The following is a 138572-nucleotide window of genomic DNA, read 5'->3' as shown; positions in this document are numbered from 1 at the left end:
TTTTCCCTCTCTCCCCTCCTCTCTCTCTCTCTCTCTCTCTCTCTCTCTCTCCTCTCTCTTTCTATCTCCCCTCTCTCTCTCTTACCCTCTATCTCTCTCTCCCCTCTCTTTCTCCCCCCTCTCTCTCTCCCTTCTCTCAACCTCTCTCTCTTTCTCTCCTCTCTCTCTCTCTCTCTCTCTCTCTCTCCTCTCTCTCTCATGTCTCTCTCCCTCTCTCCCCTCTTTCTATCTCCCCTCTCTCTCTTACCTTCTATCTCTCTCTCCTCTCTCTCCCCCTCTGTATCTCTCTCTCCCCCCTCTCAACCTCTCTCCCCCTCTCTCTATCTCCCCTCTCTCTCTCTCCCCTCTCTCTCTCTCTCCTCTCTCTCTCATGTCTCTCTCCCTCTCTCCCCTCTTTCTATCTCCCCTCTCTCTCTTACCCTCTATCTCTCTCTCCTCTCTCTCCCCTCTGTATCTCTCTCTCCCCCCTCTCAACCTCTCTCCCCTCTCTCTATCTCCCCTCTCTCTCTCTCCCCTCTCTCTCTCTCCCCCCCCCTCTCTCTCTCTTTCTCTCTCTCTCTCCCTCCCCTCTTTCTATCTTCCCTCTCTCTCTCCTCTTTCTCTCATGCCTCTCTCCCTCTCTCTCTCCCCTCTCTCTCTCCTCTCTCAACCTCTTTCTCTCCCTTCTCTCTCCCCTCTTTCTATCTCCTCTCTCTCTCTCTCTCTCTCTCTCTCTCTCTATATCTCCCCTCTCTCTCTCCCCTCTCTCTTGCTCCCCTCTCTATCTCCCCTCTCTCTTTCTCTCTCCCCTCTCTCTTTCTCTCTCCCCTCTCTCTTTCTCTCTCCCCTCTCTCTTTCTCTCCCCTCTCTCTTTCTCTCTATCTCCTCTCTCTCTCTCTCAATCTCTCTCTCTCTCTCTCTCTCTCTCCCCTCTCTCTCTCTCCCCTCTCTCTCTCTCCCCTCTCTCTCTCTTCCCTCTCCCCTCTCTCCCTCTCCTCTCTCCCCTCTATCTCTCTCTCTGTCTCCCCTCTCTCCCCTCTCTCTCTCCCCCCTCTCTCTATCTCCCCTCTCTCAACCTCTCTCTCTCTCCCCTCTCTCTCTCTCTCCCCTCTTTCTATCTCCTCTCTCTCTTCTCTCTTTCATGTATCTCTCCCTCTCTCCCCCCTCTCTCTCTCTCTCTCCCCTCTTTCTATCTCCCCTCTCTCTCTCTTACCCTCTATCTCTCTCTCCTCTCTCTCTCCTCTCTCTCCCCCTCTGTATCTCTCTCTCCCCCTCTCTCTCTCCCATCTCTCTCTCTCCCATCTCTCTCTCTCCCATCTCTCTCTCTCCCCTCTCTCTCTCTTCCCTCTCTCAACCTCTCTCTCTCCCCTCTCTCCCCTCTCTCCCTCTCCTCTCTCCCCTCTATCTCTCTCTCTGTTTCCCCTCTCTCTCTCCCCTCTCTCTCTCCCCCCTCTCTCTCTCTCCCCTCTCTCAACCTCTCTCTCTCCCCTCTTTCTCTCTCCCCTCTCTCTTTCTCTCTCTCTCTCTCATGTCTCTCTCCCTCTCTCCCCCCTCTTTCTCTCTCTCTCTCTCTCTCTCTCCCCTCTTTCTATCTCCCCTCTCTCTCTCTTACCCTCTATCTCTCTCTCCTCTCTCTCTCCTCTCTCTCTCCTCTCTCTCCCCCCTCTGTATCTCTCTCTCCCCCTCTCTCTCTCCCATCTCTCTCTCTCCCCTCTCTCTTTCTCTCTCCCTTCTCTCTCTCCCCCTCTTTCTCTTCCCTCTCTCTCCATCCACATCTCCCCTCTTTCTCTCTCCCCTCTCTCTCTTTCTCTCTCTCTATCTCCCCCCTCTGTCTCTCTCTCCCCCTCTCTCTCCCTTCTCTCTCTCTCTCCCCCCTCTTTCTCTCTCTCCACATCTCCTCGCTCTCTCTCCCCTCTTTCCTCTCTCTCTCTCTCCCACCTCTCTCTTTCTATCTCCCCTCTCTCTCTCCCCTCTTTCTTTCCCCTCTCTCTCTCCACATCTCCCCTTTTTCTCTCTCTCCCCCTCTCTCTTTCTCCCATCTTGATCTCTCTCTCCCCTCTTGATCTCTCTCTCCTCTCTCTCCCCTCTTTTGAGCTGTTTGAGCTCTCTCCACGGGCTTTCACGGCCCCGCCCCATTAACGCACATTCACGCTAGGCTCCGCCCCTTCACACTAGGCTCCTCCCCCTTCATGGGCTTCAACGCTAGGTCACGCCCCCTTCATGGTCGGCCACGCCCCCGCTCGGCCATGCCCACTTCTGCTCGCAGGAGTCGGCAGATCAGGTAGGGATTTAAGGCCAGGTGTGTTTGTCCTCGTGCTGTCTCTACTGCGCATGACAGCTTCGGACAAACACACTTGGCCTTTTATAGTATAGGGTATATATTTATATATATAAATATATATATATATATATATATATGTGTGTGTGTATTTATGTGTTTTTATGTGTCAATACAGTTGTAATCAAAATGATTAATTGCAAATCAGGTTTATTGCCAACATTTACAGACGTTCAGCTGCTTGCAATGAACAAATCAAACAAAAGCAACTGAAATAGCTAAAGACAATGAATGCTTCAAGTGGTTTTCCCAAATTCAACTGAAAATGCAACTTTTAATGAATTCTGCAGTCTCAAAATTATTCAACCCCTGAATAGAATCCCTCAGAACAGAACAAATATGCAAAACAGGTGTTGTTTCAAGCACACCTGATGAAAATAATTAAAGGTTTCAGTAGTTGCACCAGGTGTGCTTGAGCTAGAACACATGAAATACCTGAACTGGCTAAGGGTTTGTGGAGTGTCATGTTTGACTGCATATTAGAAATATGGCTAAGTCAAAAGAATGGTCCAAAAATTATGAGGGTTGAATAATTTTGATTGCAAATGGTTGAATACATGCTCTCTAACTCTATTCTGCATCATCTCCTACTAACATCATGTGAAGTTGCTATCAACATTGCAATCTTTAATACATTACACTACACACTCACATAGAATGGGCATATGTTAGTATATAATTTATTAATCCAGTGCTGTGATCTAATAAAGAGTTATTTAATAGGAATATCAAGGAGCCTTTGAGGGGTAGACGGTGTACAGGGGCTCAAGTTCAGTTTTTACCTGAGATGAGTGAAGACCTAAACATGTGGAAAGTGTTCTTACAACAGTTTAATGGAATTCTCCTATGGTGAGATGATCCTGTTTCCAGTCAGTCGCTTCGATGCAGTGGGCAGTCATGGGTATGGGGCCTACTTAGGTGGGGCTTAGAGTGCTGAGGCATGGCCTTCCAACTCGGCTGAGACAGGCCTTACCAGAAATCTTATGATTTTGGAGCTATTCCCTATTGTAGTTGCGATTGAGCTGTGGAGGAGCATGCTAAGGAACAGGTTTATTGTTTTCGGAACAGATAACTTTAGTGTGCTTTTAATAGGCTGTATCATCCTCAGTGGTTGCACAGAATATTAGGCACCATTATTCCGGAGTGAATAATGTGGGGGCTGACACGCTTTAGTGATTTCAGTGAGGGTTCTTTTGAATGTTGTTACCTTACACTTCAGCTGATGGGCTGCCTTGTCCATCTTTTTATGGCAGATTGAAGGGACTGGGCCTTGATTCTACCTTTAGTCCAGGCATCAGTGGCTCCTTCTATACACAGTACTGGTATGATTGGGGTTCATTTTGCATAGTGCATGCTGTTTCCTCAAGGGAGGGGTCACAAGCTCTACTCTTTTATTGGCTGATGGTCCTACATATTCAGGGAGTGCAAAAGGGCACTTTGGGTAGTCATGTGGCAGCATTGTCTTATTTATTTAATTTTTGCGTTTCCTAAAGCCACATCTGCTTTTGTGGTGAGGTAGGTTGTCAAAGGCTGAGGGCATACGTAGATTAAGAGGGCAGATGCTTGGGAGCCATTAACTTAGTAGTGTTTAATAGCTTTGGCAAGGGTTTTAGGAGAGGTGTGCACCTCTGAATATTAGGCATCTCTTTTCAAGTGTGATTTCACACTGGCAGTCTTTGGGGAGTTGGAAGCGAGCTCTAGATCTAGTTAAGGTGTGGGGATTCAGTCCCAGTTACTATTTATAGCAAAAATTAAAGACTGATCAGGATGCTAGGGGTGCATGGATTACATTGCTGCATCAGGCGATGGGGTGCCTTGTCATGTTGTCAGCACTACGGAAATTTTTGGCCAATAGACCATTTCCGCAGCTACTAATTCATGGCGATGGCTCCAATCTGATGAAATTTTAATTTGCTGCTGTGTTGCGTAAGGCTGTGGTTTGAGCAGGATTGGAGTATGTAAGAATCACCCCACATTCATTTAGATTAGGGGCTGCAACCAGCGAGGCAGAGCTAGGATGGCCAGTTGAGTCAAACACTTAGGTAGATGGAAGTCGCAAAAATATAGACTCTACATTAGGCCACTGTTTCACGATTAGCTTAGATAAAGTTTTTGGCTCAATGGGTTGTTCCATTTGTTATAGTTCAGTCCTTGGTTAGTGACTTATGATTATCCATTTGTTTTTACATATTCCCAGAAGGTTTACTAGTATTTGGATAGTGGGCCACTCATATATTCACTGGGCAGCCACAGGGACTCTTTCTCTCCCAGATGGGCAGCAGCTGGGATTTCCTGCATCACCAATGTCATTGAGGTGGCTCGGTCATAGAGGATTACATTGGAGTGAATTGACTCCCCTACTCAAGGATACACAGCGTAGATGAGAAAATCCTCACATTATCCTGCTACATTTAGGAGGCAATGACATGGGTTCGGTACTGGAGTTTGACCTCATAAAAATATGAGGTCCAATGTCTGGTGGATTTGAAACAATTTCCCAGAAGTACGGCTGGGTTGGTCCAAAATTGTAGCAAGGCTGCTTAGCGGGTTAGAGAGAAAGTTAACAGAGAGCTGGGTAGAGCTGTGTTATTTGCGGTTGGTTTTGTGGTCTGACAAAGTTTTTTGTTATTTCCAAACAAAGTCCATCTCTTGGATGAGGGCTTGAACATTTTCTTGGCAGACCTTAAAGGGACAGTCTAGTCCAAAATAAACTTTCCTGATTCAGATAGGGCATTTAATTTTAAACAATTTTCCAATTTACTTTTATCACCAATTTTGCTTTGTTATTCTTAGTTTAAAGCTAAATCTAGGAGGTTCATATGCTAATTTATAAGCCCTTGAAGGCCTGCTATTAGCTCAGGGCATTTTGACAGTTTTTCACCACTAGAGGGTGTTAGTTCATGTGTTTCATATAGATAACACTGTGCTCATGCGTGAAGTTTCAGGGAGCGATCACTGATTGGCTAAAATTAATGTCTGTTAAAAGAACTGAGATAAGGGGGCAGTTTGCAGAGGCTTAGATACAAGATAATGACAGAGATAAAACGTGTATTTATATAACTGTACTGGTTATGCAAAACTAGAGAATGGGTAATAAAGGGATTATCTATTTTTTATCTATAAAAATTCTGTTGTAGACTGTCCCTTTAAGATGGCCCTGTCTTCACAAATTTAAAAAATTCAAATATTTAGGAAATATGTGGTGGCAGCAAGAGTCTCAACCTGACATTAGGTGAGTGGGGGTCTCTTGTGGCAGGAGATCATTACCCAATTCTCCAGTTCAGGGTCCGCAGGGGTGATAGTCAAGCTAATGGGTGGGGTTATGTCTCAAGGTCTTGCCGCACCCTGCAGGTCTTCTGACTGAAGATTCATTAGGGCATCTGATAATAATTGTTGGTGGCATGATCTCAGCAGGATCCGTCCATGCCTAAAAATTGGGCCCTGACCTATAGTTGTATGGGGGTTGTATGGCCTCATATGCCACCACCTATAGTTAGAAGACTTCAAGAAATTCATAGTTAATTTGATTATTTAATATATAAATGTGACCTAGACATGGTCTTTCATCCAGTGCTGTGTGTCTGTCGTTATTTATTTACAAGGTTTTTGGGTTATTTTTTTTTTATATATATTTAATGGTGTGGGAGCTTAGCCCTTAGAGGGAGTGCAGAATTATTAGGCAAATTAGTATTTTGACCACATCATCCTCTTTATGCATGTTGTCTTACTCCAAGCTGTATAGGCTCAAAAGCCTACTACCAATTAAGCATATTAGGTGATGTGCATCTCTGTAATGAGAAGGGGTGTGGTCTAATGACATCAACACCCTATATCAGGTGTGCATAATTATTAGGCAACTTCCTTTCTTTTGGCAAAATGGGTCAAAAGAAGGACTTGACAGGCTCAGAAAAGTCAAAAATAGTGAGATATCTTGCAGAGGGATGCTGCACTCTTAAAATTGCAAAGCTTCTGAAGCGTGATCATCGAACAATCAAGCGTTTCATTCAAAATAGTCAACAGGGTCGCAAGAAGCGTGTGGAAAAACCAAGGCGCAAAATAATTGCCCATGAACTGAGAAAAGTCAAGCGTGCAGCTGCCAAGATGCCACTTGCCACCAGTTTGGCCATATTACAGAGCTGCAACATCACTGGAGTGCCCAAAAGCACAAGGTGTGCAATACTCAGAGACATGGCCAAGGTAAGAAAGGCTGAAAGACGACCACCACTGAACAAGGCACACAAGCTGAAATGTCAAGACTGGGCCAAGAAATATCTCAAGACTGATTTTTCTAAGGTTTTATGGACTGATGAAATGAGAGTGAGTCTTGATGGGCCAGATGGATGGGCCCGTGGCTGGATTGGTAAAGGGCAGAGAGCTCCAGTCTGACTCAGACGCCAGCAAGGTGGAGGTGGAGTACTGGTTTGGGCTGGTATCATCAAAGATGAGCTTGTGGGGCCTTTTCGGGTTGAGGATGGAGTCAAGCTCAACTCCCAGTCCTACTGCCAGTTTCTGGAAGACACCTTCTTCAAGCAGTGGTACAGGAAGAAGTCTGCATCCTTCAAGAAAAACATGATTTTCATGCAGGACAATGTTCCATCACACGCGTCCAAGTACTCCACAGCGTGGCTGGCAAGAAAGGGTATAAAAGAAGAAAATCTAATGACATGGCCTCCTTGTTCACCTGATCTGAACCCCATTGAGAACCTGTGGTCCATCATCAAATGTGAGATTTACAAGGAGGGAAAACAGTACACCTCTCTGAACAGTGTCTGGAAGGCTGTGGTTGCTGCTGCACGCAATGTTGATGGTGAACAGATCAAAACACTGACAGAATCCATGGATGGCAGGCTTTTGAGTGTCCTTGCAAAGAAAGGTGGCTATATTGGTCACTGGTTTGTTTTTGTTTTGTTTTTGAATGTCAGAAATGTATATTTGTGAATGTTGAGATGTTATATTGGTTTCACTGGTAAAAATAAATAATTGAAATGGGTATATATTTGTTTTTTGTTAAGTTGCCTAATAATTATGCACAGTAATAGTCACCTGCACACACAGATATCCCCCTAAAATAGCTATAACTAAAAACAAACTAAAAACTACTTCCAAAACTATTCAGCTTTGATATTAATGAGTTTTTTTGGGTTCATTGAGAACATGGTTGTTGTTCAATAATAAAATTAATCCTCAAAAATACAACTTGCCTAATAATTCTGCACTCCCTGTATGATAGTGCAGGGAGCTTGTATCCTGGAACGGAATTACAGGCCTTGTCTGCTGACATGTAAGCTCTTAGTGTTCCCTGGTTACAACAATGTTGCTGGTTTAGTGGAGTGGACGTAATTACCCTATTTAAGTGAAGGGAGTGAGTATCTCTGCCTCTTCTTTTTTCCAGGACTGCAGTTGAGAAGTTTGACCCTCCCTCCCTCTTTTAAAAAACATAACAATAAAAACAAACGAGAAAGGGGAAGAAAGTCTAACAGTTCAATAGACACATAAGATGTGTTTGGTCGGTGGATGGCTTCTATAGGGTTGCTGATCTGTCAGCAGACCCTCATACCCATTATTTATAGTGTACTCCCCAGGGAGTAGTGTCCTGGGTGGCTCTTTACCTCAGTGCCTTAAAGGGACAGTATACACTCATTTTCATATAACTGCATGTAATAGACACTACTATAAAGAATAAGATGCACAGATACTGATTTAAAAATTCAGTATAAAACTGTTTAAAAACTTACTTAAAAGTTGTTTGTTTAGCTCTGTTGAAAAGGTTGCTGGAAAGCCCACTGCAAGTGGCAAATAAGACACTCCCCCCCTCCCCCTTCTTTTGCATATGAAAAGACCATTTACACAAACAGCAGCAAGCTGGAGAAGGTAGCTGACAGTATTCACATAAAACTTTGGGGCTTGGTTAGGAGTCTGAAAATCAGAGCAATGTTATTTAAAAATAAGCAAAACTATACATTTATTTAAAAAAAAACTTTATGGCCTATATAAATAGATCATCTACAAGACATTTATGCAAAGAAAAAATGAGTGTATAATGTCCCTTTAAAGGTTGGAGTTGCTGTGCTTGTTCATCTCCTAGGCAGGAAGTCATTGCCCAATTCTCCAGTACAGGCTTCACAGAGGTGAAAATTGAGTTAATGGGCAGGGTGATGTCCCCAGGTCATGGCCTGGGGGTGCCCTACCTCATGGGCATGCTGACTAAAGATCCCTTAGGGCACCTGGTAATAATTGTTGGGGGCGTGATCTCTGCAGGATCCACCCATGCCTAAAAAACTTGGCCCTGACCTCTAGTGGTATGGGATTGCTTGGTCCCATATGCAGCCACCTTTGGGTAATTTTGTTTTGGTTACTGGGGTGGAATGTCACAGGTTGGAGCTTCGCCCTTATGTTTTTGTAGCCTTATTTATAATAAAGTTTGCATTGTATGGAACAAAAAATGTGGGTATTGTCCTCACAATTAGTATAATTAAGATAGTAATAGTGTAGTAATATTTTATAGTTGGTAAAATAAGTCATAGGTAATTATTTTTGGGAATATTATGATATTATTACAAATAGGGAATAAATAACTATCCTGATGTAGCTAATTTTTGGCATAATGAGGGTTAAGATATTTTCCTGATTGAAAGTAAATTTCCCTACTTAAGTGGATAAATCTTCCTACAACAAAAATGAGGTGAACATTTAAAATTGGGCTCAAGTAACTTTTATAGGGACAATCCATTTTCTTAGCTAGACTAAGTTTATGGCTGGTCTGCAAAAAATGTTTTTTTCCTGTCTTAAAGGGACAGTTTACACCAGAATTGTTATTGTTTTAAAAGATAGATAATCCCTTTATTACCCATTTCCCAGTTTTGCATAACCAACACAGTTATAATAATATACTTTTAATTTCTGTGATTATCTTGTATCTAAGCCTCTGCAAACTGCCCCTTTTTTCAGTTCTTTTGACAGACTTGCAGTCTAGCCAATCAGTGCCTGCTCCAAGATAACTTCTTGTGCACGAGCACAGTGTTATCTATATGAAATACGTGAACTAACACCCTCTAGTGGTGAACAACTGTTAAAATGCAATCTGAAAGAGGTGGGCTTCAAGGTCTAAGAAATTAGCATATGAACCTCCTAGGTTAAGCTTTCAACTAAGAATACCAAGAGAACAAAGCAAAATTGGTGATAAAAGTAAATTGGAAAATTGTTTAAAATTACATGATCTATCTGAATCATGAAAGTTTATTTTGGCCTAGACTGTCCCTTTAAACCTGTTAGGTGGATGATTAATAAGAAGCATCACTAACTACATATTAGCTATTTTTCAAGACTTGTAATATCTGCGCAATTAAATTTGGTTGTGAAAAGACCATATTGCATGTGGAAACGACATACTGCGCAACTTGTAATCTTGTCCTATATAGGCAATTTCAGAGGGTGAGGTGAAATTGCACCAGTAAGGAAGATTATGAAAGGAAAGCAGAGATTTTAAAGAATAGGTTTGTCAGAAAAGAATACCCTATAGAACTCATTGAAGAAACAAAAAACGTGGTAGAACATCTTAATATGGAATAGTTTTAAAACCAGAATAGCTGAACATATCAGAAACATTGAGAATGGTCTATTGACCCATAGTGTATTTGCATATTTTCTTTTTTATTTTCTTTTTTAAATAATTTTTATTGAAGTCATAAACAAATACAAAATATAGGGTATGCCCCAAAACATTTACAGATCAATGTATACACAGTACAAATAGCAATATAATGTATTCCAATATCTCAAGCGTTACTATAAAATGTGGGCTATCACATAGAGAGACTTCAGTTTTATTATAGAGTATCAAAAATGTAAAATAAACAGTAATGGTCCTCTCCCAGCTATATGAGAAGAAGATTAGGTTATCTATTCAAATAAGGTTAGGGCTAGGGAGGAGGTAGCTCTATAGTTTTATGGGGAAGGGGGATGCAGCGGGCGAGAGCCACTCAAAATAGAGTAGGAGGGGTGAGGGGCGGAGCCAATTAGTATGTCAAATTTGTAAATGCACTGAGAACTCAGAACTTTAAAATACATTACGAAATAGAATTATCCTCTATTTACAACGTGAGTAAATTTAAGCTAGAGCATGTAAAAATAAGGGTAGCTTCCTAAGAAGGATACAAACGGAGGGGATAACTAAGTATATGAAAAAAAGAGACAAATAGAGCACCCACATAGTCAGATATCTCCAATACCATGTATACTGTTAGTTACTACATATATACCTCAAACTAAAATCATTAATTTATCTAATATGCTGAGCCGTGCTTTCCCAGCTAACACAGCCCAGCAGCATCCATTATAACATATATTGAGAGACCACAATATGTCGGAAGTAGACCTTCGAACTGAAAAGTATTGTTTGGAAACACCTAAGTAGCGTATTTTTCATCTAAGAAAAAACAAACCCCATATCAAAAATAGGTTTAAACATTTAGGGTAACCACAGGGTATATACTAGAATAAAACTGATTTGTACCTGTCAACAGGTTATACTAGAGCTAAGTTAAGGAATGCGTCATGGATCCATCTAGGGCATTAAACCGAACACTAAGTATATAACAAAGATAAAAAAAACAAATTTAAACATGGCTATATTTCAAACATTGAGGGATGGAAGTAGAAACTGATTGCTGTTCTCTTATATAGGTATGAGGGGACAATGTTAATGCTCAGTTCTCTACTAGAGACTATATGAGAATTCAAGATGCAAGCTATGTAAGGCTAGGGGGTCTAGTATGATGGTTAAATTATTACAGCTGCTCGTGTGATGGCATACAAAATATATTTAACTATAATCATAATCTAGTGCAAGTGTAATGGGAGAGAAACCCCCCCCCCAAAAAAAAACATCTCAGTATGTAAACATAGGACAGCAAAACATAGTAGCCTAAAACATCTAGAACTGTTAACCAATGTATAAAACAGACGTAACACAATGAATCCTGTCAACTACAAAAGAAGTATATTAGAATCCAGATATACCCAATGGTGGTTCCTCAGCAAGTATAAAATGTTAAAAAAAAGTTACCAAACCTGTTATGAGCTAATAAACCATATGGGATATAAGTGCTAATACTATCTAGATCCCCATTCTCCACGCAGGGAATGATAATTTGTGGATAACATGGGATTAACATATGGGCCATATAGGACATCAATATATAAAAATAATAATAAGGTAGTACAAACAGCATGTAACATACAATGTTGTGTCTTGTAAAATAACCTGCCTATAGCAACAAAATCTAAAAAATCTTGAGTTATGCATAGTCTGTACAAGCATATATAAATAAATTCTACAGGGAGTGCAGAATTATTAGGCAAATGAGTATTTTGACCACATCATCCTCTTTATGCATGTTGTCTTACTCCAAGCTGTATAGGCTCGAAAGCCTACTACCAATTAAGCATATTAGGTGATGTGCATCTCTGTAATGAGAAGGGGTGTGGTCTAATGACATCAACACCCTATATGAGGTGTGCATAATTATTAGGCAACTTCCTTTCCTTTGGCAAAATGGGTCAAAAGAAGGACTTGACAGGCTCAGAAAAGTCAAAAATAGTGAGATATCTTGCAGAGGGATGCAGCACTCTTAAAATTGCAAAGCTTCTGAAGCGTGATCATCGAACAATCAAGCGTTTTATTTAAAATAGTCAACAGGGTCACAAGAAGCGTGTGGAAAAACCAAGGCGCAAAATAATTGCCCATGAACTGAGAAAAGTCAAGCGTGCAGCTGCCAAGATGCCACTTGCCACCAGTTTGGCCATATTTCAGAGCTGCAACATAACTGGAGTGCCCAAAAGCACAAGGTGTGCAATACTCAGAGACATGGCCAAGGTAAGAAAGGCTGAAAGATGACCACCACTGAACAAGACACACAAGCTGAAACGTCAAGACTGGGCCAAGAAATATCTCAAGACTGATTTTTCTAAGGTTTTATGGACTGATGAAATGAGAGTGAGTCTTGATGGGCCAGATGGATGGGCCCATGGCTGGATTGGTAAAGGGCAGAGAGCTCCAGTCCGACTCAGACGCCAGCAAGGTGGAGGTGGAGTACTGGTTTGGGCTCGTATCATCAAAGATGAGCTTGTGGGGCCTTTTCGGGTTGAGGATGGAGTCAAGCTCAACTCCCAGTCCTACTGCCAGTTTCTGGAAGACACCTTCTTCAAGCAGTGGTACAGGAAGAAGTCTGCATCCTTCAAGAAAAACATGATTTTCATGCAGGACAATGCTCCATCACACGCGTCCAAGTACTCCACAGCGTGGCTGGCAAGAAAGGGTATAAAAGAAGAAAATCTAATGACATGGCCTCCTTTTTCACCTGATCTGAACCCCATTGAGAACCTGTGGTCCATCATCAAATGTGAGATTTACAAGGAGGTAAAACAGTACACCTCTCTGAACAGTGTCTGGGAGGCTGTGGTTGCTGCTGCACGCAATGTTGATGGTGAACAGATCAAAACACTGACAGAATCCATGGATGGCAGGCTTTTGAGTGTCCTTGCAAAGAAAGGTGGCTATATTGGTCACTGATTTGTTTTTGTTTTGTTTTTGAATGTCAGAAATGTATATTTGTGAATGTTGAGATGTTATATTGGTTTCACTGGTAAAAATAAATAATTGAAATGGGTATATATTTGTTTTTTGTTAAGTTGCCTAATAATTATGCACAGTAATAGTCACCTGCACACACAGATATCCCCCTAAAATAGCTATAACTAAAAACAAACTAAAAACTACTTCCAAAACTATTCAGCTTTGATATTAATGAGTTTTTTGGGTTCATTGAGAACATGGTTGTTGTTCAATAATAAAATTAATCCTCAAAAATACAACTTGCCTAATAATTCTGCACTCCCTGTATAAGGGAGATTCTTATACTGGAGCTAAAACATATTGCTAGAGTGTAAACATGGCTACATTTCAGTTATTCAGTAATGTGTGTAAAAGCTAGTTACCGGTGTACCAAGTGAGGTTGGGTATGATCTCTCTCAGTTAGTATATATGAAAAACCCTAAGATGGGTCCTAGTGTAAGAGGGCTTTTTACTAAATACCCAGAGCTCCATACCACATGACTTATTGAGTAATCAACATAAGTGGAGATATATATGTGATAAGCTAGAAGATAGTCTATTAGCCCCCATCTGTCCAAACAAAGTAAGAGGCTAGTAATAATTGGAAGTTCTACTATACCTGTCCTGGCATCTCTGCATGCAGAACGGCAACAATTGTAGACTTTATGTACATGCAAAACTGAAAAGCCTTGTGTAATATAAGTAACAAAGCTGGGACCTCAAGATGGCTCTATGACAGAGGGTGTATTAGTGTAACACCACGTCAAAGGTCCTTTCCAAAACCTGGGACCCTAAAACAGCCACACAATGCAAGCTCTCACTCCAACAAACTGGGAACAGTGAAGGGTGCACAGGCTTATGTAATCACCCTAGACATACACAAAACACGGAAGGGGGCTGCACTCTCAGACTGGACTGGGTACACATCCCATGAACTTGCAACATGCTCATTCCTGGGTGCTCTCTGGCACTCACAGGAAGCAGTGCTGTCCCCAGAGTCACAGGCAGTTAACCCCAGACAGGTCTGGGTGCAAGAACCATAGGGAAAATTACAAAACAAATTAATAAAACACACAGAGAAAGTCCAGCACTCACAAGCTCTCAGCTAAGATTAAAAGCAAAAATGGAAGGGTTACTTACTGCATTTGGCCAAATGGGACAAGCCCAGGTACCACGTCAAGGTCCCTTCCCAAACCTGGGACCCTAAAACAGTCACACAATGCAAGCTTTCAATCCAACAAACTGGGAACAGACTTTTTTCCCTTATTGTTCTTGTACCCAGACCTGTCTGGGGTTAACTGCTTGTGACTCTGGGGACAGCACAGCTTCCTGTGAGTGCCAGTGAGCACCCAGGGCTGAGCATGTTGCAGGATCATGGGATGTGTACCCAGTCCAGTCTGAGAGTGCAGTCCCCTTCCTTGTTTTCCTTGTTTTGTGTATATATATATATATATATATATATATATATATATATATATATATATATATACAGTCATGGCCAAATATATTGGCACCCCTGGACTGGACAAAATTATTGGCACCTTCTCAAAATTGTAAGAAATAATTGCATTACAAGTTTGTGATGCTCCTGTAATTTGTAACTAAACTCACCTGTATCAATTAACAGGTACATTACAATATAGAAATCACACTGGCAACCAGTTAAAATTGTTACAAATTTACTCAACCTTTCTGTTGTTTGTCACTGTGTGCCACACTGAGCACGGAGAAGAGAAAGAACAGCAAATAATTGTCTGAAGATTTGAGAACAAAAATTGTGGAAAAGCATGGACAATCTCAATGGTTACAAGTCCATCTCCAGAGATCTTAATGTTCCTGTGTCCACTGTGCGCAACATTGTCAAAAAGTTTACAGCCCATGGCACTCCAGCAAATCTCCCTGGATGCAGACGAAAGAGAAAAATTGATCAAAGATTGCAACAAAGAATTGTTTGAATGGTGGATAAAGAACCTTGATCAACTTCCAGACAAATTTAAGCTGACCTTCAGACACAGGGTACAAATATATCAGCTCACTCTATATGTCGCCATCTGAATGAAAAGAGATGCTATGGTAGGAGACCCAGGAGGACCCCACTGCTGACACAGAAACATAAAAAAGCCAGACTCTAGTTTGCCAAAACTTACCTGAGGAAGCCAAAATCCTTTTGGGAGAATGTGCTATGGACAGATGAAACAAAATTACAGCTTTTTGGTAAAGCCCATCATTCTACTGTTTTCAAAAAAAGAATACAGTCCCTAGAGTCAAACATGGTGAAGGTTCACTGATGTTTTGGGGTTCCTTTGCTGCTTCAGGCACTGGATGTCTTGACTGTGTGCATGGTATTATGAAATCTGAAGACTACCAAAGAATTCTGTGGTCCAATGTAGGGCCCAGTTTTAGAAAGTTGGGTCTCCGTCAGAGGTCATGGGTCTTACAGCAGGACAATGACCCAAAGCACACATCAAAAAGCACCCAGAAATGGTTTAAGACAAAGCACTGGAGAGTACTGTACTGGCCAGCAATGAGTTCAGATCTCAATCCCATAGAGCACCTGTGGAGAGATCTCAAAACAGCAGTTGGGAAAAGGAACCCTTCCAATCTAAGAGACCTGGAGCAGTTGGCGATAAAAGAGTGGTCCAAAATTCCAGTAGAGAGGTGTAAGAAACTCATTGATGGTTACAGGTAGTAATTGATTTCAGTTCAGATTTTTTCAAAGGGTGTGCTACCAAATATTAAATTGAGAGTGCCAATAATTTTGTCCAGTTCTTTTTTGGAGTTTTGCATGGAATGTGTCAGATTTAGCTTTTTTTTTCTCCACTTTTTTGTGTCATACCAATACAGACAAAATAAATAAACATTATAATGCCTAAAAATTTGTAATTGCAACAATTTTCTGGCGAAGTGGTGCATTATCTGACAGAAATGCAAGGGTGCCAATATTTTTGGCCATGACTGTATGTATATATAATCAGTTTTGTGGCATGTGAATCAATAGTATTTGTAAATGTATTGTAAATACAGCTTATGTGTCTCCACTATTTTTATGATGTATTTTAAATGAACAATAAGAAAGGGTTTAATTTAATAAAATCAGATTAAGGGCATAAGTCAGTAAATGACAGATTGAGAGAACTGTGTCTAATAATTGAGACCTTGTAACTGAAGTTCTACCAGATGTATTAAGAGGGGCATGCATGTTCAATGTAAAAGCCACTTACCCTATAAAAGCAAGGGGTTAGAGGCCAGTGGGCATGCCTCTGATGAAGCAGGAAGTACCTGTGAAATGCATAAGTCCACTGGTAGTTGTTTTAGAGTCTACTTGGCGCAAACACTAACTGTTTGCATTTTAACTTATTTTTCGAACTTGTGTAGTTTTGAGAGATAATATAAGTGGACAACGTAGCACTCCTGCTTGAAACCTAGAGGTACATTGAAAAATGGTGGATCTGAGTGGATTACTGATGACACGCTTTAGGCTGTAAGAGGAACAGCAGGCACAGCAGGAGTAACGGTACATTAACAGTGGACCTCGGCTAAAAACGAGGCTTCTTTTGTGAGTGTGATATTTTTACAAGTTTAGATGTGATTTTAATACACAATAAATGTACTGCACTTATAGTATACCCCTTGTGCTCTGGTGCTTTTTCTTTAAACTATTTTCAGCCTTTCTACCTACTCCAGAGATGTGAACCAAGGAGCAAGCGTTTATTGGGATAATACGAATCACTGATCACTGATTTTTTACATATCTAACTTCTTTACACAACCCACTGTACAGAAGGCAGAGCTCTCCAGAATACAGGTAAAGCGTAAGCATTAACTGTATAAATAGATAATATATCACTCATATATTCAAACTGCATGCTTTATTTTTTACCCTGACATCACAAATTAATATGACTGCAGTAAATAGGATATTAAAGTTGGACTGCTTATTGAATAATACCTGTGTTTCATTTATATGTACTCTTATTGAGCAGTACAGGCAAATAGATGCCATACTGCTGGAATCATACAAAGAAAGCATTTACACATTTAAATGCTGATGCTGCTATTCAGCATTTAAAGTGCTATAATTTTTCCCCAAAATGTATGGGTTTTTTTTTTTATTCCCCCTTTTCTTATCCTTTTTTTTTTTTTCTTTGCTTTATTTCCAATTGGCATTTATGTTATATTGAGTTGGAGGTTCCCAATTAAAGTAATTTTTTATATTAAAAATAAACAATTGTTGTAATGGGTTGTATAACTAAAGCATTTAATTTTGCTTGAAATAAATGTCATAATAAATCATAGGAAATAGTAATAAGCATTTTTTTATCCAAGAACAACCTATGCTATCATAATCTGTCCATTATTTAAAATTTGTCTGAATAAACCAAACTCATTAGAGTTTCCTGGAAAAGTTTATTTTCCATCTTGTTGTTCTCAATTGTGTTTTAACCACAGAGTTTAAAAAAATGATGGAATATTCCTGCTTTTTGTCATTACCTAAATATCATTTGGATACCAGCAAAACCTCCCAAGAATATGTGTGGGCTTTTTCTTTGTGTTTCTGAAAAGTAAATGATTTGCCATACTGCATTAGGTCAGAAAGCAAAACTGTCCAATTTTACAAGCAATTGACCTTAATTTTACCATAAAATAAATGTATTTTCCTATTAAATTAAACTATGGAGGTGCCATGTTTAAAGCAATTGTGTGATTTACCCAGTTATACATTTTTCTAAGAGATGTTTAGCACAGTACTGGAGTCCATGTTTTCACTTTGCTGAATACTTGTTGGTAAATTAGTTCTTGTATTAAATTTTTATTTGCTCTTGAAAAGGGTGATTGAGCATATTATTTGAGTTTAATATACTTTAAGCTTTTTACTGTATATATTTTTTGATCTTGGAATAAATCATCTGCATTTGTTGGCACTTGGGTACCCTGTGAGTACATTCTATTTAGCACCTCTACCTTTTAAAACCATCTACACTCTTGTGCACACTGCCCACTGTGGCTCTGATTAGTGGTTCTATGGGTCATTTTACTGATTACTGCTGCAACTGTTTTCCAACTGATTTTAGTTGGTCACCAATCGTCCTGTATACTTTTCCATCTTTGTGAAGTCTTGCAAATAAGATTTTTCAATTCCTCTAGCAATTATTTTCCATCTGGAGCTATGATACAGACAAGCAGCCCATAGGTCCAAAATTGAGAAGGTCCTGGTGTTCACAGGTCATTTTATAACCATGTTTATCCAATTATGCTAAATGGAAATTTTGTTTTAATGATCACAGGTTTTATAACATGTGTCAGTGATCACAGGTCTATTCACTTATTTTTAATATAATAAATCTAAACTGTTAGTTTATAATTTTAAATACACAACTTATAATTTATACAATTATTGAATCATTTATCATTTTACTAATATTGCACAAGGGTGTACTTTTGTTGTATTATATATATATACACACACACTAGGAGAGCACTCTCACTTCATAATCGAATCGCCAGGGTGCATGCAGGTAACCATAGTAAACAAACAAAGCAGGCTTGCACTCGCTGGACTTTAAATAACAGGTGGCTTTAATGTGATGTTTCAGGGAACGTATCCCCTTATTCCTGCTGCAAACCTCGCTTAAATAACTACGTCTACATTTATTGCTAGAATTACAAAGATACCTTAGCGCTTAGCGTGAGTGGTCAACTAGTTCTTGAAAAACATACTGCCTTACAAGTATAAAAAGAGAAAGAAACTATAGATATTTAAATAGTTCTAAAAAAGCAGGACCTCTTTCAGAGTGTAGTACAAAATATTTTCTAAAATGTCTACACAGACGGTTTCAAGAGAATGTATATTGGTATTTGGATACACATTCTTTTGAAATGTGTAGAAAATAATAAAAAAATGTAGCACTTTAAATGTAGCACTTTAAATTTTTGTTTTTCTTACATTGCTAGTGGGTTACATCCTGGGTCTGATCCAGTGTGTTGGAGCAGTGTTTCTTACTATCACTTCCACTGGATCCATACTTGGACAGAGAAATACTAGATACATGACAAGATCTTCATACAAAATAAATATTTTAAAAGGAATTAATGTTCCCTTAATTCATAAAAAGGAACAACTTTGCAGTATAGATAGTATATTTCACTTGCTTTTACTGTACAATACCTAGCTTTTGTGTAACATACGGTAGTGTTGTTCCACAATATATAGAGAGGGAAGATTGTTCACTGCTTTACGTAATAGCTGTAGTATGTAGTTGGTTCACTGTAACAAATTTATAGCTTGTGCCTGCATAATAACAAAATAAATGTAAACAAGTTTGTCAAGTAGTGTCAGACTCCAAAACATTTCCTTTTACATGGCATGAGGCAGGCTAACAAGAAGCAGCTTAGCACGACAGGAGATCTGGAGTGCGCTATCTCCTGCCAGATGTTAATTCTGCAAAAGGGCTTTAGCAATAAGTATAGCATGGTACATGAAGAGGAGTGAGCTGAGGTTAGCGTGAAGATAATTTTAGCATAAGCACAGTGACCTGCGCTACATATAGCACTAGTTGTGACCCTGATATTGGAACTGACCATGCAGTTGTTTTGATGCCAAGACCTATGGGGGAGGGGGGGAGCCCGGGAGACCCTGTCTTTCTTGTTTCTGGCCTGATCCTGACCCTGGCATGTTACCTGGTTTAAGCTCTTTGCCTCACCCTTGCCTGTGCTGTAAACTGATTACCTGGCTGCTGACCCCTGGAACAGAATTTTGGATTATTCTTCTGCATCATCCTTCTGCTTTGATGTTGGGTTTTTGATTACTAATTTAGTATTAAACCTTGGTCAGACTACTCTTCTGATTATCACCTGATTACCAATAACTGCTGCTGCTTGCCCTGTGTTATCTCAGACTTGTACCTATCCTGGCCCTCCAAAGCAGCTACTGCAGAGTTAGTTCCAGGTAAGTACCTCTTTACCATAAAAGTAGTTTGTCTCTTTAGTAATACTTTCCAAATCTCTGCACTGTAGACTGTTTTAAATGCTTTTAAAATATGTATTTTGCATGTATGCATTTTGCCTTTTCAGTAATTGCTGATATATACTATGATTGCCATAGGAATCAATGGGAACTTATGTTCGCTGCTGCCCGATATCCTATGGGAGAATAAAAGTTATGTTTACACCTAACACCCTAACATGAACCCCGAGTCTAAACACCCCTAATCTGCCGCCCCCTACATCGCCGCCACCTACATAATGTTATTAACCCCTATTCGGCCGCTCCCGGACCCCGCCGCCACCTTAATAAATATATTAACCCCTATCCCGCCGCTTCCAGAGCCCACCGCAACTAAATAAATGTATTAACCCCTAAACCCCTTGCCTCCCACATCACTACCACTTACTAAAACTATTAACCCCTAAACCGCCAGCCCCCCACATAAACTAAATTAACCTATTAACCCTTAAACCTAACAACCCCCTAACTGTACATTAAAATTACATCATCACTATCTTATAATACATTTAAACTTACCTTTAGATTTAAATTAAACTATATTAAACTATTAATTAACCTACCCTAACTATTATACTAAAATTAAATTAAACTATATTAAACTAATAATTAATCTACCCTAACTGTTATACTAAAATTACATTAAACTACAAATTATATTATAGATTTAAAAACCTAACCCTACTCACGTTATTTAAATCTACTATTAAAAATTACAAAGTTACAAAGAACTAACTAACTAACTAAGTTACACAAAATAACAAACACTAAGTAACAAAAAAAAAATAAACACTAAGTTACACAAAATAAAAAATAAATTATTAAATATTTAAGCTATTTACACCTAATCTAAGAGCCCTATGAAAATAAAAAAGCCCCCCAAAAATAATAAAAAAAAATAGCCAATAGAATGCAAGCTCAATCCTATTGGCTGATTGAATCAGCCAATAGGATGAAAGCTCAATCCTATTGGCTGATTGCAACAGCCAATAGGATTTTTTCAACCTTAATTCCGATTGGCTGATAGAAGTAACTTAATTGTTAGTTTTTGTAATTTTTAATAGTAGATTTAAATTTTTTGAGTAGGGTTAGGTTTTTAACTATATAATATATTACATTTAATTTGTAGCTTAATGTAATTTTAGTACAACAGTTAGGGTAGATTAAATAATAGTTTAATATAGTTTAATTCTAAAGGTAAGTTTACATTTATTATAAGATAGTGATGATGTAATTTTAATGTACAGTTAGCAGGTTAATACGTTTGTTAGAGTTGCGGTGGGCTCCGGGAGCAGCGGGATAGGGGTTAATAACTTTATTTAGTTGCGGCGGGGTCCGGGAGCGGCGGGATAGGGGTTAAACATTTTAGTACAGGGAGTGCAGAATTATTAGGCAAATGAGTATTTTGACCACATCATCCTCTTTATGCATGTTGTCTTACTCTAAGCTGTATAGGCTCGAAAGCCTACTACCAATTAAGCATATTAGGTGATGTGCATCTCTGTAATGAGAAGGAGTGTGGTCTAATGACATCAACACCCTATATCAGGTGTGCATAATTATTAGGCAACTTCCTTTCCTTTGGCAAAATGGGTCAAAAGAAGGACTTGACAGGCTCAGAAAAGTCAAAAATAGTGAGATATCTTACAGAGGGATGCAGCACTCTTAAAATTGCAAAGCTTCTGAAGCGTGATCATCGAACAATCAAGCGTTTCATTCAAAATAGTCAACAGGGTCGCAAGAAGCGTGTGGAAAAACCAAGGCGCAAAATAACTGCCCATGAACTGAGAAAAGTCAAGCGTGCAGCTGCCAAGATGCCACTTGCCACCAGTTTGGCCATATTTCAGAGCTGCAACATCACTGGAGTGCCCAAAAGCACAAGGTGTGCAATACTCAGAGACATGGCCAAGGTAAGAAAGACTGAAAGACGACCACCACTGAACAAGACACACAAGCTGAAACGTCAAGACTGGGCCAAGAAATATCTCAAGACTGATTTTTCTAAGGTTTTATGGACTGATTAAATGAGAGTGAGTCTTGATGGGCCAGATGGATGGGCCCGTGGCTGGATTGGTAAAGGGCAGAGAGCTCCAGTCTGACTCAGACGCCAGCAAGGTGGAGGTGGAGTACTGGTTTGGGCTGGTATCATCAAAGATGAGCTTGTGGGGCCTTTTCGGGTTGAGGATGGAGTCAAGCTCAACTCCCAGTCCTACTGCCAGTTTCTGGAAGACACCTTCTTCAAGCAGTGGTACAGGAAGAAGTCTGTATCCTTCAAGAAAAACATGATTTTCATGCAGGACAATGCTCCATCACACGCGTCCAAGTACTCCACAGCGTGGCTGGCAAGAAAGGGTATAAAAGAAGAAAATCTAATGACATGGCCTCCTTGTTCACCTGATCTGAACCCCATTGAGAACCTGTGGTCCATCATCAAATGTGAGATTTACAAGGAGGGAAAACAGTACACCTCTTTGAACAGTGTCTGGGAGGCTGTGGTTGCTGCTGCACGCAATGTTGATGGTGAACAGATCAAAACACTGACAGAATCCATGGATGGCAGGCTTTTGAGTGTCCTTGCAAAGAAAGGTGGCTATATTGGTCACTGATTTGTTTTTGTTTTGTTTTTGAATGTCAGAAATGTATATTTGTGAATGTTGAGATGTTATATTGGTTTCACTGGTAAAAATAAATAATTGAAATTGGTATATATTTGTTTTTTGTTAAGTTGCCTAATAATTATGCACAGTAATAGTCACCTGCACACACAGATATCCCCCTAAAATAGCTATAACTAAAAACAAACTAAAAACTACTTCCAAAACTATTCAGCTTTGATATTAATGAGTTTTTTGGGTTCATTGAGAACATGGTTGTTGTTCAATAATAAAATTAATCCTCAAAAATACAACTTGCCTAATAATTATGCACTCCCTGTATAGTGGCGGTGTTTAGTGACAGTATATAAATAAAGCTGGGAAAAAGCCGAATAGCAGCGAGATCGATGACTGCTAGTAAACAACAGTCCGCTGCTCATTGCCCTGTACTTTGTGCGTGGCTTTTTGACAGCTTTTTAAATAAATTTGGAGAGCGTATTCAGGTCCATGGCTGCGATATTAGGCGATGTCAGGCGAGCGTATTGGTGCCGGCGAATGCAAGAAAGTTGACGGCTTGATAAGTAGGCCTCAATGACTCAACCAACTTAATAGCATTGACGGTACATTGAAAAAAACAAAAAACAAACCACAGTACATGTTACATTATTTTGCAAAAATGTCTGGAGTAGACGGTCACTTTAATGAAAATAACTGAACCCATAATTATAAGTCTCCTCACCTCTACTGTCCCTGTTTAGCATTACCAGTGTTTACACTATTCTGTAGCAGTAGCTCACCACTATCCCTTCAATCTCCTGACCCTACTTGTGTTGAATATAAACACATCTATTCTCCCCATAGTGAGACCAATAGCATTATTATTTGTTTTTGCAATGCTGGTGATAGTGTTTACAGGACGTATTGCCATTTGTTTAAAAAAGGGCGCAATCTTTGTTTAATGTAAATTTTCAAATCAAACTGTTCAAAAAACAGACGTTTGAAGAGCTTGTTTTTAAACTGAACCAATGAAGGGAATTTCTTAGTCCAATAACATAGGATATAGTTTCTCGCTATTATAGTTATAGTGAGTATATAATGTAATGTCTTTTTCTTATATCTTGCATCCCAATTGAGCATATACAATATTTCAGCATTCATGACTAAATTTAAACTAAATGCCTTTTGTATCCAAAATGTAAATTTGAGCCAAAATTGATTAATCACGGGGCAATTGAAAAAAAAAAAACAGCGAAGGAATTCTGGAGCTGCTCTCTTGGTGCATTTTTTATCCTGCGTGGGCTTCCACCTAGAGAGATTGGCAAAGTGTTTCTTTTTTATTTCTCTAGGCTATTTTGAATCACATGTAATGTGATATCTGCAGATAATGCTTGCCTCCAGGTCTCCAAAAGGCATGTGTGTGTTTTTGTACTAAGATTTGATAGAAACAAGTCAGCGAAAAATTACCAATTTTAAATGCTAAATGTGGAATAGCAAATGGGGAGGTGTTCCACAAATCCAGGTCATCTTTTTGTTCACTTTTATGCTTATCTTCATATGAGGAACTATATTGATTATTTGGTATGTCATACTGTCTGCGAAGCTCCTGAAAGGTTTTAACAGTGTGCGACCCGTGGTTTAGGACATCCCCCACCATATGGAGCCCAACCTCCCTCCACTTTCAAAATGGAATAGTTTCCATGCCAGCTAGGAAATCTTTGTTGTCCGTCAAAGGAATACATTTTGGAGTCGGGAGTTTGCGTCCTAAAAATTGAAGGTATAGGTGCCATACTCTCAGAGGATCTCTATATAAGATAGATGATTATATAAAATGTGGTGGAATCTTGCTTTGCAAAATATGAGAGATATGCGATATCATAAGTTTTCACTGTCCCTGATTCCAGAATGTGCTCACATAAATGAGTTGTAGTAAATTCCCAATAAGTTACAATTTGAAGCAAGGCTGGCCAGTTATAAAATTTTAAGTTAAGTAGTCCAAGACCACAACTTAAATATAGTAGAGGGAGTTTACCTGCTGCAATTTGTGGTTAAATACACCAAATTAATGCTTTAAAAGCTCTATTCATTGCTGTGAGATCCCCTTTTGTAAGCAAAAAGGGTAGTAAGAGAATGGGATAGAGGATACATTGAAGTATAACCCTTTTGATTAAATGCATTCTATCTGTTAGAGTAAGAGGCAAAGTTCTCCAACTATTCAGTTGTTTACAATGTTTAGCACATTGTTTTGTGACATTCAGCTCATATAATTTATGTGGGTTATGGAGCCTAGGTAGGTGAAGGTGTTTGAGACCACTGTAAATGGATAAGTACTAGCATTATTTTTATATTGAAACACAAAATTTCCTGATTTTGTAATGTTGCCTTTATAACCTGAAAATAACTTAAATTCCTGAATGTTTTGTAGTATCTTAGGTATGTGTGTGGATGGATCTTCCACAAACAGCAACATGTCTACATAAAGATCTAAAAGTAGAGGAATCCCATGTACCTTGATTCCCAAAAAAAGGTGCAGTTTAAATGCCAGGGGTTCCAGAGCTAAGTAAAATAATATAGGGGAGAGTGTGCACCCCTGTCTAATGCCCCTTTGTAGATCTATATCTGATGAAAACAAGCCATTAGTTTGAATGCAGGCCACAGGAGAATAATATATATTTTGGATTACCTCAAGAAAAGGACCTTTGAAATTAAATTGCTGTAGGGAGGGACATAAATTATCCCATCAACATGATTGAAGGCCTTCTCTGCATCCAAGGACAACAGGAAGGCCTCAGAGAGGTCATTACTAGAACACTTTTTTGTTTTGCCAATAATAGTCAATTACATGAAGTACCCGTCTCAGATTGACTATATAGGTTTTTTTGTTAATAAAAAAAGCCAGTTTGATATGTATGTAAAAGCATTGGGAGGAATATATTTAAACAATTTTTTAATATTTTCATAAAAATTTTGCAGTCAGAATTTAAGATCGATATGGGGCAATAAGATTCAGGTAATGAGTGATTTTTAGCAGGCTTAACGATGAGTGTAATATTCTGACGCAAAATGTCTAGAGGGTCATCTGCTTTACCAATTAATAGTGAAGTAATAGTTTGATTTATTTCCTTATCAGAGATAGGTGCATTTAATTGTTCTAATTATTCCTGTGAAAGTTGGGGGGAGATGAAGAGTATCCCAGAATGCAGTTTGTTTTTCTTTTGGACTCTATGGTTGTTTTGTATATAAGTTATAATAATATTGAGCAAAGCACTTTACAATTTCACTGGAAAATCTATATTTTTTTTGCTGTTCGTTGTCTAACCATGGACACTAGTAATTTTCCTGAATGTTATCCTCAACATTTTATCAATTTGGCAGTTTTAATAAGAAGATGCCTAATTTAGAAAGGAATCTATCTCTTCTTTAGCAGCTATGTAATTTTCATTGGGTGTAAGAATAAAGTCACTACCATTATAATTCTGCAAGAAAGGAATTAAGGTTTGTATAAGTTTGTCCTAAAAGGCAGTATTTTTTGTTTTGGAACATAAATATTGCAGAGGGTATATGGAATGGAGTATATTTTTATTTCTACCTTCCTTTGCTGTCTTTTTGCATTTTAATGATGTCTATACTGTGCTTTTTACCAACTAAAATCACTTACCTTGAGTTAGTGTGTGATAAGTAAGATATTTTCTAAACCCAGCCTCTTTTCAACTTATCGTGCTCGCTATCTATTAGATGCTTGTGCAATGTTACTGTTAATGCCGACAGCGTATGCTGTCGGCATTTAGTGATGTTGGGCAGACATGATTCGCTACAGCAAACCATGTCAGCCATTTGATAAATGGGCCCCTAAGACTTTTGTTTGGAAGTGTAGTGGTTTTTCATTACTTGTCTAGGGGGGATTTCTTCTTTAGCATTCACTCTCTCTGGGCCAACTCTGTGTGCCCTCTTCACACTACCTCTAATTGCACTCACAGATATGCCTGACAAGTTTGGGAGTTTGTTATAGGAAGACCTACCAAATGCAAATTATTATGTATGGAACAGTATTCCTGATCGCCCAGACACTGATGTAAGAGCTGGTTTTGTTTTATTAGTTCTTCCATTTTTTTAGTGTGTGATACGTTTGCATCTTCTAACTCTGACACTCTCTCTTCTACCTCATTAAAACGAGTATTGATTTGTTTAACTTCACCAGTTAGTCTATCTAACCCTTTTTAATATTGTCCATTGTATTGTTGTATTATGGAATGAGAATCCTTAGAGACAAAGGTTGCTTCCAAGGCTCTCATTTGAGAATTAACTGAGATGTCACTGTTAGTTTTTTGTTTTTGATGTCATTTTTGAAGAGTCTAAAAACTTTTCCATATAAGTGAAATAGAGAAACCTATTTAATGTGAAGAGGAGTTCAGACCCAATACTTTACTTTTGTTTTGAGGGAGCATATATAGTACTTTCAGCACTAACCTGAAAATAAACACACACACACATATATGTATATATACACACATGTGTGTATAGATATATATATTACCAAATATAATATCTAAAATATATAGAAATATGTATTTGTGAATAAATAGAACACATTCTGCTATTTGAAGAACATTGGAATGTGAAATATTCATATTTTCATGTTGGGTTAGAGCACTTGAGAATATGCGATCAAGTCTAAGCGCGAGTAGCACTTTTCTTGCTCCTTTGACTTCTATGGGGGAATACGTTAACGCAGTTGTGATATTCTAACTTTGGCTTTTTGAATGCGTCGGGTTATTACTCGTGCAACAATTTGTGACATGCATGCTACCTGACATGCGCAAAAAGCTTATAGCGCAGTTAGCACATGTGCAGGAGTGATAAATTAAGCTCCACTCGTAATCTAGCCCATAGTCACTAATTAAGAAGACTATAGGAATATAGCAGATTGGACTCACCCATATATGTGTGTGACACCTTTGAGCCATGCATGTGTATTAGTGAGCAAAAAAGATATAAATAGGGACGTGAATCCACTCTTGTACAGCAGTGAGCAAGGATAATGTTAATATGGCTAACTGAATTCACCTTTGGACATTAAGAAATATGGATGTCATAAATGTGTAAGGTTGAAATAACATTATGGATAATAATGTGAATTTGACAGGTTGCAGGCCCGGCTCCAGTGTAAGGCGATCTAGGCAGCCACCATATTGTGCCCCTGCAGGGGGGCGCCAGATCTGCCTACCGACATTGGCTAATCAGCTTGAGTTTTGAAAAATGTATGTGCACGCACGGAGCACACTATTCACTGACATGACAGGACACTGTTGCAGCGATCTGAGCCAGGCAGCTTTATGCATGATTTTTGGGCACTGGGCAGGGGGCAGGTGCTGAGCGTGTGTGGGCAGTATTGGGCACTGGACAGTTAAGGGAGCTTGAGTCACACTTGCGCTGCTGCCTGCTGCGCATTGGAACGCCACTGATTCAGCGTGCGTAACGGCCACCTATGCTGACTGGTCTGTCAGTCAAGTGACATGAAAAGTTGGAGGCGGCTCAGGCAATGTGGAGCTGTGAGAGTGAGGGAAACACACGTGAGGATGCTGGCGTGCAGCTACAGACTGGTGAAGAGGAGAGGTGTGATTGTGAAGGACCAAGACTGATACTGGTAAGTCTATTCAGAGTGAATTAGTGCTCAGTCAGTTGTCACTAATCTCTCAGGTCTAGCACCTCATCTTCCTAGTCATTCGTGATTAAATGATTTTATTTACAAAGCTGCCTCCCACTACAGTACTTATTCTGTGTCCTACACGAGTTTCCTTATTTTTTTACTAGGAGTAAATTGCTTCTTTAGGATCAAATTCCATGTTCTCATTTAACTCTTTGCTATTTGTGCAGTTTATTTTCAGTTTTCAGTTGCCCCGGCTTATTCCAGCTTCCTGCTTCTGCCAAGATGCTGTGTTTAGACTACGTGCTTAGATGGCACAGCCTCCCTCCTCTCATTCTGATTAAATAATAACAGATTCCTCCTGTTTAGGTAAATCTTCTTCAATCTTTATTTTTATATTTTATAGGAATATGTGTATTTTAAAATTTTCTACAGATATACTGTAGATTCAAACCATGACTGCATGCTATCCTCAGCAGCTACTGTACTGTCACAATCAATTAGAGCAGCTGTTTTTCACCAGCATATGATTATACCATCTGATTTAAAAGGGAATGGCCAATATTGTTACACATTCACAAAAAAACATAATTTATGTAAGAACTTACCTGATAAATTCATTTCTTTCATATTAGCAAGAGTCCATGAGCTAGTGACGTATGGGATATACATTCCTACCAGGAGGGGCAAAGTTTCCCAAACCTTAAAATGCCTATAAATACACCCCTCACCACACCCACAATTCAGTTTAACGAATAGCCAAGAAGTGGGGTGATAAGAAAAAAGTGCGAAAGCATATAAAATAAGGAATTGGAATAATTGTGCTTTATACAAAAAAATCATAACCACCACAAAAAAAGGGCGGGCCTCATGGACTCTTGCTAATATGAAAGAAATGAATTTATCAGGTAAGTTCTTACATAAATTATGTTTTCTTTCATGTAATTAGCAAGAGTCCATGAGCTAGTGACGTATGGGATAATGACTACCCAAGATGTGGATCTTTCCACACAAGAGTCACTAGAGAGGGAGGGATAAAATAAAGACAGCCAATTCCTGCTGAAAATAATCCACACCCAAAATAAAGTTTAATGAAAAAACATAAGCAGAAGATTCAAACTGAAAACGCTGCCTGAAGTACTTTTCTACCAAAAACTGCTTCAGAAGAAGAAAATACAACAAAATGGTAGAATTTGGTAAAAGTATGCAAAGAGGACCAAGTTGCCGCTTTGCAAATCTGATCAACCGAAGCTTCATTCCTAAACGCCCAGGAAGTAGAAACTGACCTAGTAGAATGAGCTGTAATCCTATGAGGCGGAGTCTTACCCGACTCAACATAGGCAAGATGAATTAAAGATTTCAACCAAGATGCCAAAGAAATGGCAGAAGTTTTCTGGCCTTTCTAAAACCGGAAAAGATAACAAATAAACTTGAAGTCTTTCGGAAAGACTTAGTAGCTTCAACATAATATTTCAAAGCTCTAATAACATCCAAAGAATGCAACGATTTCTCCTTAGAATTCTTAGGATTAAGACATAATGAAGGAACCACAATGTCTCTACTAATGTTGTTGGAATTCACAACTTAGGTAAAAATTCAAAAGAAGTTCGCAACACCGCCTTATCCTGATGAAAAATCAGAAAAGGAGACTCACAAGAAAGAGCAGATAATTCAGAAACTCTTCTGGCAGAAGAGATGGCCAAAAGGAACAAAACTTTCCAAGAAAGTAATTTAATATCCAATGAATGCATAGGTTCAAATGGAGGAGCTTGAAGAGCCCCCAGAACCAAATTCAAACTCCAAGGAGGAGAAATTGACTTAATGACAGGCTTTATACGAACCAAAGCTTGTACAAAACAATGAATATCAGGAAGAATAGCAATCTGTCTGTGAAAAAGAACAGAAAGAGCAGAGATTTGACCTTTCAAGGAACTTGCGGACAAACCCTTATCTAAACCATCCTGAAGAAACTGTAATATTCTCGGTATTCTAAAAGAATGCCAAGAAAAATGATGAGAAAGACACCAAGAAATATAAGTCTTCCAGACTCTATAATATATCTCTCTGGATACAGATTTACGAGCCTGTAACATAGTATTAATCACAGAGTCAGAGAAACCTCTTTGACCAAGAATCAAGCGTTCAATCTCCATACCTTTAAATTTAAGGATTTCAGATCCTGATGGAAAAAAGGACCTTGAGACAAAAGGTCTGGTCTTAACGGAAGAGTCCACGGTTGGCAAGAGGCCATCCGGACAAGATCCGCATACCAAAACCTGTGAGGCCATGCCGGAGCTACCAGCAGAACAAACGAGTATTCCTTCAGAATCTTGGAGATTACTCTTGGAAGAAGAACTAGAGGCGGAAGGATATAGGCAGGATGATACTTCCAAGGAAGTGATAATGCATCCACTGCCTCCGCCTGAGGATCCCGGGATCTGGACAGATACCTGGGAAGTTTCTTGTTTAGATGAGAAGCCATCAGATCTATTTCTGGAAGTTCCCACATTTGAACAATCTGAAGAAATACCTCTGGGTGAAGAGACCATTCGCCCGGATGCAACATTTGGCGACTGAGATAATCCGCTTTCCAATTGTCCATACCTGGGATATGAACCGCAGAGATTAGACAGGAGCTGGATTCCGCCCAAACCAAAATTCGAGATACTTCTTTCATAGCCAGAGGACTGTGAGTCCCTCCTTGATGATTGATGTATGCCACAGTTGTGACATTGTCTATCTGAAAACAAATGAACAACTCTCTCTTGAGAAGAGGCCAAGACTGAAGAGCTCTGAAAATTGCACGGAGTTCCAAAATATTGATTTGATCGGAAATCTCACCTCCTGAGATTCCCAAACCCCTTGTGCCGTCAGATACCCCCACACAGCTCCCCAACCTGTAAGACTTGCATCTGTTGAGATTATAGTCCAGGTCGGAAGAACAAAGAAGCCCCCTGAACTAAACGATGGTGATCTGTCCACCATGTCAGAGAGTGTTGTAAAATCGGTTTAAAGATATTAATTGAGATATCTTTGAGTAATCCCTGCACCATTGGGTCAGCATACAGAGCTGAAGAGGTCGCATGTGAAAACGAGCAAAGGAGATCGCATCTGATGCGGCAGTCCTAAGACCCAACATTTCCATGCATAAGGCTACCAAAGGGAATGATTGTGACTGAAGGTTTTGACAAGCTGATATCAATGTTAAACTTCTCTTGTCTGACAAGGACAGAGTCATAGACACTGAATTTATCTAGAAACCTAAAAAGGTTACCCTTGTCTGAGGAATCAATGAACTGAATGGTAAATTGATCCTCCAACCATGAAATTGAAGAAACAACACAAGTCGATTCGTATGAGATTCTTCGAAAATGAGAAGACTGAGCAAGTACCAAGATATCGTCCAAATAAGGAAATACCAAAACCCTATTCTCTGATTACAGAAAAAAGGGGCACTGAGAACCTTTGAAAAAAATTCTTGGAACTGAGGCTAGGCCAAACGGTAGAGCCACAAAACTGGTAATGCTTGTCTAAAAAGAGAATCTCAGACACTAAAAGTGATCTGGATGAATCGGAATATGCAGATACACATCCTGTAAATCTATTGTAGACATATAATGCCCTTGCTAAACAAAAGGCAGGATAGTCCTACAGTAACCATCTTGAATGTTGGTATCCTAACATAACGATTCAATAATGACAGATCCGGAACTGGTCTGAAGGAATTGACCTTCTTTGGTACAAATGAAGAGATAAAATAAAACCCCAGCCCCTGTTCCAGAACTGGAACCGGCATAAATACTCCAGCCAACTCTAGATCTGAAACACATTACAGAAATGCTGAGCCTTAGCTGTGTTAACTGGGACACGGGAAAGAAAAGAATCTCTTAGCAGGAGGCCTTAACTTGAAGCCAATTCTGTACCTTTCTGAAACAATGTTTCTGAAACCAGAGATTAAGAACGGAATTGATCCAAATTTCTTTGAAGAAAACGTAATCTGCCCCATACCAGCTGAGCTGGAATAAGGGCCGCACCTTCATAGGTACTTAGGAGCTGGCTATAGGTTTCTATAAGGCTTGGATATATTCCAAACTGGAAATAGTTTCCAAACTGATACCGCTCCTGAGGATGAAGGATGAGGCTTTTGTTCCTTGAAAGGAAAGGAACTAAAATAATTATTTACCCTGGAAAGAAAGGGAAAGCAAAGATGACTTAGAAGACATGTCAGCATTCCAAGTTTAATCCATAAAGCTTCTCTAGCTAAAATAGCTAGAGACATATACCTGACATCAACTCTAATGATATCAAAAGATGGTATCACCAATAAAATTATTAGCATGTTATAGAATAATTATAATGCTATAAAATTATGATCTGTTACTTGTTGCTCTAAAGCTTCTAATCAAAAAGTTGAAGCTGCAGCAACATCCGCTAAAAATATAGCAGGTCTAAGAAGATTACCTGAACATAAGTAAGCTTTTCTTAGAAAGGATTCAATTTTCCTATCTAAAGGATCCTTAAATGAAGTACTATCTGCCGTAGGAATAGTAGTACATTAGCAGGAGTAGAGATAGCCCCATAACCTTAGGGATTTTTGTCTCAAAAAACTCTAATCTGTCAGATGGCACAGGATATAATTTGCTTAAACGTCTAGAAGGAGTAAATAAATTACCCAAATTATTCCATTCCCTGGAAATTACTTCAGAAATAGCATCAGGGAGATAAAACACTTCTGGAATAACTACAGGAGATTTAAAAAACCTTATTTAAACGTTTACATTTAGAATCAAGAGGACCAGAATCCTCTATTTCTAATGCAAATAACACTTCTTTAAGTAAAGAACGAATAAATTCCATCTTGAACAAATACAAAGATTTATCAGCATCAACCTCTGAGATAGAAACCTCTGAACCAGAAGAACCATTATCAGTATCAGAATGATGATGTTCATTTAAAAATTCATCTGAAAAAAGAGAAGTTTTAAAAGACTTTTATGTATACTAGAAGGAGAAATAACAGACATAGCCTTCTTAATGGATTTAAAAAATAAAATCTCTTATGTTATCAGGAACACTCTGAAAATTAGATGTTGACGGAACAGCAACAGGTAATGTAACAGTACTAAAGGAAATTTTATCTGCATTAATAAGTTTGACATGACATGCAATACAAATAACAGCTGGAGAAACAGATACCAAAAGTTTATAGCAGATACACTTAGCTTGGTAGCTCCAGCACTGTGCAGTGACTTTCCTGAAGTAACTTCTGACTCAGTTGCAACGTGGAACATCTTGCAATATGTAAAAGAAAAAAACAACATATAAAGCAAAATTGATCAAATTCCTTAAATGACAGTTTCAGGAATGGGAAAAAATGCCAAAGAACAAGCTTCTAGCAACCAGAAGCAATAAAAAATGAGACTTAAATAATGTGGAGACAAAAATGACGCCCATATTTTTTCGCGCCAAATAAGACGCCCACATTATTTGGCGCCTAAATGCTTTTTGGCGCCAAAAATGACGCCACATCCGGAACGCCGACATCTTTGGCGCAAAATAACGTCAAAGAATGACGCAACTTCCGGCGACACGTATGACGCCGGAAACGGAAATAGAATTTTTGCGCCAAAAAAGTCCGCGCCAAGAATGACGCAATAAAATGAAGCATTTTCAGCCCCCGCGAGCCTAACAGCCCACAGGGAAAGAGTCAAATTTTAAGGTAAAAAATGTTAAATTAAAATGCATTATCCCAAATATGAAACTGACTGTCTGAAAAATAAGGAAAGTTGAACATTCTGAGTCAAGGCAAATAAATGTTTGAATACATATATTTAGAACTTTATAAACAAAGTGCCCAACCATAGCTAGGAGTGTCACAGAAAATAAGACTTACTTACCCCAGGACACTCATCTACATATAGCAGATAGCCAAACCAGTACTGAAACGAGCATCAGCAGAGGTAATGGTATATATAAGAGTATATCGTCGATCTGAAAAGGGAGGTAAGAGATGAATCTCTACGACCGATAACAGAGAACCTATGAAATAGACCCCTTAGAAGGAGATCACTGCATTCAAATAGGCAATACTCTCCTCACATCCCTCTGACATTCACTGCACGCTGAGAGGAAAACCGGGCTCCAACTTGCTGCGGAGCGCATATCAACGTAGAATCTAGCACAAACTTACTTCACCACCTCCATCGGAGGCAAAGTTTGTAAAACTGAATTGTGGGTGTGGTGAGGGGTGTATTTATAGGCATTTTAAGGTTTGGGAAACTTTGCCCCTCCTGGTAGGAATGTATATCCCATACGTCACTAGCTCATGGACTCTTGCTAATTACATGAAAGAAACATATGTATATAGATATATTGATAAGATGATTGTTAAATAGATAAATAGATAGATATCAGTAGAAATAAATACAGGTATAAATATGCTTTATAATAGTGATTGTAACAGTTATACTGACGACAGTTAATAATTAATTCATATTTACACATTTAAATGAATATGAAGGGGGAAACTTATAGACAACAACACACACAAAAACACGCATGTATCTTGGAAATTTAACTTGCTTACCCAATATACTGATTTAATAATATTTGTTTTACTGTCTGCTTATTTTTATTGGAGTATTTGGTTTGCTAATTTAATTAAAGTATACGTTTAATATTAATTACACCTATAAAGTCGGTCTTTGGAAGGTATGTAGTACTTGGACATCCTCAAAACATTTATACCAAGTATATAAAAAGCTGCATGTAAACAAGGTGAATATATTTTTCCTGGCCTGAAAATATGTTAAAGGAACATGCAACCCAATATTTATATATATTTGTTATGCAGCACTACCACAACTTAATTTATGTGGCATAATCATTGTTTGATTTGCTATGCGGTGCTACCACTTTTTGATATGTTATGGGGTGTTACCATTGTTTGATTTGTTATGCAGCGCTAACACTGTTTAATTTGTTATGTGGCATAACCATTGTTTGATTTGCTATGCAGTGCTGCTACCACTGTTTGATGTGTTATGCAGCGCTACCACTGTCTGATTTGTTATTTGGCACATCCACTGGCATCTATTTATCAAAGCGTCGACTTTTTTGCATTCAACGGCACCAATACGCTCGCCTAAGATCGTCTAACATCGCTGCCGCGGACCTGAATACGCTCTCCAAAGTTACCAAAAAAGCTGTCAAAAAGCCGCGCACCAAGTACGGGGCGATAAGCAGCGGACTGTTGTTAACTAACAGTCATCGATCTCGCTGCTATTTGGCTTTTTTACAGCTTTCTTGGTACCCTGTCACTAAACACCCACACTATACTATACTGTTTACCCCCTATACCGCCGCTCCCAGACCACGCCGCAACTTAATAAAGTGTTTAACCCCTAAACCGCCGCTTCCGGACCCCGCCGCAACTAAATACAATTATTAACCCCTAAACCTACACTCCCGGAGCCCACTGCCACCTACATTATATTTATTTACCCCTAATCTGCCCCCCCTAGACCACCACCACCTACCTACATTTATTAACCCCTAATCTGCCGCCCCCAACATCACCACCACTATATTAAAGTTATTAACCCCTAAAGCTAAGTCTAACCCTAACACCCCCTAACTTAAAAATAATTTAAATAAATCTAAATAAATATTACTCTCATTAACCAAATTATTCCTATTTAAAACTAAATACTTATAAAATAAATCCTAAGCTAGCTACAATATAACTTTATATAACATTGTACCTATCTTAGGGTTTATTTTTATTTTACAGGCAAGTTTGTATTTATTTTAACTAAGTACAACAGTTATTAAATAGTTATTAACTATTTAATAACTTCCAAGTTAAAATAAAGACAAATATACCTGTAAAATAAAACCTAAACTAAGTTCAAATTACACCTAACACTACACGATAATTAAATAAATTCCCTAAACTAAATACAATTAAATACAATTAAAAAAAAAATATTTAAAGTATAAAAAAACCCAAACACTAAATTACAGAAAATAATAAGATAATTACAAGATTTTTAAACTAATTACACCTAATCTAATCCCCCTAACAAAATAAAAAAGCCCCCCCCCCCCCAAAAGAAAAAAGAAGCCCTACCCTACACTAAATTACAAATAGCCCTTAAAAGGGCCTTTTTCGGGGCATTGCCCCAAAGTAATCAGCTTTTTTACCTGTAAAAAAAATTACAACCCCCCCAACATTAAAACCCACCACTCACACAACCAACCCTACTCTAAAACCCACCCAATCCCCCTTAAAAAAAAACCTAACACTAACCCCTTGAAGATCGACCTGCCTTGAGAAGTCTTCACCCAACCGGGCCGAAGTCCTCCACAAAGCCGGTAGAAGTGGTCCTCCAGATTAGATTAGGTGTAATTAGTTTAAAAATCTTGTAATTATTTTATTATTTTCTGTAATTTAGTGTTTTTTTTTTTTTTTTGTACTTTAGATATTTTTTTTAATTGTATTTAATTGTATTTAGTTTAGGGAATTTATTTAATTATAGTGTAGTGTTAGGTGCAATTTGAACTTAGGTAAGGTTTTATTTTACAGGTATATTTGTCTTTATTTTAAGTAGGAAGTTATTAAATATGTAATAACTATTTAATAACTATCGTACCTAGTTAAAATAAATACAAAGTTGCCTGTAAAATAAATATAAACCCTAAGCTAGCTACAATGTATTAGTTATATTGTAGCTAGCTTAGGGTTTATTTTATAGGTAAGTATTTAGTTTTAAATAGGAATTATTTAGTTAATGATAGTAATCTTTATTTAGATTTATTTAAATTATATTTAAGTTAGGGGGTGTTAGGGTTAGGGTTAGACTTAGGTTTAGGGGTTAATAAATTTAATATAGTGGCGGCGGTGTAGGGGGGCAGATTAGGGGTTAATAAATATAATGTAGGTGGCGGTGGTGTAGGGGGCAGCAGATTAGAGGTTAATAAGTATAATGTAGGTGGTGGCGGTGTAGGGCAGATTAGGGGTTATTAAGTATAATGTAGGATGCGGTGGGCTCCGGGAGCGGAGGTTTAGGGGTTAAGTTTATTTAGTTGCAGCGGGATCTGGGAGCAGCGGGATAGGAGTTAATAACTTTTATTTAGGTGGCGGCGGTGTAGGGGTTAATAAATATAATGTAGGTGGCGGCGGTGTCGGGGGGACAGATTAGGGGTTAATAAGTATAATGTAGGTGGCGGCGGTGTAGGGGGGGCAGATTAGGGGTTAATAAGTATAATGTAGGTGGCGGTGGTGTAGGGGGGGCAGATTAGGGGTGTTTAGACTCGGGGTACATGTTAGGGTGTTAGGTGTACACGTTCCCATAGGAATCAATGGGATATCGGGCAGCAGCGAACATGAGCTCTTGCTGCTTCCCGACTCCCATTGATTCCCATGGCATCCGCCGCCTCCAGGGCTGTGGATTGAAAACCAGGTACGCTGGGCCGGAATAGTGCCAAGCGTATCTGGTAGTTATTTGATAACTAGCAAAAGTAGTCAGATTGTGCCGAACTTGCGTTCGGAACATCTGTAGTGACGTAAGCATCGATCTGAGTCAGGGCGGATCGTATGTTACATCACCAAATTCTACTTTTGCCGGTTTGTAGGGTTTGATAACTAAGACGAATCAGGCTCGCCACAAATACGCTGCTTGATAAATAGATGCCACTGTTTGAATTGTTATGCAGAGCTGCCACTGTTTGCATTTAGCCACCAATTAACAAGAGTTATTCAGGTGCTGAAACAAAAATAGGTTGGCTCTTAAGCTTACATTCCTACTTTTTAAATACAGATAGCAAGAGAAGAAAATAAAATTGATAATAGGAGTAAATGAGAAATTTGCTTAAAATTGCATGCTTTGTTTGAATCACGAAACTAGCAATGGGGATAGTATTATTATTATTATCGGTTATTTGTAGAGCGCCAACAGATTCCGCAGCGCTAATAGTATGCAATCATGGGGGGGTGGCAAAATGCAAGTGTTGCTGTAAGTGTAAACAGGTTGTATTAATTGTTATGTATTAGTCAATGAAGATGCTGTGAGCATGACCACTGTGTAATATTGAGTGATGATGATAATATAGAAGTTACGAGTGTAGCAGGTTGCTCTAATAATATGCATTAGAGATCAAGGATGTTAGTTGGACAGGTTGCACTCACCCTTGTGCATGCCGGTGTATCTGCCAGCACAGTGAGTTCATAGATCTTGCCAAACTTTTCAAACAGAGGCTTGAGGCTTTACTCCACCAGGTTATGGTGTATCTGCCCCATGAACATTTTAAGGTGTCCAGATCCTTTATGCTGTCTGACTACTGGGCAAGAGACTCAGTGCCGCTCACAGGGCAAGCTCGGGTCCGCTGAGAGGGATGCTGCTGCCTTCTCACTACCTCCTTCAGTATGGCCATCTCAGCCCCTTGGTAGGTAGCATCATTCACACAGGCAGAGCTCTAAACTGGAAACTGAGCCAGCATCAGCACCACTTACCACTGCTTAAGGATGTGCGTGCGCAGTGGCAATCTTTGTTAAGTCCGCCGCAAGCATTAAGTATGCTTGGGAAAAGTCAGATGTCACGCATGCGTAATACTCAAGGCAACCTTAAAAAAGATGTCACAGGCAGTTAACCAGCACTGTATATGCGCAGGCAGACATATTTTTTAAGGTTGTTGTAAATATTATGCATGTGAGGCATCCAGCTGACCGGTATTTATATTAGGCAGATACAGGCACCCTTTATAGATGTCTACTCTGCCTTATTATAAATCTGGCCCTGGTTAGCATATTTTTGCATTAATGGGTTGTCTCCCTTTGTTGGGTTTAACCTTATTTGAGAAGCCCATTTCTCCTGTTAAGTGTAGTCAGTACACGGGTCATCATTACTTATGGGATATTAACTCCTCCCCAACAGGAAGTGCAAGAGGGTCACCCAAGCAGAGCTGCTATATAGCTCCTCCCCTCTACGTCACACCCAGTCATTCTCTTGCACCCAACTAATAGATAGGATGTGTGAGAGGACTGTGGTGATTAAACTTAGTTTTTTATGTCTTCAATCAAAAGTTTGTTATTTTAAACGACACCGGAGTGTGTTGTTTCCTTCTCAGGCAGAATTTGAAGAAGAATCTACCTGAGTTTTTGTATATGATCTTAGCGGACGTAACTAAGATCCGTTTGCTGTTCTCGGCCATTCTGAGGAGTAAGGTAACTTCAGATCAGGGGACAGCGGGCAGGTTCACCTGCAAAGAGGTATGTTGCAGTATATTATTTTCTAAGGAATGGAATTGACTTTGAAAATACTGCTAATACCGATATAATGTAAGTACAGCCTTAAATGCAGTAGTAGCAACTGGTATCAGGCTAACATGTATATATGTTTACACTTAAGTATTTCTGGGGAATGGCACTTCACTGGGAAAATACTCTATGCATATAACTTTTAGCCTAACTTGCAGTGTGAGCGACTAGCAGCAGGCTTTTTAATGACATTTCATATATTAGATTTTAAACGTTTTCTGGCATGTTAAATCGTTTAATTATCTGAGGTACTTGGTGAAAATTGTTTTGGGCTTTATTTTCCACATGGCTATCGTTTTGTTTTAAATTAAAACAGTTTACTGAGCTTCCCTCACTGTTGTAGTGTGAGTGGGAGGGGCCTATTTTGGCGCTTTTACTACGCATCAGAAATTCAGTCACAGTCTGTCTTTTTCTCCCTGCATGATCCAGGACGTCTCCACAGAGCTCAGGGGTCTTCAAAACTAGTTTTGAGGGAGGTAATCACTCACAGCAGACCTGTGAGACTGTGCTTGACTGTGATAAAAACGCTTATATTGTCATTGTTATACGTTTTTTTCTGATATTAAGGGTAATCATCCATTGCTAATGTGTGCAATCCTTTGCTAAAATTGGTTTATATAACTAATCCGGTTCATTTTTATTCAACTGTGTCAGTTTTTTGTGTGCTTCTTAAAGGCACAGTAACGTTTTTACATATTGCTTGTAAATTTAGTTGAAAAGTATTTCCAAGCTTGCTAGTCTAATTGCCAGTTTGTTTAAACATGTCTGACACAGAGGAAACTCTTTGTGCAATATGTTCAAAAGCCAAGGTGGAGCCCAATAGAAATTTATGTACTAATTGCATTGATGCTACTTTAAATAATAGTCAATCTGTACATGTTAAGCAACATTCACCAGACAACGAGGGGGAAGTTATGCCGACTAACTTGCCTCACGTGTCAGTACCTGCATCTCCCGCTCAGGAGGTGCGTGATATTGTAACGCCAAGTACATCAGGGCGGCCATTACAAATCACTTTACAAGACATGGCTAATGTTATGACTGAAGTTTTGTCTAAATTGCCAGAACTTAGAGGTAAACGAGATCACTCTGGGATGAGAACAGAGTATACTGATAATGCTAGGGCCATGTCTGATACTGCCTCACAATTTGCAGAGCATGAGGACGGAGAGCTTCATTCTGCGGGTGACGGATCTGATCCAAATAAATTGGATTCAGACATTTCAAATTTTAAGTTTAAGCTGGAAAACCTCCGTGTATTGCTAGGGGAGGTGTTAGCGGCTCTGAATGATTGTAACACAGTTGCAATCCCAGAGAAAATGTGTAGGTTGGATAAATATTTTGCGGTACCGACGAGTACTGACGTTTTTCCTATACCTAAGAGACTTACTGAAATTATTACTAAGGAGTGGGACAGACCCGGTGTGCCTTTCTCACCCCCTCCTATATTCAGAAAAATGTTTCCAATAGACGCCACCACACGGGACTTATGGCAAACGATCCCTAAGGTGGAGGGAGCAGTTTCTACTTTAGCTAAGCGTACCACTATCCCGGTGGAGGATAGCTGTGCCTTTTCAGATCCAATGGATAAAAAGTTAGAGGGTTACCTTAAGAAAATGTTTGTTCAACAAGGTTTTATATTACAACCCCTTGCATGCATTGCGCCTGTCACGGCTGCGGCAGCATTTTGGTTTGAGTCTCTGGAAGACACCCTTGACTCAGCGACATTAGATGAGATTTCACTTAAGCTTAAAACCCTTAAGCTAGCTAATTCATTTATTTCTGATGCCGTAGTACATTTAACTAAACTTACGGCTAAGAATTCCGGATTCGCCATTCAGGCACGCAGAGCGCTGTGGCTAAAATCCTGGTCAGCTGATGTAACTTCTAAATCGAAACTACTTAACATACCTTTCAAGGGGCAGACTTTATTCGGGCCCGGTTTGAAAGAAATTATCGCTGATATTACGGGAGGTAAAGGCCATGCCCTGCCTCAAGACAGAGCCAAACCCAGGGCTAGACAGTCTAATTTTCGTGCCTTTCGTAATTTCAAGGCAGGAGCAGCTTCAACTTCCTCTGCTCCAAAACAGGAAGGAGCTGTTGCTCGCTACAGACAAGGCTGGAAACCTAACCAGGCCTGGAACAAGGGCAAGCAGGCCAGAAAGCCTGCTGCTGCCCCTAAGACAGCATGAAGTGAGGGCCCCCGATCCGGTAACGGATCTGGTGGGGGGCAGACTCTCTCTCTTCGCCCAGGCTTGGGCAAGAGATGTCCAGGATCCCTGGGCGTTGGAGATCATATCTCAGGGATATCTTTTGGACTTCAAAGCTTCTCCCCCACAAGGGAGATTTCACCTTTCAAGGTTGTCAACAAACCAGATAAAGAAAGAGGCATTTCTACGCTGTGTACAAGACCTTTTACTAATGGGAGTGATCCATCCAGTTGCGCGGTCGGAACACGGACAAGGGTTTTACTCAAATCTGTTTGTGGTTCCCAAAAAAGAGGGAACCTTCAGACCAATATTGGATTTAAAGATCCTAAACAAATTCCTCAGAGTTCCATCATTCAAGATGGAAACTATTCGGACAATCTTACCCATGATCCAAAGAGGTCAGTACATGACCACAGTGGATTTAAAGGATGCTTATCTTCACATACCGATTCACAGAGAACATTACCGGTATCTAAGGCTTGCCTTCCTAGACAAGCATTACCAGTTTGTAGCTCTTCCCTTCGGGTTGGCTACGGCTCCAAGAATTTTTACAAAGGTTCTGGGCTCTCTTCTGGTGGTACTAAGACCGCGAGGAATTTCGGTAGCTCCGTACCTAGACGACATTCTGATTCAAGCGTCAAGCTTTCAAACTGCCAAGTCTCATACAGAGTTAGTACTGGCATTATAAAGATCACATGGGTGGAAAGTAAACGAGGAGAAGAGTTCTCTCTTACCACTCACAAGAGTTCCCTTCTTGGGGACTCTTATAGATTCTGTAGAAATGAAAATTTACCTGACAGAGGACAGGTTAACAAAGCTTCTAAATGCTTGCCGTGCCCTTCATTCCATTCAACACCCGTCAGTGGCTCAATGCATGGAGGTAATCGGCTTAATGGTAGCGGCAATGGACATAGTTCCTTTTGCACGCCTGCACCTCAGACCGCTGCAATTGTGCATGCTAAGTCAGTGGAATGGGGATTACTCAGATTTGTCCCCTACGCTGAATCTGGATCAGGAGACCAGAGATTCTCTTCTATGGTGGCTTTCTCGGCCACATCTGTCCAGGGGGATGCCCTTCAGCAGGCCAGACTGGACAATTGTAACTACAGACGCCAGCCTACTAGGTTGGGGCGCTGTCTGGAATTCCCTGAAGGCTCAGGGATCATGGACTCAAGAGGAGAGTCTCCTTCCAATAAACATTCTGGAATTGAGAGCAGTTCTCAATGCCCTTCTGGCTTGGCCTCAGTTAGCAACTCTGAGGTTTATCAGGTTTCAGTCGGACAACATCACGACTGTAGCTTACATCAACCATCAGGGAGGGACAAGAAGTTCCTTAGCGATGATGGAAGTATCAAAGATAATTCGCTGGGCAGAGTCTCACTCTTGCCACCTGTCAGCGATCCACATCCCAGGAGTGGACAACTGGGAGGCAGATTTCCTAAGTCGCCAGACTTTTCATCCGGGGGAGTGGGAACTTCATCCGGAGGTCTTTGCCCAAATACTTCGACGTTGGGGCAAACCAGATATGGATCTCATGGCGTCTCGCCGGAACGCCAAGCTTCCTCGTTACGGGTCCAGGTCCAGGGACCCGGGAGCGGTCCTGATAGATGCCTTGACAGCACCTTGGACCTTCAGGATGGCTTATGTGTTTCCACCCTTCCCGATGCTTCCTCGTTTGATTGCCAGGATCAAACAGGAGAAAGCATCAGTGATTCTAATAGGACCTGGTATGCAGATCTAGTGGACATGTCATCCTGTCCACCTTGGTCTCTGCCTCTGAGACAGGACCTTCTAATTCAGGGTCCTTTCAAACATCAAAATCTAATTTCTCTGAAGCTGACTGCATGGAAATTGAACGCTTAATTTTATCAAAGCGTGGATTTTCGGAGCCAGTAATTGATACCTTAATACAGGCTAGGAAACCTGTTACCAGGAAAATTTACCATAAGATATGGCGTAAATACTTACACTGGTGCGAATCCAAGGGTTACTCATGGAGTAAGGTTAGGATTCCTAGGATATTGTCTTTTCTACAAGAAGGTTTAGAAAAGGGTTTATCTGCTAGTTCGTTAAAGGGACAGATCTCAGCTCTGTCCATCCTTTTACACAAGCGTCTGTCAGAAGTTCCAGACGTTCAGGCTTTTTGTCAGGCTTTGGCCAGGATTAAGCCTGTGTTTAAATCTGTTGCTCCGCCGTGGAGCTTAAACTTAGTTCTTAACATTTTACAGGGTGTTCCGTTTGAACCCCTTCACTCCATTGATATCAAGCTGTTATCTTGGAAAGTTCTGTTTTTAATGGCTATTTCCTCGGCTCGTAGAGTCTCTGAATTATCAGCCTTACATTATGATTCTCCGTATCTGATTTTTCATTCAGATAAGGTAGTTCTGCGTACTAAACCTGGGTTCTTACCTAAGGTAGTCACTAACAAGAATATCAATCAATAGATTGTTGTTCCATCATTGTGTCCTAACCCTTCTTCAAAGAAGGAACGACTTCTGCACAATCTAGATGTAGTCCGTGCCCTGAAATTTTATTTACAGGCAACTAAAGATTTTCGACAAACTTCTTCCCTGTTTGTCGTTTATTCTGGACAGAGGAGAGGTCAAAAAGCATCTGCTACCTCTCTATCCCTTTGGCTTCGTAGCATAATACGCTTAGCCTATGAGACTGCTGGACAGCAACCTCCTGAAAGGATTACAGCTCATTCTACTAGAGCTGTGGCTTCCACTTGGGCCTTTAAGAACGAGGCTTCTGTTGAACAGATTTGCAAGGCTGCAACTTGGTCTTCTCTTCATACTTTTTCCAAATTTTACAAATTTGACACTTTTGCTTCTTCGGAGGCTGTTTTTGGGAGAAAGGTTCTTCAGGCAGTGGTTCCTTCCGTATAGAGATCCTGCCTGTCCCTCCCGTCATCCGTGTACTTAGCTTTGGTATTGGTATCCCATAAGTAATGATGACCCGTGGACTGACTACACTTAACAGGAGAAAACATAATTTATGCTTACCTGATAAATTCCTTTCTCCTGTAGTGTAGTCAGTCCACGGCCCACCCTGTTTTTTAAGGCAGGTCTAAATTTTTTAATTATACTCCAGTCACCACTGCACCCTATAGTTTCTCCTTTCTCGTTTGGTTCTTGGTCGAATCACTGGGTGTGACGTAGAGGGGAGGAGCTATATAGCAGCTCTGCTTGGGTGATCCTCTTGCACTTCCTGTTGGGGAGGAGTTAATATCCCATAAGTAATGATGACCCGTGGACTGACTACACTACAGGAGAAAGGAATTTATCAGGTAAGCATAAATTATGTTTTTTTTAGTTTTACAATTAGGATAAAATCTGGGTTTATATTTGTGTGTGATATATTTGTTTTTGCACAATAAACATTGCTTTCTGCACAAATATGTTTTTTATATGTATAGCTTTAAATAGTGTGTTGGAATTTAATACATTTTTTGTTTCATTAAGGCAAAATTATATTTTTGGTAAAGCATTAAGAAAGTTTAGTTTAAATTTAAGTAAATCATTGTACCTAGATCATTTTTTTCCATTTTTAAAATGTTGCCTGTGGCTGGTTTTTTTGTGTTTTCTTGAGAGGGAGTTGCTCACAAAAAGTTATTTTTAATGTAAGTATTTTAAACTCAACCTAGCCTAAACTAACCTTTTATTAACTTTATAATATTTGCAGAAATAGTGGAGTTACTAAAAAATTGCATAGAACTGTAGAAAAATATAAAGCAGTCTAATAAAATAAGAATGCAAAATAATACATTAGAGCCAAATAAGAAGAAGAATATGAATTTTGCGGAACAATGTAATACTGGTATACAACTACTATTAGCAGCAACTGTATAATTATGTGGCTAAAAAGTATAATAATGTTGTAGATTAAATTGTATTCAATCTTTAATCATCTTAATTTGCACAGCAGAACTGGATTTTTTACTTTAAACAATGTTCTTAGCAAATTTCATTTTAAAATGTGAAAAAATAAATGTCCTTTTTCTAATCCAAAAGGATCTGACTACTAAAATATTAATGTCAATTTTAAGTTTGAAATCAGTATGGAAAGTTTTTTCTGTGGTTCTGAAACATTCATAATATTTTTGTTTGTGACAATAGACTTTGTGCCTTTGTCACAAAGTTGTGCTTTTCATTGTTTTCAAAGGACAGTGCAAAAGGCATTTATGCAGCCTTAGCACAAAATGACCTGTTGTATTGCATGAGCGTTATATGTACTGGGTGATCCTTTAATTCCCCCAGGACTAATGCCTCTTATTAACTCTGTGATCCCCATCGTCACAACAAAACATTATCTACCACAATTGTTATTAACCTTACAACCCCATCAAACCATTCCTGCACTGAAAATCTATACAAGACCCTCTCTCTATTAACACTATCTGCACCAACCACTAAGCTACATAGACCCCTGTTGCAATCAAAATTGTTACCTTCTCACTCCTATTAACCCTACCCATGACATCCCCATGCTATTCCCTTAAAGGGAGATAAAACCCAACATTTTTCTTTCATGATTCGGACAGTGCATGTAATTTTAAATAACTTTCCATTTTATTTCTATTATATAATTTGTTTCATTCTTTTTGTATCCTTTACTGAACAGTATACCTAGGTAGACTCAGAAACTTTGATTGGTGGCTGCACACACTGTATATATCTCTTGTTGCCGGCTTTTAGCTAGCTCCCAGTAATGCATTACTGCTCCTTCGACAAACGCAACTAAGAGAATTAAACAAATTAAATAACGTTTAAACAATCTTCCAATTTACTTTTATCTGCATCATTAAAGAAAAAAAATGGGGTTCATGTCCCTTTAATGTGAAGTACCTCTCTCCTATCCCTCAATGCCTTCATCAACAGGCTACCATTTTCTTCACTCCTTTCCCACTCATTCTCCTTTAACATATGCTCCATCTTCACATCACACGGTGCACACCTAAATCATATATATAGTCAACCCCAAACCCATTCCCTGCATTCACTAACTCACATTTTCAATAAGTTATCTTATTATTAAAATGTGTTCCAGTTTGTGTGTGTACAAGTCATCATGTCTGTGAACATTTATTTGTAATAAATACAAATATTCACCAGTTTCTTCCCTGTGTTCCATTCACTAACTCCATTAAGACAGCTGAAAATGAAGCAGTTGCTAGAGATGTGCGAAGGGCAAACTTTGTGCGAAGGGCAAACTTTTTGTTTCTTCCAAAATGTTTGATATGAATGTGACCATGAATGAAAATGAACTAAAACCAAACAAACTAATTTTGTTTTTTATTTTTTTTATTTTTGACATTGCAGATTTTTGCCATTTTGAAGCTTTAGTTTGTGCACTGCATTTTTGGTAAAACTAAAATATTTACTTTAAGGCAAGTAATAAACTTAGTAAAAAAATAAAACAGACTAATTTTTTTATTTTTTTTAACTATTAACTTAAGTTAGTACTAAAAACAAAAGTTTTACTTTAAGAGACACTAAGTTCAAATTAAACCAGTCCACCACCAGCAGCTGCTAGCAGCAATGCAGTAAAAGGTAAGAATAACTTTTTCAACTTACAAGTAATATAACAGTAAAAAACAGAGAACTTAATTTTTTACTATTAACTTAGTAGTAATGTACTGAAACAAAAAAGTCCCTTTAAGAGAAGACACTAGAAGCCACTAGAACTTTTTAGCACTTAGTTCTACAGGCCCATTTATCAAAGGGCTTGCGGACCTGATCCGACACTGCGGATCAGGTCCGCAAGACCTCGCTAAATGCGGAGAGCAATACGCTCTCCGCATTTAACATTGCACCAGCAGCTCACAAGAGCTGCTGGTGCAACGCCGCCCCCTGCAGACTCGCGGCCAATCGGCCGCCAGCAGGGAGCTGTCAATTAACCCGATCGTATTCGATCGGGTTGATTTCCGGCGATTCCTGTCCGCCTGCTCGGAGCAGGCAGACAGGGTGATGGAGCAGCGGTCTTTAGACCGCTGCTTCATAAGTTGTGTTTCTGGCGAGTCTGAAGACTCGCCAGAAACACGGCCCTTCAAGCTCCATACGGAGCTTGATAAATGGGCCTGATAGTCTTTCCTACTGCAGTTTAACATCAATAATAAGGACATTAATGGAATTAAGTGAGATTAGAGACGGCATTTTTTCTTCAGGAAGATAATGTCAAATGTACAGTATATAGTTGATTTGACTATATAACTAAAGACATAGCTGTAACTACTGCTCCATCTAGTCTATCTCGATTTTAGCAAATAATTTAACACTTTTCCTCACAGCAATCTAATTCATAAGTTGCATTACTTAGTACCAGACTCAAGAATTGTTATATACTGTAAGTAGCATGTTAGATTAAGGAAAGAGGCAGTATTTTAATTAATGAACTGTATTCAAAGAAGGGTGCAGATAGTGGTGGTTTTCCTCACCTATGAGCTCTTGGGCCTGTCTATCTGAAGCACCACCCCGGCACTAACCTTCAAACCTCTAACTCCACCCCAGTCAACCCCTCTGCCACTCTCTGCATCTTCCCTCCAGCTACTGAGAATGAAGTTTAATCCTTACTATCTTCTGTATAACTATTTATATAGCAGTATACCTATGTATGGTTTGCAGCTAATGCTTAGCAGATATAAATATAAGGCTAATTTATTAGGTTTACAGTTAAATAGTACACATTTTTAAGAAAGTTATTTACCCAGTAGCCATCCATGTGGCATCTCAGCATGCTTAAATGCTGGAAGCAAAGTGGATTGCTTGAGTATGTGGTAGTCAATTGAAACCAGACCTCACTGCCCCAGATACGAAGATTGGCATCACACATCAACTGCACGTTCATCAAGTGGAACTGCTTTCTGTTGTGGTACTACTCCTCAGGAGCTGACAGTGTTAACAGTCCATACGTGGCTTCAGTCTATGGCACCTAGAACATTTGGCATTCCGGCCATTTTATAGAATCCAGTTTTAATGGAAATGTTTCAAAATGGCCTTTAAGACCACACCCAGGTGTCTAGAAACAAATGGCTGACTCATTCCAATAACCACTTTGAACTCTCCCTGAAATGATCCTGTAGCCAGGAAATGGAGCACAGACTGTAGTTTCACCATCACAGGTATTGCTTGTGTCTACCTAGTGCACAATTCCAAATCGTTGGCTATGAGTCCATAAAATCAATAATGGTGTCCCTGTTAATCCTGAATCTCTGTTATATTTCATGGTCTGCCAATGCATGCAGACCACTTTTGGGTAGGAATATTCGTGGAACACGGCGCATTTGCAACGGCAAATCTTCCTCATCCTCTGGCGTTTCCAGGCACCTTACCACAGATATACCAGCTAAAATACTCCATCATGCAGCTAGATGTGCACACAACACAAGATGAAAGAGGAATTATTTCAATACTGTTCTCCACATAAAAAAAGATAAATAAGTAGCTAGACCAATCGATAAGGAGGACTATAGAAAATGCGACTGCAACTATCTAATTTAACCCTTTTCTTGGTGCACCTTTGGGTTTAGGTGAACACAAACTAGGTAGTCGGACTAGTCCTATTTTAGGTGATTTTTAATCATAAATAAGGATTAATTTGTGTGCAGATTTTTAGGCGTAAATTTAGGTTTGATGGGTATTTGACCCTTATCTGTCATCAAAATCTACAGCATACATCTGTTAATATAATTATCTTGCTGCCTATTGAATATCAGCGCAAAAACTAAACTGCTAGATTACGAGTTTTGCGTTATGAGCGGCTCGGTGCTAACTTGCAAGTTATTTCCACCGCTCACCTCCCTATAGCGCTGCTATTACAGGTTTTCATAAACCCGGCGTTAGCAGGCAATATTGCAGCGTTGAAGAGCAAAATTGAGCTCCATACCGCACACAAATACCAGCGCTGCTTTGAGCTGGTTTTACGTGCTCGTGCACGATTTCCCCATAAACATCAATGGGGAGAGTCGGCTAAAAAAAAGCCTATAATAGCCATCAGCTAATAGGATTTTTTCACTTTAATTTCAGATTGGCTGATAGAATTCTATCAGTCAATCAAATTTCAAGGGACGCCATCTTGGATGACGTCCCTTAAAGAAACCTTCATTCTTGAAGAGGATGCTCCGCGTCGGATGTCTTGAAGATGGAGTCGCTCAGCGTCGGAAGAATGAAGATAGAAGATGCCGTCTGGATGAAGACTTTTGTCCGTCTGTAGGACCACTTCTTGCCGCTTGGATGAAGACTTCTCCCGGCTTTGTTGAGGACTTCTTTCCGCTTGGATGAAGACTTCTCCCGGCTTCGTTGAGGACTTCTTGCCGCTTGGATGAAGACTTTTCCCGGCTTCTTTGAGGATGGATGTCCGGTCTTCAAAAACTGTAAGTGGATCTTCTGGGGGTTAGTGTTAGGTTTTTTTAAGGGTTTATTGGATGGGTTTTATTTTTAGCTTAGGGTTTGGGCTGAAAAAGTGCTAAATGCCCTTTTAAGGGCAATGCCCATCAAAATGCCCATTTCAGGGCAATAGGGAGCTTAGGTTTTTTAGATAGGATTTTATTTGGGTTTTTTTTTTTACAGGTAAAAGAGCTCATTTCTTTGGGGCAATGCCCCGCAAAAGGCCCTTTTAAGGGACATTGGCAGTTTAGTTTAGGCTAGGGTTTTTTTTATTTTGGAGGGGCTTTTTTTATTTTGATAGGGCTAATAGATTAGGTGTAATTAGTTTAAATATTTGATAATTTCTTTTTTATTTTATGTAATTTAGTGTTTGTTTTTTGTGTGTAATTTAGTTAATTGTATTTAAGTAATGTAATTTATTTAATTGTAGTGTAAGGTTAGGTGTTAGTGTAAGACAGGTTAGGTTTTATTTTACAGGTAAATTTGTATTTATTTTAGCTAGGTAGTTAGTAAATAGTTAATAACTATTTACTAACTAGTCTAACTAGTTAATTGTAATTTTTATTTAGATTTATTTTAATTATGTTAAAGTTAGTGGGTATTAGGGTTAGGGTTAGACTTAGGGTTAGGTTTAGGGGTTAATAACTTTAGTATAGTGGCAGCGATTTTGGGGCAGCAGATTAAGGGTTAATACCAGTAATGTAGGTTGCGGCGATGTTAGGGACAGCAGATTAGGGGTTAATAATATTTAACTAGTGTTTACGATGCGGGAGTGCGGCGGTTTAGGGGTTAATATGTTTATTATAGTGGCAGCAATGTCAGGAGCAGCAGATTAGGGGTTAATAATTTTATTTTAGTGTTTGCAATGCCGGAGGGCCTCGGTTTAGAGGTTAATAGGTAGTTTATGGGTGTTAGTGTACTTTTTAGCACTTTAGTTATGAGTTTTATGTTACAGCTTTGTAACATAATAGTCATAGCTACTGACTTTCTGTTTACAGTACAGATCTTGACAGTATTAGCTGTACCGCTCACTTTTTGGCCTCCCAGGCAAACTCGTAATACCGGTGCTATGGATGTCCCATTGAAAAAGGACTTTTTGAAAGCTGCGGTAGTTATGTTGCATTACGGCCAAAAAAGTGTGCGGTACAGATATACCTGCAAGAGTCGTAATACCAGCGGTAGTGAAAAAGAGCCATAACGCTGCTTTTTTACTCATAATGCAAAACTCGTAATCTAGCCGAAAGTTTGTTAAACAATTAATTATTCTCAGCATTATTTAAATATATTTTTATGTTTTAATATATTTAATTTTGCTGCAGAGATTTTTTTATATATATGGTTTTTGTCACATAAACATATATAACTCATGTAGTTTTCCTTTAATTGTGTCCTCAAGTATTGTTAATAGCAATTATACAAGTACAATTGTGCAAAGAATGATGTCAGTGTCATGTGGCATCATGATAATTCCAAGTGATAGTGGTAACACAAGGATTTCTGCTGCTCACAACATGCTGCATTGGGTAGGGTAAATATATATATAATTTATAGATTTGTTTTGTTCTGTTTAAAACATTAGACAGTTATTTAAAGGGACATGAAACCCAAAATTTGTTTTCATTGTTTAGACAGATGATGTGATTTAAAACAATTTCCAAGTTACTTCTATTATCTAATTTGCCTCATTCTCTTGCTAAGTTGAAATGCATACCTAGGTAGGCTCATTAACAGCAATGCATTACTGGGAGCTAGCTGCTGATCAGTGGCTGCACATAAATGCCTCTTTTCATTGGTTCAACTGATGTACTCAGCTAGCTCCCAATTGCGCATGGCTGCTCCTTTAACAAATGATACCAGGAAAATGAAGTAAATTGTATAATAGAAGTAAATTATGTTCTATGTGAATCATGAAATAAAAAATGTTTATGTCCCTTTAAGATCCATTTGTTCATTCAGAATTTTGCGTGTCTCTATGTTGTCTGGTTAAATCAACCAGTAACATTATAAAGTTTAGCATGACTTTGAATTTACTGTCAAAATAACAGAGTAGGTCACCATTTGGTGTAACAGCTCAATGTAGGTTTAAGTCAGGAGTTTTCCTATTAAACTAATAAGTTGAAGCTCATAAGTTGATCAAACCCAGATGTGGTTGCTTTATAAATGGCATGCATAATTTAAAGGCAATTCACTGTGTGGCTGGGATTTGGAAGCTTTGCAGATTATTAGTTATAAACTTGGATGAATTCTTCTGAGTCTAAATCATAGCTAAGGATTTAGGGTTAAAACTTTGATTCGGAACTATAAGTGAATACAAACTCTTACTTGTCACATCACCGGGGGAAAAAAAGTAAAAATGCTTCTATTTTGCCATTACTTCAAGAGTACAATTTGATCATATTCTATAGTCTAGATGCCAATCCAGCAGTAATTGGTTGCAAAAGTGCCACTATGTACTGGCCACACTTGCCCTATAACATACAGGTAATTGTGATCAAAATCCCAAAAGAAATAAAATAAATACTGAGAGGTTATGAAAAATTGTACTACCCTTTATTCTACAATGAAAAGAGAAAAATGCATTTTATTCCAGCATCATATTTAGTCATAAAATTCTACGTTTATGTCTGCACAATCCAAAGTCTTATTATGGCTTCCTCCACAGGGTTTTATGCTCTATCACCATAAGCCAAATCCATCCTTACTTTTAGTAGACGTGAATTTGAACTCGGATGAATACAGATTGAATGCCAATTCAGGCATATTGACAGAATCTCAAATATCCCAATGAAATGGTGAATGAATTGGATAAGGAACAAACTGATATATGAATGACTAGGGACAGGAAATGAAGTAAAGGGAGAAGGAGCTGATATAGTTTGAAGCTCATTATTTGCAGTGATGTACAGGGAGTGTGACTATTTATGTGTCCAACTTTCCCTGTCCAATCCTGACTTTGGGGCGGATTTAAAAAGCAACGGATGCTGCTTAGTTAAGACTGAGGTTAAGAAGCAGCGATCGTAAGACTGCTGCTCCTTAACTTATCTGCCACCTCTTAGGTGGCAGACTGCAATCATCCCGATCAGATACGATTGGGATGACTGACACCCTCTGCTAGCGGCCAATTGACTGCGAATGTTCAGGGGGCAGCATTACACAAGCATTTCTTGTGAAATGCTTGTGTAATGTTAAATGCTGACAGCGTATGCTGTCGGCATTTAGCGATGCAGGGCGGACATGATTCGCTATAGCAAATAATGTCCGCCCAGGGTTTAATAAATTGACCCCAAAGTATTAGTAATGATTGATGTTAGGGAGAGAAAGTTAGGTTAAAACTGGATTGCACAAGCCTGTATGACATTTAATGCCTAGCATAGGATGGTGGGAGAATAGGGGAAACTCAGCCATTTCAATAACTTTGACTTTGTGCAGTTAAGTGCCTTTCGCCTAGATTACGAGTTTAGAACTATAGATGGTGCAAAACGAATGCAACAAAAGTTGCATTATTTCACCCTCCAAAGCGCTGCCATTACAAGTTTCTGAAAAGCCTCCTTGTGCGTGAAATATGGTGGCGTTAAGCTCCATACCGCGCAAAAGCCAAGGGCTGCTTTGACGTGCTCGTGCACTCTTTCCCCCATAGACATCAATGGGGAGAGAGTGTGAAAAAAACCTAACACCTGAAGAGCGTAATGGCGATCGTCGTAATGCAACCCCATTGATGTCTATGGGGAAAGGAAAGTTGTGTTTAAACCACCCTAACATAAACCCCAAGTCTAAACACCCCTAATCTGCTGTCCCCGAACTCGCCGACACCGAAATAAAGTTATTAACCCCTAATCTGCCACTCCCTACATCGCCACCACTAATAAAAGTTATTAACCCCTATTCTGCCGCTCCCTGACATCGCTACCTCTATAATAAAGTTATTAACCCCTATTCCGCTGCTCCCCGACATCGCCAACACCTAAATAAAGTTATTAACCCCTAATCTGCCACTCCTGAAATCGCTGGCCACTAATAAAAACTAAATTTTTTTATTAACCCCTAAACCTCTGGCCTCCCACATCACCGCCACTAAATAAACCTATTACCCCTAAACCGCCAGCCCCCCACATCGCAAAAAACTAAATTAAACTATTAACCCCTAAACCTAACAACCCCCTGAATTGAATAGCTAATAAAATTTAATTAGCTCTCATCCTAGTGGCTGTTTTGAAAATGCAATTAAGTGCCTGGATGAAGAAAAGTGCAGTTAAGTGCCTGGATGAAGAAAAGTGCAGTTAAGTGCCTGGATGAAGATAGAAGATGCCACCTGGATGAAGATTTCTCCCCCCCGGATGAAGGCTTTTCGCCGCCTGGATGAGGATGGATGTTCAAACTTTTTGTGAGTGGATCTTAGGGGGTTAGTGTTAGGGTTTTTTTTTAACTTTTTTTGGGTGTTTTTTTTTTTTAGATTAGGGTTTGTGCTTTAGGTAAAAGAGCTGAATTCCCTTTTCAGGGCAATGTAAAAGAGCTGAATGCCCTTTTAAGGGCAATGCCCATACAAATGCCCTTTTCAGGGCAATGGGTAGCTTAGGTTTTTGTTAGAGTTTTTACTGTTGGGGGGGTCTTTGTATTTTTTTCAAGGTAAAAGAGCTGATTTCTTTAGGACAATGCCCTACAAAAGGCCCTTTTAAGGGCTAATTGTAGTTTATTGTAGGCTAGGTGGTGTTTTTATTTTGGGGGAGCTTTTTAATTGTTATAGGGCTATTAGATTAAGTGTAATTGTTTTTATTTTTGATAATCTCATTTGTTATTTTACGTAATTTAGTATTTTTAATTTTTTGTAATTTTAGACTTAAATTGTTTTAGTAGTGTTAGTTTTTTTTTTTTTACTGTGTAATTTAGTTTTTTTAATTGGTAGTTATTTTAATTTTAGTATAATAGTTTAGTATAATAGTTATGTTAGGTTAATTGTTAGTTTTAACTTTTTTTTTTAATTTTACAGGTAAGAGGGATATGGGTTTAGGGGTTAATAGTTTAATTTATTAGTGGTGATGTGGGGGGGGCTGGCAGTTTAGGGGTTAATATGTTTATTTAGTAGTGGCAATGTGGGGGGCTGGCAGTTTAGTGGTTAATAGGTTTAGTTAGTGGTGGCTGTGTCAGGGAGTGGCGGAATAGGGGTTAATAACTTTATTATAGTGGCAGGGATGTGGGTGGGTGGTCTGGCGGCAGATTAGGGGTTAATACATTTTAAAAAGGCCTCGGTTTAGGGTTAATAGCTAGTTTATGGGTGTTAGTGTACTTTGTAAAACTTTAGTTATGAGTTTTGTGAAACATTTTTGCTGCGCAAAACTCATAACTACTGCTCTCAGATGGCGGAATGGATTGTGTCGGTATAGGCTGGAATGCAAGCATTTTAGCCTCACCGCACAACTTGTAATACCGGCGCTATGGAAATCCCACGCAAAAATGTCATTTTTTTTAGTGCGGGATTGACGTTGCTTACAGGCTAAAATGCTTGTGGTTAGCTATACCCACAAGACTCGTAATGGCTGCGTTACTGTTTTTATGCTGAAATGGCCATTTTTTCAGCGTTAAAACCATAACGCAAACCTCATAATCTAGCCATCTATGAGCTATTTGTCATTGCCTAAAATACAGTCAGTGACACCTATTGTATTTGTTGTAGTTGTTCTAGTGCTAATGCTAGTACTTAAGACAGTGTAAGGTCTGTTGTGTTTTTATTTTGTTTTATTTTTATCTTGAAAATATTTTTTGTTTTTCTTCTTCATTCTGTGTGCACAGAATCAGGAGTATTTTTTTTTCTTGCTGTGCACTGCTCACAGTGCAACTCCACAGTACTTTGTCAATGCATTTATTTATTTTTCTCTGTCAAGCAGGGATTTTTGTGTATTGTTTTTAGCATTAATTTTGTTCATCAGTTTTAACATTTTATTTATAATTTATTGCAATGGGGACATTACTGGACTGGTAGGGTTTCTGCCTGAACCCTACCTTCGCTCTAAAGGCTAGGCTTTGTCACCTAGCAGCATGCATTTTCATTTTTGTATAAGATAGATATTTTTTAGTGGTTTGCTATTGCACACAGTCCATAGTTAGTTATCAAAGGGACAGTATACTATAAAATAGTTTTTCCCTTAATGTGTTTCCAATAACTTTTTTTTACAAACTGCAGAGTGTAAAATGTATGAAATTTGCTTTTTTACGTCTTAATTGTATATATGAATGAGCTGATTTTGTGTTTTGAAGCCACAACCTAATAAAATGGGTTGAGCTTGTAGGTATAATCAGATCTCATTACTTTATCACATTGTGTAAATATATTTGCTTCTTTATCTTATATCTGTCCATAAACCAATCACCAATACTTGGAGAGAACAATGGAAAATTCTGATTATCCTAGCTTTGTGAGGGTATAATCTAGATTTTATTAAAGAGACAGAGACGATTATTTTGCAATAGCCTTTTCCTTTACTGCTCAATAGCTATTCAAAGTTACAAAAAACAGTTTAAACATTTAACATAGAGATAACAGAAATGAAACAATGACCAATGAAAAACAACCCTGCATGGAATGATTTAAACCAGACCAATTGGAAAAGTTCATCTTGCTATAAACTGACCACGCATAATCCCAACTGCCTCTTTGATCTTTAATGCTGGATAAGAAAAATTTAGAATCTTCTGAAATAAATCCATAAACTGAAATGAAGAAAATAATCAGAAAACAGGAAAAATAAAGAAAAAAACTGGAAACATAATCAATCCGACGAAACTTAACACGAAGGAGGAAATCCTGAAGAACTAGAAGGTAAAACATCAGATAAAACTTGACCTTGAGGAAAATCCTTAGAAGAAATCCGAATTTCAGAATCCAGACAAAGAGGGACCTGGAGCTGAAAATATACAAATAACAATGAGTATTAAAATACAAACTGGGCATGGGAATAGGGAGGGAAAATAATCATCTCTGTCTCTTTAATAAAATCTAGATTATACCTTCACAAAGCTAGGATAATCGGAATTTTATTACGACAGAGACTTATATTTTGCAAGTTTAAAGCTAACAAATACAATTATTAATATAATAAACATTGGGGTAAAGAATTTATAGGTTTAAAATAGAGTCTGAAGACCAATCTGCGGCATTAAGAATTTCTTGAAGAGATGCTGATTTACAAAAAGCTTTAGAAGCAGCAGCTCTGCTTATAGAATGAGAAGTGAAAGATTTATCTATTCCTGCTTCATTCATAACCCATTTGATCCATCTGCTAATAGAAGTAGAAGAAACAGGAAGATGAGGGGGAGAAAAGGAAATCAAAAGTTGATTAGAAGAGGAGTTTCTCATATTCTTTGAGACAAAGTACTGCACATAAAAGAGGATGATCAGAAATATAAGGATAAAATATAGAAGATAGATTTAGTTTAGACATAGATTTAGTTCTTCTAGAAATATTAAAAATTACACCTTGAGGTAAGTTGCTTAAGGGAAAGTAATTTATTAGAAGGCCAAGATTGAAAGAGAGAAAATATTAAATTAACATCCCAAAAAGAGGAATACTTAGCCGAAGGATGTCTCTTAATCTTTATAGATTTCATAAGCCTGGAAACAGAAATATGTTGACCAATAGGAGAATTATTAATTAATTCATGACCTGCCAAAATAGCAGATCTATAAACATTAATAGACCTATAGACCAAACCTTCCTCAAAAGAGAAGAAAGAAAATTTAAAATCTCATTTAAAGGAGCTGAAAAGGCATCCAAATGTCTTTGACTGCACCAGCCAGACCACTTAGACCAGGAGGATAAGTAACATTTCTTAGTTCCCGGTGCCCAAGAGTCTTGTAATAATGATCTAGCTGATGAAGAAAGACCTTCGGAAGCCCAGGATCCCCTGAAATTGTCCATGCAATAAGACGAAGAGAACCTTGAATAACTAATTTGTGAAAATCTCTGTTTGGGTCTGACAGAAGATAAGGAACCATGGGAAATAGAGTTGGAAACTGAAATGACATTTCTAACAGGGACGGGTAACAGGACTGAGTTGGCTAAAACGGGGATATCAGGAGCAGGGAAATCTTTGTCCTCCTGATGACATTCAATACTCGAGGAATCATCGAGAAAGGTGGGAATGCATAAGCTCCTTGAAGTGACCAGGATTGGAGAAATGCATCTATTGCTAAAGCTTCCGGATCTGGACGCCAACTGAAAAAGGGGAGAATCTGATAATTGAGACGGGACACAAATAAATCTATCGAGAAAGAACCTCTGATAAGGAGTAATTTTTGAAAATGGTCTGGGAGTAATTCCAATTGCTTGAGTCTATAATATAACAAGAACCCCAATTCGCTGCAGTGTTGGAGAGACCCGGAATATATTCTGCTTGAATAGAAATATTGTTCTGAAGACATTTATGAATGAAATTCTTTGTGATATCTGATAATTGTTTGGAATGAATGCCACCCAAATGATTTAGATCACGAACAGCTGAAATATTGTCCATTCATAAAAGAATTGAAATCGGAGAGTTTTGTTTGAAAAAACTCTTGATTGCAAAAGAACCTGCTATCAGTTCTAGGCAATTGATGTGTAACTTGCGTTCCGAAATAGACCATTTGCCTCCGGTTATTTGAGAACCACATCTGGCTCCCCAACCCGAATTGCTTGCGTCCAATTCTATTATAATATCTGGAGCTTTCCCAAATATAGCTTTGCCGTTCCAGGCTTCTATATTGGAAAGCCAACAGATCAATTCTAGTCTGGCTTCTTCTGATAAAGAGATTCTGTGAGAATAAGAAAAACCCTTTCTTAAGTAATACATTTTTAACCTCTGTAAAGCTCTGTAATGTAAAGGAGCTGGAAAGATTGCTTGAATTGATGAGGACAAAAGTCCCACAATTCTTGCAAGAGTCCTGATTGGGAAGAATTTTTTCTTTAAAAGATGGGAAATCTCTAGTTTTATTTTCTTTATTTTCTCTAAAGGTAAACTCAGAGTAGAAACCGTGGTGTCTATTAAAAAAAAACAAGAAAGACTAATTTCTGGGAGGTGACAAGAACTGATTTCTTGAAGTTGATTAGGAAACCTAAGTTCTTCAAAATATCTATAGTCATTTCTAGATGAAGAAGAAGGAGAGAAGGATCTTGATTCATAAGGAGAATGTCATCTAAATAAATGATTAAACAAACTCCCCTGAGTCTCAACCAGGCTACAACCAGTTTTAAAATGTTTGTAAAAACCCAGGGGGTGGAAGATAAACCGAAGGGGATGCAAGTAAACTGCCAAATAGAATCTTTCCAAAGAAATTGGAGAAACTTGCAATGAGAAAAATGAATAGGAACTGTTAAATATGTATCTGTCAAGTCCAATCTTACTAACCAATCCATGTCCATCAGACAATCCCTCAAAAGATGAATGCCCTTCATCTTGAAATGGTTGTAAGAAAGGAAGGCATTCAGATTTATCACCAGATGAAGAGAACCCTCTTTCTTTTTCACAAAGAACATGTTGCTGAGGAAAGAATCTAACATGTTTGGGGCTAGTTATATAACTTCTTTCTCTTTGAGATAGGAAATCTCTTGGTCTAATAAATCTGAATCTAATTTGGCGAAAACAATAGGATTTGGTATCCGAATCTGAAAAGGAGGGGACTGAAAATTTAGTAGAAGACCTGAGACAGCTTCTATTACCCAAGCATCTGAAGTAATGACTTTCCAATTTTCTATGAAAAGGGATAATCTGCCTCCAACTCTATGTGGAGAAAAAATTGTGTTGTGTGAAAAATATAATCTTACCTGAGAAAGGTCTGGAACGAGATCTTGATCTTGAGAATCTAGGTGCCCAGGAGCGTTGTCTTGAGGGGAAAAAACTGGAAAGGGAGGGATGTGAAGGAGGGAATTGTTGGAACTGTTGGAATTGAGGTCTGTTGCTAAATTATGAGCGACTGGGAAAACGACCTCTTCCTTTCCCAGCCCATTCAAAAACATGATTGGGTTGGCTGTAAAAAAATCTTTTTAGTAGATGTTTTAACTTTGTTAAGAGAATTGAATGTATTGACGTATGTGCTAAGTTCCTTCAGGCCTAAATCCCCAAAAAGAAGACCCTCCACTTGAGGAACAATTTCTGTGGGAGCGAAGTCAGATATTTTAGGATCTATTCTCCTTAAAACCATTTTTCTACGTTGAGAAGAAAGGGCAGTGTTAGCATCCCCAAATAAATAAACAGATCTTTGGATCCATTGTCTTACAATGTAAGGATCCAACATAGCTTAATTTACAATAGCTTCTTCCGTAAGTTCAAAAACTTTAGTAATTGGGCCTAAAGTATCTAAATATCTATCTTGACACACTTTTAGAAACCTGTCAGGACCTTTTTTAAGATTAAAATTTTTATTATTCACAAATTTAACAAAATTTGGATCCATCTCCGGAGTAATAGAGGTTTTATGGGGCAAATCGGGGCGGGGGCATTCTGCTTTTAAAGTAGACCTAGCTTAATTGGAGAGGGATTTCCTTAGGTAATGATCAAGACATTTAGCAACCCTCTTGGAGGGTCTCCAATTGGAAGATCTAGGGTGTTGGAGATCTTCCGGATCTAAATATTTAAGCCCCTCATTATCTACCAATTTAACTTTAGATTTTTTAATTCATTTTTTAACTTTTTTAAGTTTTTTTTACTTTTTTGGCTTTAGGAGAGTAATCAGAGGTAGAACTCTCAGAAAATTTTGGGGAATAAATAGACTACTAAGAATTAATATCTGTATCCATATTGGAGTCCGAAGACTCAGTTGTAGAGACCAAGTCTACCTTCCTCTTGGCAGCGCGTTTTTTAGGAGCAAATATCTCAGAATTTAAATTTTTTATTTTACGAGATTTAACTCTTTTGTCTGATTTAGACAGACTGGAAGCTCCTTCTATCATAAACATCATCTCTAAATTTTTTAGACAAATGTTTTCTTTTTTGAGTAGCCTTTCTGGATGGTCCAGAAACATTTTTGACAGAATTAATAGCTGTTTGAAACTGATGTCTCAAATCCTTAATGGATGAATCAATTACATTTTTTACAGACTCAGTAGTTAAAGAATAAGAATCTTCCTAAGACATTTTGAGTAAAATGATAAAGTAATAAAATAATTTAAATAAATTTCAAATAATTAACTTATATAATATTAATAATAACTCTAGGGGGATTGAGCAAATAAACGGCTAGATTACGAGTCTTGCATTAGGCTTAAAAAGCAGACTTGGCCGGTCCCAACGCTGCTTTTTAACGCCCGCTGGTATTACGAGTCTTGAAGGTACAGGTGTACCGCTCACTTTTTTTGGCCAGACTTGGAAATACCGCAAATCCACTTACGTCAATTGCGTATCCTCTTTTTTCGATGGGACTTGCATAGCGCTGGTATTATGAGTCTGCCAAAAAGTAGAGGCAGACCCTCTCCTGTCAACACTTGTACCGCATTTTAAAGTCAGTAGTTAAGAGTTTTACACTACAACGCCGTAGCATAAAACTCTTAACTAAAGTGCTAAAAAGTACACTAACAGCCATAAACTACCTATTAACCCCTAAACCAAGGCCCTCCCGCATCGACAACACTGAAATTAAATTCTTAACCCCCAATCTGCCGAACCGGACATCGCCGCCACTATAATAAATATATTAACCCCTAAACCGCCACACTCCCGCCTCGCAAACATTAGCTAAATATTATTAACCCCTAATCTGCCATCCCTAACATCGCTGACACCTACCTACATTTATTAACAGAGAGGAAGAATGAGGCAGGCACAACTTGAAAAACCGCTTTAAATTCAAAACAGAAGGTGCTTTATTCGTATTCCATAGAAAAGCTATACATGCAGACAGGCAAGGTGGACAAAAAGGTCTAACATGTTTCGCACCACCAGGGGTGCTTACTCATAGACTGATGTCTGTGTTTAAACTCCAACCCTTTATAGGGCAGGAAGCAGTCAGAATTAACCACTTCACGCCCCCAAAGGGAAAAAAAGAATAAAAACAACTACAACCTGGTGTGACACTGAAGTTAGTTTGCCATAATACAAAAAAGTAGTACACTTAGATTAACTCTTCATTATAATAAAGCATAAGAGAAATGTATAGAAACCTGTTGACAACATAGATAATGAAAATATATATTATTAATTATTCAACTACATACTGATACTAAAAGAGTAAAAAAAGTAAAGACATGATATACATTTAGATTTGATCAGATATCCAGAATAATACAAATAAGTAATATATGTATATGATAATCCAATATACATTAACCATATGTATCAATTATCAATAAAATAATTTATATCGCATTCACGATTCATTCCATATGGTGAGCGAGTACACAATTTAAGGATCCAGTAGAGTTCCTTTTTTTCCAAAATCTTATCCCTATTGCCACCCCGCAAGGGTATTTTCGCTATATCTATAACCTGAAATGAGAGATTTGCTAGATTTGTGAAATGAAAATTATTGAAATGGTCTGCTACTGCAGAATCCTGACTGTAATTTTTAATGTCTCTAACATGCTCATTATATCGTGTTCTTACTGCTCTTGTTGTTTTACCTACATACTGCAAAAAACAAATTTTGCAGGTCAGCAGGTACACAACAAATGTAAAGCCACAATTGGCATAAAAGTCAATTGGATAAACTTTTTTGTTAAATTTACAGACAAAATGATCATCCTGTAATATATTAGGACAGGCTAAACAATTTCTTGTTCCACATTTAAAGTTTCCTTTTTTGTTTAGCCAAGTACCTGTATGGTGGGAATACACTGTATCCGATTTCACCAAACTTGGAGACAACATTTGTGCTAAAGTTTTAGATTTTCTCGATACAAATTTGCATTTTTTAATGAATGGTTGTAAGATTTCATCTGCTTTCAAAAGATCTAAGTGTTTTTTTATGATATTAATTATCTGATCATACTGCTGACTATATGGTGTAGAAAACACTATAGCATCATCAAATTTTGTTTTTTTGTCTTGTTTTTTAACTACTATAGTATCATCATGATGTCTTACATTGTTTCTCACATCCTCCAAATTTTTAAATTTATACCCTCTTTGGACCAATCTGTCCCTCAATTCGATAGATTGTTTATCATAAATATCATTGGATTTTGTGTTCCGTCTAATTCTTAAGAACTGTGACTTCGGAATTGAGTGTATGAGATGTTGTGGATGTTGTGATTTGAAATGTAGGATAGTATTGCCTGCTGTTGGCTTTCTATATGTTTTAGTGATGATGGAATTATTATCAATTTGTATACTTAAATCCAAATAGTTGATTTCTTTCAAATTGTGTTCCCCTGTAAATTTTAAATTCAGTTCATTATTGTCACAAAAATGAAGAAATTCTTTAAAAATATTATCATCTAAAGGGATCTTAAAAATGAAAAGCAAATCATCAATATAGCGTGTATACAATTCAATTTTGTCGCTCCAGATATTGTTTGGTGAATAAAGGTAAAGTTGCTCCCACCATGCCACATAAATATTGGCAAACGAGGGGGCAAATTTTGCCCCCATCGCCGTGCCACATGTCTGTATATAAAACTCATTATCAAAAAGAAAATAGTTGTGAGACAACAAGAACTTTAAGATCTCACAAATATAATCCACTTGCTCCTGTGTATAAAGAGAATCCCTCTGCATAAAATATTTGACAGCTGTAATACCCTGACCCTGTGGGATGGAAGTATAAAGTGAGGTGATGTCAATGATGCCCCAAGAAAAATTGGGGTGCCACTGAGTATTCTCCAAAGTTAGAATAAGATGCGAGGTGTCCTGTAGGTAGCTCAACTGTGAAGTGGCAATAGGTTGTAAAATGGAATCTATCCATTCAGCTATAGGTTCAAAAAGTGAGCCAATTCCAGCCACAATCGGTCTACCCGGAGGACACCTCGCATCCTTATGAATCTTTGGCACATGATGAAATATTGGGCGTATGGGATTAGCAGGAACTAATGTATCAAGGTCACTTTCTTCAAAGATGCCCAACAATATACCATCCCTTATAAGTTTTTCCAATTCTCTTTTAAAGGGTAAGGTAGGATCTCTTTGAAGTTTCTGATAGGTCCTATCATCAGATAGTTGTCTACATGCCTCATCAAAATAAGTGGTTTTATTCATAATGACAATACTGCCTCCTTTATCTGAGTTGCGAATTACTATGTTATTGTTATCTTGTAAAGATTTAACAGCTTTTCGCTCTTTATTCGTCAGATTTAAGGAGGCAGTACTTGTCCCTACATTTTCCTCCAATGCCATTATATCCTTTTGCACAGCTTTCTGAAAAGCATTGATTAGGGGTCCCCTATAATTAGTAGGATAGAAACTTGAATGTTTTTTTCTAGGTTTTGGGAAAGAGGATGATTGGAATTGTTGATTCTCATCACTATACATGTTAACTAAAGTTGTAATGGTACATGCATCCTCAAAGTTAACATGAATATTCCTGTTGAATTGCTGTGGGTTTTCCACATCTCCCAGTGAGAAATCATCACTATGTTTGTTTAAAGCAAAAAACCTCTTCAGGGTTAATTTGCGCACAAATTTATTAATATCTAGGAGTGTGGAAAACCAGAGAAATTGCTTGTTGGGGCAAATCCCAAACCTTTTGAAAGTACATTTTTTTCATGCTCATCCAAAACATAGTCAGATATATTAACAATACTCAGTCCATGTTTTTTACAACCTGCAATAGGTTGAATATTATTCAAAGAATCATCAGTAATTAGTGTCCCCTCTTTTTCTTGCTCTTTTCTTTTCCTCTTGTTCCTCCATCTTCTCCTTCTTCTCTGTTTTTTTGATTTTTTTGTAAATTTCTTCTCGTCTTCGGTATGGACTTCAGGAGTTCCTCGTCTACTTCTTCCACAGAGGATTCCTGTAAAAAAGAGTAGGAAGGGGAAACAGAAAGGGAAGAAGAAGGAGACATAGAGCTGGTTGAAATACATGTGCTTCTAGCACTGGCATCAGAGTCCGTGGATTCACCCTCATCTGTGCTAAACACCACCTTGCGATTGCCTTTATTTTTTAGTATAGATTTGGGTTGTCCCTGGTCTTGTTGTGTATCATGTGCACTCTTATTTCCAATATTTCTATTGCCTTTTTTGTTGTTATATATATTCCTTCTGTGCACATTTTGTTTGCGTACTGCTGCCCAATTGTATACTTGATTTTGTTCATAATCCTCCTTATCTCGCAGAAATTTTTTAGCCTTTCTGGTAGCCTGATCTCCATCAAATTTATCAATTGATTCATCCATTTTCTTTTTATATGTGATGAATTTGGTGTTTTTCTCATAATTTTTCAAACCCTCTTTAGCTATTTTCAATGGGTCCTCCAATTTAATGCGCTTCTTTTCTTTAACTCTTATAAGGATATCAATTAATGTTAGGGAGCATTGTGTGAGTGCCATATTCCAATCCTCTTGATCTTGTTCATCTTCAAATTCAAAAGAGGGATATTTTTTTAAGCGTAGGCCTCTGGGAATGCGTTTACAATCCCTATATTTTTGGAAAGCTATGACATCCCACATGAGTCTTAAGTCAGTGCATAGTAAATGTTCCAGTCTTTTAAAGGTTTTCTTAATGTCTTGTTGGTCTCTTTGCTCAGCCTCCAACTCCTCTGCAAAGATTTTGTCAAAGAATGTTTGTCTTGTTTTAGTATCAAAAACTGCATGTTGATACTGTGTATCCCATGCAAGCTGTTCATTATCAGCGGTTTCTATGTCATTATTCAAAAGAGTAATTGCTGCTAAGTTACTGGCATCAGTGTCTACACCTGCCATGTCTGCTATGTATGCGGTATTTTTTACAGTAGTCAGGATAATTATATTTTTTAGTCCGGTGGATATGTCTTTAAACAATCCTATCAGCAATGTTTAATAACAAGGTGCGGTATGCAATTATCAAGTTATTTGCAATTTCTATGATAAAAATGTATCACGGCAATAGGAAAAAAAGGAAAGAAAAAACCTCTTACTTTTCTCGTCGTGATCAGTTCCGTCTGTACCGCGTAAGCTTGGTGAAACTGTTTGCCGATATCCACTGTCTGAGTCCGGTCAGGCGGTGAGGGAGATCCGTGTATTCGTGAAAGGAGAAATGACCGCAACCGGAACAAGCAGTGTTGAAACCGGAAGTCCAAAACACAGAGTGGACTCAACCTGACAAGCTGGTGTGCCGTAGCCAATTGCGGCGGATCAAAACCGCAAAAAGATACAGAGAGGAAGAATGAGGCAGGCACAACTTGAAACACCGCTTTAAATTCAAAACAGAAGGTGCTTTATTCGTATTCCATAGAAAAGTTATACATGCAGACAGGCAAGGTGGACAAAAAGGTCTAACATGTTTCGCACCACCAGGGGTGCTTACTCATAGACTGATGTCTGTGTTTAAACTCCAACCCTTTATAGGGCAGGAAGCAGTCAGAATTAACCACTTCATGCCCCCAAAGGGAAAAAAAGAATAAAAACAACTACAACCTGGTGTGACACTGAAGTTAGTTTGCCATAATACAAAAAAGTAGTACACTTAGATTAACTCTTCATTATAATAAAGCATAAGAGAAATGTATAGAAACCTGTTGACAACATAGATAATGAAAATATATATTATTAATTATTCAACTACATACTGATACTAAAAGAGTAAAAAAAGTAAAGACATGATATACATTTAGATTTGATCAGATATCCAGAATAATACAAATAAGTAATATATGTATATGATAATCCAATATACATTAACCATATGTATCAATTATCAATAAAATAATTTATATCGCATTCAGGATTCCTTCCATATGGTGAGCGAGTACACAATTTAAGGATCCAGTAGAGTTCCTTTTTTTCCAAAATCTTATCCCTATTGCCACCCCGCAAGGGTATTTTCGCTATATCTATAACCTGAAATGAGAGATTTGCTAGATTTGTGAAATGAAAATTATTGAAATGGTCTGCTACTGCAGAATCCTGACTGTAATTTTTAATGTCTCTAACATGCTCATTTATCGTGTTCTTACTGCTCTTGTTGTTTTACCTACATACTGCAAAAAACAAATTTTGCAGGTCAGCAGGTACACAACAAATGTAAAGCCACAATTGGCATAAAAGTCAATTGGATAAACTTTTTTGTTAAATTTACAGACAAAATGATCATCCTGTAATATATTAGGACAGGCTAAACAATTTCTTGTTCCACATTTAAAGTGTCCTTTTTTGTTTAGCCAAGTACCTGTATGGTGGGAATACACTGTATCCGATTTCACCAAACTTGGAAACAACATTTGTGCTAAAGTTTTAGATTTTCTCGATACAAATTTGCAATTTTTAATGAATGGTTGTAAGATTTCATCTGCTTTCAAAAGATCTAAGTGTTTTTTTATGATATTAATTATCTGATCATACTGCTGACTATATGGTGTAGAAAACACTATAGCATCATCAAATTTTGTTTTTTTGTCTTGTTTTTTAACTACTATAGTATCATCATGATGTCTTACATTGTTTCTCACATCCTCCAAATTTTTAAATTTATACCCTCTTTGGACCAATCTGTCCCTCAATTCGATAGATTGTTTATCATAAATATCATTGGATTTTGTGTTCCGTCTAATTCTTAAGAACTGTGACTTCGGAATTGAGTGTATGAGATGTTGTGGATGTTGTGATTTGAAATGTAGGATAGTATTGCCTGCTGTTGGCTTTCTATATGTTTTAGTGATGATGGAATTATTATCAATTTGTATACTTAAATCCAAATAGTTGATTTCTTTCAAATTGTGTTCCCCTGTAAATTTTAAATTCAGTTCATTATTGTCACAAAAATGAAGAAATTCTTTAAAAATATTTTTTTTTCCCTTTGGGGGCATGAAGTGGTTAATTCTGACTGCTTCCTGCCCTATAAAGGGTTGGAGTTTAAACACAGACATCAGTCTATGAGTAAGCACCCCTGGTGGTGCGAAACATGTTAGACCTTTTTGTCCACCTTGCCTGTCTGCATGTATAACTTTTCTATGGAATACGAATAAAGCACCTTCTGTTTTGAATTTAAAGCGGTTTTTCAAGTTGTGCCTGCCTCATTCTTCCTCTCTGTATCTTTTTGCGGTTTTGATCCGCCGCAATTGGCTACGGCACACCAGCTTGTCAGGTTGAGTCCACTCTGTGTTTTGGACTTCCGGTTTCAACACTGCTTGTTCCGGTTGCGGTCATTTCTCCTTTCACGACTACATTTATTAACCCCTAATCTGCCGCCCCCAATGTCACCGCCACTATACTAAAGTTATTAACCCCTAAATCTAGGTCTAACCCTAACCCTAACACCCCCTAACTTAAATATTATTTAAATAAATCTAAATTAAATTCCTATCATGAACTAAATAATTTCTATTTAAAACTAAATACTTACCTATAACTAATATTTACATTGTAGCTAGCTTAGGGTTTATTTTTATTTTATAGGCAAGTTTGTATTTATTTTAACTAGGTACAATAGTTATTAAATAGTTATTAACTATTTAATAACTACCTAGCTAAAATAAATACAAAGTTTCCTGTAAAATAAAACATAACCTAAGTTACAATTACACCTAACACTACACTACAATTAAATTAATTCCCTAAAATAAATACAATTAAATACAATTATATAAAATTATCTAAAGTAAAAAACAAACAAAAACTAAATTACAGAAAATAATAAACAAATTACAAGATTTTTAATCTAATTACACCTAATCCAATCCCCCTAACAAAATAAAAAAGCCCGCCCCCGCAAGGTATCGAGTATGTCACTGAAAGTGATATTTCACACATCACATGGACAGATCATGCGCCAGTCTCTTGTCTGATGTATTGGCCTGACACCCCAACCACACCTTACATTTGGCGTTTAGATGACACATTATTAAATTGTCCACTTATCGTAGATGACATTAACGTCAAAATGACAGAATATTTTACCCTAAACATGTCGGAGACTTTACCACTGACCACCATTTGGGAGGCACATAAAAGTGTCATCAGAGGTCTGCTAATAGAACACAAAAGTAGGGTTGTGAGGCAAGCCAGGGAAAAGTATAACCATATTCTCTTACAGATAGGAAAATTGGAAGAACAGCACAAAAAGACCCCCACAGATGCCACTTTGCTGGCAACTCTGACCCAGGCTAGGACAGATTTTAAGCAATCAGAGGAAAGCACTGCTCCTAAAGCAGAAATATTATGAAGGAGGCGATAAGGCAGGGAAATTGTTGGCCAGAACTCTCCGACGGACTCAACTAAAAGCTTATGTATACACCATTAAGGACAAAGACGGCAAAATTCATAAAGATAGCCCACATATTGCGGAGACCTTCCGCAACTATTATAGCCAACTATATAACCTAAAAACCAATCTAAAAACCCCCTCACCAACTGAAACACAGGAGAGGCTTAAAATAGCAGATTACCTAGTGGGAATACACATGACTACACTGACAGATGAGACAATAGAGTACCTTGAGTCCCCTCTTACACAGAAGGAAGTTCAGACCGCACTGAAGGACCTACCAAACGGAAAGAGCCCTGGACCAGACGGATTCGGGGCTAGATATTATAAAACCTTTTTACCAATACTGCTCCCCCATTTACAAAATTTATTTAACAACATTTCTGACGCAGAGACATTGCCCTCTTCGATGCTGACAGCCTATATAACAGTACTGCCAAAACCAGGTAAACCCACAGATGTTCCTCAGAGTTACAGACCGATTTCACTACTGAATACGGACATTAAAATACTGGCTAAAACTTTGGCAAACAGGGTAAATACCATCCTCCCTGCATTGATCTCTCGTGACCAGGTGGGGTTTGTCCCGGGGAGGGAGGCGAGAGATAATACCTTGAAAGTTCTGCAGCTAATCCAATACTCTAAAAATAACGCCATTCCTCTGGCATTACTGTCAACCGAAGCCGAAAAGGCGTTTGACAGAGTAAATTGGCAATTTCTTAAGAGCACAATGGAAAAGATAGGCTTTGGAAAAAGATTTCAAGGACTGGTTTTCGCTTTGTACTCTAAACCCAATGGTAGGGTTAAGGTGAATAACATCCTCTCTTCTCCCTTTATGATCACGAATGGCACCCATCAGGGATGTCCATTGTCCCCCTTACTGTTCGCTCTCTCGGTGGAGGCATTGGCGTGTAGTATCAGGGCTAATCATCTAGTACAAGGGGTTCATATAGACCACAGAGAGTACAAAATTGCGATGTATGCAGACGATCTTTTATTTACACTTTCCGAGGTTGAAACCTCTATTCCCGCATTATTAAATGAATTTCTTAAATATGGGGAAGTATCGCACTTTCTCCTTAATAATAATAAGTCAGAACTGCGGAGTATAGACTTTCCCCCGGATACTTTAAAGTGGCTTAAGACCTATAGTCCTTTTGTTATCAACACTACTTCCCTGAGATACCTGGGGGGTATGGCTTGCGGCTGGAACCTCAGATGTCTTTAAAGCCAATTATGTAACTCTTTAAAAAGATATCTCCAATGATCTATCAGCATGGAAACACAAAATGATTTCTTGGCTGGGTAGGATCAATGTCATCAAAATGAATATTCTCCCCAGGGTGCTATATATACTTCAGACTTTACCTATTCCCCTACCGCACTCATTCCTCCCCTCTCTGCAAAGGTTAATAGAAGAATATGTCTGGAAAGATGTTAGGCCCAGGGTGAATAGAAAGACAATGTATCTCCCTAGGGAGGAGGGGGGCTTAGGGCTCCCAAATATACTCTACTACAGAAGGGCTATCCTCCTTCAAAGAATAGTTGAGTGGTGTCACGTGTGGTGTCATAAAACCAGAGAATTTATCCCTAGAGTGTTCAAGTAGTTAATTCTTTAATTTACAAACATATTTTAAAATATAGACTAGGCCTCTGGCCTAGTCTTTGTCTAAGAAGGACACTATATGCAAGGTAGAGGTGAGCGCCAATAGAAGGCTGAGGGTAGGGTGGGGAACGCTAAAATAGGCTAAAATTAGCTGATAGAATGTAAAATTAAAAATTACAAATTTTTTTATTCCATACAATAATTATAATAATAAAAAAGAACAATATACACTGATAGTTGTTCATGGATCCATGTTACAAATGGTAGCAAATTACAGTGTTAGGTAAAATACAATACAATATAATAATAAAAACAATTGTAAATACTGATAAATTCAGTGGCTGATGATATAGCCTTTTATGCTGAGTATCTGTTAAATGATTAACACCTTGGTTGAGTCCAGTAAGTGTAAGATGCTCCTGGTAGATAGTGTAGGGTTAATTGTAATCCAATATTGTGCAGGAGAAAAAAGTAGCAAGATTTGGGTGTGATCAGTGTCCAATACAACAATTTAGAAAAAAGTGGTAGAAAAAATGTGTGTTCACTCTATGTGATGAAAAAATGATGATAAAAAATGATGAAATCCCTCCAAAAAAATGTTATAAAAAAATGAAAAAAGGTGAAAAAGGATAAAATAGGATAAAAAAATAGTGTCAATTTCGAAATCCGAAGTGATGTTGGTGATGTCAGTGCAAATCAATCAATCAGTGGTTCAGTATTGATGCAATGTTTTGAAAAAATAAGATTATGCAAAAAGAAAAAATCCTGAAAAAAAGAAAACAAACAATACTCTAATATATGCAATCTGTACAATAGATATATCAGTATTATGCTTACTCAGATCTGTCGACGCGTTTCGGCCATATACCTCTGGCCTTTATCAAGACTGATAAACTGAGTAAGCTCACAGTGTTTATAAGAGTTATGGCTGATGTTTTGGCGCCAAACACTAATAGGCCACGCCCCCTTCCTGTTTGGTAGCATTATGGGTATGGGCGAAAGCATTGTGGGTATGGGCGAAGGCATTTATTTTGCTTGTGTTATTGAGGTCATTACTAAGTTTTTAAAGACATGTGTAGTTACAAATTGTCTTTCCATTGTATATGGCTAGTTTGTGTGTGTCCTAATATGGATTTGTTGTTCATACATATACTTCCGGTTTCGCTGGTGGATCTAGCCCTTACTTCCTGTTTAGCCCTTACTTCCTGTTTAGCTACCCTATGGGACGTTTTAGTCCTGGTTGTTCATATCAATTCTTATGCTAATGTGTGTGAGTAATTTTATTGCGACTTATCTTAGCGATCTGTTTATATGGGCTCTATTCTTTCTCTCTAATTTCTAAATCATGCATGTGTTGCTTTTGTTTACCATTTATTGTTTACGGTTACCATTTCCGGTTCCGGTTTGTATCAATGCATGTGTTGTTTTTGTTTACCATTTTCTTGCTTCCGGTTACCATTTCCGGTTCCGGTTTTTATTGCTCCTTAGTACTTAACATTTCTGACAGTAAAAGCCAACATTATATGATGACTATGCAAATGAGTTTATTTCAAACATGTGTGTTGAAGAGAAAAAAATCAAATGCAGTAGGAATCGAATGTGCGACTGTGCTATATAATAAGTCAAATCGTAATTCTGGATTGAATCTTCAAACAAAAAGATGAATTTGTGAGCAAATGTGATGGTGTACAGACACAATGAAAAGCTATGATCTAAATGCGTTAGACTATATAAAATCCATTTTGAGATATAATATGGAAAATACGTTGATTTTACAAGGATGATAAAACTAGTGGATATACACTAGAGGATAAATACTTATTAATAAAATCTACATATATAAAATCCCATATAAAATGCTAATGCTTATGAAAGGCTTAAAGCTTTAAAAGGTGTAAATACAATTTTGATAAAAAATATAAAATATATATAAAAAGTGTATAAAATGTGTATAAGAGGGGGGCAACACAGAGAGAGTACACTAAAAGTAGGGTGTCACCTATGGTGAGGAGATGACATAAGGAGGGTATAAAAGAGTATATAAAAATATATAAAAAAATATAAAAATATAAAAATATATATGCGGACCTCCTAAAATTGGGCACCAGATGTTGACATCTGTTAATCGGACCCAGATATTAATAAAATATGAATAAAACCAGACAAAATAAAACAGGATAATGAGAAACTTGTGGCTGCGATGGCTGATCTCTAAAAATGAATGAACTCATGTTTAGTGTCGTAGAGTCCTGACTAAGGAACTATATGTTTATATGTGGAACACTATAATGGATGAAGGACATCTGACTGAAATGGGGGGAGGGTAATATGATAGATCTTTGTGGCGGATAGTTGCTTAGAGTGCTATACTGATCAGTGCTTAGCTTTATTTCGTGAAACTGAACAGATGAGATAGGTCCTCCTTATTATTTAGGCCCTTAGGATATAGACAATTTAGGGAAAATATCCATTTGGACTCTTGTAGGAGTAGTTTCTGCTCATGGTTTCCTCCTCTCCAATTTTTTCTCACTATCTCTATTCCACAAAATTTCATTTCCCTAACATTTCCTCCATGTTTAGTTGTGAAATGTTTATATAGGGCTGTATCTGTCCTTTTATTCTCTATACATAGTATATGCTCCCTCATTCTGTCTTTCAGTTTTCGAGAGGTTTGTCCTACATAATGTAATTTGCATGGACATTCAATGAGGTATATGACATTCTGGTCACTACATCTTATCAGACTGTTAATCATAAATTTTTCTTTGGTATATGCTGATAAAAATGAAGTTGTTTTCCAACCATTTTTGCACGCTTTGCAATTCGGGCACGGGTAGAAGCCCTTTATCTTCTTATTACAATGGTCTACCACTGTGCCTATTTTGCCTATTTTTTGTTGTTTGGGTACAGTTGGAGCCAATCTGTTCTTTAGGTTGTTCGTCTTCCTATAAATAAATTTCGGATGTGGCGTTAGTAGTTCTCCCAGGATGTCATCATCCTTCAAAAGTGACCAGTGCTTCTTATAAATCTTTTCTATAATGTGTTTGTTCTCACAATATTCTGTAATAAAAGGGACATCTATAATGTCTTTCGAAGTCGTTCTATCTTCTCTGGTTTTATATTTTAGGAGGGTTTTTCTATCAACAGCTTTGACTTCTTTAATTTTTTCTTCCAATAGTGTTGCTTCGTATCCTCTCTCAATGAATCTCTTTTTTAGTACCTGAGTTTGTTCTTCCCATTTTTTCGGATCTGAACAATTCTTTTTAATCCTTAAGAGTTGCCCCTTCGGTATATTTTCTTTCCAAACTCTGTGGTGGCAGCTTTCATTGTGAATGTAATTGTTACAGTCGACCTCCTTAAAGAAGGTCGACGTGACAAATTCTCCATTTATTATGTCTATCTTGAGATCCAGGAAGTGTATAGATTGTTTATTACATTCATAAGTGAATCTCAAATTTCTCATATTTTTGTTCATAATTTGTATGGTGTAATGTAAATCTTCCATGGTTCCCTTCCAAATGAGAAAAATGTCATCAATGTACCTTACGTAGAGGACCAGGTCCGCGCTAGCTGGGCAGGATTCCCAAAAGATTTGCTCCCATTGGCCCATATACAAATTAGCATAGCTAGGCGCGAACCTGGTCCCCATCGCTGTACCACACTGTTGATGATAAAATTTATTACCATGATTAAAATAATTGTGGGTTAAAATGTAATGAATGCTGTCTAAAACAAAAGTGCATTGTGCCTCAGGAATGCATGGGTCTTTAGAGAGAAAGAACTTGACAGCTTCAATGCCTCCTTCGTGCGGTATACTCGTGTATAATGAGACTACATCACACGTTGCCATAATAAATGACTCTTCCCATTTTAGATTATCCAATATTGTTAGAATCTGTGTGGAGTCTCTCAAATATGATGGAAGGTTGATGACTTGTTTCTGTAAGATTTTATCTACATATTCCGACATATTGCTTGATATCGACCCAATCCCCGATATAATCGGTCTCCCTGGAGGGTTAGTCACCGATTTGTGTATCTTCGGGAGTTGGTAAAACACTGGGGTAATAGGGTATTTAACCATAATATAGTTGTATTCTCTCTGGTTGAGTATCCCCAGTGTTTTAGCTTTGGTGGTCAGAGCTTCCAAATCTCTTGTGAATTTTTCTATTGGGTCGCTCAGTAGTCTCTTGTATGTCTTGGAATCGCTCAAGATTCTATTGCACTCTTCCTCGTAATTGCACTTATCCATCACAACGATAGCTCCGCCTTTATCGGCAGGTTTAATTGTTAATTTGTGGTCTTTCTCTAGCTTTTTGATTGTGTCCATCTGGGATCTGGATAGGTTAGAGCGTACCTTATTCAGTCTGTTTTGACTCAATTTTCTAATGTCATTACAAACATTCGTTTCGAATGTTTCAATTGTACACCCTTTGCTTCCCACCGGGTAAAAAGAAGATTTCGGTCTTAGGCCTGTGTGTAGAAATTGCTCATTCTCGATTGGAGCTATGTAATTGCGTTCTATTGGAGATTTGAGGAAGTGGCGCTTAAGTGTTAACTTCCTCACAAATTCTTTTGTACTAATGAACGCCTGAAATTTGTTTAGGCAGTTAGTGGGTGCAAAGCTGAGGCCATGGGATAATATTCCTTCTTCTTGTGTAGTTAGTTCTCTCGAACTTAAGTTATATATACCATTGGTCATCTTCCTTGTGACCAGGGGGGCAGTCTGCGATGTATGGGGGGTCTCTTCATGTATACGTACTTCTTCCTGTGGCCTTGTTGTATTTCTTTTTCTTAGTGCTGTGCCACTTCTCCTTCCTCTGTGGGTTTTCTTTTTAGTTTTGTGGTGATCTCCTGATCTTCCAAGTCTGTGTTTTTTCTCTTTCTCTGTATTTTTTCTTTCACTCTTGGTGGTAAGGGATTTCCCCCTAAAAAAGATGACTCCGAGGTAGAGGCTGGTATATCTACTGTTTTTTGTAATGTAGTACTTTTATTATGTTCTTCTTGTGGTCTTGCACCTTGCATCCTTGGTTCTCTTCTTGCTCTGTCTTGGTAGGGTTCCCTCTGATCAAAGCTCCCATGGTGTCCTTCATTTCTGTTCCTGCTATAGTCATTACTTCTATTCCGATAGTTATAGCGGAAATGTCCTCTGGGTTCTCTCTGGTCAGAGTCTCTTCTCCTATAGTCAAACACCTCGTCTCTATCTTCCTGGTGGGTAACTCTCCTATCCATTCCATATCCTGCTTGGAATCTAGGTCTATCGAATTCTCTCTCTTCATATTGATAGTGATTCGCATGGTATGGTGTGTGCGGATTTCTTCTGTAGTGATATGGACGATGGTATGAATTAGAGTGATAATTGAAATTACGTTTGTTATCATAATTTAAGTGATAGCCATTGTTGTTCCTCATCCGGTAATCCTGGTTACGGCTATAGGTATTCTGGTGGTGCCTGCGTTCATCTTGTTGCCATGCAGGTCTATCCCAAGTGTCGTAATTCCTTTCTTTGAATTGTACATTGGATGAGTCTTTCCTTGTGTTGTATCGGTTTGGTCCTTGGTGTTTTATATTCAGTTTGTTATTCGATTGTTTCCTGCCATATTTCACTACGTGCCATCCATCTTCTGTCTCTCTGTCCACCATGTTTCTAGCTTGGTGTGGGATAGTCTCTTTGCATGTTGTGTTCTGAGAGGGTGTGTTTGACTGTGCTTCAATGGGATCAGCTCTCTTAGTGTTGTCCAATTCTCTATTCAGCTTTTTCGTTTTTTTAGCGATAATGTCTTCTCTCACTTTGGTAACCTTTTTAAACATTGTGTTCTTTCTATTAGTGATTTCTTTTTCTTCCGCCTCTGTAACCTCGATGTTATTTAGCATTGTTTCGTCATCTTTAATATCTAGGTCTAACTGAGTCAAGAGGGAGCTTCTATATTCTATAATAAGCTTTATTAGATTCCTAGAAGCCTCCAAGAGAATGTTTATCCATTTTTCTGCATATAGTGGATCTGATATTGGAAAGGCACAGTCCTTGTGTATACTCAGACCACGAGGAATGAGGTCTAATTCTAAACATTTATTTAGAAACGAGATTTCCGCTTTATATTTTACTTCAGTGACCAGAGATTTTTCTAGATCTCTAAATAGTGTTGGAATGTCATATCTGTCTGGGTCTATATCAGGTGAGCTATCCATATCATTGTTGATGTCTAAGCTGATTTCTCTTCTTAGTGTATGTAAATCTTCCATGTTTAAACTAGCAACTATATGGGGTATTATCTGTTCTGCTGCTGGTTATACTGGCTAGGTAAATATGACAGTTTGAATAAAGGTGGTGTATATCCTGCGCAAAGAACTGGTGGGGACGGGGGGTGGGGGATGCCTCTAGCTCTCCTCGATGGGTACCCTAGCGTGCCCAATGTGTAAAAGATATATGCAAGGTAGAGGTGAGCGCCAATAGAAGGCTGAGGGTAGGGTGGGGAACGCTAAAATAGGCTAAAATTAGCTGATAGAATGTAAAATTAAAAATTACAAATTTTTTTATTCCATACAATAATTATAATAATAAAAAAGAACAATATACACTGATAGTTGTTCATGGATCCATGTTACAAATGGTAGCAAATTACAGTGTTAGGTAAAATACAATACAATATAATAATAAAAACAATTGTAAATACTGATAAATTCAGTGGCTGATGATATAGCCTTTTATGCTGAGTATCTGTTAAATGATTAACACCTTGGTTGAGTCCAGTAAGTGTAAGATGCTCCTGGTAGATAGTGTAGGGTTAATTGTAATCCAATATTGTGCAGGAGAAAAAAGTAGCAAGATTTGGGTGTGATCAGTGTCCAATACAACAATTTAGAAAAAAGTGGTAGAAAAAATGTGTGTTCACTCTATGTGATGAAAAAATGATGATAAAAAATGATGAAATCCCTCCAAAAAAATGTTATAAAAAAATGAAAAAAGGTGAAAAAGGATAAAATAGGATAAAAAAATAGTGTCAATTTCGAAATCCGAAGTGATGTTGGTGATGTCAGTGCAAATCAATCAATCAGTGGTTCAGTATTGATGCAATGTTTTGAAAAAATAAGATTATGCAAAAAGAAAAAATCCTGAAAAAAAGAAAACAAACAATACTCTAATATATGCAATCTGTACAATAGATATATCAGTATTATGCTTACTCAGATCTGTCGACGCGTTTCGGCCATATACCTCTGGCCTTTATCAAGACTGATAAACTGAGTAAGCTCACAGTATTTATAAGAGTTATGGCTGATGTTTTGGCGCCAAACACTAATAGGCCACGCCCCCTTCCTGTTTGGTAGCATTATGGGTATGGGCGAAAGCATTGTGGGTATGGGCGAAGGCATTTATTTTGCTTGTGTTATTGAGGTCATTACTAAGTTTTTAAAGACATGTGTAGTTATAAATTGTCTTTCCATTGTATATGGCTAGTTTGTGTGTGTCCTAATATGGATTTGTTGTTCATACATATACTTCCGGTTTCGCTGGTGGATCTAGCCCTTACTTCCTGTTTAGCCCTTACTTCCTGTTTAGCTACCCTATGGGACGTTTTAGTCCTGGTTGTTCATATCAATTCTTATGCTAATGTGTGTGAGTAATTTTATTGCGACTTATCTTAGCGATCTGTTTATATGGGCTCTATTCTTTCTCTCTAATTTCTAAATCATGCATGTGTTGCTTTTGTTTACCATTTATTGTTTACGGTTACCATTTCCGGTTCCGGTTTGTATCAATGCATGTGTTGTTTTTGTTTACCATTTTCTTGCTTCCGGTTACCATTTCCGGTTCCGGTTTTTATTGCTCCTTAGTACTTAACATTTCTGACAGTAAAAGCCAACATTATATGATGACTATGCAAATGAGTTTATTTCAAACATGTGTGTTGAAGAGAAAAAAATCAAATGCAGTAGGAATCGAATGTGCGACTGTGCTATATAATAAGTCAAATCGTAATTCTGGATTGAATCTTCAAACAAAAAGATGAATTTGTGAGCAAATGTGATGGTGTACAGACACAATGAAAAGCTATGATCTAAATGCGTTAGACTATATAAAATCCATTTTGAGATATAATATGGAAAATACGTTGATTTTACAAGGATGATAAAACTAGTGGATATACACTAGAGGATAAATACTTATTAATAAAATCTACATATATAAAATCCCATATAAAATGCTAATGCTTATGAAAGGCTTAAAGCTTTAAAAGGTGTAAATACAATTTTGATAAAAAATATAAAATATATATAAAAAGTGTATAAAATGTGTATAAGAGGGGGGCAACACAGAGAGAGTACACTAAAAGTAGGGTGTCACCTATGGTGAGGAGATGACATAAGGAGGGTATAAAAGAGTATATAAAAATATATAAAAAAATATAAAAATATAAAAATATATATGCGGACCTCCTAAAATTGGGCACCAGATGTTGACATCTGTTAATCGGACCCAGATATTAATAAAATATGAATAAAACCAGACAAAATAAAACAGGATAATGAGAAACTTGTGGCTGCGATGGCTGATCTCTAAAAATGAATGAACTCATGTTTAGTGTCGTAGAGTCCTGACTAAGGAACTATATGTTTATATGTGGAACACTATAATGGATGAAGGACATCTGACTGAAATGGGGGGAGGGTAATATGATAGATCTTTGTGGCGGATAGTTTGAGGCACAATGCACTTTTGTTTTAGACAGCATTCATTACATTTTAACCCACAATTATTTTAATCATGGTAATAAATTTTATCATCAACAGTGTGGTACAGCGATGGGGACCAGGTTCGCGCCTAGCTATGCTAATTTGTATATGGGCCAATGGGAGCAAATCTTTTGGGAATCCTGCCCAGCTAGCGCGGACCTGGTCCTCTACGTAAGGTACATTGATGACATTTTTCTCATTTGGAAGGGAACCATGGAAGATTTACATTACACCATACAAATTATGAACAAAAATATGAGAAATTTGAGATTCACTTATGAATGTAATAAACAATCTATACACTTCCTGGATCTCAAGATAGACATAATAAATGGAGAATTTGTCACGTCGACCTTCTTTAAGGAGGTCGACTGTAACAATTACATTCACAATGAAAGCTGCCACCACAGAGTTTGGAAAGAAAATATACCGAAGGGGCAACTCTTAAGGATTAAAAAGAATTGTTCAGATCCGAAAAAATGGGAAGAACAAACTCAGGTACTAAAAAAGAGATTCATTGAGAGAGGATACGAAGCAACACTATTGGAAGAAAAAATTAAAGAAGTCAAAGCTGTTGATAGAAAAACCCTCCTAAAATATAAAACCAGAGAAGATAGAACGACTTCGAAAGACATTATAGATGTCCCTTTTATTACAGAATATTGTGAGAACAAACACATTATAGAAAAGATTTATAAGAAGCACTGGTCACTTTTGAAGGATGATGACATCCTGGGAGAACTACTAACGCCACATCCGAAATTTATTTATAGGAAGACGAACAACCTAAAGAACAGATTGGCTCCAACTGTACCCAAACAACAAAAAATAGGCAAAATAGGCACAGTGGTAGACCATTGTAATAAGAAGATAAAGGGCTTCTACCCGTGCCCGAATTGCAAAGCGTGCAAAAATGGTTGGAAAACAACTTCATTTTTATCAGCATATACCAAAGAAAAATTTATGATTAACAGTCTGATAAGATGTAGTGACCAGAATGTCATATACCTCATTGAATGTCCATGCAAATTACATTATGTAGGACAAACCTCTCGAAAACTGAAAGACAGAATGAGGGAGCATATACTATGTATAGAGAATAAAAGGACAGATACAGCCCTATATAAACATTTCACAACTAAACATGGAGGAAATGTTAGGGAAATGAAATTTTGTGGAATAGAGATAGTGAGAAAAAATTGGAGAGGAGGAAACCATGAGCAGAAACTACTCCTACAAGAGTCCAAATGGATATTTTCCCTAAATTGTCTATATCCTAAGGGCCTAAATAATAAGGAGGACCTATCTCATCTGTTCAGTTTCACGAAATAAAGCTAAGCACTGATCAGTATAGCACTCTAAGCAACTATCCGCCACAAAGATCTATCATATTACCCTCCCCCCATTTCAGTCAGATGTCCTTCATCCATTATAGTGTTCCACATATAAACATATAGTTCCTTAGTCAGGACTCTACGACACTAAACATGAGTTCATTCATTTTTAGAGATCAGCCATCGCAGCCACAAGTTTCTCATTATCCTGTTTTATTTTGTCTGGTTTTATTCATATTTTATTAATATCTGGGTCCGATTAACAGATGTCAACATCTGGTGCCCAATTTTAGGAGGTCCGCATATATATTTTTATATTTTTATATTTTTTTATATATTTTTATATACTCTTTTATACCCTCCTTATGTCATCTCCTCACCATAGGTGACACCCTACTTTTAGTGTACTCTCTCTGTGTTGCCCCCCTCTTATACACATTTTATACACTTTTTATATATATTTTATATTTTTTATCAAAATTGTATTTACACCTTTTAAAGCTTTAAGCCTTTCATAAGCATTAGCATTTTATATGGGATTTTATATATGTAGATTTTATTAATAAGTATTTATCCTCTAGTGTATATCCACTAGTTTTATCATCCTTGTAAAATCAACGTATTTTCCATATTATATCTCAAAATGGATTTTATATAGTCTAACGCATTTAGATCATAGCTTTTCATTGTGTCTGTACACCATCACATTTGCTCACAAATTCATCTTTTTGTTTGAAGATTCAATCCAGAATTACGATTTGACTTATTATATAGCACAGTCGCACATTCGATTCCTACTGCATTTGATTTTTTTCTCTTCAACACACATGTTTGAAATAAACTCATTTGCATAGTCATCATATAATGTTGGCTTTTACTGTCAGAAATGTTAAGTACTAAGGAGCAATAAAAACCGGAACCGGAAATGGTAACCGGAAGCAAGAAAATGGTAAACAAAAACAACACATGCATTGATACAAACCGGAACCGGAAATGGTAACCGTAAACAATAAATGGTAAACAAAAGCAACACATGCATGATTTAGAAATTAGAGAGAAAGAATAGAGCCCATATAAACAGATCGCTAAGATAAGTCGCAATAAAATTACTCACACACATTAGCATAAGAATTGATATGAACAACCAGGACTAAAACGTCCCATAGGGTAGCTAAACAGGAAGTAAGGGCTAAACAGGAAGTAAGGGCTAGATCCACCAGCGAAACCGGAAGTATATGTATGAACAACAAATCCATATTAGGACACACACAAACTAGCCATATACAATGGAAAGACAATTTATAACTACACATGTCTTTAAAAACTTAGTAATGACCTCAATAACACAAGCAAAATAAATGCCTTCGCCCATACCCACAATGCTTTCGCCCATACCCATAATGCTACCAAACAGGAAGGGGGCGTGGCCTATTAGTGTTTGGCGCCAAAACATCAGCCATAACTCTTATAAACACTGTGAGCTTACTCAGTTTATCAGTCTTGATAAAGGCCAGAGGTATATGGCCGAAACGCGTCGACAGATCTGAGTAAGCATAATACTGATATATCTATTGTACAGATTGCATATATTAGAGTATTGTTTGTTTTCTTTTTTTCAGGATTTTTTCTTTTTGCATAATCTTATTTTTTCAAAACATTGCATCAATACTGAACCACTGATTGATTGATTTGCACTGACATCACCAACATCACTTCGGATTTCGAAATTGACACTATTTTTTTATCCTATTTTATCCTTTTTCACCTTTTTTCATTTTTTTATAACATTTTTTTGGAGGGATTTCATCATTTTTTATCATCATTTTTTCATCACATAGAGTGAACACACATTTTTTCTACCACTTTTTTCTAAATTGTTGTATTGGACACTGATCACACCCAAATCTTGCTACTTTTTTCTCCTGCACAATATTGGATTACAATTAACCCTACACTATCTACCAGGAGCATCTTACACTTACTGGACTCAACCAAGGTGTTAATCATTTAACAGATACTCAGCATAAAAGGCTATATCATCAGCCACTGAATTTATCAGTATTTACAATTGTTTTTATTATTATATTGTATTGTATTTTACCTAACACTGTAATTTGCTACCATTTGTAACATGGATCCATGAACAACTATCAGTGTATATTGTTCTTTTTTATTATTATAATTATTGTATGGAATAAAAAAATTTGTAATTTTTAATTTTACATTCTATCAGCTAATTTTAGCCTATTTTAGCGTTCCCCACCCTACCCTCAGCCTTCTATTGGCGCTCACCTCTACCTTGCATATATCTTTTACACATTGGGCACGCTAGGGTACCCATCGAGGAGAGCTAGAGGCATCCCCCACCCCCCTTCCCCACCTGTTCTTTGCGCAGGATATACACCACCTTTATTCAAACTGTCATATTTACCTAGCCAGTATAACCAGCAGCAGAACAGATAATACCCCATATAGTTGCTAGTTTAAACATGGAAGATTTACATACACTAAGAAGAGAAATCAGCTTAGACATCAACAATGATATGGATAGCTCACCTGATATAGACCCAGACAGATATGACATTCCAACACTATTTAGAGATCTAGAAAAATCTCTGGTCACTGAAGTAAAATATAAAGCGGAAATCTTGTTTCTAAATAAATGTTTAGAATTAGACCTCATTCCTCGTGGTCTGAGTATACACAAGGACTGTGCCTTTCCAATATCAGATCCACTATATGCAGAAAAATGGATAAACATTCTCTTGGAGGCTTCTAGGAATCTAATAAAGCTTATTATAGAATATAGAAGCTCCCTCTTGACTCAGTTAGACCTAGATATTAAAGATGACGAAACAATGCTAAATAACATCGAGGTTACAGAGGCGGAAGAAAAAGAAATCACTAATAGAAAGAACACAATGTTTAAAAAGGTTACCAAAGTGAGAGAAGACATTATCGCTAAAAAAACGAAAAAGCTGAATAGAGAATTGGACAACACTAAGAGAGCTGATCCCATTGAAGCACAGTCAAACACACCCTCTCAGAACACAACATGCAAAGAGACTATCCCACACCAAGCTAGAAACATGGTGGACAGAGAGACAGAAGATGGATGGCACGTAGTGAAATATGGCAGGAAACAATCGAATAACAAACTGAATATAAAACACCAAGGACCAAACCGATACAACACAAGGAAAGACTCATCCAATGTACAATTCAAAGAAAGGAATTACGACACTTGGGATAGACCTGCATGGCAACAAGATGAACGCAGGCACCACCAGAATACCTATAGCCGTAACCAGGATTACCGGATGAGGAACAACAATGGCTATCACTTAAATTATGATAACAAACGTAATTTCAATTATCACTCTAATTCATACCATCGTCCATATCACTACAGAAGAAATCCGCACACACCATACCATGCGAATCACTATCAATATGAAGAGAGAGAATTCGATAGACCTAGATTCCAAGCAGGATATGGAATGGATAGGAGAGTTACCCACCAGGAAGATAGAGACGAGGTGTTTGACTATAGGAGAAGAGACTCTGACCAGAGAGAACCCAGAGGACATTTCCGCTATAACTATCGGAATAGAAGTAATGACTATAGCAGGAACAGAAATGAAGGACACCATGGGAGCTTTGATCAGAGGGAACCCTACCAAGACAGAGCAAGAAGAGAACCAAGGATGCAAGGTGCAAGACCACAAGAAGAACATAATAAAAGTACTACATTACAAAAAACAGTAGATATACCAGCCTCTACCTCGGAGTCATCTTTTTTAGGGGGAAATCCCTTACCACCAAGAGTGAAAGAAAAAATACAGAGAAAGAGAAAAAACACAGACTTGGAAGATCAGGAGATCACCACAAAACTAAAAAGAAAACCCACAGAGGAAGGAGAAGTGGCACAGCACTAAGAAAAAGAAATACAACAAGGCCACAGGAAGAAGTACGTATACATGAAGAGACCCCCCATACATCGCAGACTGCCCCCCTGGTCACAAGGAAGATGACCAATGGTATATATAACTTAAGTTCGAGAGAACTAACTACACAAGAAGAAGGAATATTATCCCATGGCCTCAGCTTTGCACCCACTAACTGCCTAAACAAATTTCAGGCGTTCATTAGTACAAAAGAATTTGTGAGGAAGTTAACACTTAAGCGCCACTTCCTCAAATCTCCAATAGAACGCAATTACATAGCTCCAATCGAGAATGAGCAATTTCTACACACAGGCCTAAGACCGAAATCTTCTTTTTACCCGGTGGGAAGCAAAGGGTGTACAATTGAAACATTCGAAACGAATGTTTGTAATGACATTAGAAAATTGAGTCAAAACAGACTGAATAAGGTACGCTCTAACCTATCCAGATCCCAGATGGACACAATCAAAAAGCTAGAGAAAGACCACAAATTAACAATTAAACCTGCCGATAAAGGCGGAGCTATCGTTGTGATGGATAAGTGCAATTACGAGGAAGAGTGCAATAGAATCTTGAGCGATTCCAAGACATACAAGAGACTACTGAGCGACCCAATAGAAAAATTCACAAGAGATTTGGAAGCTCTGACCACCAAAGCTAAAACACTGGGGATACTCAACCAGAGAGAATACAACTATATTATGGTTAAATACCCTATTACCCCAGTGTTTTACCAACTCCCGAAGATACACAAATCGGTGACTAACCCTCCAGGGAGACCGATTATATCGGGGATTGGGTCGATATCAAGCAATATGTCGGAATATGTAGATAAAATCTTACAGAAACAAGTCATCAACCTTCCATCATATTTGAGAGACTCCACACAGATTCTAACAATATTGGATAATCTAAAATGGGAAGAGTCATTTATTATGGCAACGTGTGATGTAGTCTCATTATACACGAGTATACCGCACGAAGGAGGCATTGAAGCTGTCAAGTTCTTTCTCTCTAAAGACCCATGCATTCCTGAGGCACAATGCACTTTTGTTTTAGACAGCATTCATTACATTTTAACCCACAATTATTTTAATCATGGTAATAAATTTTATCATCAACAGTGTGGTACAGCGATGGGGACCAGGTTCGCGCCTAGCTATGCTAATTTGTATATGGGCCAATGGGAGCAAATCTTTTGGGAATCCTGCCCAGCTAGCGCGGACCTGGTCCTCTACGTAAGGTACATTGATGACATTTTTCTCATTTGGAAGGGAACCATGGAAGATTTACATTACACCATACAAATTATGAACAAAAATATGAGAAATTTGAGATTCACTTATGAATGTAATAAACAATCTATACACTTCCTGGATCTCAAGATAGACATAATAAATGGAGAATTTGTCACGTCGACCTTCTTTAAGGAGGTCGACTGTAACAATTACATTCACAATGAAAGCTGCCACCACAGAGTTTGGAAAGAAAATATACCGAAGGGGCAACTCTTAAGGATTAAAAAGAATTGTTCAGATCCGAAAAAATGGGAAGAACAAACTCAGGTACTAAAAAAGAGATTCATTGAGAGAGGATACGAAGCAACACTATTGGAAGAAAAAATTAAAGAAGTCAAAGCTGTTGATAGAAAAACCCTCCTAAAATATAAAACCAGAGAAGATAGAACGACTTCGAAAGACATTATAGATGTCCCTTTTATTACAGAATATTGTGAGAACAAACACATTATAGAAAAGATTTATAAGAAGCACTGGTCACTTTTGAAGGATGATGACATCCTGGGAGAACTACTAACGCCACATCCGAAATTTATTTATAGGAAGACGAACAACCTAAAGAACAGATTGGCTCCAACTGTACCCAAACAACAAAAAATAGGCAAAATAGGCACAGTGGTAGACCATTGTAATAAGAAGATAAAGGGCTTCTACCCGTGCCCGAATTGCAAAGCGTGCAAAAATGGTTGGAAAACAACTTCATTTTTATCAGCATATACCAAAGAAAAATTTATGATTAACAGTCTGATAAGATGTAGTGACCAGAATGTCATATACCTCATTGAATGTCCATGCAAATTACATTATGTAGGACAAACCTCTCGAAAACTGAAAGACAGAATGAGGGAGCATATACTATGTATAGAGAATAAAAGGACAGATACAGCCCTATATAAACATTTCACAACTAAACATGGAGGAAATGTTAGGGAAATGAAATTTTGTGGAATAGAGATAGTGAGAAAAAATTGGAGAGGAGGAAACCATGAGCAGAAACTACTCCTACAAGAGTCCAAATGGATATTTTCCCTAAATTGTCTATATCCTAAGGGCCTAAATAATAAGGAGGACCTATCTCATCTGTTCAGTTTCACGAAATAAAGCTAAGCACTGATCAGTATAGCACTCTAAGCAACTATCCGCCACAAAGATCTATCATATTACCCTCCCCCCATTTCAGTCAGATGTCCTTCATCCATTATAGTGTTCCACATATAAACATATAGTTCCTTAGTCAGGACTCTACGACACTAAACATGAGTTCATTCATTTTTAGAGATCAGCCATCGCAGCCACAAGTTTCTCATTATCCTGTTTTATTTTGTCTGGTTTTATTCATATTTTATTAATATCTGGGTCCGATTAACAGATGTCAACATCTGGTGCCCAATTTTAGGAGGTCCGCATATATATTTTTATATTTTTATATTTTTTTATATATTTTTATATACTCTTTTATACCCTCCTTATGTCATCTCCTCACCATAGGTGACACCCTACTTTTAGTGTACTCTCTCTGTGTTGCCCCCCTCTTATACACATTTTATACACTTTTTATATATATTTTATATTTTTTATCAAAATTGTATTTACACCTTTTAAAGCTTTAAGCCTTTCATAAGCATTAGCATTTTATATGGGATTTTATATATGTAGATTTTATTAATAAGTATTTATCCTCTAGTGTATATCCACTAGTTTTATCATCCTTGTAAAATCAACGTATTTTCCATATTATATCTCAAAATGGATTTTATATAGTCTAACGCATTTAGATCATAGCTTTTCATTGTGTCTGTACACCATCACATTTGCTCACAAATTCATCTTTTTGTTTGAAGATTCAATCCAGAATTACGATTTGACTTATTATATAGCACAGTCGCACATTCGATTCCTACTGCATTTGATTTTTTTCTCTTCAACACACATGTTTGAAATAAACTCATTTGCATAGTCATCATATAATGTTGGCTTTTACTGTCAGAAATGTTAAGTACTAAGGAGCAATAAAAACCGGAACCGGAAATGGTAACCGGAAGCAAGAAAATGGTAAACAAAAACAACACATGCATTGATACAAACCGGAACCGGAAATGGTAACCGTAAACAATAAATGGTAAACAAAAGCAACACATGCATGATTTAGAAATTAGAGAGAAAGAATAGAGCCCATATAAACAGATCGCTAAGATAAGTCGCAATAAAATTACTCACACACATTAGCATAAGAATTGATATGAACAACCAGGACTAAAACGTCCCATAGGGTAGCTAAACAGGAAGTAAGGGCTAAACAGGAAGTAAGGGCTAGATCCACCAGCGAAACCGGAAGTATATGTATGAACAACAAATCCATATTAGGACACACACAAACTAGCCATATACAATGGAAAGACAATTTATAACTACACATGTCTTTAAAAACTTAGTAATGACCTCAATAACACAAGCAAAATAAATGCCTTCGCCCATACCCACAATGCTTTCGCCCATACCCATAATGCTACCAAACAGGAAGGGGGCGTGGCCTATTAGTGTTTGGCGCCAAAACATCAGCCATAACTCTTATAAACACTGTGAGCTTACTCAGTTTATCAGTCTTGATAAAGGCCAGAGGTATATGGCCGAAACGCGTCGACAGATCTGAGTAAGCATAATACTGATATATCTATTGTACAGATTGCATATATTAGAGTATTGTTTGTTTTCTTTTTTTCAGGATTTTTTCTTTTTGCATAATCTTATTTTTTCAAAACATTGCATCAATACTGAACCACTGATTGATTGATTTGCACTGACATCACCAACATCACTTCGGATTTCGAAATTGACACTATTTTTTTATCCTATTTTATCCTTTTTCACCTTTTTTCATTTTTTTATAACATTTTTTTGGAGGGATTTCATCATTTTTTATCATCATTTTTTCATCACATAGAGTGAACACACATTTTTTCTACCACTTTTTTCTAAATTGTTGTATTGGACACTGATCACACCCAAATCTTGCTACTTTTTTCTCCTGCACAATATTGGATTACAATTAACCCTACACTATCTACCAGGAGCATCTTACACTTACTGGACTCAACCAAGGTGTTAATCATTTAACAGATACTCAGCATAAAAGGCTATATCATCAGCCACTGAATTTATCAGTATTTACAATTGTTTTTATTATTATATTGTATTGTATTTTACCTAACACTGTAATTTGCTACCATTTGTAACATGGATCCATGAACAACTATCAGTGTATATTGTTCTTTTTTATTATTATAATTATTGTATGGAATAAAAAAATTTGTAATTTTTAATTTTACATTCTATCAGCTAATTTTAGCCTATTTTAGCGTTCCCCACCCTACCCTCAGCCTTCTATTGGCGCTCACCTCTACCTTGCATATATCTTTTACACATTGGGCACGCTAGGGTACCCATCGAGGAGAGCTAGAGGCATCCCCCACCCCCCTTCCCCACCTGTTCTTTGCGCAGGATATACACCACCTTTATTCTAAGAAGGACACTCCCATATAGCCTTTTGATTGGTGTATGGTAGGACACACCTTAAATGAATTAAGTATACAATGGGAGCCAACAGTTAGTATACACATTTTTTATCTTCCTCACCTCCTGGAAGCAACTGAGATAGAGAGAGCATTGGAGGACTGAACTGGCTGAGTATATTAGCATTCGTATACATTTTACTTTGGGATAAATTCTCTTGTTCACTATGTTTAGTTAATATTGCTTAATCTGGGTTTGTTTAAAATAGAGTTGCCCCATATAATTTGGACTGTATCTTTATGTTTGTAGCTCTTGGTATTTCTTGAGACTTGTTTTATATTTTGTAGCCTATAGATAATTGTTAATCTTCATACCTATATTATTTGTCTTCCAATAAAATAATTTTAAAAAGTGGACAACCCCTTTGGTTTAATATTCTGGTACTAATTACCACCACATTTTGGCGAATCACGAAGTGTAGACATTTTCCATGTAAAATCATTTTTTTTGGAAGATTAAATTATATAGGAATTTATAGTTTAATAAATTGAGGAATATTTCAGGCTTCTTGGCTACTTTTGCTACAAGAGTGTGGTATCTACTAAATATTACTTAACCAGTTTCCATTGTGTTTTTTTTTGTAATTTAATTTTTATTTTACATGTTGAATTTGATTCTGAATTAAAAAGCTACAGTCTAAGTGGTCTCTTAGTGAAAAAAAAATATATATTTGATTTGGTTTTGTAAATACACAAACATTCAGTTTCTACTAATTGTTTTTGTTTTGTTTTGTTTTTTGGTTTGTTTTTTTGAAATATTGAATTTAATTCTGAATTTTTCTGGAATTTGTGTCTGCTCATATTTGCATGGGATTTGAACTTAAAAATATATAGCCTAGTACAATTCAAATTTGGTTTTGTTTGAATTTTCACTTTTGAGAGCAAATGTTTCAAATTGTATGGAAATTGTGTAGAATTTAAAGTTAGGAAAATACAGTTTAACTTGGGGAATATGCTAAGCCATCAGCAGTTTGAAGCATAACAAACTCTAATAATCTATTTCATTATTTATTTATTTTTTGAAACTTTGTTTGAAAACAAATAGCTTAACTCTTGGGGTATATGTAAAAGCTTAAACAGAAGTTAAAAGTTATTTAAGACTTTCTAATGTCTTTATTTTTTATTTTATTTTTCCCTCTCTTTTTCAATTTCCTTTGTTTTTCTTAATTCTTATTACATTGTTAAAATATTGTGAGCAGATGGTTCAGATTTTTTTTTTTTTTAATTAAGTTTGTATTGAATAAAAAGGTGTGTAACCTTTGTTTGGGTAAAAAGTTAAAAAGTAAATAAATAAAAATTGCATTTTAAACAACCATTGGTAGACGCTTCTTGTTTACTATTTTATATATCCTGTGTTTGGAGCAGAGGCTGAAACCAAGGATACAATTAAAATTAGCATTTTTGGTTCCAGCCCTTTTGTGGGTATTGTTACATTGCAGTCAGCTTTTAATTAGGTTTTTTTTTTACAATGTGTAACCTTTGAGTAACAAAAAGTAAAACATTTGCATTTTAGGAGCAATTTGATTTTTTTTTTATATATCCTGTGTTTAAAGTAGATACTTGGAACCAAGCTACAGTTGAAATTAGCATTTCAAAAAGTTCTATAGAAACTACTTGAAACTACCTTTAAAATGTTTTAAGCTCCAATACAGTTATACATATCATTTATTTGCTTTGCTTAAAATATAAGTTTAGATTAATGTGACCCCCCCTGCTAAACAATCAAAATTTAAAATATTACTACAGTTTTCCTCCATTTAATACTATACTTCCATTGCTTTAGCTATTTCTTTTAGTAAAAATATTAAATAATTTAGAAATAATTTAGAATTAATTAGCTTGGAATTTAATGTGGTTACATTTAGTTTAGTATATTCATTCATAGGCAGTAAACAGCTTCCTTATTTATTTTTTTGTTCACTTTATTTTTGTATTATTTTTTTATCATTATTTTTATTTTATTTTTATTATTTTTTTATTATTTTTTCCCCTTCTTCTTTTCTCTCCAATTATTTTGACTAGTAATTGTTGAGGGTCTTACTATTATTTGTAATTATTATTTTTTATTATAAGTAGTAGTGTTAATGGTATTGGTACTGGTAGTGAGAATAATGTTAATAACAGTAAATTATTAGTAATTGTTTGTTTTTGTTTTTCTCCTCCTTTTCCCTCTGCTTCTGCTGCTTTAAATTATTTTTGCTATCTTATTTTTTATATAAAACACTTTAATCTTGATACAATTTAGTGTAGCCTCCCATACATTGTATCTATTGCTTAGGTTATAGATACCTATGTAACTGTAACTTTATTTCCTTTTAATTTCACTAATTTTATAACTTGGTAAGGTCATTTTGTTTAAAATAAGCTAACAGTGTTTTACTTAGAATTTTTTTTTCTCTTCTTCTGCATACAAATCATAGCAACTGGTACATATTGAACTGTTTCTGCATCACTACTCAGTTTGCTTTGATTTCTTATAATTATTTATTTTATTTTATTTTTCCCTTCTGCTACTACTTTAATTTGTTTTGCTATCACATTTGGGTTAATTTTGTTTCTCTTGCTTAGGCTATTATATTCAGTGTCTAACCATATTTTAGTCACATATATTTCTAAATTATATGAATTAATTTTAATTACACAAATTTTATAAGTTATCAAGGTCATTTCAATTTTTTTTTTAATCAAACATTAGTTAACAGTGTTTTAATTAGATTTTTTTTCCCTCCTTTTACATATAACAAATAGCTGTTACATACTGAATTATCAGTGGGCTACTATTTATTTTATTGTTATTACAAACAATAGCATTTCTTTCCTATTTTTAATTGTAATTCTAGGTAATAATGTCTTTTCCTGGGGCAAAATATTTTTCTGATGCAGTAAGGGAATATTTTAAAGATGATATTAACAAACATGATGGGCCATATATACTTCCAGAACCCTGTGAATCAAAAAATAACACATATGAAGGTTTTATGGATGTGTTAACACAAATAGTGTTAAACAAAAAGAACTCTAATAAGAAACGTAAAGCATTAGTAGTTCAAGCAGTCATTGCTACAATTGGTGGACTTGCATACATAATAGAAACATTAAAGAAGGAAAATAAAGATCTCACAGGAAAGATGGAAGAGGCACTAAACAATAGAGACTGTCTAAAAATAGCATCACTTAGAACAACGAATATGGTGGAAGAACTAGAGGATGAACTAAGAATAATTGAAGACCAGAGAGATTCATATGAGTGTAAAATCACAGAGCTTCAAAATATTATAATGGAGCAAAAAAACAAATCTTATATACAGGAAGACAAGGAAGGAAAAGTCATTCCAAGATTATATACGAATTTGGAGTCGCTATGGCCTAGTAAAAGAGAGGCAAAACAAGATATAGAGCAAGGTCAATTACTACTGCCTGTGCCTTTAGCACCAGTTATAGTATCTGAGACTTTTAATGCACATAAAACACCTACAGGTTTTTCAATGCAGACTCGCCCCATGTCTATGATGGATAAAGACAATTTTCAGAAATGGTGGGGTGCCATGCCTCAGAATGATTTCAACAAGTTCACACATTGGTTTCAGAGGGGAGCTGAGAAGGCACAAAAAGGAGGTCTGTGTTTTGATGAATGGACTGAATTACTAGAATTTTCTCTGGGTCCATTTGCAAGCAGACTATTGGGATTTAACACAAGTGTTTCAGATCAAGCTGGAAGAATAGCTGCAACCTACTTCTACTTAACTAATGTAGAAAAGGAAATTAGCTACATTACAATGAGGCCTACAGATGGCCCCCGGGAGGTAGCACAGAGAATACTCTTCTGGTGCACCCTAAGGCAGCCACAGACACCAATGGTACAGGGATCAGCAGCACATATAGCTTGTGTGCTTGAAGCCCTTCCCCGTGAATGCCAGGAATTTGTGCATCTGTTTGATCAAATGCCTACAGATTTGGAAATGGTATTAACCAGGGCAGATAAGTGGTGGATGGATTACTCACACAAAGATCAAGCATGTGCAGTCTCAGCAGTAAAACCATTTAAAGTAGAAGCAGGTAAGACAATGCAAAGTAATTGGAGAAAAAAACGTGAAGAGCCACAGTGGAACAATCGTAATAGAATCAATGGAAACTGGAGAATAAATAGGCGTGCTGATTTACAGCAGGAAAGATACAGTGGTGACTGGAGAAGGAATGAAGTGGCAGAAAATAACAACAAGGAAAGGCACAACGGTGACTGGAGAAGGAATGATATGGAAGATAATAAAGGCAATATGGGATACTGGGACCTGAGAAAGCAGAATGACAGGATGGGAGAAGAAATAGAAGCATTAAAGAGGCAAATAGTGGCAGATAGGAAGCCACAACGTGAGGAAAATAGGACACAATATACTGTAATAAAGGAGGAAGAGAAACACAAATCAGAGTGAAGAGGCCCAACCCCTGCTCAAGACCGCCTCATACATGCAGCTGACCTTGGCATGGATGAGGCAGGTCAGCCCACCATATTTACTTACATTGCAGGGGTGGGAAAACACATGTTGTTAGACAGTGGTGCAGCGGTTACTATGACAAACAGGGTCACAAATGGGAACAGCTTAGTTAAAATAGTAGGAGTTACAGGGAACCCACAGGAAGTCAGTGCAGGGCTGATAGAGATTAAGGTGGGTGGAGAAACAGTTAAAGTTGAAGCTATAGTTGGATGGCCTGAGGAAATATTAGGGATAGAAGCATTAAAAAAAGGTAAATTTATTGTAGACTTTGCCAACCAATGCTTGTGGAAAAAGGAACCAGGTAGTGAGAAACATAGAGGGACAACACAGACAAATGGTACAGTGTGTCCCATGGCATACATAGTGGCACCAGTAAAAAGCCTAGGAGAAAACAGGCTACAGTTGGAGGGACGACCAGAATGGTTGAAGCAACTCGTGCAAGCAATTCCAGTATGGGCAAGAGATAAGCTTGATTGTGGGAGAATGGATACAACAGTGCTACTTGAAGGAAAAGATCCACCATGGCAGAAGCAATACCCAGTTCCAAGGGAATCTGTGGTTTCTATTACAGAAATGATAGAGACACTGGAGGAACGTGGAATCATAAAATCTGGAAATGGATATGGATGTAATTCTCCTTGTTGGCCTGTCAAGAAGGCAGTATTGAAAACCAGTGAAGCAGAAGGCAAAACAGCTCCATCCTGGAGACTTACCATTGATTACAGAGCTGTCAACAAACTAGCAAAGAGAATGGCACCAGTCGTATCAGTCTATTGTGAAATGATGTCAAAGATATCACCAGAAATGAGAATATTTACAGTAATAGATGTAGCAAATGGATTCTGGTCAATACCCCTGGAAAAAGAATGCCAATACCGGACTGCATTTACCTGGGAAGGACGGCAGTATGCCTTCACAGTTCTGCCACAAGGGTACTGTGATGCCCCAGCTATTTTCCATACACACATGAAGGAAGCATTATCACAATTCCCACGACCTGAACGTATCATCCAATATGTGGACGATGTGCTTCTTCAGTCTCCAAATATGGAACAACATCAAAAAGATCTGACACTCTTGCTAGAGTGTATTAATAATGCAGGACTAAAATTAAATGGTGCAAAAGCTCAGTTGGCCTGCAAGGAAGTTCATTTCTTGGGAGTAACTATAACTGGAGAGGGTAGAACAATTGATCAGGATAGAGCAAAAGTGATTGCTCAACTACCAATCCCAACTGATCGTACAGCACTACAATCTTTGTTAGGAATGATGGGCTTCTGTAGAGAATTCACTCCAAGATATGCACAGCTGGCTCAACCCTTGTATGAAATTCTTAGAGCAGAAAATTGGGATTGGTCTGATGAACATACTAAGGCTGTTAACCATTTGAAGACAGAACTAGGTAGTGCACCAACCCTTGCAAGTCCTGACCATGAAAAAGAGTTCAGGTTGTATCCCATCACAATGCCAGATGCACATGGAGTAGTCATTACTCAGACCTGGGGTAACACAGAGCGACCGGTGGCATTCGGATCCCAGACACTTTCAGCTGTGGAACTGAAATTTGGATGGTGTGAGAGAATCATATTGGCCGCATACTGGGCAGTGAAGCGATTTAAATACCTATTTGGCCCACAAAATGTAATTATCTGTACCCACCATACACCTTTAAAAGTACTCAGGCAAGGAAGTCTGACAATCAGTCATATTAATAATGCTCGTATACAAAAATGGACAGTGGCATTGCTTGCAGATAACTCTATCCCATGACGTTCAAAGAATCAATATGATTAAAGTACGTGCCCACAAAAGAACAGGGCCTCATCGAATAGGAAATAACCTTGAAGATCATCAAGCAAAACAAGCAGCAAAGTGGGCTGAGGAATGGAAACCAGACTCCGAAGAAAGAAAGCTAACTGTAGCTGCAACAACAAGGGGAGAATCTAAAGTGGTACAAAAGAGAATGCAAGAATTGCAAGAACTTCAAGATGAAGATGCTGAAATTAAAGAACTCAGAATGAGAATAAGAGGAGGAGAGGAAGTACATCATAAAGGGAAAATGATAGTGGAAGAAAAGGGTCTGGTTTGTGTACTAGAAGATGGCTTTCCTGTCTGGGTTGTACCATTCCATATTAGGAAAGACATCCTTAGATGGATACATGGGTCACAAGCAGGAGGACACCCAAAGATAAAGGAAGCAAAGGAAAAAATACAGAAGATGGGATGGTGGCATGGACAGAATAAGGACCTTGAAGATTTTTTGGATGGCTGCCTCACCTGTGCTAGATTTGATCGATCAAACAGAAAGAAAAGGGGAGAACTAATGAGACAGCCACCTGTAGGACCATGGGAAAGAATTCAAATTGATTATACTGGACCACTGCTAACAACCACACGAGGGAATAAATACATTTTGATGGTAGTGGATAGTTTTTCAAGATGGATGATCGCAATCCCAACAAGGAACTGTACAGCAGTAACAACTGCCATGAAACTAGTGAATGAAGTAATTACTGTGTGGGGGGTCCCAAAAGTAATTGATTGTGATAATGGAGCTGCATTTATTGGAAATGTAATGAAGGAAATGTGCAAAATGGTTGGAATAGATCTGAAATATCACATACCTTACCATCCACAGGCAGCAGGTCAAGTTGAACGGATGAATGGGACTGTAAAAAGAGAACTTATGAAATTGGTTGCAGAACATGGGTCAGCCTGGGACACCTATGTACCTTTGGTATGTGCAAGGCTTAGAGCCAGACCCTCTAGATCTACAGGATTTTCACCCTATGAAATCCTTATGGGGAGGCCAATGCCATCCTGGACCAACTGGATGACCATTCCAGCACCAGTGGCATTACAAACTGCAGCCATCACAGATGAATGGGTAAAAGAGCTTGCCACACATCTAGAAATTGTGCACAAAGCAGCAGCAGTAGAAGATGAGAATCAGTACCAGCAACGGAAGAGATGGCATGATGCCTCAGGAGATATAACTACATACCAGGCTGGTGACAGGATTATGGTACAAAACCATGATGAACTTCTACCATGGGGTAGAGCAAGATGGAAGGGTCCATATACGGTCATAGATAGATTAGGGGCTGCAGTATACCTGATTGACCATGCAGAAAAAGGAGAAGTCTGGCTGCATGCAAGTCAATTAAAACGATTTAAAAAAAGACAAGGTTAGGGACCCAGCAAACAACATGCCTTAGTAAGTATACATACACCCTAAGACCTAGAAAATCATAATAGTTAGGTCAGGAAAATAAAATGGGTGTAAGTTAAAGGCAGCAAATGATAATTCATTTTGGGAAATTGAGTATGTGGGTAGCAAAAAAAAAAAAATAAATAAAAAAAATGAAGAGGGATGAAAATGATTTTAATAGTCATACCATAAAGTTCCTATAAAGATATATACATTTCCTGTTTTCTATGCCTTATGTTTATATGCTAACTATATTTTGGTCCTGTTTTGTGTTTTGTGTTTTTATCTTCTCTCTCTTTCACCCAGGGAAATACAGAAGAAATAAGAAGAGAATGAGAAAAATATATTTCCCTATTCACTAATTACAAATTATTAGTTTATTCACAGGCTCGTCAGAAGATTGAGTTCAGAAGAAATGAAACCTAGCCAAGGAGGATGGTGTCTTTTTCTGGCACAACTGATGAGTATAAACTGTATCGGAATGGGAAGAGGGAGACCACCAATTAGACCAGAGGATACAGCATATAAGGGACTTATTTTAAAAGGAATAGAGGATAGATATATACAGGCAGATAGATTTATTTGGCCGAGGGAGTTAAAAGTAAAAGAAATTGGTGACTTACATTTGAATATCATGTTGCCAAATGATAGTATGGGGTTAGCTCTTAGGGCACCAATAAATGTGACCAAGGGACAAGAATGGAACTGGGTGGTTAGAAATGGGCAGGTAACAGCTAATGGAATATTTATAGATCGTGTGAAATTGACTTCAACCTCCCAAGGATACTATAAACATATTAATATCATAGTAAGCAACATATCTTTAAATGAGGGTGGTGAATGGGAGGTTGCCACTATAGCTTCACATCCCAATAAAGAATTGAAATGCAATCTTAACACTGGAGAGGGGTGTGTATTAACAGTAGATGAGGTAACACTTTCAGTACAGAAAAGGGAAAATTGTAAAGATCAGATAAGAATTCCATGGCCAAAAAGGGGAATCATTGTAGTCCCTACACATGAAACTGTGGTACAAGGTGTAGGATGGACATATTACCCCATAATGTTAGATTTTAATTATTTCATGATTCCTTTAAGGTGCTCAAGACAGCAGCGCGAATGGTTCAAAGGAAGGACACAGGAGATTATTGATGAGTGGACAGAAACAAAGAGAAGGGACAAGCGAGATACCATAGCAACAATTTTGGGAGGAGTTGGAACCGGATTAGGTGTGTGGAACTCAGCTGATATCAAAGGACTTAATAGCAGAATTAACTCTCTGACAGATGGTTTTGGCCATGCCATGAAAACAGGTGGAGTAGCCGACTCACTTATTGTAGAGAAGTTGGGAGACAATGTAGATGACATACACACCATTGCCCACAATTTACAACTAGTGGAGGAGAACATTGCCGACATCTCAAACAGTATTAAAAATGAAGAAATAGGAGCTGCCATCTTTTGCTCCATGACCGGGAATAAACTATTATCTGATCTGAAGGATACTATAAATGATATAAAAGGAAACAAGTGGACAGAAAAACTTAATGCAACTAAGATCATAGCAACATTAAGGAAAAAAGGTGTGATAGTTACAGAGGACAATTTAAAGCATGCATACATTGAGGGACCAGGACAATGGCTACCGGAAGAATCTGAATCTGGGAGAGTAGGACTAATCCTAGCATTTCCACGTTGGGAAGGAGAAGCGGAACCATTGAATTTTGTGCATAGTATTGGTACTTTTAGCCAAAGCACCTACCAGCAACATTTTCCTTCAAAAAAATTGGCAACTATTACAGAAGTAGTAATTGATGAAGGCTGTTGCAAGAAAGTTCAACATCGATGGCTATGTACCTGCACCTGGGAAACTAGAGACATTGAGAATGGATGGGTGCAGTTTACAAAAGCTGAGCTGGTACGCAAGGTCATTCATATTGGAGATATGGCCTGTTTCATAGGCCATAAGGAGTACAAAACATCAGATGAGACATGCCCAGTGGAAGAAGGGACATGTGTTAGAGTAACAACACCCCTCCATGTTGGAACACATACTGTCTTTCCATCAGGAAACCTCACTACTGACTGCATGAATTTTACTGAGGACACTGTCTGGGAGAATTGGACTTTGAAGCTTTTTCCTCCTATTCCTAAGCTCACTTTGCAGTTACATGAACTAGTACAACGTACTAAACAGCAGCTACGCCCCATCAGCAATTTGCTTGAGCAACAAAATAATGAACTTGAAAAAACTAAAGAAGAAGTTATCCATCCATGGTGGGGAGTACTCACTGATGTAGAAACACACCCGATAATGAGAACTCTCTCCTTAATGCTTATGTTTATCCAAGTTATAACAACAGCTGTGATACTGTATTTTTGTGTGATATTAAAGAAGATGAAGAGGAAGCTGAAAGCAAGGAACCAAAATGACTTTATTTAAGTGTTATTCTTGTTGTTCAGGCACGACTGCATACTCTTCTAATAAAGTTTACCCATAAATTCACACACAATCACATACACATCCCTCATCAGGTAAGTATGCTTTGCCAAACCCACCGTCATGCACCCACATTTCTCTCTATCTTCTGATATTTTGTTTTTCTGACTTGTATTAATTTGTTTGGATTGTGTTGGGAGTAATAGTTAGTTTTTATTATTAATTGTATAACATTTAGGTTAGCAGTTGACAGTCCTAGGAAAGTACAGAAGAGCTCAAGTCGCCAAGGGATTTATTCCGGAGGGACGCTGGGTTGAATTTTTCCTATAAGGTTTTCGCTCCCACTGGGTTCTTCTGTATTAATGGGTATAAATAGAAAACGGGGCAACATAGGAGAAATTAAAGTGGGGGAATGTGGTGTCATAAAACCAGAGAATTTATCCCTAGAGTGTTCAAGTAGTTAATTCTTTAATTTACAAACATATTTTAAAATATAGACTAGGTCTCTGGCCTAGTCTTTGTCTAAGAAGGACACTCCCATATAGCCTTTTGATTGGTGTATGGTAGGACACACCTTAAATGAATTAAGTATACAATGGGAGCCAACAGTTAGTATACACACTTTTTTATCTTCCTCACCTCCTGGAAGCAACTGAGAGAGAGAGAGCATTGGAGGACTGAACTGGCTGAGTATATTAGCATTCGTATACATTTTACTTTGGGATAAATTCTCTTGTTCACTATGTTTAGTTAATATTGCTTAATCTGGGTTTGTTTAAAATAGAGTTGCCCCATATAATTTGGACTGTATCTTTATGTTTGTAGCTCTTGGTATTTCTTGAGACTTGTTTTATATTTTGTAGCCTATAGATAATTGTTAATCTTCATACCTATATTATTTGTCTTCCAATAAAATAATTTTAAAAAGTGGACAACCCCTTTGGTTTAATATTCTGGTACTAATTACCACCACATCACGATGATCCCCAAAAAGACTGGATCGCGATAGACGCTGGCATTCTCTGGCCCAGAGATCTCGCCTCCCTCCCTTGGACTGATAAAAAACATAGACAGGTTTCGGTATTGGCCTACCCCCTGATTGGAGAGGTGTTGGGTGAATGGGATAAGATCATACGGACAGATTCACACATTTCCACAGTTTTCTTTCCAATGACACCTGTGTTTGGGAACCCAGATATACCAATACAGATTAATTCAGCGCCCACACAAACTTTAGTAATGACTAACAAAATAGGAAAGTTCGTGGTTAATGGGCTTTTGAGAACTAGGGAGGCACTCTCGACAGATGAACCCGCTATCAAGGTCCCTTGGTTTGTATAACTGCAAATAGGCCACTATATCACTACTCACAAACATAAGCAATCACTACTGAGAGACTACACACTGTTTGAAGGGCTCTGCATACAGACAACGGTTCCAAAACACTTAATTTCAAAGGTCTACAAGCTTCATCTCAGCCGAGGAGAAGACCTCCCAACATACACAAGACAGTGGCAGCTGGAATTGGGCATAGAATTTGAGACACAGGAGTGGCAAAGGATATTCCGGGCCACTACGACTGTCTCAGTTTCCGCGCGTATACAGGAGTCGCAATATAAGATGTTGAGTCGCTGGTACCTTACACCAACACGTCTCAAAAAGATCTATCCTGGCTCATCGGACAAATGTTGGAGGGGTTGCGGGGGACTTGGCTCAATCACTCACATATGGTGGGATTGTCCCATGCTGGAGGGATACTGGGGAAAAGTATGGGAGCAAATGCAGTCAGTTCTGGAGTTGGAAGTCCCAAAAACAGTGGAGACGCTACTGTTCCACTTTCCAAAAAAGATCTTAGACCCAACTAAAAAAGCTCTACTGATGCTAATGTTGGCGAGTGCTAAAAATTTAATTCCGACCAGATGGAAAACACCCCGTGTTCCCCGGGCCTCAGAATGGAGGCAGGGGGTGCATGACCTGTTAAGTTTAGAGAGATTCCACTATGCCCAAATAGGGAAACTAGACGCTCACGAAATGCTGATCCAGCTATGGAATCGGGTAGACCCCGTAGGGCGTTGATTTTAGATTGAATATACTTACTACTGAAGGTGCCTGGTGTTTCTTCTTCTCCCTTTTTTTTTTTTTTCTCTCTCCTCCTCCCTCATTCCTTCTTATGAATCCCTCCCCTTTCCCAACCCCTTCCTCCCTCTATTTTCAACCTCTTTAATTAATCATCTATCAGAGTGCATAGGAGCTTGGGTGTCTTCGAATTTGTTGTCATCCTGCTGGGAGACAGCCCAGGTCTCTACATTCTATGGTGGGGTCTTGCACAGCCACCTGTGAAGTTATTTGAATTTTGTATAATTTAGTTAAGGCTTACTGTTGACCTTATGTTATAATTGCTCTTCGGAGCCACATATTGTGTTTTGCATTTCCTGTTAAATGACTGGTCTCACACTCAGAAAGGAAAATTGAGAAAAAGTGGAAAGTAGGAGCCCTATACCTTCTATTCTCCTCTCTCACTGCTCTTTGGAAATGGACTACAACTGACTTTTTCTTCCACAGTCTAGAGAGTTGTAGAATGTATTGGTTTTTTTTAAATGAATGTTGTAACCTTATCAGGCGTTGTATACAACGCATATTTGTTGTTATTGTTTTTCTTCTATTCAAATAAAGCTCCTTTTAAAAAAAAAAAAAAAAACCCGCCCCATGATAAAAAAAGCCCTATCCTACACTAAATTACAAATAGCCCTTAAAAGGGCCTTTTGCGGGGCATTGCCCCAAAATAATCAGCTCTCTTACCTGTAAAAAATTACAAATCCCCCCAACTTTAAAACCCACCACCCACACAACCAACCCTACTCTAAAACCCACCCAATACCCCCTTAAAAAAACCTAACACTAACCCCTTGAAGATCACCTTACCAGGAGAAGTCTTCACCCAACCGGGCCGAAGTCCTCAATGAAGCCGGGAGAAGTCTTCATCCAAGCCGGGCAAAGTGGTACTCCAGACGGGCAGAAGTCCAATCATCCAATAGGATTGAGCTTGCATTCTATTAGCTGATTGGATCAGCCAATAGGATTGAACTTCAATCCTATTGGCTGATTGCATCAGCCAATAGGATTTTTTCTACCTGAATTCCGATTGGCTGATAGAATTATATCAGCCAATCGGAATTGAAGGGACGCCATCTGGAATGATGTCACTTAAAAGGTACCTTCATTCTGCTTTAGCCGTCGATTGAAGAGGATGCTCCGCGTCGGATGTCTTGAAGATGGACCCGCTCCGCGCCGGATGGATGAAGATAGAAGATGCCGTCGGGATGAAGACTTCTGCCCGTCTGGTGGACCACTTTGCCCGGCTTGGATGAAGACTTCTCCCGGCTTCGTTGAGGACTTCGGCCTGGTTGGGTGAAGACTTCTCTCGGTAAGGTGATCTTCAAGGGGTTAGTGTTAGTTTTTTTATGGGGGTATTGGGTGGGTTTTAGAGTAGGGTTGGTTGTGTGGGTGTTGGGTTTTAATGTTGGGGGGGATTTGTAATTTTTTTTACAGGTAAAAGAGTGGATTACTTTGGGGCAATGCCCCGCAAAAGGCCCTTTAAGGGGCTATTTGTAATTTAGTGTAGGGTAGGGCTTTTTTATTTTGGGGGGCTTTTTTATTTTGTTAGGGGGATTAGATTAGGTGTAATTAGTTTAAAAATCTAGTAATTTGTTTATTATTTTCTGTAATTTAGTGTTTGTTTTTTTGTACTTTAGATAATATTATTTAATTGTATTTAATTGTATTTAATTTAGGGAATTAATTTAATTATAGTGTAGTGTTAGGTATAATTGTAACTTAGGTTAGGTTTTATTTTACAGGTAAATTTGTATTTATTTTAACTGGGTAGTTAGTAAATAGTAATTAACTATTCAGTAACTATTCTACCTAGTTAAAATAAATACAAACTTTCCTGTAAAATAAAAATAAACCCTAAGATAGATACAATGTAACTATTAGTTATATTGTAGCTAGCTTAGGGTTTATTTTATAGGTATTAAGTTTTAAATAGGAATAATTTAGTTAATTATAGTAATTTTATTTAGATTTCTTTTAATTATATTTAAGTTAGAGGGTGTTAGGTTTAGGGTTAGACTTAGGTTTAGGGGTTAATAACTTTAATATAATGGGGGCGACGTTGGGGGCGGCAGATTAGGGGTTAATAAATGTAGGTAGGTGGCGTCGACATTGGTGCGGGCAGATTAGGGGTTAATAAATATAATGTAGGTGTCTGCGATGTTGGGGGCAGCAGATTAGGGATTAATAATATTTAACTAATGTTTGCGAGGCGGAGTGCAGCGGTTTAGGGGTTAATATGTTTATTATAGTGGCGGTGACATTGGGGCAGCAGATTAGGGGTTAATAAAGGTAGATAGGTGGCGGCGACATTGTTGTGGGCAGATTGGGGGTTAATAAATATAATGTAGGTGTCGGCGATGTTGGGGGCAGCAGATTAGGGGTTAATAATATAATGTAGGTGTCAGCGATAGCGGGGATGACAGATTAGGGGTTAATAAGTGTAAGATTAGGGGTGTTTAGACTCGGGGTTCATGTTAGGGTGTTAGGTGTAGACATAAAATGTATTTCCCCATAGGAATCAATGGGGCTGCGTTAAGGAGCTTTACGCTGCTTTTTGGCAGATGTTAGACTTTTTTTCAGACAGCTCTCCCCGTTGATTCCTATGGGGAAATCGTGCACGAGCACATTACACCAGCTCACCGCTAATGTAAGCAGCGCTGGTATTGGAGTGCGGTAAGGAGCAAAATTTTTCTCAACGCTCACTTCTTGTCTGGGTTGTAAAAACCCGTAATACCAGTGCTGTCTGTAAGTGAGTGGTGAGCATCAACTGCTTGTTAGCACCGCGTAGCCTCTAACGCCAAACTCGTAATCTAGCCGAAAATTAAGTTAAGTCAAGTAACATCAAATAAGGCAAAGACCTAATGAAATAAATTTATTAACTAAGCAGAAAAAATTAGTGAGAAAAAACCCTTATATATAAATGGTTAAAACCGCAAAATAACAATTATTTTTACTGTAAATGTAAAGTGCAACTATGTAGCAACATCCGACTGAGGGAAGAAAGTGGGCGGGAAGGAGCTGCGTCAACTGAGAAGAGAAAAACAATTGCGTCAAAAAATGGGGGCGTGGCCACATGACCTAGACGTAAGATGTCGGCAAGGAAGAAGGGAAGACAAAGTATGGACTAACGAATCTTAGCGCTAAGTTAGGTCACAAGAGGTAAGAGAGACAAAGTAGAAGAAGGAGTAATAAATAATAGCTGACAAATAGAAAGGCAATAACAGAAAAAACGAACATAGGGAAAACGAAAGTAAAATAGAGTTTGAAAAACGTAAGCAATAAGTAAAAATTAAATAACAAACAAAACAATAAATAAGTATAATGAAGAATAAACAATACAATTGTATTATAACTCTTGATGAGCTCATAAAGAAAACGTATACTTATCTTGAGAGCAGCAAAGAGAAAAGAGGCAGTTGGGATTATGTGTGGTCAGTTTATAGCAAGATGAACTTCCAATTGGTCTGGTTTAAATCATACCATGCAGTGTTGTTTTTCATTGGTCATTGTTTTCATTTCATATCTCTGTGTTAAATGTTTAAACTGTTTTTTGTAACTTTGAATAGCTGTTGAGCAGTAAAGGAAAAGGCTATTGCAAAATATAAGTCTCTGTCCTTGTAATAAAATTAACATTTTATTACCTTATCTCTTCTATAGCCCACTGGCAGTGTAATTTCTTCTACTGGCTGTGTTAACACAGCTTGGCCGTGAGGCCAAAAACTTTCAAGATGTGTGGGGATACCACAGGCTAAATAAACTAATTCAAATACCAATATAAGGTTAATGGATATACTTGTAAACAATGTAATACACTCCAGCAGGAAAAGTGGACCATTGGGAACAAATTCAAGGGGAGAACATTTTTTAGTAAACTGTCCCTTTAAATATAGTAATATAGTAGTAGTGCTACGATTCAAATTGTTTTTTATTGCAGTGGGGACACTTTGGGCCAGATTACAAACGGCACAATATCGTTAGCATATTTTCTATGGACAGCATTGAGCAGCAATGTCCGCTTGTATTACAAGTTGAAAGTAAATGAAATTGCTCAAACGCAACCGCATTTAACACTCAAACATTTTAAAGAGTTTGTCGGAGGAAACAGTTGCCCTAAACTACTCTATTAACCCTAAACCTCCACATCCCCACTCGCAAACTACCCCTCTACACTATTAACCCCTGAACCACCACATTGCAAAATATACCACTATTCCATTAACCACTAAACAGCCACACCTGCACATTGAAAATACCCCACTACTCTATTAACCCTACACAGCCACAGCCCCACATTTCAAACTACCCCTCTACACTATTAAGCCCTAAACCACCTTACACCCACATCACAAAATACACCACTACTCCATTAACCCCTAAACCACCACACTCACACATCAAAAAAATACCCCACTTCTCTATTAACCCCCTAAAACATAACACCCCCACATCAAAAAACACCCACTAACATCTAAATCCCCTAACCAGCTAACCCTCCCAAACCTAACACCTCCTAAGTTACCCCAAAGAAACCTAACCTTACAACAAAACACCTAATCTTACCTTAAAAAAACACTTAATCTTACAAAACCTAACCTTACCTAAAAAATAAAATAACAGTACAGAAAAATGCTACCATTGCAGAAAAAAACTAGTTATGCCTTTTCGAACCCCTCCCCCCAAAAATATAGCTTTCATTCTATTGGCTGATTTGAATTTGAAAATCAGCCAATAGGAATGCAAGGGTATTCTTTTATAAAGGGGGTACCTCGCAATGAAAATGGCACACTGCAACCAGGATTCAACTTTGGAAATTACCATCTTGGGGGTTTAATGATTTTTTTGTGTGGTTTTTGTTTGGGCAGAAAAATAGCTAAATGCCCTTATAAGTGCAATGCCCAGTCAAATGCCCTTATCAGGGCAATTTTTAGAATAGTTTTATTTAGGCGGGTGGGTTACTTGTAGAATAGTGTGAGCTAAGTCATTTTAAGGCAATGCCCTACAAAAAGCCCTTTTTAAGGGCTATTGCTATAGTTTATTGTTAGTATATATATATATATATATATATATATATATATATATATATATATGAGTACAAAAGGATTATAGAGATGGCGCTATTAGAGTAAGGAGACAAGGTAGAAGAACAATGTACAGTAAAATATCAGTGTGTCACAGATGTTCAAACAAAAGGTACACTATTCATTGATAATAACTAGAGTTAAAAGGAACAATAAAAATTATAAACAGGAATACAAAGAACTAAGACCTATATACGGTCTAATAGAGTACAGTCAATATGTATTAACGCAAAGATTTCAGCTAGAGTCTTCTTGAAATCCTGTATGTGTCCCCCTAAGGGTATGCACTTACTTCCACAACCCTCAATCAGATGAGGTAAGGATGATTCAGAAATGCTGTGCAAAGGTATCGCCTCTTGGATATGCAGTCTCTGGCAGAAGAAACTTTCTTTCTAGATTTGGAGCTTGTGCCTGACTTGGTGTCCTGGTAGAAATGAACTTCCAATCTCGATCACCGAACCATGCAAGAGAGTCAGAAAGAGATATATATATATATTAAGTAGGGTTTTAAAATAGGCCTAATTGAAGGTTTTGGTTTTTTTCTGTAACGTTTGGTTATTTTATTTTTAGGTTAAGTTTTTTTTGTAAGGTAAGGTTTTTTGGGGGTAACTTAGAGGGTGCTAGCAGATTAGGGGTTTAGATGTTAGCGGGTATTTTGCAATGTAGGGGTGTAGCAGTTTGGGGGTTAATAGAGTAGAGGGGACTTTGTAGTTGGCTATGTGGCAAGTTAGGAGTTAAACGTATAGTGGTGACTTTGCGGTGGACTATGTGGCTGGTTAGGGGTTATTAGAGTAGGGGGCTTATGGCAATTTAGGTTAGAGCGCGAATATGGGTATTAGGTTTTCTCTCTCCATTGAAGACTATGGGGGAGTATGTTAACGCGGTCACAATATTGTAACTTCAGCTCTTTACTCACATTGGTTTAGTGCTTGAGCTAAATAATTTACTTTTAACTTGTTATATGCACGCAAAGAGCCAAAGCCAAGCAGAGTAAGTGTGTCAGTGGGAGCGGTAATTACCACTCTACTCGAAATCCAGTCCTTAGTGGTCTCCTGCCTTTGCTCTATACACAAGAATTTACATCATTTTTAAAAATTTTTGGAAGATATGCTGTTAGATGGCAATCATTTTTTAGTAGCTGACTGTCTTCTAACAGCATAGATCTCAATTTTTGTATAACATTTTTTTTGGTGGCTGGCTATTGTACACAGTGCATAGTTACTTATTATAATAGATATTATATAGTAGTACTGATATAATTCAAATATTTTTTATTGCAGTAAGTACTGATATTGAGCAGACTCCTGCCTTGCCTTGCTCTTGTGTTGGATTTTTTTTCCAATATTGAAAATCTTACACAATCAGATAAATCCCCTTTTTGTTGTAAGAGAGCCCAGCAACAAACAGACAGATATTTCATTATTCTGTAATAGAATTGTTAGTCAAAGGATTCTATATTTCCTGCTGCTACCACAAGTGGGTAGTTGGGCAAGCACTGTTGTCTCTGCTTCACACAGTAAAATATAATTTTCAAGGTCATTGGCTGCTGCTCTGGCTCAGATATCTAGAAAAAGCATTAGTGGAAGCAGCAGAAGGGTTATTTTAGCATCTGCTGTAGAAGGTAATAATCCCCTGTCCACCAGGAGTAGGAGTTATCTAGGGCCCACCACTACCAGGACTAGTAGCAGCAGAACAGTAGCAGAAAGGGTTGTCTAAGTCCCTCCATAAAAGTAAAGCAGAAAGTGAGGGAAACTGAAGGTGTAAGTGCTGAATTGAGAAGGGGTTTGAGGTTACTAAGCAGGCTCCATGCACACATTAGCTCTTTAGACACTTTTACTCAAAAATCCAGTGTTCACCCCAGTGCCACCATCAGTTCTGCTATTGCCACTGTCATGATTCCCTCCATATTTTATAGTAGCAGCCTGGTGGATTTATCAGAATCTGAAAGATTGTCTATCAGCAGCAGCTGCAGGACAGATGCTGCAGGAATAGTAGATGATCCCATTGTGCCAAGCAGTCAGGGACAAGAGGAATTATTGAGCAGATTTCCCCATTCTCAGGCGTATAATCTAGTTCCTCCTGCTCTAGAGTAAAGGCTATTGCAGACATTCTGGGAGTCAGAATAATATCCTCATCGCCTAAACCAGAGGCAATAGTAAAGGAGGAGATTCCACAACAAAGGACATGCATGGTGGGCAGCAGCGCAAGTTCCTGCCCGGTTTTATGATAGCCGTATCAACCTGCATTCTCTCCCTCTCCATCACCACCATCATTTCTATTTGTAGAACAGCTAGTTACTACAACATCACCCACTACCCATGTTGCCACTTCTACTAGTTAAATGTTTGTATAAAATATTTTTTTAGTGGTTGGCTATTGCATACAGTCCATATTTAAAGGGACATTACGGTCAAAAATTTAATTTGCATAGATGAATTACATTTTTGAATATACATAAATTGGAAAAAATGCTTCTAGTAAAAGTTAGCACTGTTTTAGTGTTAACATTTTTCTTTGCATGTGCATGTGAAGCATAGCTAGATATTCTCAGTGCATCAGCATTTTAAATACTGCAGCTGCTCAGAGCGCCCATAGGGCTTGTTTCATGTCAGCAATTAAGAAATTGAGAAATTACCAAATGGTATAAGCACCTTCGGCTCTCTGAGCAGATGCTGTGTTTAAAATTTTGGTGCACGGTGCATACTTAAATACACTTTTGAAACAGCTATAGCTTTTATTACAAGCATTTTTACTAATACATATATAGTATATTACAAAAATGCTTCTATTCAAAACTGAAATGTGTATTCCAATTTTGGCTGGAATGTCCCTTTAAATATTAAATATAGCAGTACTGCTATAATTCAATTTTTTAATGCAGTGGGGACACTTAGGGCTAGATTACAAGTGTTTTTTTCTGACTGTTCTGCTGTTTATGAGCCAGGTGTTCCAAAATGCACCAGTCCCGAACCCGGTGTTCTAAAAGGTACTAGTCCCAAGTCTGGTAGATTTTAAATACATTTTCTATTATTGCTCGACTATAAAGTATTCTCCGGAATTGTTATTGCTTAAAGTGAAGGTCAATTTTGATGAATTAGTGCTCGGTTTTTAATAATTCTATTAAAAACAAGGGCACTTTAATTCATCAAAATTGACATTTCCCTCTTTTACCTTTTCATTCTGGCAGCCGCTCTAACAATTCCCACTGCTGTCGGAAGCCTCTAATTCATCAAATTTGACCTTCACTTTAAAAGGATAGATAATCCCTTTATAACCCATTCCCCAGTTTTGCATAAGCAACACGGTTATAATAATATAGTTTTTACCTCTATCGCCTTCTAGCTGTGAAAAACTGTCAAATGCATTTAGATAAGAGGTGGCCTTCAAGGGCTTAGAAATTAGCATATGAGCCTACCTAGGTTTAGCTTTCAACAAAGAAAACCAAGCCCTATTGGAATCAGGAAAATTTAATTTTGACTAGACTGTCCCTTTAAAAATATTGGACTCATCTTAAAATGTGTTAAATCTACTTCAGCAAATTCCAAGTGACAGTCAAGTCAAAATTAAAGATATTGGGGCATATGTATCAAGGTCCGAAAAGGAGCTTGATGCCCCGTGTTTCTGTCGAGCCTGCAGGCTCGCCAGAAACAGCAGTTATGAAGCAGCGGTCACAAAGACCGCTGCTCCATAACCTGTCTGCCTGCTCTGAGCAGGCAGACAGACATTGCCGGAAATCAACCCTATCGTCCTTTTAGCACGAATGTTGTGCTAAAAGGACATTTGACTAGGGCACACACAGGGAAAATGGAGATTTTTCAGTGTATAAATGAAGGAAACTTAATGGCTCTGAGCAACACATTGATATGTCACAGTAGATAATCTAAGCCCTTAGATAAATGGGACTATCGAGAGATAGACAAATCTCATGGATATATGATGAAAATTTGATGTCAGACCACACTTTCGGCTAGATTACGAGTTGTGCGTTAGGGTAAAAAAGCAACGTTAAGAGGTCCTAACGCTGCTTTTTTACGCCCGTTGGTATTACGAGTCTTTCAGGTTTAGGTGTACCGCACACTTGTTTGGCCTTACCGCAAAACGACTTACGTAAACTTCGTAAAGTCTTTTTTCTATGGGACTTCCATAGCACCGATATTACGAGTCTGTCCTGGGAGGCCAAAAAGTGAGCGGTACACCCTACCCTGTCAAGATCCGTAACGCATTCTAAAGTCAGTAGTTAAGAGTTTTATGGTACAACGACGTAACATAAAACTCATAACTAAAGTGCTAAAAAGTACACTAACACCCATAAACTACCTATTAACCCCTAAACCGAGGCCCTCCCGCATTGCAAACACTATAACAAAAATTTTAACCCATAATCTGCCGCTCCGGACACCTACATTATATTTATGAACCCCTAATCTGCCTTCCCCAATGTCGCCGACACCTACATAATATTATTAACCCCTAATCTGCCGCCACCAACGTCGCTGCCACTATATTAAAGTTATTAACCCCTAAACCTAAGTCTAACCCTAAACATAATTTAAATAAATATTAATAAATATTCCTATCATTAACTAAATTATTCCTATTTAAAACTAAATACTTACCTATAAAATAAACCCTAAGCTAGCTACAATATAACTAATAGTTACATTGTAGCTAGCTTAGAGTTTATTTTTATTTTACAGGCAAGTTTGTATTTATTTTAACTAGCTAGAATAGTTATTAAATAGTTATTAACTATTTAATAACTACCTAGCTAAAATAAATACAAAAGTACCTGTAAAATAAAACCTAACCTAAGTTACAATAACACTACACTATAATTAAATAAATTAAATTAACAACAATTAAATCAATTAAATTAAATTAGCTAAAGTACAAAAAAAAACCCCCACTAAATTACAGAAAATAATAAACAAATTACAGATATTTAAACTAATTACACCTAATCTAATAGAACTATTAAAATAACCCCCCCCCCCAAAATAAAAAAAAAAACCCTAGCCTAAACTAAACTACCAATAGCCCTTAAAAAGGGCTTTTGTGGGGAATGCCCCAAAGTAATCAGTTCTTTAACCTGTAAAAAAAATACAAACAACCCCCCCAACAGTAAAACCCAACAACCACACAACCAACCCCCCAAATAAAATACTATCTAAAAAAACCTAAGCTTCCCATTGTCCTGAAAAGGGCATTTGGATGGGCATTGCCCTTAAAAGGGCAGTTAGCTCTTTTGCCGCCCAAAGTCCCTAACCTAAAAATAAAACCCACCCAATACACCCTTTAAAAAACCTAACACTAACCCCCTGAAGATCGACTTACCCTGAGACATCTTCATCCAAGCCGGGCCGAAGTCCTCAACGGAATTAAGGTAGAAAAAATCCTATTGGTTTATGCAATAAGCCAATAGGATTGAAGTTCAATCCTATTGGCTGATCCAATCAGCCAATATGATTGAGCTGGCATTCTATTGGCTGATTGGAACAGCCGCTAAGTCAATCTTCAGGGGGTTAGTGTTAGGTTTCTTTAAGGGTGTATTGGGTGAGTTTTATTTTTAGGTTAGGAACTTTGGGCAGCTAAAGAGCTAACTGCCCTTTTAAGGGCAATGCCCATCCAAATGTTTTTTTTTTAGATAGTATTTTATTTGGGGGGTTGCTTGTGTGTGTGGTGGGTTTTACTGTTGGGGTTTTTTTTGTATTTTTTTCACAGGTAAAAGAGCTGATTACTTTGGGGCAATGTCCTGCAAAAGGGCCTTTCAAGGGCTATTGGTAGTTTAGTTTAGGCTAGGGTTTTTTTATTTTGGGGGGGCTTTTTTATTTTAATAGGTCTATTAGATTAGGTGTAATTAGTTTAAATATCTGTAATTTAGTGGGTTTTTTTGTACTTTAGCTAATTTAATTTAGCTATTTGTATGTAATTTATTTAATTCTATTTCATTTTACAGGTACTTTTGTATTTATTTTAGCTAGGTAGTTATTAAATAGTTAATAACTATTTAATAACTATTCTACCTAGCTAAAATAAATACAAACTTGCCTGTAAAATAAAAATAAACCCTAAGATAGCTACAATGTAACTATTAGTTATATTGTAGCTAGCTTAGGGTTTATTTTATAGGTAAGTATTTAGTTTTAAATAGGAATAATTTAGTTAATGATAGGAATATTTATTTAGATTTATTGTAATTATATTTAAGTTAGTGGGTGTTAGGTTTAGGGTTTATCTTAGGTTTAGTGGTTAATAACCTTAATATAGTGGCGGTGACGTTGGGGGCGGCAGATTAGGGGTTAATAAATATAATGTAGGTGTCTGCGACATTGGGGAAGGCACATTAGGGGTTAATAAATAGTATGTAGGTGTCGGCGATGTTGGTGGCAGCTGATTAGGGGTTAATACGTGTAAGATTAGGGGTGTTTAGATTCAGGGTTCATGTTAGGGTGTTAGGTGTAGACATAAATTTTATTTCCCCATAGGAATCAATGGGGCTGCATTAAGGAGTTTTACGCTGCTTTTTGGCAGGTGTTAGACTTTTTTTCAGCTGTCTCTCCCCGTTGATTCCTATGGGGAAATCGTGCACGAGCACGCTACACCAGCTCACCGCTGACTTAAGCAGCGCTGGTATTGGAGTGCGGTAATGAGCAAAATTTTGCTCAATGCTCACTTCTTGTCTTTTAACGACGGGTTTCTGAAAACTCGTAATACCAGCGCTGTAGGTAAGTGAGCGGTGAGACAAAACTGCTCGTTAGCACCGCACAGCCTCTAACGCAAAAGTCATAATCTAGGTGATTGTGTTTTGTTTCATATGTTAACTATTTGTTTTTAACATCTTCTTTTAATGTATGATACCTATGCTGCGCCTGTGCAAGCTATACAGATGTAATCTCATGCAGACTTATGATAATATCAACTGTACATGTGTAGTGTATACGTTTTGCAAAATAAAATTATTTTTAAAAAAAATAAAAATAAAGTGACTATGAACTATTTTTTTAAAAAAAAGAAAAGCATGTGATAAGCGGCTGTCTGTAGTGGCTTAGAAACAGGCAGAACTTTACAGGTTTAAATGTTATAAAGTATATTAATATAATAATGCTGGTTGTGCAAAACTGGGGAATGGATAGTAAAGGTGTTACCTATCTTTTTAAACAATAACAATTTTGATGTTGACTGTTGTTTTTTAGTAGATTTAGCACATTTTAAGAAGAGCCCAATCTTTGAAAGGGCCATGATACCAGATGTTAAAACACTTGAAAGTGATGCAGCATAGCTGTAAAAAGCTGACTAGAAAATATCACCTGAACATGTTTATGTAAAAAAAGAAAGATATTTACCTCAAAATGACCTAAGTATTCACACCACATTGCATTTGCAAAGGACTTTAAGCAGAAAATCATTATGTCTGTCCCAGGACAGGCAAGGGAGTAAGCTTCATGCATACTCATGTTATTTCCATATTCAGTTTAAGGAAGTTTACTATGAAACCTCATGAGAATTAAGTCAAATCTCATGAGATTACAGTGAAAGAGTTTGTGACCTCAGCACTGTTGATGCTGATTGGCTGCAGTTCATTTCTTCATTTTTTTTTACCTGCAGCTGGACAGCAGTACAACTTTTTACACAGGACTTATTCTGGTGAGCTGTGGAAGTTGTGAGGTAAAATATCTTCCTTTTTTACATAGAGATGCATGGCTTTTTACAGTTATACTGCATCAGTTTCAAGTGATTTAGCATATGAGTATTATGTCCCTTTAAAGGGACAGTCTAGTCAAAATTAAACTCGTATGGTTCAGATAGGGCATGCAATTTTAAACAAGTTTCCAATTTGCTTATATCAACAAATTTGCTTTGTTTTCTTGGTATTCTTTGTTAAAAGCTAAATATAAATAGGCTCATACAATGCCTTTGAAAGCCGCCTCTTATCGTTGTGCATTTTAACAGTTATTCACAATTACACAGATCTCTAGTTCATGCGTGCAATATAGATAACATTGTGCTTTCTCCTGTGGGGTTATTTAGTCAGTCAGCACTGAATACTAATATTCAAGCCTGTCAAAAGAACTAACATAAGGGGGCAATCTGTAGAGGCTTAGATACAAGGTAATAACAAAGGTAAAATGTATATTAATATAACAGTGTTGGTTATACAAAACTGGGGAATCTATACTATAATCGCGTCCGTCGGTGTCGCCAGTCGCCTCAAATGTTGGGTGTGCGAGGAAGCCAAAAGTATAATAGCTGCGTGAGGTAGCCAAAAGAATGTTGGCTGTGCGTGCAGCCAAAAGAATCCCCCTGGATGCAGTGAAGCTGCATCCTGGTGGATTCCGAAAATGGCATTTTCGGAATCCACCTGGATGCAGAGTAGGCAAACGAAGCCTTAAAAAAAACACCTAACCGCCTGCAAGAAATAAAAAAAATGAAAATGCCCACACTAAGTATTAAGAAAAAAAAAAAACTACCCTCCCGCACAAAATATTAAGAAAAAATAAACCTAACCGCCCGCACCAAGTATTAACAAAAAAAACTAACCCTTAAACCGTCAAATCCCCACAACACAAACTACCTAACTCTTGAACCGCCAACACCCCACAGCCCTAAATAAATAAATTACAATATTAACCCTTTAACCTCCAAACCCTACAAAACCAACTAATTATACTATTAACCCCTAAACTGACAAACCCCCACATCGCAATAAAACGAATTAACCTATAAACCCCTAAACCGCCAACCCCCCACATTGCAATAAATCTAATTAACCTATTAACTCCTAAACTGCCACCCACCCACAAATCAAATAACTAATTTAATTACTAAGCACCCTAACCTAACACCCCTAAAATTAACCCCAATTACTACTAAATTATAATTAAAATGAAAAATCCTAACATTAAATTACAAAACATGACTGTCACGGATACCAGACAGCTAAAGCTACCCCCAACCCCCCCCTAAAATCTCATCCCTGTTGTTTCTCAGTGGTTTTGGGCTCCTCAGAGCAACCACAATCTCTGGAAGCTTTTGTTTTGTGAAGAGCTGATGTATAACCAGGAAAACCATCCTAGGCTGGCCGGGCTCCTGGAACTCCCAGTCAGCTGCCTCACAACGGACACCCGCCTAACTCCTCTCAGGCTGGCAGGGCTCCTGGAACTCCTGGTCGGCCACAGGACAGCAGGACACCCGCTAACTTTACCACTGGTTGCTCCAGCAGCCCTTTGCCGCAGAGCTCGTTTGGGGATTGGTAGCCCCTAGGAAGGACAAGAGCTGTGGGAATTATCAGAGGGGAGCTCCTTTGGGGGTTTTGGACACCACTAACCCCATAACTTCAACGGACTGTAACTCCGGTCCCCAGTAATGAATCATGCTGATTTTTGGACTGTGGCATCTGGGAACTGAGAGCTTTAAAATGACACGTGCCGTCGCTCCACCGGGATCACCCCGTAACCCCTAAGTATTGGGATTATCTGAGACTGTGGCTCGTATGGAAGTGCCAGGCTCATTTGAACAGCCAATGGGATTTCAGTAGCTCTAATCCTATTGGCTGATTTAAAAACTTCTGCCAATAGGAATGCAAGTTACCCCAAATTAAATCCGATACCTTAGATTTCAATGTACACCGGAGATCAGATGAAGAGGAGCCTCCACGTCACTGAGGATCGCCGCCACTGAGGATCCCCGCCACTGAGGACCGCTGTTCCGGATTCACGCATCGGGGAAGACCGTTCCGCAATTTCGCTCCGTGCCACCTTTGCTCCGGATGAAGATAGAAGATGATGGAACCGCCTGAAAGAAGACCTTTACCACCAGACTTCAGGACTGGTGAGTACCTATTTGGGGCTTAGTTTTTTTATTTTTTATATTTTTTTTATTTTTAAGATTAGGGATTTAATGGGCTGTAAAAGAGCTAATTGCCCTTTCTCTTGTAAGGTGTATCCAGTCCACGGATTCATCCATTACTTGTGGGATATTCTCCTTCCCAACAGGAAGCTGCAAGAGGATCACCCACAGCAGAGCTGTCTATATAGCTCCTCCCCTAACTGCCACTACCCGTCATTCTCTTGCAGCTCTCGACAAGAAAGAAAGTATCAAGAGAGATGTGTTGAAATAGTGTAGTTTATCTTCAATCAAAAGTTTGTTATTTTTAAATGGTACCGGCGTTGTACTGTTTTTACCTCAGGCAGAAATTAGAAGAAGAGTTTTGCCTGAGGTTTTTGATGATCTTAGCAGGTTGTAACTAAGGTCCACTGCTGTTCTCACACATAACTGAAGAGTATGGGAAAACTTCAGCTGGGGGAACGGCCTGCAGAATTAACTGCTCCGAGGTATGTTCAGTATATTTTTTTCTAGAGAGATGATAAGGTCTAGAAAATGCTGACAGTGCCTGATTGTAATGTCCCCTTTAATTCAGCCCCACCTTCTTTTGCTTTATAAGTGCACTTCCTGCTATCCTCTTTGCTTGATTATTTTGTTTGGCACAGGTGAAAGGATACACTCCTCCACTCCAGCTTACAGATATTGAGCCTCAAGCCTTTTTACCTATTAGGCTACTTGTTGCCTTCATCGCTATCCTGAACAAAGTACCTGACTCTTTTGTTACACATTTTGCTGTTCAGCTCCTCTCCGTTCTCAGCTACAGAACACTTCCTGTTTCCAGCGGATTGACTTTGTACAGCCGGATCTACACGCTGTTCCACGCTCACACCTTCCAGTAGCTTTCACGGACACTGCTACTGCTCCCTTCTCATCGTGTTAACATACACCAACCACCGGATTCATTCTACTACAGCTGCTAGTACTTGCAAGTATATCTCAATCTGTATTGAACTGCTAATTGTTATTTGTCTGCCATTCCTTGCTTGCAATACTTTGCTTATCTATTGGATAACCTGTTTTCTATCATTTGCTGCTTAAATCTCCAGTCTGCATTCTAACCATATCTTATGCTTTGCAACAATCAAAGTACTAAGAACATATCAGCCGTATATTTTTGCATAGTGTCATTTATACTTATATCAGCAGTTATCCTAACCTCTACCTGCTGTATTACTTTGCAAACACTCAGTTTCACTCTTACACCGCTGCTGGGAATCATCCATTACTATTAAAGTGCTGTATTAATACTGACACTGCAGGCTAAGTCTCTCCTGTGGTTGTTCCGCTATTACAGCTACACAACATTTAAATATTGTAGTTATAACATAATAATCAAGCCTTAAAAAAAAAAAAAAAAAAAAAAAAAAAAAAAAAAAAAAAAAAAAATAAATTTAAAATATAGCTGCTAATAGTAATGGATCCCCAAACTGTGAAAACTGAAATTGATACTCTTAATCAAAAAGTTGAATATCTGGCAAGAGCACTTACAGATTTGCAAACCGAGAACAAAGCCTTAAAGAATTTGGTTAAAGACATAGTTGCACCAAAAAACCCTGAATCTCCAGAGCCACAGGTAAATCCACCAGCTTTATTTTCAGGGAAAAGAAATGAATTCAGAGACTTTAAAAATGCCTGTTATCTTCTATTCACCATGAAACCCAGGACCTATTGTTCTGATAAAATAAAAGTCTGCACAGCCATATCTTATTTAACTGCCGAACCCAGGTCATGGGCAAACAGACTATTTGAGTCAAATAATCCTATTTTGGAGTCCATTGATCAATTCTTTCTTTCCATGGCAGCTTTATATGAGGATAGTAATACCCAGATTCAAGCAGAAACTAAACTCAGAGCACTTAAACAGGGTAAACGTCCTGTTGAGGAGTTTATAACTGATTTTCAAATGTGGGCAACTGACTCCCAATGGAATAACATTTCTCTGAAAAATCAGTTTAGATTGGGACTTAATGACACACTTAAAGATGAACTTTCAAGGCTGGAGATGCCTGATACATTGCAAGGATTAATGAAACTAGCAACCACTTTAGACCGTAGGTTTAGGGAGAGACGCTCTGAAAAATTATCAACAGACACACCCCCTAGAAGGTTATTGTTCCCCACTACTGAAAAACATAATCACCAACAAACACCCATGGAGATAGGTGCCATTAAAGGTCCTCTATCAGCTGAGGAAAAAATGAGACGACGCATGTCTAATCTCTGTCTTTATTGTGCGAATAAGGATCATTCAGTTTCATCCTGTCCAATTTTAAACCGACAAAAGAAGGGTAAGCTGACTAGTATAAATTCTGCCACACCTAAATTAAGTGTAGACCACCAATCATTCACATTATCTCTGTCTTTGCAGTGGGATCTCCAACAAATCAAGACTGACGCAATAATTGACTCCGGGGCTTATGATTGTTTCATAGATTCTAAGTTTGTTTCTGTAAATAAAATACCTTGTGTTGATAAGCATACACCTGTGTTTATAAAAGTTATTGACGGTTCCTTCATACATAACGGACCCATCACACAGCACACCATACCTTTGTTAATTACTACAAATCATGGTCACACTGAATATCTCAGTTTCGATGTAATACCAAACTCTTTACATCCTATTATTATGGGATATACATGGTTGAAAAAACATAACCCGAGTATAAATTGGGTGAAACCTAATATTTTATTTGATTCCCATTACTGCAAAACCACTTGTTTCCCCTATCAGTTACTTGGAGCAGTAGACATAGCTATTCCTGCTGAATACCATGATTTAACTGATGTCTTTGATCTAAAAGAGGCTGAGGTCTTGCCTCCTCATAGGGTATACGATTGCCCCATAGATTTAATCCCTGGTTCCCAAATCCCATACGGGAAAATTTATCCACTTTCACAGAAGGAGTTGCAACATTTAAGGGAATACTTAGATGACAACTTGAGAAAAGGCTTTATAGTACCCTCTGTCTCACCTGCAGCTGCAGGCATGTTTTTTGTTACTAATAAGGATCAGTCACTAAGACCAATCATCGATTATCGGGCCTTGAACTCAATTACCATAAAGAACCGTTACCCTCTGCCACTCATCCCCGAACTCCTAGAACGCTTAAATGGCGCCACCATTTTTACTAAATTGGATTTGAAGGGGGCCTATAACTTAATAAGAATCAAGGAGGGGGATGAGTGGAAGACAGCTTTTAGAACGAGGTACGGACTCTTTGAGTATAAGGTTATGCCATTTGGGCTGTGCAATGCCCCTGGCACATTTCAACACTTTATAAATGACATTTTCAAAGATCTAATTGATGTGTGTGTTATCATCTATCTCGATGACATTTTGGTTTATTCTAGAGATACACAGGAACACATAAAACATGTCAGGTGGGTCTTAACAAGACTTCGTGAACATAAATTATTTGCAAAGGCAGAAAAATGTTTATTTCATGTACATGAAATAAAATTTTTAGGTTATATTATCTCCCCTGACAAAGTACAGATGGATCCCGAAAAAGTGATGGCAATTAAGAACTGGCCCAAACCCACTAACTTGAAATCTCTACAGAGATTTTTAGGGTTCGCTAATTTTTATCGTAGATTCATATACAACTTTTCTACTATTGTGAAACCACTCACAAATCTAACCAGAAAGGCAGTTCCATTTCGGTGGACCCCAGATGCTGATCAAACCTTTAACTTACTAAAAGACTGTTTTACTACCGCTCCAATTTTAAGTTTACCAGATCATACTTGTCAGTTCATTCTGGAGGTGGATGCCTCAGACACGGGCTTGGGTGCAGTTTTATCCCAAAGATCTGATGAGAAACATCCTACTCACCCCATTGCCTTTTATTCCAGAACGTTGTTACCCGCTGAAGTTAATTATTCAGTAGGTGACAAGGAGTTGCTGGCAATAAAATGTGCACTGGAGGTCTGGAGGCATATCTTAGAAGGCACTGACAAAGCTTTCATTATCTACACTGATCATAAAAACCTTCAATATTTAAGACAGAATAAGACATTATCTTCCCGTCAAGTGCGTTGGTCACTTTTTTTTGATAGATTTAATTTTTTAATAACATACAGACCAGGCAAACTAAACCTCAAAGCTGATGCCCTTTCTCGACTGTCAGATAACAGACCACACACAGACGACACTTTACAAATGATACCTTCTCATAAAATAATCGGAACTTTAAACAATCTTGAAGTTGATATTTTAGAGGCTTTAGAAAGTGACAGGCTGCCTACACAATTTCAATTGCACAAAGAACCAAACGGTCTTCTCACAATGAATCAGAAATTGTACATACCAAAACAATTAAGATCCAGAATCCTAGATCATTATCATGATCATCCTCTGTCTGGTCATTTAGGTATAACCAAAACAACCGAACTAATGCAAAGGAATTTCTGGTGGCCAAATATGGGTAAAACTATACAAGATTATGTCACATCTTGTGAGACATGTGCACGATACAAAATCGAGAGGAAAAAACCAATAGGTTATCTCACACCTCTTCCTATTCCTGATATTCCCTGGACTGTAATTTCCATGGATTTTATAGTGGAACTTCCACCATCACAAAATCACAACACAATCATGGTAGTCGTCGACCATTTGACGAAACTTGCTCACTTTATACCTTTAAAAAGTTTACCCACAGCCTCCCAAACTGCTGATACCTTCCTAAAACAAATTGTAAAACTACATGGGATACCAAATGTCATTATAACAGATCGTGGTTCTCAGTTTACCTCCCATTTCTGGAAGGAAATTTGCAAACTGTTAAACATACATCCTAGACTTTCAACGGCATATCACCCCCAGACTAATGGCCTCACTGAGCGAGTGAATGGTATCCTTGAACAATATCTTAGATGCTACATTACACACCAGCAGGATGACTGGCTCCATCATTTGGCCTTAGCCGAATTCTCTTATAATAATTCTGTATCGACCTCAACTAAGATGACCCCTTTCTATGCCACTTATGGTTATCACCCTCAAACCATCCGACTGCCTAAAATAGATTCTGCATCACCATCTGTCACTTCTTACTTAGCCAACCTACAGGATGCCCTACAACTACTGAAAGTTCACTTACACAAAGCCAAGACTGATCAACAACACTACTATAATACGAGACATCGTCCAGGTCCTGATTATAAAGTAGGCGACCAAGTGTGGCTTTCCACCAAATTTCTTAAACTTGTTATACCTTCTAAGAAATTGGGTAGTCAATTCATCGGACCATTCCGTATTCTACGTATTCTCAACCCAACAACTGTTGTCTTGGACCTGCCAGAGAAATACAAGATTCATCCTTCTTTTCATATATCGTTGCTCAAACCCTACAGAACCAGTGAAGAATTTCCGCGCTTAAGTGTTCCTCCACCACCTGTTACTGTCGAGGACCATGAGGAATATGAAGTTGATAGCGTCCTCGACTCACGTATACATCGTGGGAGACTGCAGTATTTGGTTCGATGGAAGGGGTATGGGCAGGAGGAGGACTCTTGGTTGTTGCACTCTCTGGTCCATGCTCCACGTCTTGTTGCTCTTTTTCATAGACGTTACCCTCAGAAACCCAATGCATCCTCGGTGATGATGCCCTGAAGGGGGGGGTCTGTAATGTCCCCTTTAATTCAGCCCCACCTTCTTTTGCTTTATAAGTGCACTTCCTGCTATCCTCTTTGCTTGATTATTTTGTTTGGCACAGGTGAAAGGATACACTCCTCCACTCCAGCTTACAGATATTGAGCCTCAAGCCTTTTTACCTATTAGGCTACTTGTTGCCTTCATCGCTATCCTGAACAAAGTACCTGACTCTTTTGTTACACATTTTGCTGTTCAGCTCCTCTCCGTTCTCAGCTACAGAACACTTCCTGTTTCCAGCGGATTGACTTTGTACAGCCGGATCTACACGCTGTTCCACGCTCACACCTTCCAGTAGCTTTCACGGACACTGCTACTGCTCCCTTCTCATCGTGTTAACATACACCAACCACCGGATTCATTCTACTACAGCTGCTAGTACTTGCAAGTATATCTCAATCTGTATTGAACTGCTAATTGTTATTTGTCTGCCATTCCTTGCTTGCAATACTTTGCTTATCTATTGGATAACCTGTTTTCTATCATTTGCTGCTTAAATCTCCAGTCTGCATTCTAACCATATCTTATGCTTTGCAACAATCAAAGTACTAAGAACATATCAGCCGTATATTTTTGCATAGTGTCATTTATACTTATATCAGCAGTTATCCTAACCTCTACCTGCTGTATTACTTTGCAAACACTCAGTTTCACTCTTACACCGCTGCTGGGAATCATCCATTACTATTAAAGTGCTGTATTAATACTGACACTGCAGGCTAAGTCTCTCCTGTGGTTGTTCCGCTATTACAGCTACACAACATTTAAATATTGTAGTTATAACACTGATATATTTAAGGTAAGCCTGATTACAGTGGTTTAACAAACGACTGGCATCATGCTTGCAGTAAAGGGTAATATTCATGTTACTTGCTCTTATTACTTAGTATGTAAAACGTTTGCATGATATATAAAAAACGTTTTTTACTGAGGGTGATAAATCTTTATTTGGGGCCTAGTTTTCCACATGGCTGACTAGATTTCTCCTAGGAGTAGTTATTATGGCCCTTTCACTTTGAGTGCATGGTGGGGGGGCCTATTTTCGCGCTCTAATTGCACAGTAGTTTTTACATTCTGAGACATCCAGTTTCCCTGAAGGAGTCCCCTGACATATTGGACCTCTGTAAAGGGTTTTTGTGCCTACAAAAGTCGTTTTATGGGCAGGTAGGAACCACAGTAGAGCTGTGGCAGTTTGCTTGTGACTGTTATGGTTTTACCGTTTTTCTGCTTCGTTTTTGAGCCTGAGGGGTTAATCATCCATTTGCAAGTGGGTGCAATGCTATTTTAGTCTATTATACACACTGTAAATATTTCGTAGAGTTAATTGCTTTTTTTCACTGTTTTGCAGTTTTTGTGTTTGTTGTTTTCCCTTAAAGGCACAGTACCGTTTTTTATATTCTGCTTTTTCACATTAATTAAAGTGTTTTCCAAGCTTGCTGGTCTCATTACTAGTCTGTTAAACATGTCTGACATAGAGGAAACTCCTTGTTCATTATGTTTAGAAGCCATTGTGGAACCCCCTCTTAGAATGTGTACCAAATGCACTGATCTACTTTAAATTTTAAAGACCATATTCTGGCTTTAAAAGATTTATCACCAGAGGAAATTGACAAGGGGGAAGTTATGCCGACTAACTCTCCCCACGTGTCAGAGCCTATAACTCCCGCTCAAGGGACGCCAAGTACATCTAGCGCGCCCATTGCGTATACTTTACAAGACATGGCGGCAATTATGAATCATACCCTTACAGAGGTATTGTCCAAACTGCCAGGGTTACAAGGAAAGCGAGACAGCTCTGGGGCTAGAACAAATACAGAGCTCTCTGACGCTTTAGTAGCTATGTCTGATATACCCTCACAATGTGCAGAAGCCAAAGCAGGAGAGCTTCTATCTGTGGGTGATTTTTTCTGACTCAGGGAAGACACTTCAACCTGATTCTGATATGTCTACATTTAAATTTAAGCTTGAACACCTCCGCGTGTTGCTCAGGGAGGTTTTAGCAACTCTGGATGACTGTGACGCCATTGTAGTCCCAGATAAATTGTGTAAATTGGATAAATACTATGCAGTGCCTGTTTACACTGATGTTTTTCCAATACCTAGGAGGTTTAAAAGATGTTTCCTATAGATGCTGCTACACGGGACTTGTGGCAAACGGTCCCTAAGGTGGAGGGAGCAGTCTCTACCCTAGCGAAGCGTACAACTATCCCTGTCGAGGACAGTTGTGCTTTTCTAGATCCAATGGACAAAAAATTAGAGGGTTACCTTAAGAAAATTTTTATTCAACAAGGTTTTATTCTTCAGCCCCTTGCATGCATTGCCCCTGTCACTGCTGCTGCGGCCTTCTGGTTTGAGTCTCTAGAAGAGGCTCTACAGGTAGAAACCCCATTGGATGATATCCTTGACAAGCTTAAAGCTCTTAAGCTAGCCAATTCATTTGTTTCTGATGCCGTTGTTCATTTAACCAAGCTAACGGCTAAAAACTCAGGTTTTGCTATTCAGGCGCGTAGGGCGCTATGGCTCAAATCCTGGTCAGCTGACGTTACTTCAAAGTCTAAGCTTCTCAACATTCCCTTCAAGGGGCAGACCCTATTCGGGCCTGGACTGAAGGAGATCATTTCTGATATTACTGGAGGAAAAGGTCACGCCCTTCCTCAGGATAGGTCCAACAAATTAAGGACCAAACAGACTAATTTTCGTTCCTTTCAAAACTTCAACTTCCTCTAATACAAAACAAGAGGGAAATTTTGCCCAGTCCAAGCCGGTCTGGAGACCTAACCAGGCTTGGAACAAAGGAAAGCTGGCCAAAAAACCTGCTGCTGCCTCTAAAACAGCATGAAGGGTCAGCCCCCGATCCAGAAACGGATCTAGTAGGGGGCAGACTTTCTCTCTTCGCCCAGGCTTGGGCAAGAGATGTCCAGGATCCCTGGGCGTTGGAAATTGTGTCCCAGGGATATCTTCTGGAGTTCAAAGCTTCTTCCTCAAAAGGGAGATTTCATCTCTCACAATTATCTGCAAACCAGATAAAGAGAGAGGCATTCTTACATTGTGTTCAAGACCTCATAGTAATGGGAGTGATCCACCCAGTTCCAAAGGAGGAACAGGGGAAAGGCTTCTATTCAAATCTGTTTGTAGTTCCCAAGAAAGAGGGAACTTTCAGACCAATCTTAGATCTCAAGATCCTAAACAAATTTCTCAGGGTCCCATCCTTCAAGATGGAGACTATTCGAACCATCCTATCTATGATCCAGGAGGGTCAATATATGACTACCGTGGACTTAAAGGATGCTTATCTTCACATTCCGATACACAGAGATCATCATCGGTTTCTCAGGTTTGCCTTCCTAGACAGGCATTACCAGTTTGTGGCTCTTCCCTTTGGGTTAGCTACGGCACCAAGAATCTTTACGAAGGTTCTAGGGTCACTCCTAGCGGTCCTAAGGCCGCGGTGTATAGCAGTAGCCCCTTACCTAGACGACATTCTGATACAGGCGTCAAATTTTCAAATCGCCAGGTTCCATTCGAACATTTTTCTGGCATTCCTGAGGTCTCATGGGTGGAAAGTGAACAAAGAAAAGAGTTCTCTATCCCCTCTCACAAGAGTTTCCTTCCTAGGAACTCTGATAGATTCTGTAGAAATTAAGATTTACCTGACAGAGGCCAGGTTGTCAAAACTTCTAAATTCCTGCCGTGTTCTTTATTCTACTTCTCGCCCTTCAGTGGCTCAGTGTATGGAAGTAATCGGCTTAATGGTAGTGGCAATGGACATAGTGCTGTTTGCCCGCCTACATCTCAGACCGCTGCAACTCTGCATGCTCAGTCAGTGGAATGGGGATTACACAGATTTATCCCCTCTACTAAATCTGGATCAAGAGACCAGGGATTTTCTTCTCTGGTGGCTATCTCGGGTCCATCTGTCCAAAGGTATGACCTTCCGCAGTCCAGATTGGACAATAGTAAAGACAGATGCCAGCCTTCTGGGCTGGGGTGCAGTCTGGAACTCTCTGAAGGCTCAGGGTTCGTGGACTCGGGAGGAGGCACTCCTTCCGATAAACATTCTGGAACTAAGAGCGATATTCAATGCTCTTCAGGCTTGGCCTCAGCTTGCTGCGGTCAGGTTCATCAGATTTCAGTCAGACAATATATCACAACTGTAGCCTACATCAACCATCAAAAGGGAACAAGGAGTTCCCTAGCAATGTTGGAGGTTTCAAAGATAATTCTATGGGCAGAGGTTCACTCTTGCCATCTATCAGCTATCCATATCCCAGGAGTAGAGAACTGGGAGGCGGATTTTCTAAGTTGGCAGACTTTTCATCCGGGGGAGTGGGAACTCCATCCGGAGGTGTTTGCACAGCTGATTCAACTTTTGGGCAAACCAGAACTGGATCTCATGGCATCTCGTCAGAACGCCAAGCTTCCTTGTTATGGATCCAGGTCCAGGGATCCCAAGGCATCACTGATAGATGCTCTAGCAGCGCCTTGGTCCTTCAACCTGGCTTATGTGTTTCCACCGTTTCCTCTGCTCCCTCGTCTGATTGCCAAGATCAAGCAGGAGAGAGCTTCGGTGATTTTGATAGCACCTGCGTGGCCACGCAGGACTTGGTATGCAGATCTGGTGGACATGTCATTGCTTCCACCATGGACTCTGCAGCTGAGGCAGGACCTTTTACTTCAGGGTTCTTTAAACCATCTAAATCGATCATAAGATATGGTGTAAATATCTTCATTGGTGTGAATCCAAGGGTTACTCATGGAGTAAAGTCAGGATTCCTAGGATATTATCTTTTCTCCAAAAAGGATTGGAGAAGGGATTGTCAGCTAGTTCCTTAAAGGGACAGATTTCTGCTCTGTCTATTCTTTTGCACAAGCGTCTGGCGGATGTTCCAGACGTTCAGGCGTTTTGTCAGACTTTAGTTAGAATCAAGCCTGTGTTTAAACCTGTTGCTCCGCCATGGAGTTTAAATTTAGTTCTTAAAGTTCTTCAAGGGGTTCCGTTTGAACCTCTACATTCCATAGATATCAAGCTTTTATCTTGGAAAGTTCTGTTTTTGGTAGCTATCTCTTCGGCTCGAAGAGTTTCAGAGTTATCTGCCTTACAGTGTGATTCCCCTTATCTGATCTTCCATGCAGATAAGGAAGTTTTGCGTACCAAACCTGGGTTTCTTCCTAAGGTGGTATCTAATAAGAATATCAATCAGGAGATCGTTGTTCCGTCACTGTGTCCTAATCCTTCTTCAAAGAAGGAACGTCTATTACACAATCTTGACGTGGTTTGTGCTTTAAAGTTTTATTTACAAGCTACTAAGGATTTTTGTCAAACATCTGCATTGTTTGTTGTCTACTCTGGACAGAGGAGAGGCCAAAAGGCTTCAGCAACTTCTCTTTCTTTTTGGTTAAGAAGTATAATCTGCTTATCTTATGAGACTGCTGGCCAGCAGCCTCCTGAAAGAATTACAGCTAATTCCACTAGAGCGGTGGCTTCCACATGGGCTTTTAAAAATGAGGCTTCTGTTTAACAGATTTGTAAGGTGGCGACTTGGTCTTCGCTTCATACTTTTTCTAAATTCTACAAATTTGATACTTTTGCTTCTCTGGAGGCTATTTTTGGGAGAAAGGTCTTAGAGGCAGTGGTGCCTTCCGTTTAAGCGCCTGCCTTGTCCCTCCTTTCATCCGTGTCCTATAGCTTTGGTATTGGTATCCCACAAGTAATGGATGAATCCGTGTACTGGATACACCTTACAAGAGAAAACAAAATTTATGCTTACCTGATAAATTTATTTCTCTTGTGGTGTATCCAGTCCATGGCCCGCCCTGTCATTTTAAGGCAGGTATTTTTTATTTTTAAATTACAGTCACCAATGCACCCTATAGTTTCTCCTTTCTCTTGCTTGTCTTCGGTCGAATGACTGGTAGTGGCAGTTAGGGGAGGAGCTATATAGACAGCTCTGCTGTGGGTGATCCTCTTGCAGCTTCCTGTTGGGAAGGAGAATATCGCACAAGTAATGGATGAATCCGTGGACTGGATACACCACAAGAGAAATACATTTATCAGGTAAGCATAAATTTTGTTTTTAAGAGCAGTAAAAGAGCTGAATGCCCTTTTAAGGGCAATGCCCATACAAATCCCCTTTAGGGACAATGGGTAGCTTTGGTTTGGTGGGTTGGTTAAGTAGGGGCTTTACTGGGGTAGTTGGTAATTTTTATAAGCAAAAGAGCTGTTCAACTTTAGGGCAATGCCCTACAAAAGGCCCTTTTAAGAGCTATTGGTAGTTTAGTATTAGATTGGGGGGGGTATTTTGCGGGGGATTTTTTTATTTTTATAGGGGTATTATCTTGTTGCAAGACTGTGTAAAACCTTGTAATTAAAAGGTATTTTATGTCCCTTTAACATATTGTTCCTGCACTTAAAGGAACAGACTACTCCAGATTTTATGTTTAAAAAGATAGATAATCCCTTTATTGCCCATTCCCCAGTTTTGCATAACCAACACTGTTATATACTTTAACCTCTGTGATTACCTTTTATCTAAGACTCTGCAGACTGCCCCCTTATTTCAGTTTTTTTTAAAGACTTGAATTTTAGCCAATTAGTGCCAAATCACATATAACTCCACGGGAGTGAGCACAATGCTATCTATTTGAAACACATGAACTAGTATTGGCTTGCTGTCAAAATGCATTGAGACAACAGTGGGCATTTGAGGGCTTAGAAATTAGCCTATAAGCCTACCTAGGTTTACAATATGAAAATATCCCAGCGCCTACTAGAACCTTATCGGCCTAGGGGGGTGATACCTAGTTATCACCTGGAGAAATAGTAAATAGGAGGTAAATCCCAGGCGCCAATATATGGCTAAGGTTTAAAGTGTTAAAAATGTTTATTACAGCTCGTCATATAATGTTAAAATGTAGTTAAATTACAAGGCTAAAAAGCATGGATCCACGTTATACAATAAAAGATAGAAAATAACAGTATACAATAGGACAATTGGACATAGAACAGTATAAACAATAGTGCTATACAGTGACTTGGTGCAATACTCCAAGTGAGCTAAAACTGGGGTGATGACGTCAGGGGTTGCAATAAGAAAGGCCAATACAAACAGTGAAAAAATCCATCAGAAAATCAAAAATCAAATATCAAGATAAAAAATAGTGTCCAATGGGAAGTTAACATCCAAAGTGGAAAAAATGTGTATCCTTAAAAAGTCAGTGCAAGAGGTAGTCAGTACGTGAGAAAATTTCAAAATTTTCAAAATTTTAACCTTGATCCAAAATAAATCCGATGCGATGCTCCTATTTAGTGTGCTTCCGAAAAAGGTAGAAAAAATATAGAAAAAATATAGAAAAAATATAGAATATTAGTGTAGGTGTGGCCAGCCTGGAGTGGCTGGAGTGGTGAAGGTGAGAGCACACTAAATGACACAGTGCAGACAATTCCAAAAATAAAAATATAAATAAAAAAATTAAAAATAAAAAAATTAAAAATTCAGGGGGAAAAAAAAATATATATATATATATATAAAACCTGTGGAGAGAAAGATAAAAACAATGTGTAGAATGATCACAATATGTTCCTCAAATGAAATAAGGCTTACCAGTGTTGTCTACGCGTTTCGGCCTTCTCTGGGCCTTTATCAAGACTGGTGTGTGTTACTTACTGATGGCCTTATATAGGGGATGTGTAATTACAACCGGAAGTGCTTTGGTTTAGCCACTTCCGGTTTGGCGATTTCTGTATTTCTCACAAAATAAGTCTAATATGTTATTCCTTAACATAGTTGGTACATCAAAAGTTGCTGCTGTATTCTATTACTAGTATTTTGAGGGATCTTTGTTTATGATTTCTATATGTTTGTAAGTACGCTATATTTGTTAGTGATGTCACTTCCGGTTTGGGCACTTCCGGTTTGACGATTTTCATTTCTGTATTTCTCACAAAATAAGTCTAATATGTTATTCCTTAACATAGTTGGTACATCAAAAGTTGCTACTGTATTCTATTGCTAGTATTTTGAGGGGTCTTTGTTTATGATTTATATATGTTTGTAAGTACGCTATATTTGTTAGTGACGTCACTTCCGGTTTGGGCACTTCCGGTTTGACGATTTTCATTTTTATCAGAAATAATAAAACTGAATCAGATAGGTTATTTCTTATCATAACTAATATATTAGAGATTGCTGTTTTGTGTTATTAGTATTTCAAAGGTCTTTATTTATGCTTTATCTCATGTGTGTAAATACGCCGTGTTTGTTTGTGACGTCACTTCCGGTTTAGCTATGTCCGGTTTGACGTTATTTGTATTGGTCATGAAAAGTTAATAAATAAATTAGTCTGCTAGTCTTTTTATTATTATTGTTATTATGGCAATTGATAGATAGATAAATGCTTTGGTTAAGTTTGTAATATTTGAAAGATCAATGTTTATGATCTATCGTTTGTGTTTAAATCCTCCTTATTATCTATGGCGTCACTTCCTATTGTCAATATGTTTATTAAAAGTATGACATAAATAAATTCCAGTGTACATGATGAGTGTTTCTTTCGAATCATTTATGCGCTAAATTTATCCCTAGGGAGTTGGCGATGAGCCTTTCATGATCAGTGTATTTTATAACTTATATTCAAGTTATGTTCTGATCTGGGGGCTAATATATAAATGGATTGAGTGATATCTCCATAAAGGGTTGGAGCAAAAGGGTAAAGGGTTAAACACCAAATAGTTCAGATATTTAGAATAGTTTCAGTTTTGAAACTACCTAGGTTTAGCTTTCAACAAAGAATACCAAGAGAAGAATGCAAATTTGATGATGCAAGTAAATTGGAAAGTTTTTAAAATCGCATGCCCCATCTGAATCATGAAAGTTTAATTTTGACTAGACTGCTGCTTTAAATTGTCAGTATGTTGCTTCACCTTGATGTGATTTTTAATTTATACACTTATGCTTTACTTATGTGTATATTTTATCCATTGATTTTTTTTTTATGGCCTAACTCAATGAAAGCTACTGTACAACATATTTTTCTTGAGTGGAAGGGCCAGTCGCAAAACGTGTATGCATAGCCACAAATTAAATTAAAAGGACATTCAAGTCAAAATTAAACTTTCATGATTCATAGCGCATGCAATTTTAAACAACTTTCCAATTTACCTCCATTAACAAAATGTCCACAGTCTTTTTATATTTAAACTTTTTGAGTCACCTGCTTCTACTGAGCATGTGCAAGAATTATCAGAATATACATATTTGCATTTGTGATTGGCTGATGGTTGTCACATGATACAGGAAGAGTGGAAAAAGACATAACTGAAATTTGTCAGAAAAAATCTACTACTCATATGAGTTCAGACTAAGGGGTATGTCATGAGATGCAGGACATATGCAGGACACAGCAATGATGGTACAACTCTATTTTATTACAGAGCATAGCAATACACATCCAGACAGGTTGATTGTACTAAACTAACTGCGACACAGACACCGGACCTAAGCCCCGCCCACATGCTAGTGACATCACATCCTGCTCTCATCACATCTTCCCCTTTTTTCAAAGGCAAAGCATACATTCGCATATATTAAATAACAAGGTACACCAACAGGGTATACAACAACATTTTGTTTTAGAACATTATAAAAACAGATAGATTAGAAAACATGAACAAATAAATTACATCCTGACTTGGACATCGGGGTAGACTACCCTAGTCCACAGTGACCATGGGATTATTCTGCCCATACTTCCGGTCACTGTTCTAGCTAAAGTCAGTCCCTGTATCGGGCCGGAAGCCTCACCACTCTTCCGCTTGATGTAACTTTGCATGAACTGTCCTCTGATACAGAAGATGGTGAACAAGAGTCTGCTGGAGGCAAAGATATATCCCCGCTATGATCTTGCTGAGGGGAAGGCACCTCTCTTAGAACAGGGGATCCCACCGGCGGTGGTACTGAGGTATCCGGTTCCAGACTCTCAGGTACAGGCTGAAGATGTCTTCGGTTACGGCGTGTAACCGTCCCTCCCTCTGTAAGGACTGTGTAAGACCTTGGTTCTGGAGAGCGGCCCACTACCGTAGCAGGCGTCTTCCATTTCTTCTCATCATCCAGTTTAATTCTGACACTTTGGCCCGCTTTCAGTTCCTGTAAAGGCCTGACAGAATGTCTCCTGTCGTAGAAGAAACGATAACCCTTTTTGGCCTCTTCATCCCTCCTAAGGACTTCGTCCCGAGGAACAGGGCCAGGCGGCTTGAAGACACCCACTGAGGGTAAAGTGGTGCGAATCTGGCGTCCTAGCATCAGCTGTGCCGGGCTAAACCCGGTGGCTTGAATGGGCGTCGCCCTGTATGACAAGAGGGCTAGGTAAGGTTCAGATTGCTTTAGAATGAATTTTGTTGTTTGAACTGCCCTTTCAGCCATTCCGTTGGCCTGCGGATAATGTGGACTTGACGTGGAATGTACAAAATCATATTCCCTGCTGAAAGCACTGAACTCTGTAGAAGCGAACTGCATGCTATTATCACTCACCAGCTCCATTGGAATGCCCCAGCGGGCGAACAAGCTCTTCAGGCGAATGATAACGGCCTGACTTGTGATATCATTCAGGGGTGCTATTTCCAAATACCTGGAATAGTAGTCGATAACAACAAGAAACTTTTTCCCGTGCAGTTCGCACAAATCAGCAGCTATTTTCTGCCACGGCCCCGCAGGCAGCGGAGTAGACATTAAGGGCTCCCTTCTCTGAGTAGGCCAGCGTTCCCGGCAAAAGGCACATTTAGACACGTGATTTGCAATGTCGGAGCTGATCCCAGGCCACCACACAGCTGTAGCTGCTCTTTCTCTGCACTTTGTAATGCCTAAGTGGCCATCGTGAATCCTGTTTAACATCTCCTTCCTCATGCTGACAGGAATTACAATACGGTCTTGGAACAGCACCAACCCCTCCAGCTCCGTGAGCTGCGACCTCTCTGGCTGGTAAGCATTTAAAGACATCCAGGCTGCCCGGCTCTCGGGCCAGCCATCTCTTATGTACCTTATAACTTCTTGCAGATCTGTGTCCAAATATGTCTCTTTCTTTATCTCTTCCAGTTTCCTTGAGGAAATGGACTTAGAGGCCAGAACTGAATCAACATACACTTTTACATCCGACTCTGTGGAGGATTCTTCAGCAGCAGCCAGCGGGAGCCTGGACAGTGTATCTGCCACAACCAGCTGCTTCCCCGGCACATGCACTGCCTGAACATTGAACCTGAGCAGTCTCATTAAAAGTCTCTGGCATCTCAAGGGTGTTTTGTCGATGTCATAAGAATTGATAAGAGGGACTAGCGGTTTGTGGTCAGTTTCCAGACTAAATTTCTCCAAACCCACTAGATAACGCTGAAAGCGCTCACAGGCCCAAACTGCAGCCAGGCACTCTTTCTCAATTTGAGCGTATTTTGACTCCGCAGCCGTCAGTGTGCGGGAACAGTAGGCGATGGGCTGTAGTTTGTTGTCATTCAGCTGCAGGAGTGCAGCCCCCAACCCATAACTGCTTGCATCAGCACTAACCACAGTCTTTTTTGAAGGGTCGTAGAACCCCAGCACTGGGGCAGACCCCAGCAGGGACTTAGCATGCAGGAACGCTTTTTCTTGTGAGGGTCCCCAGACCCAGGCAACATCTTTCTTAAGCAACTCTGTGATAGGGTGCAAAACTGTAGATAAATCTGGAAGAAACTTGCCCACGTAATTTACAAGGCCCAATATCTGTCTCAGCTCATGTACATCAGAAGGGCTTTTCATCTGTTCGATAGCCTGAATTTTCTCGGGGTCCGGCTTGATGCCATCCCCGTTGATGATATGCCCAAAGTAGCATAATTCAGTTTTCCTAAAATGACATTTTTCTTTATTCAGCTTCAGCCCAGACTCTTTGATAGCCTGCAGCACACAACTCAAACGCTGATCATGCTCCTCCACTGTAGACCCATACACTAGAATGTCGTCCATGACGACTGCTGTGCCCACGTGGCCACTCAGGAGAGAACTAATTTCCCTTTGAAAGATCTCAGGAGCGGAGGATATCCCAAAGGGAAGTCTGCAGAAGCAGAACCGACCTACCGGAGTGATAAAGGTAGTCAGTTTGCGGCACTTTGGATCCAGGGGGATCTGCCAAAAGCCGCTAGAAGCGTCTAATGTGGAAAAGAACTTCGCCCCAGCCAACTTCGGGGCTATATCTTCCAACGTCGGCAGCACAAATCTCTCCCTCTTCACTGCCTCATTCAACCTTTTCAGGTCCACACAGATGCGCACCTTCCCATTTTTCTTTGCAACTGGAACAATGGGGGCACACCAATCAGTTGCTTCAACAACCTCTTCAATAACCCCCATAGACTTCATGCGCATGAGCTCTTTCTCCACTTGAGGCATGAGCGGGAACGGAATTCTACGAGGAGTAGAAATACTGTATGGGACTGCATCACTTTTAAGTGCTATACGGACAGGTTTGCAGTTCAGTAGGCCCAACTCGCCAAACATATCTTCAGAGACCTCATTCACTCTGGCCACGAGGCCCAAATCACAGGCTGCTTTTCTGCTCAATAAACTGTTAACACACTGACCTCGGATCACATGCACCCACATGGTGAACTTTTTTTGTTTGTACTCACAGCTGGCGAGAAATTTCCCCACACAATCAATGCGGCCACCAGGACTATGGACGTTTGTCGTAACCTTCGCCAGCTGGGGCTGTCGAGGCAGTTTCATAAATCCAGCAAAAGACATTACAGTGATATCAGCTCCTGTGTCAATCTTAAAATCAACATTGGCTCCCATTACAGTAAAAGTAACTTTCCAATCTTCCTCTGAGCTTGTCCGTTCCACAACAGACCCCACAAAAGACACTTCCTGACCCTCCTGGTCACTGTCCACCTGCATCTCCTTAATGTATTCAGTTTTACACACCACTTCAAAATGGCCTATTCTGTTACATTTTCTGCATCTTTTATCTCTGGCCGGGCATATGGCACTCTGATCATGCGCCCGGTAGCACCGTGTGCATCGGCCATGTTGCGCCCATCCACTTCTAGGCCTTTCCAGTACTTTTGATCTACCGCTCACACTGTGCCTTTCACTAGTAATTTTCCTAGACTGTTGCACTTCATCCACAATACTCTCAGACCTCAGATCAGCACTTTGCTTTTTCACCAGTTCACTCTGGCGGGCCATCCTAATAGCCCCTTCTAACGTTAAATCAGGCTCTAACTGCAGCTTCAGGGAGACTTCAGCATCTGCAATTCCAATAACTATTCTGTCTCTGATTTGCTCTTCTTTAGCAACACCAAACTCACAGAATTCAGCTAATTCATACAGGCTGCGCACAAATGACTCCACAGATTCTCCCACACGCTGATTACGTTTGTGAAAACAAGCTCTCTCATGAATCACATTTCTTTTGGGCACAAAGTGGGCACTGAGTTTATCCATAACTATATCAAAGTTAACTTCTTCCCCTTCTTGAAAAGTAAAAGCATTGAACACTGGCTCTACATCTTTCCCCATGGAGTATAAAAGAGAATTAACTTGTACTTCACCACTCTCCTTGTTCAGTTTGGATGCAATCCTGAAGCGCTGAAACCGCTGACGCCATGTGGGCCAAGCTGCAGGCTGAGAAAAGTCAAAAGGCTCAGGTGGGGTAAACTTTGACATTGCAATCGATCAGGAACAGAAGCGCAGTCCAGAACTTCTGACACCATGTCATGAGATGCAGGACATATGCAGGACACAGCAATGATGGTACAACTCTATTTTATTACAGAGCATAGCAATACACATCCAGACAGGTTGATTGTACTAAACTAACTGCGACACAGACACCGGACCTAAGCCCCGCCCACATGCTAGTGACATCACATCCTGCTCTCATCACAGGGTAGATTTACTGAATGTGGAGCGGACATGATTCGCTATAGCATTGTCTTGTTATCATGTATTTGTTGATTATTCAAATCTACTGTGTTTACTGCTCCTTTAAGTACACTTGCTAGATTTAGTGCACGTATTTCCAGGTCAGCCTGATGAAACAGCTTTTTATGCTGAGAAACATGTTGCTCTTTTGTTTTAATTTTTAATAAACCTTTAAATTATCCTCGCTCCTGTGAAACTTTTTGTTGCCACCACTCCTATCTTTTTCCCACTTTGACTTCATGCACTACAATTGGTTCATCCCTGGGACGGCTCGTACCTCCGGGTGGATCTAGTTCCACTAGTGGGGGTGTCTATGAAACAAATTGAGATGCCTGAGATGGTTGCGAGTCAGTCAAGCAGCTCTGACCTGCTTGTGTTGGTACTCTGTGTACCCATCAAAATTATGAGTGCACATTTTTATCTCCTTCGTTCATCCTGTATATATGTGCTGGTCTGCACTATGAGGCACCTCTCCTTTTGTCTTATATTCCAGGTACAAAATGACAAACTAAAGCTATTTAAATATAGCTTTCCGTCTTCTTATTGAACATCTCCCTAATGAAAGTACATTACACATACTAGGATGGGAGGGTATTAATGCAAGGATAAAATGTAAAGGATTGAGGTGTATGGAAACACTTGTGCGAGCGGCACTAGCGTGGAACAAATTATCTATTTGAAACAATTTTAAACTGAAATTCAAAATTATGACTATTTCAAAGTATTTTGTTAACTTTCTAAATTGAATGCTTTATTTTTCAATGGAAAGAGGCTTTATCCTCACACTCATCACTGGCTGTATAAGGCCTAAACATAGCATTCTGTTTCCCCAATTCCTGGCTCCTCTCCTCATGTTCCAGTAATTTTAAAATCTTACGCATGGAAACTTCCCTTCTTTGGCTATAACAAATAACTTTCTTAGATAAATGTAATTTAAGGGGCCTTTTTTCAAAGCAATTTATTTATTTTAGTTGGCTATTATTTTCAGATTTTGGTATATATTGATACATAGATCAGTGGATATGAAAGGTCCTTACATGTGCAGTTACAGTGTAATGTGATTTAAATTAAAGATTTGATTTAGAATATATATGATATATTTGCACATGTACAAAATGAATGTTATCGTTACTGTACGCTTTATCACATGGCCATGGCCATATCAGTTCTGGATTGGCTGCAGGGCAGACCCAAATCACTTTCTTAAAATTAAGAATCTACAGCAATAAATAATATGAATGCTTAAGTGAAAAATATCTTAAACCAATGACCTCAAGTTCATCTGAGAATTGAATCTTCCTATTTACAATTCTATAATTTTTTAAAATAATAAAACTTTTTAAATAAACAATAAGTTAATTTTGCTCCTCCAAGAAATAAAATATGTAAGCTAGAAATCCAATGTCAGTTAGTGTGGTCCTTGTCTAGCTGTGCATATAGGTGTAAGAGAACAGTGAGAAGCATAAGGGAGCAGAGACATAATTAGTATTTGCAGGGCCCTGGGCAAACAGATTTGTGGACCCCCCCCCCAGCTCAGACCCCCTCCGTGTTTGGGCCGCTCACCATAGCCAATGCACAGACTTGAAATATATTATATAAAATATTATGGGTCAGATTACTAGAGAACACTAATTAACTCTCCCCCTCGAGCGTTAATTGCACTAGAAGTAAGCTTCTTGTGTGTGTCGCGTTGCGTTCACGTATTCCCCCATAGAACAGACCATTCTTGCACAAACCCGATTGCATATTCTCATGTGCGCTAACTGAACATGAACATGTGAATATTTTATATTTTGGTACAATATATATTTATTCATATATATATATATATATATGGATATCAGGAGACAGCACTCACTGGTCTTGACAATACTGGATTTATTCAGTGATGTTT

At 38.4% G+C, this 138572-nt stretch overlaps 1 protein-coding gene across 1 annotated transcript; it reads left to right on the top strand.

Annotated features, from left to right (window-relative positions):
* Window positions 1-19339: 19339 nt before the first annotated feature.
* Window positions 19340-100942, top strand: LOC128646451 (uncharacterized). The gene is made up of 2 exons (XM_053699597.1): window positions 19340-19875; window positions 97944-100942. Exon 2 carries the CDS (start codon window positions 97983-97985, stop codon window positions 100008-100010), a length of 2028 nt encoding a protein of 675 aa, XP_053555572.1. The 5' UTR covers window positions 19340-19875; window positions 97944-97982; the 3' UTR covers window positions 100011-100942.
* Window positions 100943-138572: the final 37630 nt, after the last annotated feature.

The sequence above is a fragment of the Bombina bombina genome, chromosome 1 (assembly GCF_027579735.1).
Source record: "Bombina bombina isolate aBomBom1 chromosome 1, aBomBom1.pri, whole genome shotgun sequence".
Taxonomy (NCBI): Eukaryota; Metazoa; Chordata; class Amphibia; order Anura; family Bombinatoridae; genus Bombina; species Bombina bombina.
This window is presented reverse-complemented; position numbering and strand designations above follow the sequence as displayed.

What these genes read in the sequence shown, in the direction of transcription:
- LOC128646451 (XM_053699597.1), top strand. Translation starts at nt 97,983, where the DNA reads ATGAAACCTAGCCAAGGAGGATGGTGTCTTTTTCTGGCACAACTGATG.